The sequence below is a fragment of the Rhododendron vialii genome, chromosome 12a, assembly GCF_030253575.1.
Source record: "Rhododendron vialii isolate Sample 1 chromosome 12a, ASM3025357v1".
Classification (NCBI taxonomy): domain Eukaryota; kingdom Viridiplantae; phylum Streptophyta; class Magnoliopsida; order Ericales; family Ericaceae; genus Rhododendron; species Rhododendron vialii.
Genome location: NC_080568.1, coordinates 250,616 through 390,086, shown reverse-complemented (window position 1 = coordinate 390,086; position 139,471 = coordinate 250,616). Strand labels below are relative to the sequence as shown.

Here is a 139,471-nt window from a genome sequence, read left to right as displayed (position 1 = left end):
ATACATCAAAGGGAGGAGCAAGGGCTTACTTCTAATCCAGCATAAACAGCTATAAATAAAGCATATCCAGCTGGTCCATAACCTGATCATTAGAAGGAGTGTGATTATATATCCACATAAATCTATTAAGTAGGTGAGTGCGTGTGTGTATAAAAATTAAATCTAATTGAGAAACAAAACTTGAACCATATTGTAGCAACTAAAGATTCTACTTTAATATGCCGATTCCTACTCGAAGCCTATGAACTTATACAAAAGAAGTGAAAAGAATTTCAAAGAACAGTAATTCAGACAAGGACTATTGCTCTCTGCAAAGGGAGAATATAAGAGCATCTCCAGCCTTGACCCATTTATTTACCCAAACCTGGAAAGAAATTTGACAAAACCCCATTTGGGTATGCCTTCTCCAATGCTAAACCCTTATTTTTATCCAAATTTATTGTTGTTTATGTTATCCCTGCATCATTTCTGCTTTATTTTACCAAAGACATGGCACATTTGTAAGGGTAGGCAAAAGAATATGCAATTGGAGATGGATTCTTAGTGTTTTTACTCAAATTTGAGTTTGGGCAGAAAAAAGGGTAACGATTGGAGATGTTCTAAGTCTTTCTAGAGGCGTCCAATATGAGTAATTATAAACTAGAAGCTAAATTTGGACCGAAAAAAGCTTTTCCCTTGGAGCTCCTCCATATGCTTAGAGAGGAATGGTTCTTTGTTAAAGTCGGACATGAACTTCTTCTTCAAATAGAGTGCTGTTCTTTTTATGCACATCAGCATGTAAAAGTATTCCGTGCATCGTTTTTTCCTTCTAAAGACTACTATCATACATGAGTATGACTAGATAACTGCTTCCCACACCAAAGCTCCCATGTCATACTTCTAAGATTATGAATCAATCCACTTTGTTGGGCGCTCAGCTAAACTGTTAGGCTCCATTTGGAAAGCAATGCATTTCGAATAAGGGATTCGATGTTCAACCTTAACAAAAAAGTAAGAGCTGAAGTTATAAGTGGCTTTTGAAAATGAATTGAAAGATGTAACAGAGGTAGAAAACACTCAATTTATTCGGATCATTCATCACTGCAATATTTGGAATGGAGTATTTCAAACAACTCCTATTACATACATATATCAAATTGATCACAACAGGGCTCTCACGCTTTAATTAGAAATCCCTAATTGAGTTGCTCTTATTGAATAGTAATGCCAGTTCCCTTGTGTTGAAATCCAGAACTATCCAAACGGATCCTCATTGCCCATCCGTCAAACCCCTGACTTTACCATACCCTACTGGCCTTTATCCGAAGCATTCGGACCCAAAAAAAGGTACTCTGATTTAAACTATTTCAAAAGATAAGAAACCTAGATTCTTTCTAAAAATGAAATTTCTTTATCCATTTCGTCAATTGTAACAAATAATCTACTGAATTGTCTGTCCCACTTTTAACTGAAACTAATCCTAATTTTCTTGAGATGCCCATGAGTTATCAAAAAATTGCAGATTTCCAGAACCCATGAACAAATTTACACCAATTTCTCGTACAAAATCGAGTAATCCATATCAACCCAAATTCCACTAACATTACCAAACGCCCCCCAAAAAACAATAATTCGGAGGATTAGTCAAATGGGTAACCAGGTCTTGGGAAATTACCTTCAATGAAGCCTGAAAACTGCGTCAAGAAGGCATTGATCTGGTCCTTGTAAAAGTATCCAACACCTCCAAACCCACCAATAACACCCACGAGCAATAGACCAGCCAAGATTGTACCTTTAACAGCACTCTCACCTCCCAAACCACCTCCCTCATCACCACCACTTTCATCATCATCATCACCTTTTGGGTTCAGATTTAGAAGCCTTGTGAGGCTCTTTGGGGCCTTGTTGTTGGGAGCATTTTGGAGGGTTTTTTGCTTCTTTGTTTCTTTAAGGGAAGAGCATGGCTTTAGGAAGTGGAGGCGCCCGGGTCTGAGACTGAAGAGAAATGAACAACAAGAAGAGTAAGAAGTGGAAGTGGGAGAAGTAGAGAATTGGGAGTTTGGCCAGGGAGATTGGAGAGGAAGGCATGGTGGCCGCCTCAGAGGGGTGCGCATTTTAGGCGGCGAAGTTCGGGTGTAGGATAAGAGCTGCGTTTATACACTGAGATTTTTTTTGGATATGGTGTGTGTGGACTGTGGAGGACACCTACTTGGCAACAATTGAGCAAAATTGAGGGACCCGGGGAGCCTGTGGTGAGGGAGCTCACCACAGGGTTGCAGCTATGCCAAACGGCACCGTTTGGCACACCCATCACTCTAAGTTCCAACAGATGCAAGGGGCCCCAGATGCAATACTCTGCAATGCCAAAATATGCCGTTTTCATTTAATTAGTATTTAAGATTTGTATATAAAAATATATGATTAAAAAATTAAATGCTCTAATTTTCAACTCATTTGAATCAGTGCAAAGATATTATTTTTTTAATTATTTTATCTTAAATGGTCATAATTAATTTGTGTCTTTAAGGCACACATAATTAACTATCTGCTCTTTATTTAGGATCTTATAGAGCAGAAACTTGGTTATGAGATTTTTTTAATCATATTATTTGGGTGGGAAAAAAATAGAGAAGAAATAACAATTTTAAGTTTTGAGAATAATAAATTTTTTCTCTCATTTTATTTTATTTTTCATTCTTTTTTTTTCTTTTCTTTTCTTTTCCACATGTTACAAACTGACCCTCAATTTTGGATCTCGAGGAGCCTGTGGTGAGGGTGCTCACCACAGGTTGCAGGCTTGCAGCTATGCAAAACGGCACCGTTTGGCACACCCATCACTGTAAAGCTCCAACAGATGCAAGGGTCCCCAGATGCAATGCTCTGCAATGCCAAAATGATGGGTTGTGTGAGTATTATTTTTTATATATTGTTGAGTGCTTTTTCGTTTATTTCTAAATCAAAGCTTCAAACACAAGCTAATAGATGTAAAACTTTCCTTCCTAATATGCAAATGTGTCAACAAAAACGAGTTTTCAAATTAAATGATAAGAGAATGCAATAAATATTGGGCGATGCTATTCGTAACTCTTTATTTTCTTCCATAGCCCACTATATTTCGGTAAATAGTTTTTGAAAATCATAAATAACATTTCGGTAAATTGCTGTTGAAAACAAGATTATATTTCGGTAACTATATGTCGAAAATATGTTCAACTTTCAGTAAACAACTGCCGAACATGCATTTTCGGTAAATAGCTGTTGAAAAAAATATTATATTTCGGTAATTGGATGCTGAAAATATATCTCAATTTCGGTAACTAACTGTCGAGTATAATTGAAAAATTTTTAACGGGCTATGGGAGAAAATAGAGAGCTGCGAATAGCGGCGCTAAATATTTAACTTCTTTGACTTCCTCTCATATTTATGGCAATAACAAATACCACCCTTCAAGGTTTAGAATTGACACTGACGTTCCTTTTAAACGTCAGTCAATTTCACATTCTCTCATCCATTACAAGCTTGCTCTGTAGGGAAAATATACAAGCCAAAAGAGTCGAACAATGATTTTTCAAACGTGATATGAAAACTTAGCTAGCTTCAAATGTATTTTTGAGTCGAGTTCGTCTATAACATGAGTCAATCTTAAAACAGCTTTAGCAAAACACGAGTCAATATTGAGAATTTAAAATTTTTTAAGGTATTATCAAAATTGAAAGAGCCAAATATTAACTTGTCTGAGCTTAACAAACCTCACCAAAATATTGAAAGAGCTTTTGCAAAGCCTACACAAGCTCAAACTCAAGTATCTTAGCTCATTTCTTAGCCCTATTATTAAGCAGACATGGTAGACAGCGAGATTGGCCTCCCGGAAAATAGCCGACGCAAGCTTAAAACTCTAATTTTCAACAACCTCAGGTAGGTCAATGTAATTTACGTTACAACTTATGTTTCCTACCCCACCATCCCAGTTGAGTTGGGCTGTTACATTTATGTGGAACCTGTAATTGCGGTTTACCCATTGAAACGTCCCCTCTCTCCCTCCCACTAATTTCTCTCTCTCTCTCTCTCCACCTTTGGGTTTCTTGTGTATTCTTTCTTTGTGTAAACATCTACGCCTCCTCCTCATCAGATTCTATTCCCCTTCTCTTCCACTTCCAAGGGACAGGGTTTCAACAATTCAATCAAGATGGAAGGCGACGCCGGCGGTGAATTCCAGGACTGGGAGGTGCTACATAGCACCAACTCCTCCTCTGACGAGGCCAACTCAATTACCTCTTCCGACTCAGTCGAAATTACCATGACTAGGGTTTTGGAGGAGGGTCTCGATGTTGATGTTGATGGTGGGTCCCAAGGTATGATTCAACCCGATTACTTCTCTCTCGATAGCGGTACCAAGTATGCAAGTAAGGAGGAGGGCTCTGTTGAGTCTGATACTCCGAGTTGGATCGATCCCGAGTCGGAGACTCCGGGTTTAGCGAAGGAATCGGGCGAGTTTTGGCCCGATTCTGGCAGCGACAGGTCGGAGGATCATAAGTTTGGCGAATTCGATGGTAAACAGGAATTCGGTTTTGTTGGAAATGCGGGAAAACAAGTGGGTTTTGAAGGGATTGGAGAAATTGGAACTGGTGGTGAGGATTTGGGGAGGTTCTGGTCTGATTCTGGTGGGATTGTGCGGAATTCGATGGAATTTGGCAGTTTGGAACAGAATATTGATGTGGGGATTGGCGGTAAAGCGAATTCCGGTGAAGAGTCGGAGATTTTGGCGGAAGAGAGTAGGGGAGATGGTGGAGATGTGAATTCTGGTGATAAAGAAAGTGTTGTCATAGGAGCAGTGAATAAGAGTGGTGAGGGAGAGAAGAGGAGTGTTGTGTGGTGGAAGGTTCCATTTGAGTTTTTGAAATTCTGTGCTTTCAGGGTTAGTAGCCCTGTGTGGACTTTGTCGGTGGCTGCGGCGGTCATGGGGTTTGTTATGTTGGGCCGCCGGTTGTATAAGATGAAGAGGAAGAGCCAGAGCTTGCAGCTCAAGGTTACCATGGATGATAAGGTCAGCTGTTCTGTAGTATTCGATATTGTCATGTTATTATTAGTTTTTAATAACCGGAAGAGAACACAAGTACCAGAGGGGGCATACCTACTATATCTACAAACAGGAGGTGATAACAAAAGGCCATCGAGGCTCAAAAATACAATGAGGATTGATCCAGTGTTTTAACAATGACAATTTCAGGATAGAGGTTCTAACAGTTCTAAACTGATAGCTGCAACTCTAAATGTCAAAAACCGGAGTATAATTTTTTGTGGTACATTTTGGTTGAATTGGAGATTGAACTGCTACTTTGATATCATCGTGTTATAGTAAGATAAAATAAAATGTTTAGCGGTGTCAATGTCGCTCTATTTTGTTTATTATTTTCACCTTGAATGCTATCTTTGGTTGTTTATAAAGCAAACTCGTTATACTTCCAATTTGCAATTTGTTGTCGTTTCGTAGGTAATTGACTAAACGAGTTTTATATGGATTTTGACCCTGGTCAATCTTCTGTTAGATCTTAGATTCATCACATTTCTATTTTTATCTTGGTTTCTAGTTTGTTATGGGTTCTCAGTCATCAATATGATGGTTGACAAGTTTGCTAGTATTATAAATTTATAGTTACTGTTCACTGGCAAGGTTCAAACTTCACCCTCTAGAGTTTCTGTTTGACGATCTCCAAAAGTTCTTTTTAATCTGATGATTAGAGCTGTTATGTATTGGCTTTGTAATTTACAATATTTGTTTTTGAACTACATGAATGCAGTTTTATTCAGTCGAATCAATGTGCTTGATTTTGATCTGGTATAGAGATGCTGAATTGATTCGTTCCCTTAGATTCAATGTCTTTCAGATACTCATACAATGGTCCATTTTGTGTGTACAATGTAAATGATTTTAGAACTAATAGATTTATCTATGCCTTTTACCATTTTGGCCTGGGTCGATAGGTTATACAATTGTTTTGTGAGTAATTGCATTTGAAGTGACTTTTGAGATTTTTGAATGCAACTGGCATCCTCATCCTGTAGTATACACAATTTATAAAACATCTTCAGCAGTTCTCCCCGGATCTACTCCTCTATCTCTTCCTAAAACAGTTTTAAGTAATCCTCAACGAAAGGGAGTATTGTTCCATTACAAGACCTGATATATGATATGTGCCTAACTATCAGTTTAATTGTCTGCAGAAGGTATCTCAGTTCATGACCCGCGCTGCACGGCTGAATGAAGCTTTCTCGGTGGTGAAACGGGTCCCAGTCAGACGACCGGCTCTGCCTGCAGCTGGGGTGACTCCATGGCCTGTGATGAGTTTGAAATGAGATTAAGCTTCTGGAAAATGGGGAGAACAAGGGAGTTTGTTCGTCAGGTAAGTCTTAAGACGATATGGTTCTTGTATGTTATTGCTTGTATAATCAGTGTGTTGGCTTCCGTATATGTATGCAACTTGAAGTTGTTAAGATACTTTCGTACTATCATTCTATAGCTCGTGTATAAACTTGAAACTAGTTTCCCTTGAGTATTTCTCATACAGTATCTCAGTGTTGCTTGTGTAAATTTAACTGTGCCTGGTATCCTTTTCTGGATTGCTGTTGCTGATTTCCAACCGTGGTTCTAAACAAGTGGTTTATTTAAACTTTTCTTGAAAGGTATACCTATTTTTTTAACATATTTGGTGATAGTATCAGCTGAAAGCGATTGGATAAATGTCTTATGTAGTGCTCAAAATTGCTGTTTTGGGTCATTTTTGCTTTCTGTTTTCCGTCAACTCATTGAACGAAACAGAAATCTTGTTTGGTGAACTATTTCTTTTTATTCTTTTGATGTTTTCCCAATGCACTTCACTTTTCAGGAATCAAGAAATAAATGTTTTTGAAATTTCTGAAACTGCTTTTGCACTATTTAAAACTACATTAAAGCTACCAGCGTTCTCGATTTTCTCAAGTTTTTGTTTCCTAAAAAACAAAAAAAAATGAAACTATGCCAAACAGATTTTTACCAAGAGCAACGACTCTGATGAAAAAGAATATGGATGTAGCTGGCTATGATCGCATGGGCTCTCTGGCTTCCTATGAATGCACTGGGCATCATTACATTTTGTGTCGGCTCCCTCTCCAGTCCAGTTTGAACGGGAATGAGATTTGCGTCTTGTTTCTTTGGAGCAAGATGACGACTTGACTTGGCTTTTTAGTAATTGGCTCTTCGGGTTTAAGCAATGTACTTGTTGAGAGCGAGAAGGATAGCGAGTTTGTTTGGTTTGAGCAAGATGAGATTAGCTTGTTAATGAGTCATGGTATACCAAGAGTATGATCAGTAGCTGGTCTGGTCCGACAGGATGATCATTAGACGGCTTTTTGGAGGTGATTTTTACACTGTCTAGTCTAGAGTATGTGTTCGCTGAATCTGATAGAAAGTTTCAGTTCAAAAGGGAAAATAGGATATGACAAAAGAAAAACAAGAAAGCTGGCAAGATTTTACAGGCCTCACGTTTGTTTTGCCAGTTGGTGAGAAAATAACTCATGAAGGCGATGATCAGTAGCTTATTCAACAAGATGATCCACTCATTTTACCATTTTATCAATTTTTAGGGAAATGATACAAAAAAGTTGTCATTGTCCATGAGATAAATTCTGCTCGGGTAAATTGGGTTTATGACAACACAGAAATGAAACAATGAAAACACATCGGTTCCCATTTTTGAGAGTAACTTTCAACTCTCGGCACAATTTTCAATAAATTTTTCTCTTTATTTCTCTCTACTCAGTACCACTCAACTCTCAAAAATAACTTTCTAAAAGCTCAACCAAACAAAGTGGTTCGGTAAGCCGTAGTCAAAACATGATCCTATGATCCTCCTCCTCCTCCTCTTTTTTTTTTTTTTTTGAGAACCGCCTTATGATCCTTGTTACTAACTTACTGCCTCCCAACTCCCCCCATACCCCCCCCCCCCCCCCCCCCCCGGTTTGTTTTTTTAATCTTATGTTATTGACCTATTTCTTTCGGGTTGCATGTTTTTCACCAAATCTCCATTCGACCTATGGGTTGCACTCTTTCCTTGGTAAATCGAAGTCTAGAGGGAATAACACAAGTTTATGAGATTTTGAGTTTCTGAAGGTTAGAAATTCACATCTGACCTTGAAAAATTCAGGTATTGGCATCTGTAAATAGTGTTGGGGTAATTGAGGAACAAAAAAACACCCAACAACCAAAGCCATGGTGCATTGATTTATCTCTCCCACCAAAATCAAATAGCACGGCAATTACGTCCACACATGAAATGGTGTAGTAAAAAGAAATTTTTTTTTTTTTGAGATTCCGTGCATTGACTTTGGACGGTCCGAATTTTAATGAAACTTAAACTCTTTTTCGAATTTTTTTTATTAAAATCCGGACGGTCTAATACACTTTGGACGTCTGCGATAGTGCTCTGCAACACCCTTTTCACGGACACACCCGTAGAAAAGATTTCCTTTTTTTTTTTTTTTAAACCAGTGGAAGGAACCAGGTCCCATGCAATCTACATCCTTACCAAAACGGGATATGGGAAGACTTGACTTGCTATTAGCTGGCTGGGCATCAGAGAGATAGAGAGAGGCCTCGAGATGCCAACGCACTGGGCAGTGTTGTGGGGTTGGTTGGGTTAAATAGGGAGCACATCATCATTATAAATTGTTCATTTCGTAATCGTAAAATTCGCCGAGCACATCACATTTGTGGAAGAAAAAAATTATTGGACGTTGTTAATACCTTCTCGATATGCATTTATCATTGTTCATTTCGTAAAATCCGCTGAGCACATCATATTTGTAGTTATCGAACATCATTAATACCTTCTCGGTATGCATTTATCTCATAGTTTATGGTATGAATTATCCTGACCATTCATCTTTACATTATCAAACTACGTGGCTCGCCTCATAGTTGATTGTCTTAGTCATTTTGACCATTCATTTTCTTCTTATCCAACTAGAGTCGGTTGTGGTCCACACTTTTTTTTTTGGCATGTAAAATGCATCCCTCTTCTAACCCATTGGATGTAATTATCCAATCTCAATGCTTAAATATTTAGCATATTAAAATATGCTACCTGACCGGCCGATCGTTTCGTGACTATTGGATTTTCTATTTTGATTTGCTACGAATGACCTTGTGTTTTTTTTTTTTTTAATCCTGGTCGCAAACTATGTTACTATTTAGGAAGGTGGGGATCGTAGAAAACTCAGGTCAAACCCAAAAACTAAAATGAAGAACAAAATGCAATTAGTGGAATGACTTTAATCCGATAAATGAATTTACTTTGTGAAAGAAAAAGGAAAAAATAGCCGATTAACGTATGAACTTCATGTAAATACTCCCTCAGTTCCTAATTCCTTTATGAATATGCTCCAACTTATGAATAGTTGTGATCAAATAAGGTGATGCGCTGAATTAAATGACTGATTCTTCATGTCACATTTCTCCGATGTGGAGCGATTTGAACTCACTCTTTTATTGGGGGCATAAGGCATCTGTACGTTTTTAGTAGGTGTGTACTGAAGCATTTTTCAATTCCCCATCCAACCACGTGGAAACAACCAAAATGCTGCTGGTACAGCAGCTTTCTGTACAGATAGCGCGTACAGAGCCCATTTGGGCTCGTCTCGGGTCCAACAAAGATAATCGGAGCCGCTCATTTTGTTCAATATATTCTTCTTAAGGTCCCTGCAAAAAATCAGCTCCATCCAACATCGTTAAGAGCGTTTGCGAAGCATTCAAAATTGCTTTAGAAATTTTTTTATGCAATTTTGGACGCTTCGCAAACGCTCTTATCGATGTCGGATGGAACTGATTTTTTGCAGGAACCTTAAGCAAAATATATTGAACAAAATGAGCGGCTCCGATTATCTTTATTGGACCCGAGACGGGCCCAAACGAGCGCTGTACGCGCTGTCTGTGCAGAAAGCTCTGTACCTGTAGCAGCATTCTGGAAACAAATGTCTATGGATCATGATGATGTGTTCTCTATTTCATCGCGCAAGCCATAATGCACTGCGACAACCCCAGATCCCTCACTATTTCTCTCTGATATAATGTTCAGAAAGAAATTGAAACAAAAAAATGTCCTCACTTCTTCAATCAACACATGGGGCTGCTTTGGAGTAGGTTCACAAATGCCTCAAGTAGCAGAGCTTCAAACATGAAACCAAGATTGATATAAAATGGTTTTTCACAAAGCTACCAAAGACATCAATCAATGCCTTCCGAAAACACGAAGCCAGACTACAAAATCACGGTAAATGTAAATGCCTTGTATCTACGTAGATTGCAAAAAGACCCTCCATCAAAAGCTGGCCTCAAAGGAATATAATTATACACTCAAAAGCCTTTAATTAAGGGGGGGGAGGGGGGGGGGGGGGGGGGGGGGGGGGGTGTGTGGTTATTTTACTTTGTAAGCATTCCTCGAATACAAGGTTCCTAAGTGTCTGCATAAACAAACATTCAGCCGCCACTGATCGGGGGTATAATGGCCAATTCATCCCTATCCTTGACAATTGCGGACTCGGGTGTGTATTCCTCATTCAGAGCGAGGACCATGCATGCACGGATATCTTCCAGGCCTGGAAACTTAGCAATAAGCTTATTCAAGCAATCACGGGCAGTACTACCTGATGAAACCTCCAGTGGTAATTCCGTCAAGCCAGTTAGATCTCTGGCCCGAGCAAAGAACAAAACCTTTATCTCAACTGATGTACTCTCATTTCCTTTCAGGCCCGTATTTCCAGTCTCCTTTTCTCTATCCATGGCATCTACAGCAGAATATCCTGCCCACCAGCTTTGATGGAAATGATGAACATGTTAAAATAGAACAACAATTTCATTTAATTTAGTCTGTACATGAGCTAAAGAGAGTGAATTCTTGGAAGTAAAATGTGTGTACTAAATAAACCATGCAATTGAAGATACTTTTTCCAATTTTTAGTTCATCCATACGACCAACTGCATGAACGACTTCACCGCAGACAATGTCTGGGAAGGAATACTTATCAGGCTTCCAGGTACCAACAAACTGTTGGTCAGAAACCCACACAACGATTACAGTAATGTCATTGTGAAGAGTGAACATACAAGTGAAACTTTCCCTTAGGAAAAGACACAATGAACATATGCAATCAGATATCTAGCCCAGCATTTGAGAGAAAACCCCTATACCGTTTGAGGCGATGATCACTGATTGATGCTGAAAATCTCTCCCAGGTTGACACGCCATAACGAGAGTAAATCCATGATGCGGTTAAAATAGAACCTGCTTAGAGGGCTACCTCCCACACCATTTCAATGGTACGCCAGTTCTTGTGAGCGAACGCCCTGACGAGAGATGGATGGATTCCCAGGTCTTTTTGAATCTCACTCTTGGAAGATTCTTGAAGACGATTGTGAATCCACCACGCGCGGGTTCAATCCCCGTTGTTCGCCCATCAATAAATGGACCATTTGTTACGGAGACACAAGACAAAGCTAGAAAACATTTTTTCTGCAAGCCATCTTGAAAACCCCTGTACCGTTTGCTTAGAACTCGTCAGTATCAACATAGCAACTGCCAGCATTCTATGTCATTTGTACTTTTCAACATCATTTCCAATTTTGTACTGAATTGTTAATTTTTCCATTAAACATTCTGTTCGTCACTTCATTTTCTAAAAGTAAGCTACTAAGCTCCGTAAAAATGAGGGCATTTTTGTAACCTGCCCTTCTCCAGAAAAGGCCAGCTAAACAAATTACTTGCCTTAAGAGCCTAGACCTAACAATCCAGCTTTTGTTTAGGGGGCTTAAAATCCAAAAAGCTAATAAGTCAAGGATCCCAAACAAGCCATTGGCCCTCGAGGTGATATTTATATCCCTAAGAAACCGACCAATGCATGCAATATTGTCTAATGACCTAGTTCAGTCCATTAATGAGCTAAGAGACCTGGAAGTTTTGCTTGTATCTGTTCTTTGCATGAAAAATCATGGGCTCCAACAAATCAAAGCCCAGACTATGAGAAGCTATGAGAATACAAAATCAAGTTATTAAAAGTGTCAGCTTCAAAAGACCTATATGCACTTATGTATTACTTTCCTACATACAGATGTCTCAAATGAAGGGAGACTTGGGAATGTATTTTGTTGTGCCTCGTGCCCTTAAGATGGAATGAGATGGAAAACAGATGAACCTACCCGCGCCCGAAACCCATCTGGGTGTCCATGTGACATAACTGGCAATCTAACATGGTATCAAGGCTTCCATTTCTGTGAGGTCTTTCGTTCATGTTTGTGTCTACTTTGATACCCATCTTCTTTATGCTTCACTTATTCTTGGTTGACATTACTCCTCTTTTCTATGTATGAATTTCTGCATTACCATGAACAAATCAGGGTTGTCAGTTAGGGAGGATATTGGCTAGCTGGATATATGTTGCTAGGCCTATTTCCAAACAACTTGAGCTTTTGGAACAGTTGGTCGTCCGACTATAGCAACCAAACGGTGTTATTTCTCAAATTCGAGAAGATTGAATTCTTTGGTTAGTGATCAACAACCTGTTTTGTACGCTAGCCTGACCGGATAAAAGGAGGCAATCATACTAGGGACTAGGGAGCAAGTTGAGATAAAAGGTAACAACAAAAACAATTGAATACCCTTTAGAATTTTTCTCATAAAGAGGGAAAATGAACCACAAGAATTGACACTACAAACCCAAAACAAAAACTAAAACAGAAGGAACAGAAAAGAAAAACACAAAAGCACAAGAAAGTATTCACTTCAAACAATCTAGCACAACAATGCATGAGGCGATGTTATTGTGAACATAAAAAATGAAAACTTTCCCTCTGCAAAGAACACAACAAAGTAAAGCAATCAGATGTCTAAAAGCAAGTCTGCCCGTTTGTGACAAAATGACATTGCCAAAGTCATTTTTGGCTTTCTATAGTGTCAAAAAGCCAAAAAGAAAATAACAACGGCTTTGCACCAGTTTGATGTCAACTTAGCACAATCTCAAGTCCACACCATTGAACCAGACCCATCTCATTTGGCGATGCAAATTAAAGGGCTTGGATGATGTGGCACGAGGGAGGACTTGCTCTAACTCCGCATTCTAACCAAAATCGTAGACTATTTGGCTATAACGTACTGGTATAATCCGTGAATTGTTGCCCAGAGTGACGAGAATTGTTTGTCTCGAGTACAGCAGAGCTGACTAAAACTAAAGAACCCGCATTCCAGTATCATTTTATCTCGTTCAATAAAAGGGGAGCCAATAAGACTAAAAGCTCCAGTTAAAGCCACATTTTTTAAAAAGTCTGAAGACCTCAAGCTTGCATACAGATCACTAGGTCAGGGACGGCCCTGAAAAGAAGCTTAGAAAGCGACTGCTTCAGGACCCAAATACTAAATTCATTGAAAGGATGGCTCGCGGATGTTTAATTCTTTCATTTAATGGAACCCAAAAATGGTACCCATGAAAAACAACAAACAGGAAGGGAGATATGGAGAGACGGCGATCAGAGAGAGAGAGAGAGAGTACCTGTTCTTATTGTTCGATACAGAGGAATTTTGGGGTGGGTGGGATTCCGATGGTCAGCAGGATATACATTCTTAGATTTACGAATTTCAACCTATGGTTTCTATGTACTTTGTTTTTACCCCCAAAATAACATCTATCTCTATGGTCGATCACAGAATTGGATGTTTTTTAGTTTCATTCCAATTTTATCGGATGTCCCCAAAGGACGAATTGGATGTCTATCTTTTGGGTCTTTATCTAGAAAACTATAGCAACTTGTGTGTAGTCTGAATTTAGACTACGAGAAAACGTCACATTTCAATTGTTCATCTAAATAATCAATGGTTTAAGTATGTGAGAAATTCTTATCGGTAGGATATATATTTTTACTGGTAAAATTTGTCATCAAATTCGAACAGTTAAAAATCAATTTGAACGGTTTCAATTGCACGAAGTATGCTTCGTAGTCAAAAACACAAATTGCAGAGAAACCTTATTCTAAAATGAAATGGAAAAATCTCATGAAAATGTCCTATAAATATGTTACTAAAATACAAGAAATTTTGAGTGGGTAAATGTTAGCATCTCCTACCAAAAGATGTTAGAGAAAAATTAGCATGTAAAGCAATTCCAACCAAAGTATCAAACGCTTAAGTGGCATTTGGCATCTCCTCTCTCCGAGTTTTCCTCTCTCCTGCAAAACTCGGCATAAATTGTCAAATACTTATTTTGTTATTACTTAATTGAGTCAAACCCTCAATCTTGCGCCTTGGCCAAAACTTGCTAAATAGATACTTGTTTTCTCAATTCAAATTCCTCTATATGTATATAGAGGAATTTTCAAGTGAGGGATCCCTCATTTTAACAATTCATTTCCCGATCAAATTTTGAAAATCCGAACCGTTCAATATGTGCAGAACGTAATTTTAAGGGTCCCCGCGAGAAATCAGCAAAAAAAATGACCGGGAAGGGCGTCATCCGAGCAGTTTTTTTTGAACCGTTCAATGAAAACTGTTCAGATGAAGCCCTTCCCGGTCATTTTTTTTGCTGATTTCTCACGGGGACCCTTAAAATCACGTTCTGATCACTTTGAGCGGCTCGAATCATCGAAATTCAATCAGGAAGGGGAGTCCCGCATTTTAATAAAATGAGAGATCCCTCACCGGAACCTAACTCATATATATATATATATATATATATATATATATATATACACACACACACACACACACACAATCCGGATCCCTCCAGAAATTGGTTTGGTGCGGGATGTGATTGTCAGCCTTCAGGAAAAGAGAAGGCATTAAACTCGTGAGTAATTACACTTTCCCCCCTCAACACTCACACTTGCCCCCTTCGTTTCATTCCATTTCCACGGCTTCGCAGTTCACGTGAGAGAGAGAAGGAGAAAGACGAAGAACGCGAACTAGAGAACGAAGAGAAGAACGCGAACCAGAAATCTTGCGCGATTCTGTGTCCACCAAAGTATCTCTCGGAAAAAAAAATCTGGTTAGGGCTTTTTTTGCCCATTCGAAATCGGCAAAAATTAGGGCTTTTTTTTGGGATTCGAACCTAGCTCTCTTTCTCTCTCGAGATCGATCTCTGCATTTTCTGCAAAAACCAGTACTTGCTTTGTGTTGTATCAGGTCTTTCATTTAGTTGATGGTTTAAACGATTGAGAGCAGTTCAAAAAAATACTACTCCGTACTAAACGATTAGGGGATTTGTTTTCTTTTCCTTATTTGGTTGTGGGGTTCCAGGGAGGGGCCTGCCTCTGGGTTTCCCACTTTTCCCTACTCCTTTTTTTGATCATTTTTTCCCCTTCAAATATTGGGTTGTTTGTTCAAACATGAACGTTGTTAGCCAAATTGTACGGTGGAAAAGGACTTGTTTGTTGGGCTAATATCTACCACCTAGTGCCACTATCAATTTTGTTTTGAGCTTGGAAATAGCTGAGACATCACACATGGTTTTCTTGTTGGATCCTTCTTGTGTTTTTATTTTTTTCCCCTTTTGATCGGATTCTTGTGTTGTTTACTTAGATGTTGATGTTAGCAATTAGCTGTTTTAAAAGCTTAAGCAGAAAGAGATGGTGTAACTAAAGAATATATGCCATCGACATCAATGACCTGGTCTCTATTAGTTCATTGCAAAGGTACATGGGATTCACTGAGTTTCAGCAATGCCTTGCTGTAAAGGCTGAAGTGAAAATGAAAACTTGTGTTTGCTTGAATTCTTGAGCTCCATTGGCGTCCCTACTTGGATGTACTTAATAAAAGAAAAATGGAAACATTTGGCACTATTACTTTTGGCTTAGGTGGAGAGTCTGGTGGAGACAGAAAAATGGATGACTTGAAGCACCTTTTTGCAGCATATGTTACTGATGCATTATCAAATGGTTCCATGGATGAAAAAAAGGTGCATAAGCTTCTGTTTCCATTGTACCGGAGTCGAAGACAATAACATATGTCTGATACTTTTCTTATGATAGTTTAATTTTGCTAGTTTGCATACTTGATTCTACAGTACTTAATCATTGCCAGAGATGTTCGAGTTACTTCTGAAGAAATTTAGATAGCATTGACCCGTAAGAAATTCAAATGGCCCTAAAACCAGCAAAATAAGCTGGGTGATGAGACACCAAATTTTGAGGGTAACTTTTCATAGGACGATGTTGTTTACTTAAATTCATGGTCAACCTAAAAGATTTTTGTCTTGTTGACTGGGGCTTCATTGGTGAACCACATGAGAAGAAGGTCAAGAAGCAAGCTTAAAGAGCAGTCAATTTCCTAGCAATAAACCAGAATTTCTGAACCAGAGAGAGAGACCCAATGTCACAAACCCAAACCCTAATTTCTGAACCAAACCAAAGATTACAAAATAAACACAAATTCGAAGATGGAAAGGGGTTTCTCAAATCAGTCAAACGACCGAGAGAGAGAGAGAGAGAGAGAGAGAGATACCTTATTTGGTTCAATCACTTTCTCCAGTCGATCTTCTTCTTCTTCTTCTTCTTAGTCGAAATCGAAACCGAAACCCTAACAAAAAAAAAATCTAATTTCTTAGATAGAGAACGATCCAGAGAGAGAGAGAGAGAGAGAGATTAGAGAATCAAAACCCTAACAAAAAAAATCTGTAGTTTCTCCAATTTTTTGAGAGAAATGAAACCCTAAATCGAATGGGAACAAATCGAGAGAGAGAGAGACACAGAGAGAGATACAGAGATACCTTGGTGGATGCAGAAGATTTCTGGTTCGCGTTCTTCGCGTTTGTTATCTGGTTCGCGTTCTTCGTTTTCCCTTCTCTGGTTCGCCCCCCTCTCTCTCTCTCTCTCTCTCTCTCTCTGGTCTGTCCGAACTGTGAAGCCGTGAAATGAAACCAAGGGGGAAGTGTGAATGTGAGGGGGAAAAATGTAATTTCCTGCGAGTTTTTTGCTTTCTCTTTGGCCGTTGGATCCAACGGCTCTCAGCACAGTCCTGCACCAAACCAATTTCCGGGATCCCTCAAGGGATCCAGGTATATATATGTGAATAAATAAAAACCCACCAGATCATAGATGGTACTCCTAGATAATTCTCTCTTTTTTCTAATTTCTCACGGAACTATAGGCAGATATATCCGATAAAAATGTAAAATTTAAAGCATTAGTTGAGCTTTGGTTTGTAAAACTTTGACAAAAACAATCTCACAGATTATGTCACTTTTGGTGAATGGGAATTCTTTCTTGCTGGTGTAAGTAATTTAAAAGGATAAAAAGGTAATTGCCATATCATTTAAATCAGTTTGGATAACTACTGCACGAAAATCCAACTCACCCAATTCCATATAAATCTTCTACCTAATAAAATATAAGGGTGTGGGCCTCCACATAAGACAAGTTGATCCAAAGGTTGAGATTGATTTGATCCAAGAGCTGATGTGTGCTTTCCAATTCTCTTAAGAAAACACAAACACTCTTACAAATATATTAAAATGCCATCAAAGAGTGGGTAGTGCCGTAGGCACGGACAAACACTAGTCTAAATAATAAAACACAAGGGTATGGGTCCCATACAAATACAAGTTGTTAGAAGGGTTGAGATTCATTTGATCCAATGGTTGATATGTGCTCTCCAACTCTCTTAAGAAAGCACCCACACTCTTACAAATATATTACAAAAGCGCTATCAATTTGAGCCACTATTAAGATTCAAAGGGTAATTCTAATTTTAATCGGAGTGGGTAGTGTCATAGACACGGGTAAACACTAATATATATATATATATATATATATATATATATATATATATATATATATATATATGGTACGATTTCAAAGTTAACCAATTCCAAACTGTAAATTGCAAGTGAAAAATTAAAATACTACTAGTATTATTGTTATGATCATTTGAACTGTTATTATTATTTGGTAAATAAGAATTGCCACGCATTGCATAGTTGCCGATCCAATCTCGTAGCTTTTATTTAGGAATAGTAAGGAGATCTTATTTAGTGTTACTTGTTTTGCATGTTTCTAAATTAGTTTCGGATGAGACATTTATATTTCCTTTTCTTATAGTATATAGTCTTGGTTTCCATATATTACTTTACTTGGTCTTCACTCTCCATGTAATTACCTTATTATCGTTGGCACTCCTACTTATATAAATAGGGGCGTAATCCTAAGGGCAGAAACATCTTTCATTGGATAAAATTCTAAAGATTTTCTCTCTTTTCCTTGTGCCACAAAAGAAAATTCATTGCTTTATTCCCTAGAATATATATATATATAAAACTACTATAACTAGCTACTTGAAGACTTCCAGAGAGGTAAGTCATGTTAATGTTTTTCTCAAAATCATCGATCGGGTGCTTGATAGTACAAAAATAAGTTTGATACTTTGATAGTATGTTATTTTGTTAATTAATTAGCGCGCAGAATGACAAATTTCTCCCATGCAGGAACCAGTGCATGCATGTGCATAAGAATGGGTGTTCGATCAATGTCGCCTCAGGGGGTGAAGCTGCAGATTCAAGATCGCCATGTAAATAACTTTGCTTTGAAATATTTTGTTAACTGTTCTGAAACATAGTACTGTGTTGTTCTGATGCTTAATTAACACCTAACTTAATTCATTTTAGTTTCAAAGGCTTCTATCTAGAATTAGTAAGCATATACTCGTCATATTAATGATATATATAAAAGTCATAAACTTTTTCCACCATCTGCTTAATTCAGGTGGTGATCGATAACGGCATCCTTCAAGTTACCCTATCAAATCCCGAGGGTATCGTCACTGGGATCAGTTACAACGGCATCAATAATTTGCTCGCAGATGAAAGCAGTAGAAGCAAGGACAAACAGAAGGGAGGGTGAGTCTGGGCGACCGTACGTCCTACCTGCGCACATTTCTAGTTCTGCTAAAATTATAGTAGGTTTTTATGCCAAAACGTTAAAATCATATATCTTTCCGTGCCCAAAAAACACTTTGAACAACTAAACACCCCCCAACCAATAGTTTTGAGAAAGATAATGTTCTTTTTAACATTGCTTTGATTGATTATATATGTAATTAATAATGGTTTTGGTAGTATCGCCACAACTTATATTGACAAAATTTATATATTGCCTTTTATGTGTTGTAAATTTTTTTAGAGTTCGTTGGAGTTCGCCTACCCAATTTTTAAATTCTGCATACTAAAGTAGAGGGTAAACAAGAGCTTTCTAATATTATTATTTCTCTTAGTGGAACGTGCCCTAAGTTGTTAAAAAAAAATCTGAACTCCTGATTGGTATTACTTTAATGATTAATCTGGCACATTAGTTTTTAATGACCACAGGCCCACTACTAGGAAAAATATTGCAGACCAAGTAAAATTCGCTGACTTTTATTACGCACAGTAATTTAAAGAACTAGTTTTCCATTTAGCTTCACCCAAATATTCGCTAATTCTTCATATTGACCCTGTAGTTACTGGGATGTTAATTGGGATTCAGTTGATGGAAGCAAAAAAGGAGGTTTGGAAGTGTATGCTCTCTCTCTCTCTCTCTCTCTGAGTATGAGCAGTGAACAATAACAGCAAGGGAAGTATTTAACAACCAACTGATCATTGTGCAGGATTAGTGGAACAAAGTTTGAAGTAATAATGAAAACAGAGGAACAAGTAGAGGTGTCATTCTCAAGACCATGGGAACCCTCCCTTCCGGGCGATATTTTTGTCCCCCTAAATATAGACAAAAGGTTCTTTCTTCCTATTGTAATGCTATTTGGATCATGAAAGTGGTTGTTACTATTATCCTCACTACAATGATTTTTCCAGGTTTATAGTGCTTCGCGGTTCCTCGGGCTTCTACTCTTACGCCATTTATGAACATTTAGGTTCGCCAGAATGGCCAGCTTTCAGCCTTAGTCAGACCAGGATTGCATTCAAGCTCAGAGAAGAAAAGTACATGCGAATCTTTGTTGTATCAGTATATAGCACAAAATAACCCGCGTTTTCTTTTTGAAAATCAAGAGATGGCAGAAAAGTAATGTTCTTTTGAACTATCTAGGTTTCACTACATGGCTGTGGCAGATAATAGGCGAAGATTTATGCCGCTGCCAGAAGACAGGGATGCCAAAAATTGCCAACGCCTGGCATATGATGAAGCAGTCCTCCTTGTAAATCCTATAGAGCCTGAGTTTAAAGGAGAGGTAACACTTCCCTCATTCCTCATTCAGTTGATTTGCTAAATACGAACCAATGCTTATTTTTGGAGCCCATTCTGATTTCAACTGAAGTATTTATGGAATAAACTTCTGAGCAGTGCCTAATTCTCTGAGATGGAATGGTAATTATCGTGGAATACCATACCCATTCCCAACTGGTTCGCTATAAAACAACAAAAATGTATGCTAAAACTGACGATGAATGCTATTTTCAAGGGAGACCTGGTTCCATTCTTTCCTAAGATCATTCCATACATAATTTTGCGGAAGTGTAGCACAAACTATCTCATTCTAACACATGAATGCATTGAAGTAGTTTTTGCTACAGTGGTTTGATGATCGTGTGGAGTAGTATTTTTTGTTCTTTTGTGGACGAATGTTAGCAAATTTTACTGATACTGTATGCTCACAGGTGGATGACAAGTACCAGTACTCCTGCGAGAACAAAGATCTCCGTGTCCATGGTTGGATATCTACGGAATCTCCTCTCGTGGGCTTCTGGCAAATTACGCCCAGCGATGAGTTCCGGTCGGGTGGGCCCCTCAAACAAAACCTTTCCTCCCATGTTGGTCCTACTTGTCTTGCTGTAAGTAACTTTTACCTTCCAAAGCTGATTATGGAGAACCTTTGTTTTGCTTTAGCAGTGAAGAAACATATCTTCAATTTGGTTACCTGCACTATTAGGACTAATAGGTATCTAAAATTATTGGAAGAGCAATAAACCAAACCAAATCAAATCGAGCCTTATGTCCCAATCAATTGGGGTCAGCTAGATGAATCAATGTGGACCTCTAACTTGAAAACAAAAACAGTAAGGACAAGTTAGTTTTCAAAAGTGCCATTGTCACAATATTCTAGAGGTGTTCTGTGGATGAATTTTGCCTTTTAGATGACCTGACTATACCAAAGTTGATGCTATTAACAGATGTTTACCAGTCTTCATTATGCTGGGTATGATCTCGGGCCGAAAATTGGACAGGGCGAGGCATGGAAGAAAGTTTTCGGTCCCGTTTTCATATATCTAAACTCTGTGGTGGGTGGAGAATCAAGAGATGATACCCTTACGCTCTGGGAGGATGCCAAAAGACAGGTTTGACTTAGCAAGTTATAAATACATGGATAATAAAAGACGGATTATACAACAGATTTTGATAGACATTGATTTTCAGATGATGGCCGAAGTCCAAAGCTGGCCCTATTCTTTTCCAGCATCCAAGGATTTTCCATCATCGGATCAACGTGGAAATGTTAATGGTAGATTACTCGTACGAGACAGGTACGTACAGGCTTATTTTGAAACTATTTTTGCCTTGGTCTTGATTTTATCTAGGAATTTCAGACTACATTTCTATTTTAAATTTGTCGATACTAAACCTGTTCAGATTCATAAGCAAGGATTATATATCAGCAAAGGGTGCCTATGTGGGGTTGGCCCCTCCTGGGGATGTTGGATCATGGCAGAGAGAATCCAAGGTGATGACTTGTGATGCTTAAAACAGTTCGGCATGTTTTAAGCTATATTACTGAGGAATATAAGAACTACCCTCATCCGAAATCGCATCCAAAGGCATGATAACATTTTATTTGGATCAGGGCTACCAATTCTGGACGAGAGCAGATGAGAATGGCAATTTTTCCATCAACCATGTATGTACCGGTGACTACAATCTTTACGCATGGGTTCCTGGATTTATCGGAGATTATCGAAATGATGTTCCTGTTACCATAACACCAGGTCTATTTCTTCCTCTTTGTTTGTCATAATAGATAGAAATAAACTACCACAATTTACATTACTGCATTTTGATGTCCATTGGAAAGCAGGTTGTTACATCCACTTGGGTCATCTTGTATATGAGCCTCCTAGAGATGGACCCACGTTGTGGGAAATTGGCATTCCCGATCGCTCTGCTGCAGAATTTTACATACCCGATCCAGATCCAAAGTATATTAACAGGATTCCTGACAGGTACTTCTTAGGAATCAAATATCAAAGGATTTCTATAGCACAACTATGAAAAAAATCGCCCTTAAATGAACTCTTATCTATGTTTTGATCCTTGAATCGAAAGTAAAACATTTGACCTGAAATATTCAGCTTCCTCTTTGGTTTTTTTTGCAGGTTTAGGCAGTATGGATTGTGGGAGAGATATGCGGAGCTATACCCTAAAGAGGATTTGGTCTACACTGTCGGTGTTAGTGATTATACAAAACACTGGTTCTTTGCTCAGGTCACTAGGTGTGGTTCAAGGCCTTTGGACATTGCAATTTCCATCAATTTTTTTGTTACTTTCCAATTAAAAATTCTCCGAAAATTTTCAAGCATTAGTCCATGTACTCCCATGATTTCTTTTACGTAGTCCAAAAAAGACTTGGTAGAGATTTTAAAGTAGTGAAATAAGCGGGTGAACATGTAAAAATAGTCTCGAACTATCATCAAACTAGGCACAATTTGTCCTTAATTTCTTTTAGCTCGTAAAAGTTCCAAGTTCCAATGATTAACAAACATGGCACAATTTGAAGTTAACTACAGGAATCTAGGCACAATTTGAAGTTAACTACAGGAATCTAGGCACAATTTGAAGTTAACTACAGGAATCTAGGCACAATTTGTTCTCGGTTTTAACTGATAGAATTTTCAAGTATCGACAAACTAGGTTCAATTTTCATGTTCTCCACTTATCGCCAAAGGAGGCTAATTTCAGTTAGTCACACCATTTGTTCTTGCTTTGAACTGATGGAAGTTCCGACATTAACAAACTCGGAGCAATCTCAGTTATTCTTATTTACTTCTAAGTTTTGGTATTTGCATTTGCAGGAGGAAAAATGACAACACGCTTCAAGGAACCACATGGCAGATCAGGTTCAAACTCGACAGGGTGGATGAAACCGGAACCTACAAATTAAAAGTGGCACTAGCATCTGCAAATCAAGGCGAATTGCAGGTACAAAACATCAACTTAAAACCACTACTGAATATGTTTCTTTCTTCATGTAACATTAACCCTTTACTAAATAAAATAACGCTTCTAGGTTCGTGTTAACGATCCAAACACAAAGCGACCTCTGTTTTCAAGCGGACTAATTGGGAGGGACAACGCAGTGTTTAGACACGGCATCCACGGACTATATTGGCTGTTTAATGTGGAGATTCCAAATGCTGTATTGGCGAAGGGGGAGAATACGATTTATTTGACACAGGCAAGGGGACAATCACCTTGGCGGTATCTCATGTACGACTACATTCACTTGGAAGGTCCCCTGACCATGGTTCATAAGGCCACAATATGAGTTACCTTTCGACATAATATAGCTGTTTCACGTTGTTTTCGGTTTTGCTTTAATGCTTTATACAGACATACAGTAATATAGTTGTTCCAAAACAGTGTTATTACCAGTTTTAGTATTGAAATTACACGTCTATATATGTTCTCTCGGTGTTTTTTGTTCAGGGGGCCATAGGAAGGGTTAGTGTTTGTTTGGTTTTTCTTTTGAAAAGCACGTTAGAGGTTAGTTAGTTAGATTACAAGCTACAAAAGATCAACCGCTGCTCCATCAACTCAAACTTACGACTTGACCCAAAGGGTTGGTCTAGTGGATCGACCTTGTTCTTTGGGTTTATGACTTAAAAGCTTTTATAGCAAGACCAAGGGTTGGTCTAGTGGCTCGCTTTTACCTGATCATATTATGTGATGTCTGAGACACGATCCTTAGAAAACTCTACGAATTGTACAATTTTTCATTCGTGCTGATTGTATACTATTTTGTGTGTGTGTATTTTTTTGGCATTTGATATCTTAAGTTGAACAAGTCAACAAACAAACGGTTGGTTGATCGATACCTTCCCAGAATCCCAAGTAAAAAGCGTCATAGTTCACAACATGAGTAAAGTATGAAAACTTAGATTAAAATAGTTCACAACATTAATTAAAGGAAGAGAGATAGATGACCAGAGAGAACCGAACAGAGAGAGAGAGAGAGAGAGAGAGAGAGAGAGAGAGAGAGAGAGAGAGAGAGAGAGAGATGGGTACCTGTTCTTAATTCTTATTGTTGCCGGAGATGCTGAGGTTGGTTTGATACAGATTCAGATTATGGGGTGGTTACATTCTGATGGTTACCAGGATATACATTCTTACATTTACGAATTTCAGCCTACACTTTTTTAAATATTTCGTATTTACCCCCAAATAACTTATATTTGTATTGTTGATCGATCGCAGTGTCCCAAAATGTCTTAGTGGTATACGTACTTCAAAGTTAAGAGAAATGCTACGTGCAAAGAAAATAGGCAAAGAATTGATCCTTAAAGTGTACATGAACGGTTCAGATGCACTGCACAGTGAATCTAAGCCGTTCATGTACACTTTAAGGGTCAATTCTTTGTCTATTTTCTTTGTCCCTAGCACTCTTCTAAAGTTAATTATGAGTGAGTGAAGTTATCCCCTAACCCATACACCACTAGAGGGAAACAAGAGCTATCTCACTTAAATAATGGGCAAAGATATAACAACATGAGCTAACTTAATACTGACATACAGCGCGCTACTGTGCCCGAATTCTGGACCCACTTCGGTCTCGCTCCGATGATCGGAAGCGTTCACTTCGTAGAGCTCGTCGAGTAGAAGAACTATACCAAAAATCAGCTTAATTGGATATCATTAAGTGCTTGATTGGAACCTTTTTATCTTGAAAAGAATGGATCCGAAACACTGGATCAAATCTACTATAACCCATGGACCGAGAGTTATATGGGTTCCGATCAGGCACTTAATGATATCCAATTAAGCTGATTTTTTGCATAGTTGTTCTACTCGACAAGCTCTACGAAGTAAATGCTTCCGATCATCGAAGCGAGACTGAAGTGGGCCCAGAATTCGGGCACAGCACCCCCCCCCCCCTCCATAATTGGAGTGAACGACAACAGCACAGGTTTGTAAGTGCCAAGATTAAGAGCAGAACCAAAGGTCTTACTGAAGTACTATGTGACTAGGAATATGACTATTAAAAATGTAACTCTTTTTTGAAAGAAGACAAAGCACAAAATCTTATGTTCTTATTCACCAAATTGTCTTCATTATCCTCCAAATTTTTAAGTCAAGTGTTTGTTGGAAATGGAATTGTTATTTAATGAAAGTCTATAAACAAAATTATTCATCAATTTAGAGAAATAAGTTCAACAAGAAAAATAGGTGAGTGATCAAATGCCCATTCTAGAATCAATAAACAAAGCAAACACTGCCGTGCACAATTTGTTGTTCATCAATGTAGATGAATGGTCATTCTTAGTGATAATTTAGAACATTTGGACAAATTTACGAACACCTTGATCACACTGTTTGCTAGGTGAAAAATTATTACTTGAAAAATCGTCACGCGGTACTTCATGACCTTCTCCACCAAACATCCCACAAAATTTTGGTGGAGAATGACAATGTGCCGCTGCTCTAAGAGAACTGAATAATCACTGCTGCTCTAAGAGAACTGAATAATCACTCCTAGTAATAAGGCCCAAGTAAAGCTCCGTATGAAATGAATGGATCATTCTACTAGGAATTTTAGGAAATCACCATTTTATTTCTAATATGGTCATTACAACAAAGCCAACACTGCCTTAGTAAAGTTGCTCTACACTTTGCAGGGTTGCAACGGAGGACCACATAGACAATCATTCCCAACAAATGCACTCGCCGGAAACTTCGTCGCCGGGATCTTTCCACACAAATGGTTATGACTGACATTCATCTTCTCAAGCCCAGAAATGGCCACTGGCAATTTCCCAAAGACCAAATTCCTCGACAAATCCAAGTACTTCAATGTCTTGGGAAATTTCAAGCTCTCCATATTGAACCGTACCCGATTACCTTCAACCCAAAAACCCACCAAGTAATTGGTTCGGTTCAGTAGCCCAACTGGGCTGCCCGATACTTCATTCTCTGAAAGATCAATGTAGTCGTAGAAATAAGTCTCCACTGGCTTCCAATTGTCTAAATTGGTCTTGATCCCACATTTTGCTAGCTTGAGAGAATATATTATAGTCGAAGAAGTAACCCATTTGGGAATTTCCCCCAAGTGAAATCCATTGTATGATAAATCCAGTGATTCAATGCCTTTCACATTCATTTCAGGAAATGGGTCGACAAGAATATTGTGAGATAGATCAAGATTGAAGATTTTGGTGAGGTTCCCGAAGCTTTTTGGCACGGTTCCAGATAATCTGTTCCAAGAGAGATCCAAGGTGTCAAGTCCGTGGAATTTGCCAAGAAAATTTGGGATTTGTCCAGTTAGAGCATTGTGGCCTAGCTCTAGGTAAATAAGATTAGATGAAAGTAATGAAATTGAAGGCGGAATTGTCCCTGACAATTTGTTGTGAGAAAGTCTAAGAATTCTGAGTTCAGTTAAGGATGAGAAAAAATCGGGTATGGTTCCGGTGAGTCGGTTCGGGCCCAAATCAAGAAAGGTCAGGTTTTTAAGCTGCTGAATTCCGATGGGTATGGTGCCAGTGAGAAGATTTCCACCGAATTTGAGCTGAATCAGTTGAGTCAACTTGGAGACTGAACTCGGTATCGGACCTGAAAAACTATTTCCGGCTACACTAAACGCAACAAGTCCGGTTAAGTCACCTATGTTTCCGGGTATTCGACCCGATAACTTGTTGTTTTCAATGTAAACGTATTGGAGATTTTGTAGCGTCAAAAGTGAAGAAGGGAAAGTACCCGAAAGGGTACCGGTGTCTTGGAGGTAAATACCGTTTAAGGAGTGGAGTTTAGAGAGAGAGGGTGAGATGGTACCCGATAAAAAAGTGGTGGAGTTGTCGGGTTGGCCGTTAAAGGTTATAGTTGTGACCCGGTTATTATCACCACATGTTATGCCGTACCACTTGCAGCAATCGGTACCGGGGCTCCATGAGTTGAGCTTTCCGGATGGGTCTGATGTTATACCCGATTTGAAGGCAAGCAGGCCTGACTCATCGTCGACGTGGCATGTTGCTGCGGTGACTGTGAGGCACGAGAGGGTAGAGAAGAGGAAGAGGGAAAGAATGAAGAAGTGAGGGGAGGGAAGATGGGAGAGAGACTGCATATTGTCGATTTTTTAGAGTGAAGGAAGATGGGAATTCTTACGAGGGACTCCGAGTCTTGGGCTACTATTTATAGGATGCACTACAAGCAGGGCCGGCCCAATGGGGAGGTCCAACAGGCCGCCGTCTTAGGCCTCTATATTTTTGGCAAAAAAAATGACATTTCTTCTTAAATAAGTATATATATTTTATGTATACAACTATAATAGAAACTCTTTTGAAGTAAAGTGTTTGCTCTTTTACATAAGATGCTTGAGTTCAAATTCTGATAGGGTATTTTTTTAAAGTATCTTTTTGCAAAAAAAAATTTCTTTTATCACACAAATTAAGACTGTTGTGATTCAAACCTGAGTCCACTGAATATTATTGCAACTGCACAAGCCATTAAGGTCGAAAATATTTACCATGTTGAATAGTATGAATAAAAATTATATATAAATAAGATATTTCTGTTTATTATTTTTAAATTAGAAAATTTATATAGGGTATTATTCCATCACTTGGCCTAGGGCATTCAAATATCTTGAACCGATCCTGACTACAGGTTGGTCTTTAGTAACATAAAGCTTCCTATCTCTCTATAAAAAATGTTAAAAAAAAAAAAATACATAAAGCTTGTGTATGAGCGCTAGCGATAATGGAGCCCGGCTCCTCTCCAATCATTGGAGAGAACACTCTTTCCAATCTTGGCTTATAAAAATTTCTTACGATCTAGCTTGTAAAAATTTCTTACGATCTCACATCAATGATTGAAATAGTTCATTTTGTTTTGCTCGTTGAGAACATGAAATATGTCAAAAATCAAGTTTATTGGACATCATTAGATATGATTTTAAAACACATTTGGAACACATTATCTTGCAAAATATAATATTGCAACAGTAGAACAAAACCTCTTTCTGAATTTTTTTCAATATAAATTTGTTTCAAAATCATATCAAACGATAATTGATGAAAATAATTGTTGGCATGCTTGATGCTCTCGGGGAATTAAAAATTATGAACGATTTCGATCATTGAAGTGTTATTTAAAAAGTTGTGTTCTCTCCAATCCATTTAACAGCATCTGCATCTCTCTCGGTACTTCCTCCATCACACTATAATAAAGAGCAAAACCCCCCAAGACTCTCTTGCATCAGGCTCACTACTTCCCTCTCCACTTTGCAATTGGTGTAGCTTTGCTATAGTACCTCATTTCCTTTATTTTATTAATTACATACTCGGAGCAGGCTGCTCCCATGGCCACTCGTGCTCGAAGGCTTGCTTTGTCGCAGATCCACTACCTCCTGGCGCTCGATCAACCCAGCCGCCGTTGCCAGCGGTTAGGGTTTGTTGGGGGTGGGTTCTTCTGCGTCTTTGTGCTCTGGATCGGCCATTTGAAGGGTGGGAGGAAGTAGAGAGAGAGAGAGAGAGTGAGAGGTGTGGCTGTTGTGGTGGCGATGGCATCAAGGTGGTTTGTAGTATGGGGTTTGGTAGGATTGGTGCGGGAGTAAAGAGGCTGGTGTGGTGAGAGTTTAAGAATGCACTGACTACAATAAAAAAAAAGTGCACATTTCTCGTTAATTTATCCCAGAAAATAAAGAGTTTGGTGTGGATGCTCTAAAAGGATTGGAGAGGAGCTGGACTCGCGATAATAAGACTGCGATCATGGTATTGTTTTTCAAAAACATATTAAACTACGAAAATGAGTGAGAACAAAAATTGAGAGTAAGAACCTTTACGACGAGGATCGAAGGGCGAGAGTAAAAAATTTCATGTCGGTCCCAGACTATTGTATACCAGATAAAATATTAATGAGCCTGTGATTTGTATTGAAAAGGATATTCTTTTTCTAGGGAACGCAAGCGACCAAGCGTGTATGAGCAGGACCACGATCGAATCGAACTTCCCAAATGGTATTTGAACGGGGAAGGCAAAACCGGCATATGCAAGAGAGATTCATCAAAGAATTAAGCCGAGAGATTTGACCGACTTTTGTCCCACTCTGGATTTAAAAAGATCAGATCAGTAGTGGGTGTGGGACTAATAATTAATGGGACCATGGAACTAATAGATAAGATAGATAGACGCCTAGTATTGACTCAGAGAGTGGCAATATGATGCTCCCAAGTGGTATGGGAGCATCATACTCCCAATGAATTACAAACACTTACCATTCACTAAGGCAACACTTACCATTCACTAAGGCAGAACTTACCACACTTGTGTGGTAAGTTCTGCCTTAGTGAATGGTAAGTGTTGCCTTAGTGAATGGTAAGTGTTGTCTGTTCTGTGGTAAGTAATCCTCCGTTTTTTAGATCAAAACCACCTCATTTTTAACAAAACCACCCCATTTTTAGTTTTTGGTTTTGATCTAAAGGCTGTGATTTATCTATTTTCAATCCAAGGGCTGTAATTCATTGGGAGTATGATGCTCCCATACCACTTGGGAGCATCACAGAAGTTTTGCAGAGAGTGGGTTTGAAGAACAGAGCGAGTACTGCTAGCAATACCGACGAGTTGTGCAGGAAAACGTATCGATCGGCCGTGCTGGACCGTCTCCGGTCACCAAATGGCCGATCCAAGCTGTTCAAAAATTTTAAAAAAAAAATTGAGGGGGCCTATGCAAGAAATAACAGCATCCGATATGTGTAAGGTGCTTGATCTAAACATTCTATTTTCGTGTATATATGTATATACATATATACATATATACACGAAAATAGGGTGTTTAGATCAAGTACCCTACACACATTGGATGTCATTAATTCTCACGCGAGTCCCCTGAATTTTTTTTTTATAGATTTTTTGGACGATTCGGATCGGTCGTCCGGTGGCCAAAGACGGCCCGGAGCGGCCGATCAGTACGTTTTCCCTGCACACTCGTTGGTACTGCTATCATTTTCGTCTTGATTAGTAGTAATAATAAGACTACGCCCACCGACTCCCACGTCGGTGAACTCTCACAGAAACGCGCTGTACGACGGCGTTTTGGGTTATTTTTGGTGTTAAAACATTTAATTTTATGGTTCTTTTAGAGCTTTCCAATGAGAGTCATAAAGCTAAAAATTAATTACGACTCTATAGAATAAAATGATTAGAAAAATAAAATTTTTGTAGCGGTTCAAACGGATTGAAAATTGGAACATTTCCTTGTTCTCTTTGCTATTTGAAAAGAATTTTTCAAAAAATTCCTCCTAGATTCCCCTTAGATTCCTCCTACTTCCAACATTTCTCTCTCTATCTCTCTCTACTTATTACCCCTATTATTTTTCAAAAAACTTTTCAAAACACAAACCAAACACAGCTAGTTTTTTCATTTTGTTTATGGTTCTGTTAGGGCTCTTCAACGAGAGTCCTAAAGCTAAAAAATAATTATGACCCTTTAAAATAAAAATATCAAAAAAATAAAATTTCGGTGAATCCAAACCGAAAACGCCGTCGCACGGCATTTCGGTGAAAGTTTACCGACTCTCAAGTCGATGGACGTAGCGTTATTGATTAATCTACTATTTGTCAATTTGTGTTCAATTCCAAGTGCTACTCGGTCAAACTAGTCAGGCCCGATGGCTCTGTTTTTTTTTACATCAACAATCAAGCAACGTAAATGATTTCATCACAACGTACATGAATTAACCAAACTACCAAATCGGAGGCACGAGTTATTGCGAAAAAACACACCAGGCTGATAGACTCAAGACACCCTGCAGAAACAAATCAATACTAGGTATCGATAAGAGAATCGTGTCTGCGACAAGATAGAGAGGATCTAAATAGAACCCCAGCTCAAATCATTGACCGAAAGCACGGATGAAATCTTCAACCGGAAGCAAAAACCCAAACTTGCACACCTGCAGATCTTGAAAGGAAAACAACGCCAACGAAACACCGGCCCGAGGGCTCCTTCAGCCGCCAAGTTGTCGTGGCTTTAGAGCAATTCTATGAACACATTTTAAAACAAAATTTTGGACAAAGCACATATATCTAATGGTTTTAGACGCAACTATGTTTGGAGTAATGTTTTAAAGGTATGTTCCTAGACTTTTTGGTGGCTTTATTAGTTGTAGTTTATCCTTTTCATTTTGATAATTCAGGTGTCCGATCAGTTTACCCTTACCTCGACTTATCCCGGAGACCAATTTCATAGTTCCCTAGCGATGGCCTAATTAAAACCGGAGCATCTGATGCCAATCCGATATTGGGCCTTAATTCATATATTGCTCAACTATGAAGTGAGAGTGAGTATTGATGTTTTCTTACAACAAAATCGATGCCCTTTTGAGTTTTTAGTTTAGTTTTGACGAATTGATTGGATTTATTTATTTTTTTCCGAGTGAAAAGATAATCTGATTTTCTATGAACAACGACCAGTTGAAGTTTGCTTTTCAATTGAAGTTTTCTGAAGTAAGCTGCCCATGCTAGCTAGTTTTTTTAAGGCCTATATTACATTTTGATATATACTTCCCGAATTGAAGGAAATGGGTTGAAGGCCTTATGGACACTTGTTGTAGGTGGTCTTACCAAAACATAAATACTGAACCAAGAAATCAAAACCACAAGAACACATTGAGATTTTATATATGTTGTTAGAACAAATTTGGTTTTCAGCCAAATGTACCTACTCCACGTATGCCAGCCTCATCCATCATCTGTTATCGTTTATAAATTTTAATGATTACACACATCCACTTGCATCAAGTAAATTTCTGAAATGCGTGGTAAGACTAATTTGTTTGAGTTCAATTTCGATAACTCTTTGATTTTTTATGTGGTTTTCAGCCAAATGTAACTCTTTGATTTAATGGGTGTGTGTGTGTTTAAAACGCAGCAGGCCTTTGGGAGCGGGCCACAAGACATGGAAGATGAATTGGGCCTCGACGTGCGAGTCCATTTTGCTTGAAGCCTAATCCAACAGATATGTGAGTATCGACGGGGAAGATATGGAGGTTGGCCTCTGAAGCGGCGCTATGCCTTCGTGAGAAGCAGATATGTGAAACTGTGAAAGCCCTAGGATTTTCGGACTATCTCTCCATATATGATATATGTAATGTAATATACAATAGATATTGGATATTATATATATTTAAGAGTTCGGTTCGGATAACAGTTAAACCATAACCGAACCGATACCCGTTCGGTTATCCAAGCCTCAACCATACCCATACCCACGGGAAAATTTTCGGTTATGGTTCGGGAGAAAAATTCGGTTACGGTTCGGATACTCATCGGTTCGGTTCAAATTGCCATTCCTTAATTACATCATGTTTAAATGATTAATCGTCTTCACATCACAATAAAATTAGGTGCAAAAATTATTTTCATTTCAATCCGGTTTTATCTGCAGTCCATTTGTAGAGAAGCCTATGGACTCGGGTCTCAACCTTTCATCTTTGCAATTAATGATCTAGATTTTAAAAAGACTATTTCCGAAAAGAGTACGTAATTTCTTCCTGAGAATATACTTTCAGCAAAATCTAATCACTAAATTAAAGCCACTTTTGGATGAATGAGATTACATAGAATGCTCTAAGTCTGTAGAGGAGTAGTATTTTATTTGGAAAATGAAAGCTACTTTTGGTGACACAACATCGTAAATTTGTTCAAACCAAGATTTTTTTTTCCTATTAGAAAAGATAGAATAGATAATACAGTTGACAAGAAATGATACAAATTAAGCTAGTTAGTTTCTTGTTTTCTTTTTTTGCTTAAATTATTAGTTTCAAGTTTTTCTTCTTGAAATACTGTTTTATTTTGGTCAGTCAATAAGATGTGAGTAGTGCTATTGGTACCGACGGTACCATAGGGAAAATGTACCGACGGCCACCGGACGGCCGTCTCCGGCCACCGGACGGCCGATCCGAGCCGTCCAAAAATTTTAAAAAATAAAACCGAGTGGGCCTACGCGGGAATCAATGGCATCCGAGGTGTGTAGAGTACTTGATCCGAGCACCCCTTTTTCGTGTATATACACGTATATACAAATATACACGAAAAATGGGTGCTCGGATCAAGTACCCTACACACCTCGGATGCCATTGATTCTCGCGTAGGCCCACTCGATTTTATTTTTTAAAATTTTTGGACGGCTCGGATCGGCCGTCCGGTGGCCGGAGACGGCCGTCCGGCGGCCGTCGGTACATTTTCCCTATGGTACCCGTCGGTACCAATAGGATTTCTGATAAGATGTTAGTATGTTAGTATTTATTAAATCACTGGAGAATATGTTAACATCATGTCATATAAGTCGAACCCTAAATCTCACGCTCCAAATGAATGCTACACAACCATTGTGTCAAACGCCAAGATCGGTTCCTCTTGAAATTCATAGGGGAAAGGGAAGGAGATATAAGATAAGGTCATCCACAGTGGTATAATCAAATGCCAATTGTTTTTAAAGTTAACAATGTTGGTGCAAAAGATTACTCACAATGGTATAATCAAACTTAGCAACATCCTTATAAATAATCAAATTTTGGGTTTTGGATAACCAAAACTAACAATCTTTTTCAATAATCAAAATTTGTGGATCCTACACCACATAAGTTAACTAGTTCCAAAATTTGTATACACATGTGTTTCAACTAGTATTTTCTTCTTCCATTCTTCGCCCACTCTTTTTTTTTTTTTGGTTAAAAAAATAAAATTGAAGAATAAAAATTTTATATAGCCAAGCTTTTTCGCTACTCTATATCTTTTTCACTTCGCAACAAACTATTTCTCTTTCTTTTCTTCCAAAAGTGAAACTCATATCTCTCGATCATCTACAATTCAATTCATCGTCGCTGGATTAAGGTATTTCACTCTTCTTTCCTGTTTCTACTACCCACCCCCGGAAAAAAAAAAAAGAGAAAAAAATCATAATAGCAGGTAAAGAAGTCACCGATTTTTTTTTCAAAATTAAGAGAGGGAATCGATATATTTTAACTCATAAAAAATGTAAATGGAGGGAAGTGAATGACGGAAAACAGGGGGGAGAGAGAATGAAATTGTAGTTGACCCCATATTTTGATTATGGACTAGAAGTGATTATAGTGAAGCTTAACATTGTTAAGCTTAGCAATCTCTTAAGTGAATAATCAAAAGCTGATGTGTCAATTTTTGGTTATCCTTTTTTGATTATACCACTGTGGATGGCCTAAGAACGTACTCCTAAGAAAATTTAGAAAGGTCAGAACAGGGATTTAAGACAATAATACAAGGCTATAATAGTAAGAAGAAACAAAGTCAAAATGTTAGTCATAAAGCATGGGAAGAAAGTAGGAGTATGAAGGATCCCAAGAACAAGAGATTAAACCAAAGTAACCAACTCGGACATAGAGCTAGAGTAAAGAAAGCAATCACAATCATCTTCTTAAATCTGACCCCACATTTCTCTACTTTCCACATCAAAATCAAACCCATCAAATGATGATTAATTAGCCATGCATGGCGCCGATTAATTCTTAGCGGGTCCCCCCCGCCATTTGCGCCGATTTCCTTTTGGCCGTTATTGTTGCGTTAATTCCGTTAATCTCTTCTTCCTGATCATCTCGCTCCCACCCCCGATAGCGGGTCGTTGTTTTTCTCTCAAGAGCTGGCTGGCTGGCGTGCTAGTTTGGGTTTATCTTATCGATTGATGATTTAATCCGTGCTATCCGTCCACGGTTTGAGCTGAAATTCCCTTAGAATCCTCTCTGCTTAGTCGTAGACGGGACTCTTATGCCAACACCTAGTGTCGGTTTGCTTTGGCAGTGCGTTATTGAGCTTGTTAGCCAGATGCGCTTTTCACAGTAGCTCGTATCTTAGATTTGGTAGTTTTAATTCATTCCTTTTTTATTATTGTGATGAAATCTTTTACTTTGGGTGTTTGTAATGAACTAAATTGCCTGTTTGTTGACAATAAAAAATACAGTAAAAAAAATCTCGCTCCCACTCCCAACTTATCTATCTTTTTCCATGTATTGCGCAGTGGTCGGACATGATGGCACCAACACACGAGGAAACAGTTTTTGTAATGGGAACCGCTTTTTATGGCGGATGTTTGTCACCTTTAGTTAAGTTAGTTGGATACTTTTACATTCTCTACTAAGATGTCAATTTAGTAAGGAAATTGAATTCTACACCCCCTTTTTTGACATCTACACTCTTTTTTTTGAATTTTAGTGTTCAAAGTGTCTGTAATTTTTGTCCTAGGAGACAAAAAAAGGAGTGTAGATGTCAAAAAAGGAAGTGTAGAATTCAATTTCCTTTAGTAATTGTGCACTTCACAAATCAATTTAACAATTTTATCGTATTCTATAACCGTTTGACGTATCAACCAATCAATATCGTATGGAAATGTGATGAAGTCTCACAAGCCTCTAAGTCCTTATTCTTAATTTTCTAGATTTTTTTTCTTTTATTTATTTTTTAATTTGGAAAGAGTTGAGAGAGAGAGAGAGAGAGAGAGAGAGAGAGAGAGAGAGAGAGAGAGAGAGAGAGAGAGAGAGAGAGAGAGAGAGAGAGAGAGATAGAGTTTAGGGAAATTGAGGAAAAATTATCCAATGTCCCAGTAACATTTTCATGTGGTGGTTCAACTCATCTCTCCACCACACATTTGTATGGTTCCTACTCCAAAGTGTCGAACCTGCATAAATTGTCTTTTAATCCCATGCATCGAACGGATATTCTATGCAAATGTAGTAGGAGTTCTCCAACCTTTTAAATCTCAAATCCTAAATTTTCAGAATATAGGATTTTTAAAACCTAAATAATACTACTTGGCAGTTACATGTTTTAATGGGGAGAGGGATGTACGTGGGGTGGGACGTGGAGTAAATGGAAATCATATTCTTTTACTGTTTTTTTTATTATTTTGTTTATGTTTTATACATGACTTTTTCTTCATATTTTCTTCTTTAATTGGTCATGATAGTAATTATTTATGCTTGGATATGTACAATAATTATATTACTAACAATTAGCGTTGTGTCCCGTTCGATACACAAAATAATGTATAAATTTTAACACAAATCCATTTATTATCTTTGGCTCATTGAGTATTTAAACACTTGCAAAAAATCATGCTAATTAATCGAATACTAGTAACAACATGAACAAAACATGTTTTTACTCTCCATCGAAATAAATTCAATATCAACATGTTTCGTACAAGTAAGTATGTGATTTTTTGCAGCTAGGTCATGCCAATCCGGCGAGCCAAACAAAACGAACGAATTGGATTTAATTCCATTATTAGGCCCAATAACACATTTTTGGCAAAAATAAATGGGAAAGGGGGATGCAATGCAATTTCCCCAACCTTGACTACAATTAGCTCGTGCTAATGACCCTTCAAAGATGCTGTTGTCCCCATCCGTTTTAGTTTAATAAGATAAGATAAGAGAGTCGAGAACAGAAGCGTTCTTTTTGTTGGGAGAGATTTGGGAATAAATGTTACTACTAGTAAACAGTACACGTACTCCTACTAGGCTACTAAATTAGAAGGCTAAACACTGCATTTAGGGTCATATTTTATGCGTTCTTTTTCCTTTTGTGTATGATAAAAAATGCTCTAGGTATACAGACAAATCTACGCATATCTTTCGGAAAACTGTTTGGGGTATGTGAGACACTTGTCATTTTGTTTTATGTGAATCGGACGATTCCAATATATCACATTAGTGTATGTACGAAACTCGATCTATAAATTGGCAACCGTGAAAAATGAAAAATACTTACCATTGTAACTCTCCACGGTTTGGCACATTCATACAGTATTTTATGTTTCCGTAATTAACTGATTGACACTGCAAGCTCCTATGGAAATGTATCTCGTAAGAACTGATTTTGTTTTCTCTAACAATATTCTACAAACTAATCGCACAACATTCAAACAGACCCTAAAATTGTAAGAAAAATATTTGATTGCAGTCTTAAGGAGGAATGTATCTTTGTGAGATTCAGACTGCCTATATCGGGTAGTATCTGTTCACTTGGCATGCTTTTCCAAAAAAATTAGGCAATGTCGGAATTCCTTAAACTTTTGATTTTGCAGATAGGATTTTCCCTTTCTGAAAATCTTGGGTGTGGTCAAGGTAAATCACAAAGCGCACAAATTCACCTTTCATATCCGTACACACGTAGTAAGATAAGAGATTGCCAAGGGGTGTCAAACACAAGCCACATAGGGCTGTCCAAGAAAAACCGAGAACCGTGAAACCGGTCCGGATCGAACCGATCCATGCATTTTGACTTTTGTCCGTGGACTAATGGTCCGGACACGGATTCAAAAATTAAAAAAAACGTGAGATACGGGTTATGATTGGATTTTCATTTCAAAACCGTGGATTAATCGAACCGGACCGCGAGATATTTTAAAAAATAAAATTGAAAAATATACATGTGTATGTGTAATATTTATAAATAATTATAATTTTACTAAATTGTTATAATTTTTTTTAACAATTTTACATTAATGTGATGATATACAAAACTTAAGGGATAATAAGTGTAATATTATGGAATGTCATAATTAATAAGTGTTGGCACTTTGCATTTTTAGTTGGCAGTAGTGTCATTTTATTTTTATGGAAGAAAATATGTGGATAAAACCGGAACCGAACCGTGACTCGTGGTTTGGATTGGAACTGAACCGTGAGACTTTTGGATTAGGATTGGATTGTAATTTCTAAAAACTGTGAGATATGGATTAAGATTGGATTCAATGGAATCCAATCCAATCTGGACCGTGGATAGCCCTAAAGCCACAAGCCCGACAAACTTCACCGATTTTTTAGTCATCTTTTCTACAAAATATCAAAGTTTTTGTTTTTTTGGCAATATTCTTGTAAGATTTGGTTGCTGTTTTTTTGGTTCAATGTCTAAATCAAGCCGAAACGAAATTTAAAAACATTCCAAAAGATATTAGGGTAACTACGAACAAAACAAACCCTAAAAAGGGAAAAGCATGTCCAAACATAGCTAGATTAAACCGTCAATTTAATACGAACAGCTAGGATTATGGTCAATAATCACCAACAGGAATCTTGAGGGAGGGAAAAAGCCTAATTTTGCGTTGGTGGCGGTTGGGTTTCCCTCCTATATAAGGGGCTCAATATTCTTGAAGAATTAAACCTCATTATTATTGTTCAGAGTTAAAAAAAAAAATGGCATTGACAAGGGGATTAGCTTCTTCCCTCTGCCTCTCTGTTTTCTTGTTCTCTTTCACATTCTTGTTTTGGGGCACTAGTGTTCAAGGGAATCCTAATTACAGAGATGCCCTGGCCAAATCCATTCTGTTCTTCCAAGGACAGAGATCAGGGAGGCTCCCCGGAGGCCAAGAAATGTCTTGGAGGTTTAGTTCTGGCCTCTCCGATGGTTCATTCGCCAATGTACGTATGTTCACCTTTACGTTTAACTATATGTTTAATTAACAACCATTTTTGGCACTTTTGAACCCAAAAACACGCATGATGCCTCATCCTCGTCCCCCTCTCCATCTCCTCCTCTTTTGCATATAACTCTCTCTTGCCATCCTTCACGAAAATATTTGAGAGAGGTAGTAAATGGGCTGTTTGTAAGTTACATGTTTAGGGTTTATTTAGAACTTATGGAAAAAAAGAACAGAGAAAATTTAAAAATTCATCTTCCACTGTTTGGTTTGGAAAGAAAGATGGGACAAATAGCAAAAATTCAAGTAATTTTTCCTTAAGATTATGGGAATAAAAGAAACACCATATATACATTTTCCTCCCATTTTCGTCCTTAAATCTTTTTTTTTTCTCACTTTCCCCTAGGCTTTTTTTTTATCGGCAACTTTCCCCTAGTTCCAAACACAGTTGTATAAAAATTAGGGATTGGGACATTTAATTAAGATGGCAAGGACCTCCAATTATGGGCCAATACTAAGGTCCCGTTCCGCTAAGGTCCTTATTTTTTTTTAGTACTTATTTATGCTTACGAGACAGGTTATTCCCTCATAATATATCACATTTAATTTAAGAAATTATTCTAGTTAGTTGAAAGGGGCCTAAAATAAATATGATTGAATGTTTGTTAATGTTGAGTAACAGGAAGTGGCAGGGCTACTCTCAATTGTGGCTGTAGCTCAAAACTATAATGGTTGCTTTGGCCCTCCCTAAAGCTCTGCCCCTCCCTTCTATGTATTCTTTCCTTCTCGTTTGTTATTTTGTGTACTCAAAGACAATAGCTTTAGCTGCCCCAAATTACGTCTATAGGGAATTTTTAGGTTAATGAAGAAGAGCCAAATTGTGCCCTACCCTACCCTACCCTAGCTTTGGCTTTATTTCCTGGCCAATGTCCTTGTAATTTGTATTTTATTCTCTTCAATCAAACATTGTTCATTTTGAACTCATTTGTCATCCTCTGGAGCTGATTAGACTCAATAATTTATCTTTTTTGACTTCTGTTGGATTGAAATCCACCTTAGACCTTGATTTTATTATTGTATTTCACTAGTCCAATTAGGCGCCTTCGTTTGCAAAGAAGCTTTTGGTCCAATTGGATCAGGAGTGCACTTAGGTGTTAGGAGAAAAGAGGTCAGGAATTATGTGTTAATCTAAATCTAACTATTTTAACGATACTAATTTTCGACGATCAAGAATAAAATAAAATGAGGTGCCATTGTTACCATGTTTTTCTCAGTTCACTACTACCAATTAATTCCACAACCCTAATGTATTAGCAAAGTAGTGTATAAAATAATTAATAACATAAACTTTAATTAGCTCCCTTTAAAATGTGATTTCCAGGTGGATTTGAGTGGGGGCTACTATGATGCTGGAGACAATGTGAAGTTCAATTTTCCAATGGCCTTCACCACCACCATGTTATCATGGGCCACACTAGAGTACGGGAGGAAGATGGGCCCAGAGGTAGGAAACGCAAGAGCCGCGATCCGGTGGGCCACCGACTACCTCTTAAAGTGTGCCACTGCCACACCCGGTAGGCTCTACGTGGGCGTGGGCGACCCTAATACGGATCACAAGTGTTGGGAGCGGCCCGAGGACATGGACACGGCTCGGTCTGTCTACTGGGTCTCGTCAAGCAGTCCCGGCTCGGATGTGGCCGGGGAGATGGCCGCTGCACTGGCAGCCGCCTCCATGGTTTTCCGGAAGGCCGATCCAAAATATGCAAGGTTGCTTTTGAGAACAGCAAAGAATGTGATGCAGTTTGCTATGCAGTATAGAGGTGCCTACAGTGACTCTCTTGGATCTGCTGTTTGCCCATTTTATTGCTCATACTCTGGGTATAAGGTAAGCCAAAAGTACAATACATATCATTTGCTTATTAATCTTTTTTTTTTGGGCTTGGACTACATGCTTCTTTCATTGGGCCAGAAGATTCTATTATCTTATGGGCCTGCGGTTGATTCTTCCCCTGATTTCTGATTTCTTTTGTTTTTTGAATCCAAGGATGAGTTGCTGTGGGGAGCTACATGGCTACTAAGAGCAACACACGATGTTTCTTATTTCAATTTCATACAATCTTTGGGAGCAAATGATGCAACAGACCTTTTTAGTTGGGATAACAAATATGCGGGTGCTCGCGTGCTCCTCTCAAGGGTAAATTGTCGAAAAGAAACCTCTTGATTTAGCTCAAGCACACATGTGGATTGGGGTTGAAAATATGAATTATTCCGGTCTTGTTTATTTCATCCGTTAGACATCATTAATCCGGTCTGTGTTTTTTTTTTTTGCAGAATGCCTTGGTGGAAAATGACAAGGCTTTTGAGCGGTTTAGACAACAAGCTGAAGATTTCATTTGCCATATTTTACCCAACTCTCCTTCTTCAAGCACACAATATACGCAAGGTAATAGCATTGCCCACTCTAAAATTTCATTGCTGGACAGTGCCACAGCATTAGTTTTAATCTTCATATCAAGTAGTATTTCAACCTATGGGCCTCTTTCTGAGTTGTCTCAACCATTAAGCTTCTCACCTAAGGTCCAGATCTCGAGAATTTACTTTTATCAAAATCCCAAGCTATGAAACCATCCAATGAAAGTCCAATTGCAAAATTCGGCCTGAGGCTTTGAGTTGTTAATGTGTGATGCTGCTTGAATCTATATAGATTATAAATGTTTGAATACACCCCTTTTTGTTTTCAATGTACGGGATGATATAGTCGTGATCTTAAATTTGAATGCAGGAGGGCTGATGTACAAGCTAGGTGAAAGTAATCTCCAATATGTGACATCCATAACCTTCTTGCTTACAACCTATGGCAAGTACATGTCCGCCTCAAGGCACACCTTCAACTGTGAGAGTCTATATGTGACTGCAAATACCCTAAAAGCCCTAGCAAAGAAACAGGCAAGTCGCTCTCTAGTATTCAAATTTGCCAATTTTCTTGTGTTCATTTCCTATATTTGTACATCTACTTTATCGAGGAAGAATTTACAAATTGACAATAACCTTTTGGAGCTTTGAATAACATATTATTACTATGATGATTGAAAAATTGGAGAAGGTACTTATAGGAACATACTGTATTAAAAAACATTTAACTCGAGATTCCTCACTCTATGTCAAAGTGCCGGATTCCAATATTGTTTGAATAATTTTTGTGAACTCTGTCGCGTCAGTTATTTATACAAATATCATTCATTCTTATCATTAAACCTTGGACATTTCAGGTGGACTTTTATCCTAAAAACCAGTGGAGGTAACAAAAATGCCACATAAGAATCCAAATGCGGCTCCTTTTGACGATTCAGAAGAACAAGAAAAAGAAATCGACTTCGAAGAAGAAGAAATCGACTTCGAAGAAGAAGAAATCGACTTCGAAGAAGAAGAAATCGACTTCATTTTTTTATAAACTACTTAACACAATACTTAATTCTGTTATGGGATCCGGACTCTTTTGGGGAATTCTAATGAAATCCTGGATTAATAGAATACTCAATTTCGTTATCTACATTTTGGGGGAGAACCCTTTGAAAATGTCTTACATGGTAGGATATGGACCATATTATCCAAAGAGAATTCACCATAGAGGATCCTCAATACCCTCTGTATCAACACACCCACAATCCTTTGGTTGCGATGGCGGTTTCCAACCATTCTTCTACACCGCCAACCCTAATCCCAATGTCTTAACCGGAGCCATTGTTGGAGGTCCAAATCAAAATGATGGTTACCCTGATGATCGGACAGACTACAGTCATTCGGAGCCTGCAACATACATCAATGCTGCCATAGTTGGACCTCTGGCATACTTCGCAGGGAGCCACACCAATTGATCTCGGGATGCAATGCAAGCTCAGATTTAGCTTTTAGCAATTAAGTTGTGTATATTTCTCGATATTAATCACCTAAAACGGGTGTAAGGCTACCATAAAGTTGGTGGGCTAATTAGCTTGAGTTTTATTTACCTAGTTTGATTGCTTGGATGTCCAGATGATCCTCTTAGTCATAGTTGTTCCTCTCTAAAGGAAAGGAGCCTTTTTAAAGGGTTTTACGATCATACAAACGAACAATTGCTCAATCTGTTCAACGCCTAGGAAAATTAGCTATGCCGAAAATGTTAAATTGTTATGGGATCATAGAGGCAGTAAAATTGAAATCCTTTTAAGTAAAAAAGTCCAATTCTAAAGGAGAAATTAGAGATATATCACACCCCTTGCTTATCTAAAACGAAGTCAAACAACTCTCATCTTAGGATATGAAAAATGTAGAAAACTACATTTAGAACCGGTTTTATTTTTTCAGGGAAAGGATTCATTACTAGTAGCATTGACGAAGTCATAATGCAAGTATGCAACGACAAAATTAAAGTGAAAAGATCATTGAACAACCAAAACGATAGCCAAATTTCTGTTTGGATTGGCTTGGAGCAGAGTTGAATAGGCTTGGTAGTCATAAGGCATGTATGTGTAAGGTCTTTTTTTTTTTTTTTTTGATCCGCTTGTATGTGTAAGGTCGACTATCGATAAAGTCCCAGTATTATTTCCATGCGCCATCATCAAATAAAACAACCATATTTATTGAACAAAGAGAGTATTGGATCATGTGTTAACCGACTCATCTAGAAGCAATTGTTGTTAGGGAAAGGGACAACTTAATCTTTAAAGGGCAGCGCAAAGCCATGCGCTAACCGACAGGCGAACATGAAGTCGCTTCGCAATGTTGCCCATACAACACCGACAAGTGGAGGCCTAGGCGATAGGTCCTCCCTTTGCTTGCCTCGCGTCAGCAGGGGGCGTCTCAAGTATAAGTAATAGGGTTGATGATGGCCCCCATAAAGCCAACAATCTCTCCTAGGTCTTAGGAGTTGAACCCATAACCTCGCTCTGACACCGATTGTTGGTCCAAATAACAATCCAAGAGGGGATGAATTGTGTATCTCAAATACAATGCATAATTTAAAATTTATTAGTGAGAATAGCATAAAGATACAATAATCGGAACAGATTGAGCAAAGCTCCAAACAAATCAACACAACAGATTGAGCAAGCTCCAATAGAAACAAAGATTAAATGCAGAGAACTAATATGCAGATTTCTAGAGTTACATATATGAATCTAATTGACGGGGAAGTCTTCAATACACACCCTTTTAAGGTGTGTACCATATGCACCTATTGTATGGTTCATATTGTGCCACCTCATAAAAAAATTACTTGTAGGACCGATCATTCATAACATTTTATTTCGTATCGTAACTTTTATACTAAAAATTCGTAACTTTTCATCATATGATTCGTAACTTTTGAGTAATATATTCATAACATTTTGGGAATCATAACATTTTAGTGTGTTTCAATGAAGGTGCATATGATACACACTCAAATAAGGGGTGTGTATTGTAGCACTTCCCCTAATTGACTGATTATTCAAGATGTTCTACCACAACTCATTATTCAAGGATAGATCAATTTTCTCATGCAATATAGATACGCAAAACAGAAAATAAATAGAGTAGGGAAGAGAGAAATTAAATGCAAGGATTTATAGTGGTTCGGTCCGCAACTTCACGGCTTAGTCCACTCTCCAAATGTCCAACTCAGGATTTGCTGCACTAATAACTCCAATAGTCGTACAATCATCTAGGTTCGCAGGTGTTAGACAACCTTTACACCGAGTAATCTATCCCCAATCGTTTTGATTAATTTTGACTCCGGTGCTAGTCACACCTAACCCAACTAGTGGACAATGTTTGAAATTTTGTATGTGTCATTTGTTCGAAGCTGTCTTGCGACAATAGAACTGCCGTCCGACATTGGCATATTGGTGCAAGATTGTAGAATTCTTAGAGACTCATTTATGGTTTTGTGTATTTAAGTTTGTCAAACGTGATTGTAATCAAGCCACACATAATTGTGCTAAGAAGGCTCTTTCTAGTGATTCAACCTCTTTACTTCCATTGGGTTCCTCACTTTCTGATATTTAGGCTTTTTGCCTTCAGATGATGTAAAAAAAAATTAGAATTTCTAGCTCTGCTATTGCTTTCTTTTCGCCCCTCTGACTGACTTTGGGAGTCAAATGAAGAGTACATAAAAGTTTGGGAGTCGCATTGAAATATAAAGAAAAATTAGAGGACTAAACTATCACGTCGGTTAGTTTTATTCCGTCTCTCTCAGCTAGGGTTCTTCCACTACCAATACAGCCTAGAAGCTTTCGCATCCTCTAGGGTTTTTTCTGAGCGTCTGGGTAGATAGATATACACTCCAAGAGCGAGAGAAGATTACTTTGGCTATACTTTAGGACAAATACAGACCTGAATTTGTTGTGAAAATGAGGCCGATACTGATGAAAGGCCACGAGAGGCCACTGACGTTCCTCAAGTACAACAGGGACGGCGATCTTCTTTTCTCTTGCGCTAAAGATCTTAGTCCCACAGTATGGTTCGCTGACAACGGAGAGCGCCTAGGCACGTACCGCGGCCATAACGGCGCCGTATGGTGCTGCGATGTCTCGAGTAAGTCCCACCATTTTTCATCTATATATCTCTTCATATATATATATATATGTATATATCTATATATGCAGATATTTGATTGTGTATTAAATATGTATTGTGTTGGAGCCTTGTTTGATGCGTTTGTTTGTATTTCCGGAAGTATTGTGGTTTTTTTTAATAACAGATTTGGTTTATTATGGGAAATGCGATGTGTATATATTTGGTGTTTGTCAAGCTTTGAGATTGGTAAAAGATGATTCTTTGAAGCATAATTAAAAAGCATTGAAATTGTAGCTTCTCAGAATCAGCTGTTAATAAGCCTTCTAAGTTTTTGGTATGCTATGTGGTAGTTATAGTCTATGGAATATTTTCGTTACAGCCCCTTTAGATTGAGGGATTTCATAAGAAACAAAAATAAAGGATTAGAGGATCTTGCCGAATCGCTCATTTGGATTGAGTATGTTGGTGAGAAATGGAGAGAAAGATACAAAAATGATATTTTTTCTTGGCTCCTTTCCCGTTCTCATCAAATAATGGCGTGATTTGGGGAGAAAGATCTCCCCTTTATTATCACACCCTTAATCACAATCCAAAGGCGCTGTAAGATTGGTGAAAGATGATTCTTTAAGTTGTTTCTGACTTTAAATAGCAGCTTCTCAGACACATCCGGGATTCTATTCTTTGTGGTAGTTATGTATGTTGTAGTCTTTTGGATGTTTTTGTTAATATCTGAGATACATCTGTTAGTTATTTGTTGTGAAGTCTGAAAGGAACATGGTTTTTTTTCATGACTTTGGTGTATCAGGGGATTCCATGCTGCTCATTACTGGGAGTGCCGATCAGACTGCAAAGCTGTGGAATGTTCAAACTGGAGCACAGCTTTTCACTTTCAATTTTGATTCTCCAACCAGAGCAGTAGATTTTGGTGTTGGTGATAAGCTTGCAGTCATCACCACGGACCCCTTTATGGAATTGCCTTCTGCTATTCACATTAAGCGCATTTCCAGGGATCCTAGCGAACGTAATTTCTTATTACCCTCTTTTTCCTGTTGCTGTTTTAGTTACCTGGTTGATGTGATTTAACAGATGGGATTCTATTTTGTCTGGTTCGAGCTTAGGAATGCTGAAAGCCCTTTCAATCTTGATTTACATGTGATGTCATTATTAAGATTTAAGCATTAGAAAGGTCTTTGCAAAAAGATTTTTCCATGTTTTACTCCTTAACCCTAAGAAATAAAAGTAAGGGGTCACTCAAGGAAAAGAAATCTTGGGACATTATGAATCTCTGAAATAGGGAAACAACTACATCAAATTGTATAGATGGACCTATTATCTATTCTTTCCTCTCTCTCTTTTTTTTTTGTTTTTGCCTTTCTTGTAATGTATTGTGCACATGACTTATTTACTGTTTTCGGAGAGGAAGAGTTTCGACAAAGGGGAAAGAGGTTCTCAATGAGTTTAAAGAAATCTTAAGATATTTTCTGGATGATTTTGAATGATTCTATGATGTCTTGACTTCTTTCTCCTCACGTTTCTCTCTTTTCCTCTCTATTCCTTTCTCTCTGTGCCCTCTTCTCACATTGCTCTCCTTTCGTCCATCCCTTTTTTCTGTGCCCGCTTCTCACGTTGCTCTCTTTTCCTCTATCCCTTTGTCTGCAGCTTGTTTCGTTCTCTTCTCTGCATCTCTACTTCCTGCTGCTGCTACACCTCTGCATCTGAACATGTCTAGAGTTGCAGCTTTAGATTCTTCTTTTCCTCCTTCAGATTCTTCTCTCTTCCTCCCCTTGCAACTTCTTCTTTAGTCTGATTTCTTCTGCTTCCATCATAGTTTCTTCCAGAGCCAACCCTGAGGTTTTGTAGTCCAAAGCAAACGCGTAAGATGGGCTGTTTATGCATTTTCTTACATACCAAATGGGGAGACAAAATGAACTTCAGAATATAAGGTGAAAATTACTGAAGGAAATCAGGAAACTGCAGCTGACATGGTCCCGCGTGTAGCATATAATCATGGGTGTAAGCCTTTTTGGGTAGTCAATGGGGGAGTAAGGAATGGATTATTTCAACCTTTTGTACACACCTTGAATTTTAATTGGCAAGTCTATACTTGTTTTATGATTCATGTTGTTAGGACAAAATCAAGTAAATGATTACCTGTTTTTTTATGATAAATGACGGTACAAGTGATAATGATAAATGTCCAGAAGAGGCTTACTGACCTGTTTTTTTTTGTATTCTTTTCTGATTGAGTCACTGATTCTTATTACTCATCAACTTACTGTCTGTTGGTATCTATTTGGTCTTCCGGTGCTTCTTATGCTTAAATGCCTATTTGATTCCTTTGGTCCAACTAGATTGTTATGTGATTTGTAGAGACTGGGGATTCTGTGCTTACACTCAAGGGCCCCCAGGGAAGAATAAATAGAGCTGTTTGGGGACCTTTGAACAAAACTATTGTAAGCGCCGGTGAAGATGCTGTAATTCGTATATGGGATTCTGAGGTCAGTGACTGCGTTTTATATATTTATCAAGAAGGACTGCATCTTGCATGTAGGTTGTTCAGTTGTGTATCAACGACATATAAATTTCTGATGGTTAAACCTTGCTGCTTTGCAAGTCTGTTGTTCTGTTGTGTATCAACGACATATAAATTTCTGATGGTTAAACCTTTGCTGCTTTGCAGTTATTTCTACCTTCTTATTTCGAAGCAGTACTATGCATTTTGTTTGACTCTTGACATTTATTTGTTAATGTTCCTGAAGTTGAGGTTTTTTATTGTTTCTTACGAACTGACAGACAGGAAAATTGCTTAAAGAGTCTGACAAGGAAATTGGTCACAAGAAAACAATTACCTCTCTCTCAAAGTCTGCAGATGGCTCACATTTCCTCACCGGTTCCCTAGATAAGTCTGCTAAGGTATACTGCTAACTAGTGCTAACCTTTTTGACACTTCTTAACACCTATCTTCAATTGTTATCTCTTTTTATACTGGTTTTTCTCTTCAACTTGTTAGCTTTGGGACACCAGATCATTATCACTTATCAAGACCTATGTGACGGAACGACCAGTCAATGCAGTTGCCATGTCTCCACTTCTGGATCATGTACGTACCATCTTATTTTAAGCATGACAATTACGCTCTTATAGGTGCTATGATTTCCCGTGTCGTAGTATGCTTGCAAACTGATGCATGTTCTCCAAAGTTTCGTTGTTATCTTTTGTTTTTCCTTTTCTGTCAAGCACTGTTTGTTTTCGAAAGGAAAATATTAGTTTACTCCCAACTTTGTATTTGGAGGATGAAGTGTTCATTAGGCATCCACCATTCTGAAGTTGCTGTGCTAATCTTACAAATTTTCAGAAATTCTATAGGCTAAATGATCTTCTGCAATCCTCTCAATGTTTGAGTAAATGCTCAGCACTGCCTTCCTCTCAAAAGTGGAGTCCATGCTCGAGGTTTTGAGCTATTCTAAAGAGCCATTGAAATTATGATTAGACTCCCACTTAAATTGTGCTTGTGCATTTGTAAAGTTGAAATACTGCATGGAAGGAACTAAAGTTCAATACCAGTACATAATCTGGTAAAACCATTTTATATCCTCACCATCCTCGTTGTCATTCGTTCATTTCTTTTGTCTATGGCACTGAAATGCCTTAGCTACCAAGCTGGATATTGCACTTTCTTATGCCTTGTTCTCTTTGTTTTTCAAAAAACATTTTTCAAAAAATACCCCCTAGATCTCCTAAATTCTTCATACTTCCAACATTTCTCTCTTTCTCTCTCTCTACTTATTACCCCTACTATTTTTCAAAAAAAATTTCAAATCCAAATCCAAACACAGCATTAGTTTTGCATCCGCTACGCTATGCGTTAGCATGTTGTGACCATAGCTTACTATGTTGGATGTGCTAAGTAGAATTGGTCTCTCATGGGTTTATTTTCCATTTACCTTGTATTCTTTTGTTTTACTAATTAAGGTCTTGTACATATGATGCTTCCAGGTGGTCCTTGGAGGTGGTCAGGATGCTTCAGCTGTCACAACAACTGACCACCGTGCAGGGAAGTTTGAAGCCAAATTCTACGATAAGGTAAACTTGTATTTCTAAGGATTCGGTTTTTTATTTTTTATTTTTTTTTCCGGATAGATGATAATTTATTTAAATTTATTTAAAAGGCATCAATGGGATGCTACTCATGTACAAAAGAAAGCAAAGAACAGAAAGCCAATCAGCCGACAGTACCAAAAGAGACCAATCAAGAGCTTATACACCGCCCTAATTGCCAAAAATATCACCGCCCTAATAGCCAAAAATATCTGACATCTCAAAAAATTGATCAATGACTTGGTTTGCAAGCGAATAGGAGCTCAAAAAATTTGTTACCTTTCTAATTGGCATATATGCCCATTGTTTTTATCCAGGTTCTTCAAGAGGAAATAGGTGGCGTGAAAGGTCACTTCGGACCAATAAATGCTTTGGCATTCAACCCAGATGGTAAAAGGTATTGTTTCTTTGAGTTCTGGTGCTTCTTATTTTCAAGATTATTTTTTAAACTCGTGAAAGATGAATTTTAATGTCTATTGTCTAGTGCTCCTATAATTTTTGTCTAGTGAGTGACAGTTTATTTTGTTTACATGTTGATGCATTCTGTCCACTGTCACTCAAACTTTCTTTGTGTTTGTTGTTCTAATGTGAACGTTCCAAGTTGTAAGCTATGTAGCGCTCGCTCTCTCTCTCTCTCTCTCTCTCTCTCTCTCACACACACACATTTTTTCCCTACCTCTCATAGTTTCTGTCTGATGATGTAGTCATCTGAAGGCAGTCAACTATTATGCATTTTTCTGTGTCATTGTGCCCATCTTGTTGGAACTTTTTCTATTGGAAGGGTTTCCTTCTATAGCATTTACAGCTCTCTTTTAAGGATTTGGAAGTTTATGACTTGTAGTAGCTTGTTAAGATGGCCTTACCAAAGCTGGAGTAATTTTGGTTCCCGGTTTGTTTTGAAAACTGTGGATATGGTTTTTTTGTGGGTGCATAGCTGGACATATTTTGTTTTCTCAAAAATGGTGCACGCCTACACGTTTTGTTGGGAGACAAAAGTAGGGATTCCGACAAGTAGTTTGGGGAAATAAAATGCGGCCTTGACGCATGTTTAGCTAAGTTAACAAGATAGAACATAACTGGACAAAATTAGTTGTAGAGTAATCATTATTGACTGTTGACCTTTAAACACCGGGCTTAAAACATTCATAGCTCAATCCATCCCGTGCTGGTAGTTGCTATTGTAGCTCGACTGATGAGTTGCTGACCTATTGCGCAATGACTTGCTAAATTATTAGCAGGTAATGCATCACCGTCAAGATTCGAAACTCTTAGGCCTTAGCTATGGTAGTGCTTCACGGCGTTGCTGCAGCAACTTGCCGGCTGTTTGCAGTCGAAGTTCGAGGCATACAGATCTTAGGAGTAGAAGTCCTCCACAATTCCCTTTGAAGCATAAAGATTGGGTGTGTTGTATAGTGACATATACTGGTGTAGCTAGTGTAGTTTTTCTCATTAGATAACGTATTTCTAGTACATTCTTGTCTCTATTTGTGTTTTTTACTATATTGGTTTGAGACTTTAGGCATATAACTGAAGGCATGAAGGGGTACATATCTGTTGACCTCTTGTGGCTTGTGACTTGACTTAAATACCAACAGCAAATGGTGACCTAAAAATTTCATAAATCTAACTTTTTCCTTTGTGTATTTGTTCTACAGTTTTTCAAGTGGCGGTGAAGATGGCTATGTCAGGTTGCATCATTTCGACCAAGACTACTTCAATATCAGGATTTAACTCCACAGTTGCAATGGAGGTGTAGGCGGGGAGGACTTTCTTTTACCAAGTTACTTTATGATGTACTGGCATTGCAATCGACCTTCATGGCTTATTTTTTGTAGGGAGAAAGGCTAGAAGTTTTTCGAGTGTGAAATGTCAACACTATTTTATACCAGCGTTTGCCATCATGGAATGACTTGCATGGCCCTTTGTTTTCATGCATCTACTTGTGTTTCAACAGTGATTCGTTACAAAAAAAATTATGGGTGGTTCATCTAAAAACGGTCATCTATTATTGAGTCTGTATCCACTTTCACTGTAATTTCCTTCTCAATCTAATTTTCGCAACAGAATTATGGTGATTATTGAACTAAGGGAGGGGCCATGATCGCCTGTAGGTGACCTTTTGGGTCTGTTGCTGACAGACTTGCTGGACAGCTCAACCTGTAACATGATCCCCTTTAAATATTCTTCGTCTATGTATCTTTTCCTTCACTTTAGTGTCTGATGGTAAAGCGTTTCCCGGGCAAGAAGAATTCATGTATTTCAAGCCTTTGGATTCAAGAAAATGTTGTTGAGAACTTTTTTCGAGAACCTCGAAACAAATTGTAGAAGAAAATCTGGAGACTTGCTAGTTTGAAGAATATCAACTCTCCCTTCTCGAAATCAGTCAAGGACAAATTCAAATGCTTCAACTAAAAATCTCTTAATGAGCCTAAAACTCGAGCACTATGTTGCAATTAAGTGCGTAAACAAGCTGAACTAAGCTTTGTAGTGTTTGAGCTTAGCTCCTTTAGCACATGAGCCTAAAACTCAAGCTCGACTTATCTACAGACGAGATGAACCCTTAACGAGCCGAGCCCAGTTCATTCACTAAACAAGTCTGTGAATGAGTCTGGCCTATAAAAACCTTGAGCTTTTATGAATTGAGTTGAAAACATAGCGTTTGAGCTCGGCTTGTTAACTACATGAGCCTAGAAATTGAGTTCAAATTCCCCTTGATGAGCCGAGCCTCGAGCGAGCAGCTCGATTGGTTTGCAACCCTAACAACCCCTTTGGATGGAGGGGTTTTCATGAGAAAAGAAAAGGTTATGGTTTCTTGTGAAATCCCTCATTTGAATTGAACATTTTGATAAGAAATGGAGAGAAAAGTACAAAAAAGAAATATTTTGATTAACCATTCTACTTTCTCGTCCAATCTCACCAAAAATGGTGGAATTTGGCGAGAAAGTACTCTCTTTTCTTATATATATTCCTTTCTCACCATCTAAACGAGTTGTAATTGCGCTGCAGGAGCTCCAGTAGCAATGAACAATCACATCTTTTCATAACCTCACAAGCCCACACAAGAAATATACATGGTATCGGAAGAGGAAGACTTCACATACTACAGTTACAAAGAGTATTTGAGTGCAACATCAAAGAATATGCGCCGACTCTGCAGGCACGATGATATAAACCACCAAAGCTAAGTTGCAGTTCTAAGCAATGTACAAGTTATACACATAACATATTGTAACGACCCGCACTAGTTTACCTGTTTAATCCTTTGCTACTTAATAGGTGTTCTTTGTATTCTTTTGTTAATGACTAGTGTGTCGAGGGCAAAACAATTTCCCTTGAGTGAATGTAGTTTCCATGTGTTCTTATCTGGAATTATATACATTTCCTTAAGAGAATGGCTTATTTTGGAGTAAAGAACACATCTTATTTGTTAAGGAGTCTACATGCCAAGTGCAATGCACGTGCTTAGCACCAGTGGTGTTAAAAGACTCAGCCATCCTAACTGCGAGGCAACATCCGCGATGTAATAAATCGCAGCAAAAAGGTTTGAACTTACCCCTATTTCTTTTGTGTACGACTTAAAAAAAAGTTCTTGGAGTTTGTCTGCCCCGTCCCTGAAATAGGGAGAATATGTGCTGTGAATGACAAATTTCACGTTAGTTGATGACACATTGACAGAATATGTGACTGCCATCTCAGAGATCCCACCTCTGGCGGATTTTGCAAGGACACACAACAATGTAACAGTGCCAATCAAATAAGATCGAAAAGATTCGGCGACACTATAAGAATGATATCCAAAATTTCTTCTTGATCAGTGAGAGCCTACAATAGTTATGAACCAAAACAGATGAAGAATTGAAGTATCAAATGAAGAATCAAAGTATAGGATATTCAGTGAGTATCAAATAAACCTCTCTCGATCATCGATTTTGTTTCTTGTCTCGGTCTCTTTCAGTATAATTGTAATTGTTCAGCACATTCCTTAGAAATTTCATGAACTAGGATTCATGAATATAAAAGTAATTGCCACAATCGTCATAGCCCTTCAAACAGCTTTCCAATTACCTCCTCAATCAATGCCTTGAACAATATTAAATGGTTTGGCTTTTGATTTGAACGTGAAGTAACCACAAAAATCGGCACACCACAGTCGATCAAATGAAGAATCAAAGTATAGGGTATTTAGTGAGTATCAAATAAACCTCTCTCGGCCATCAATTTAGTTTCTTGGATCCGTCTCTTTTAATATCATTGTAATGCATCAGCACATTCCTTAGAAACTTCATGAACTGGGATCCATGAATATAAAATTAATTGCCACAGTAGTCGTAGCCCTTCAAATGGCTTTCCAATTACCTCCTCAATCAACGCCTTGAACAATATTAAATGATTTGGCTTTTGATTTGTGCGTGACGTAATCAAAAAATCGGCACACCATCGTCGATCAATGGCTAACCAGGAATATGCATCAATAGGGGCACTATAAAGAAAAAATTTCCGGTGATAGCAGTGATGGACATATAAGTATCCATATTTTGTATTAATAATGAGATCGCTTATCAACTTTCGTATGTTTTCGAAAATTCGAAGTAAGTGCAAATTCTCCCAATTAATATTAGGTGGGCGAATACTTCTACAATAGTTTGTACAGATGCACACTCACAAATGCACATACTTTCTCTTTATAGACATCCACCTTCTCATGAACAACTAGGATTATTTTAATCTAACAACCCACATTCTCCTTTTAGAATTCTCCTAAAAAAATATATATTTCATTTTCACATATTTAGAATATTTCAAAATTCTCCACACAAGTCTAATATATAATAGAGATTTTTACAATCTACATTCCAAAAGAAAAATATATAATAGTCCATTCTCATTTTCTATAAGTAATTTTATCAAATAACATGGTCTTGAAAAAGTTAGATAGTATGATTAAGCACTTAGGAATGTCTAATTGAGGTAATATATTTTTAATAAACGATTAATTGTTAAAAAATGATTTTGAGACCTAGTATGGATTCTAAATAAAATAGATAATGTTCACCCTATTTTCAGTCATTGACAAAATTCTTTGATACACACATAATTGTGTTAGCTAATTGGCCCAATTGTATAAAAGCAATATTCTTTGATTAAAGAAAAACTTAAACTATCAATTAAAAAAAACTAAAATTGAAAAAAAACGAAATGCAATCCAAGTCCTTTTCGCCAGCTATATGGGAGGATTCATCATCGTTTGTGTCATTTTTCTTGCTAAAAAATGATTATTCCTTAAAATACTTGGGTAAAAGTAAAAAGAAAATTTACTTATCCGATTCCTCTCATTGAAACAAATCAATTACCCACAAAAGTTTGACGCAAAACTAACAAAAGTGAAAAAAATTTAGATAAAAACAAAACTCTCAAGTTTAAGTTAAGTTCAAGATAACAAGACCTAAATTCTTGCAATAACTCATCCCCTTAAACATGAACATGTTTATATTCCAAGAAACTTTCTAACTATACATACTCCTAACTTTTTTCTTTGTTGGATTTATAATTTTTTATATTTACAATTTTTGTTTTGTATTTTGATTGCCCCATGCTGGGAGTTTGCCCAAGCCCGTCGGCTTGCGGGACTTACCCTTCGGCCGGGCTGGTGGTGGTTAACTAACTTGGAATTGAGGGCAAGTTGATCATCAGTTTAGGGTTTCCGAGTTTTTGACTTGAGGACACTGTAACTCTTTTCGGGTCTTGGACAAGCGACTATCTATGGACCTGAGAGGTGGTTGGCCTGTCGCCATTGGAGATCGATGAAGTTGGAGAATAGAGGAGAGAGAGAGAGAGTAAAGAAAACAAGTACTACGGAGTTAAACATTAAGGGCGTGTTTGATAGGAGGTTTGGAGGGGAGGGGAGGATTGGATTAATAATCCCATGGGGTTGTTAATACCTTGTTTGGTTAGGTTTTTGTAGGGGGGATTAGTTATCCCATGAGATTGTTAATCCCCTAAAATGGGGGTATTAGCAATACCATGGGGGGGGTTACTAATAATCCCATCCCCATGGGATTGAGCAATACATGCTTAAAAACCCACTTCAATTCCAATTCCAATCTTAATCCTAGCCAAAACAAACATGTTATTTACAATCCCTTCCCATTCTCAATCGAATCCCAATCCTAATCCCGTGCAAAACAAACATGAATAAATAATTCATCTCCTCATTAATAATCTCACCTCATTCTCAATCCCAATCCTAATCCCATATCATTACGAATCCCCTCAAAACGAAATCTGCAATCAAACACGCCCTAATACCGAAGCACAGAAGAGGTCGTCGGGCAAAAGCATTAACTGCTTAGTAATCAGAAACATCTCACCGTTTATGCATTTGGCACATCTACCAAAATGCGGCAATACATCTTAGCGGCGTATTTGGTGAGTTCAAGGATTTTGCAAAAGATTTCGGCTCTTGCATTTATAATTATGAAGGAGAAGTGGATTTTATTATGGCGTGGGGGCCGTTTCACTTTTCCAAAAAGAAGGTTTTTGGAAAAAAAAGATAATTTCAAGATCAAAAATCATATATTTTCACAAATAATTTTTCTGTCAATATGGATCTTGTTTGATAGATTTTATTGAAAATTTTTAAACGGTACAAAAAAAATTGAAAATTTATTTTTTATTTTCATTATATTTGAATTTGAAATTATCTTCTTTTTAAAAAAGAAGATTTTGAGAGAAAGCGAAACGGGGCCTGAGATATTAGACAAGTACAATCTCCACGATAATGATTGATTGAAAAGAATGCATGGTATCAAGGAGAAATGGGCTATAGGCATCAAATTTTTTGTGCGGACATGACCACCGCTCAACGGAGTGAGAGCATGAATTCTGTTTTGAAGAAATATGTCAAGAAATATGTCAGCTACAAGCATGATTTGTTGCTCTTTTTTGAACATTTTCAAAGGCTAATTGACGATAGGCGTTATGAAGAGTTGAAAGCTGATTTTAGGGCAAGTCAAAGTATCCCACGTTTATCTTTTCCGGTGGAAATATTGAAACATGCAGCAAGTATATATACCACGGACGTGTTTGAGTTATTCCAAGGTTCGTTGTGCAAAGCTCGTGATTCTACACGAGCCTAGAAATTGAGTTCAAATTCACCTTGATGAGGCGAGCCAAGCCTCGAGCGAGCAGCTCGATTTATTTGCAACATAAGAAATGGAGAGAAGAGTAAAAAAACAAAAAAAGTTCGCTCGATTTTTTTGCAACATAAGAAATGGAGAGAAGAGTAAAAAATGATAGAATTTGGCAAGAAAAGACTCTCATTTCTTATAGGGGCCGACTATTCGCAGCTCCGTATTTTCTCTCTTAGTTCGTTAAAAATTTTCAATGATACTCAACAGTTAGTTACCGAAATTGAGACACATTTTCAACATACAATTACCGAAATATAATATTTTTTTCAATAGCTATTTACCGAAAATATATGTTCGGTAGTTGTTTACCGAAGATTGAACATATTTTCGACATGTAGTTACCGAAATATAATCTTGTTTTCAACAGCTATTTACCGAAATGTTATGTATAATTTTCAACAACTATTTACCAAAATGTAATGAGTTAAGGAAAAAAATATGGGGCTGCGAATAGTCGACCCCTTCTCGTATCTTTCTTTCTCACCATCCAATGAGTTGTTCGGGAGGCGCTCCAATAGCAATGCACAATCACTTCTTTTCAAGGGTTGGGATAGCGAACAGTGGTTAAGATGAATTCCATTCCATCCAACGGTCTATAATTCACCATTTCTATCCTTATCCTCCTCTCTTCTCATTTTCCCTCTGCGCTCCGAGTTTTCACTCCTCAGTCCTCACCATCGTTCATTTCCATTGAAAAGCCAAACCTCTCTCTCTCTCTCTCTCTCTCCACCATCCACACCGTCGTCTATCAACTTATCAGTGGTGTTCCGAACCTGTCAATGGAGAGGGCAGAGAAAAATCCACGTCTTCGTCGATTTTCAACTGTCTAGGAATTCGGCATAGTTGCGCGAGTGGAATCCCTCAACTTACGTTTCTCTATCTGGTAATTTCCTTATCATATTCGAACCCTAAATTCAGAGGAAATGAAGGGGAACAGCAATGGGGTTCTCTTTCTATATTCTTTGGTTACTGATTTCATGCAGCATTTGGTTTGTGATTTTGGACTTTTTAGTATCTGCGATCATCTTTCGTTTGAATTTGGGACGGAGGGGAGTTAAGCAGTGGCGGATACAGGATTTGTATTGAGTAGAGCCCAAAACCACTTGCGTTTCTACGTTGATAACTAGTATTTCATAAGTGTATACAGTTACTGGTTAGGTTTGAGATAAAGATGGGATTGTGTGTGTGTAGCCACCATTTAATTTTATACATTTCACCAAAAAGTGGTTCATTACTTGAGATTTTAGTGGATTTTGACCCACATATATTTAATTTTAAGAATTTATCTACAGGGGCCAATTCGAACTTTTTCAAACTCACCTGAAAAATTATTATGATTAGTGATGATATTTGGAGATGTGCACTCAGTACCGGGGCCAGGCATCTGCTGGCACCCCCTTGTGTTTGCCTCTGGAGTTATGCAATACCAGTTCATACGTGAAGGGGTCCCCTTGATCTGTTTTTTAGATTAGGGGCCTCACTTTTTTGAAATAATGTGGATATTTATGTATTTGTGAATTGTGATGATTCTCGGTATTTGTAGTACTTTGTGTCCATGGGCATTGATGGCTGGCGGCCATGGGAGGAGTTATGTTAGGTGTTGTGGTGGCAGACAATAGAGGTAGTTGGTGTGTTTTTTCGACTAAGGTTTTGTATTTGGAAATTAGTTTGTCACCTTTGGCATGGGTAAGTTGTTAAACTGGTAAAAATTGGCTCTTCTACATCTGTGAAACTTATTTTAGGAGTCCCGAGTCTGGTTGGGTTAGTCAACAGTGGTCAATAGACTCAATACTCAATTGCTGGGAGGTAGTTGGTGTATTCTGCGATCACATTTCGTTGTGATGGCCCGGACAATGGTCTGGTGTTTTTTAAAACACATACTGCTTAGAAGTATCAAGGTCTGATCTCTAGCTCTCGTGTTCTTGTTTCCTTTCTATGTTATAAGAAACTAACAGTGCTATGTTTAAAGTACTATGCCAGTGGATTATTATTGAATAACACGATCTTTGGAGTTTGTTGTATGAGATGGAAGTTAATTACAGGCTATAGCCTTGATGATAATGTGGTATCGTACTGTCGTAGCTGATCATTGTTTTGTCCTCACTAGCACTTAATCGCATTGGAACAAATAGCAATCTTTCGGAGCTATGAAGGATTAAAGACTGACATGTCTGGAGAAATCCTATCCTAGAGAGAGGTTAGAATCATATTACACCATGCTTACTTTTGTTGGTGAGACTCACCAGGAAGCTGTTCTAGCCAATAGTTTTCTCCCGATAAAAAATGGGTAAGGTTGCCAAAAAAGAATAGTAACAAAAACAGGCCTTTTTTCCCCTTAGTTTGCTGCATGCTTCCGGTCAGCTCTTGGTTGGCTTTCAGTTTCAGCTAAATCTCGTGGAAAGAATGCTACATTAGATGAGTTTATGACTAGAGTTTGATGGTCAGCTACTTATAAACTTTAACAGTGTACTTAAGGCTGGTGCTCTTTGTGGTTGTGCACTCATATGCTGTTAGACAATGATTTCTCTTGGTTTGATTATATAAGCTTGTTTTCTTTTTCTTTTTTGGGTTTCAGATGATGGGTATCCTTCTTCGCGTTCCAAAAATTATTAGTTTTGATTTTAATATTTGGATAAATTCAACCAATATCTTACAGGAAGCATGGAAATCAACAACAGCCGCAATAGTAGCAGCATTATGTGGTTTTTCAAGGACAAAGGCTTCGATGATAAAAGTATTAATGTAATGTTCAAAAAGTGCAAGCGACTTGAGGGTGCACAAAGGCAGAGGGCCCTTGAAAATTGGGATTACTTGAGAAATATCGGCATCCAAGAAAGAAAGCTTCCTTCTGTTGTATCAAAGTGCCCCAAAATACTTACTATTCATTTGGACGAGAAGCTTATCCCCATGGTTCAGTGCCTTGCAACATTGGGAACAAAACCCAGGGAGGTTGCTTCTGCTATTACCAAATTTCCTAACATACTTTCCCACAGTGTCGAAGAGAAGCTTTGTCCGCTCCTAGCTTTCTTTCAAGCTCTTGGGGTGCCTGAAAAGCAAGTTGGTAAAATGATACTGCTCAATCCTAGAATTATTAGCTACAGCATTGAATCAAAGCTTTCGCAGATTGTGGATTTTCTAGCCAGTCTTGGCCTCAGCGAAGAAGGGATGATCGGTAAAGTTTTGATGAGAAATCCATATATGGTGGGTTATAGTGTTGACAAAAGGCTACAGCCCACTTTGGAATTTCTGAAGTCAATAGGACTGACAGAACTGAATCTTCAAAAAGTTGCAGTTAATTTTCCTGAAGTTTTGTGTAGAGATGTCGACAAGATCCTGAGACCTAATTTTACGTACCTAAGGGGATGTGGGTTTGAAGGTGGACAGATAGTGGCTATGGTGACTGCTTATCCCCTAATTTTGATCAAAAGCATTAATAACTCCTTAGAACCACGCATAAGGTTCTTGGTAGAGGTAATGGGGAGACGAATTGAAGAAGCTGCTGATTATCCTGACTTTTTCCGGCATGGTTTCAAAAAAAGATTGGAGTTAAGGCAAAAGCTTTTGAAACGGAAGAACATACATTGTAGCCTGAGTGAAATGCTAGACTGTAATCAGAAAAAGTTCCTAATGAAGTTTTCATTATAGCGAGCAATTTCCGTAAGGTAATATATGCACACCCTCTGGCCCTTCCTTTTTCCTTCATTTCTCTTTGGGGTGATTTGTTTACTTTAATCTTGCAGTGAGCGTCTCTCTTTTGAGTTTAAGTTGTATTCAACTCCGGATAGATCATTGTGGATAAACGTTTGTATTGCATGGCCGTCTGAACTTGTGGGCTAATTACTGTAGGAGCTTACTTTTAGTATCAATGAAACACAACTTGGTTGCCCTCATCCATTTTTTGGTGATGTGTTTCCGTCTATGAGTAGGTCCCAGAGTTGTCTTTAATGTTTGCATCTCTTTCATGAGAAAGCGGCAATTTTAGGTACAACATCATCCATGAGGTTTGCGTGCAGCTGTTGGAATGTCAATCATTATATGCGATTTTATGCCTGAAAACCATAATTTGATACATAGGAGTTTAATGTGTATCCTCGAGCACGACATGGGGTGCAACCTTTGTAGAAGAAAGGAAGTACATTTGGTTCGTATTATGTTTGATTAGCCAAGCCAAATCCGTAAAATTGTTTGAGTCAACGGTGATAGAGCTCGAGTAGGCTATGCCTGGCGTCAGCTAATGTTCACTCAACTGAATAATCTGATGACCAAAAACATGAAACTATTGTGTAGCTTTTAGCTGATTTGAGTAGACAGTGATCAAGGTGAACCCGGAATTTGACTTATTCTGTTTCCTGTACGTTTCTCCAAGAGAACCTTTCCTGAAAAGTTAAGTCTGGTTGAATTGGATGAAGGTATAAAATACTTGCTTTTGGCATATTGCTTACATGACTCATGGTGGGTTTTCCCTAAAAAGTTTGCCTATAGCTTACTTTAGACAAATTATTTCCATTAAATGGACTTTTAGCTGTTATATGTGAGAAGAATAACTTGTTTTAGAATCCGTGTGGGTTCTACAAGGTTGGAGCATTGGAAGATTCCACAGAAAACTTCGATAAGCCTTGTACATATGGAGTGTATCAAGTTCCATCTCAAAGTATAGAGAGAGAGAGAGAGAGTATAAGTTTGAACCTATGGTTAGACCGTAAATAAAGAATTAAACGAATACACAGCTGAAAGTGAGAAGGTTCTGCCAGTGTTACTATCAGAACATGGGCAATAAAAAATTTGCGAAACAAAGTGAATCAATTAATAAAACAAAGGGCAATCTCCCAAGTCCCAACTGATGGACAATTGAACTTGCAGACAGGTACCGTCACATAAGACCGCTCGGCACCCAAAGATTTCTCCAACTGATGGCTTCATTCTACATAAACTAAAAGCCATAGATCTTATCATTCCACATAAGTTGCCACATGGCCTTTTCCCTAGTACATCCTCAACATTAGTTTCTTTCATTTTGAATCAATTTTGTCCAAATGCCAGATGTTCCCAAGGTGCCAACGCCCTTGGTCATGCACAAAGCTTTTTTTTTTTTATAACATAGTCCTAGGTGATTGGATTAACTTACGTGCACCTCGACTTATCTTGAGGATTTAATCTCATCACATACTTGTGGGGAGCCCTATTAAAGGCGGAGCCAATGCTCCGTATGAATTGATCTCAAAAGAGTTGATAGCATTTTAAAAGTTTCAAACCTGAAGTCTTAAGAGGAAGCAAACCTCTAAGTCTCAGACTTTGATCACCCTGCCAACTCTTGGGTTCATGCACAAAGCTTTCCTGCAATTATAATACTCCAGCTTATATGATTATTATTCTACCTGGTTTACCTTAAATTTTTAAGTTGAAACAAAGAGAGACTTCAGCTAAATGCAACATTCATGCTCACTTGCGCAGTGCATGATAGAGATTCCGTATGACTTTGACCAGGTAATGAAATGCATTTTCCCCAAAACATTTCTACTTATATTAGTAGTATATTCCTAGTTTTAATAGTATTTTTTTGAAACAAATTAAAAGAGAATAATTTTTTGACCATAATGAAGCAATTCTTAACGTCTATCTCAGTTTTGCTACTGTTGGCCAGCTCATCCATCAACAATACACGAATTCCATAGTTTTTTAACTTATGATGAAAACGCTACTACTCCTACTTGTATTTGTCATTGATTTTCTTACCGTATATTATTAATGTGGATATGATTATACGTGTTTGTGAGTGATTTTATTTTATTCTAAAGAATACACGCAACCAAAAGCAGACGATACATTTCTTGCTACGTGTGATAAGATGGTGAAATGATAAGAAAATAGGGACATTATGTACCTACTACCAAGCTCTTTTCGGAATCAAATTAGCAATAAATTATTTCTTTATTTTGTTTAGTCTCTTGAGTTAGTCATTTAACAAAAGATACATTAACAAAATATTTTTAGTCGTACAGTTAATGGACATGTATCTCATAACACATCCATGCATATATTACTAATCCAATTATTATAGTAATGGGTGTTTCAGATGAACAGTAAAAGGAACTTTAAGAAAAAGAAGATTTTTCAAGCTAAAAAATCATATGTTTGCTCAAATAATTTTTCTACCAATATGAATCTTGTTTGATAAATCTTTTAAATAATGCAAAAAAATTCAAAAAATTATTTTTTATTTTCACAATCTGTGAGTTCGAAAAGCCTTCCTTTTCCTAAAGTTCTTTTTACTGTGCATTTAAAACGGCACCTATGAATTCATTACAGTACTCTTACAGATGTTACATTAATTTTTTTTGAACGACCAATGAATTAACAAATTGAGAAAAACAAACGCCTCAAGGCCCATTTGGCCTCACACATAGCACAGTACGCCTGCCTGCCTGCCTGCCTCCGGTAATTTGCACACACGAGTCGACGTACCCCTCAAGTCCTCACTATTTAAATTCTTATAAATGCTTTTGGCTTGGATGATTTTTTTGGGACGGACTTTCGGGCTCTCCAACAGCAACTTCGATTGCAACAGAACCGGACTACAGCTCGATGTAGATCAGGATTTTTCAACCCCATGAGACGGGCAAATTTGTGGGTTCTCTTCTTTTTTATTGGTTCTCTCGTTTTTTCCTTTCGTACTTTGCTTTGTTTTCTTGTATTTTGTGGACCTTTGTGCCGTTTGTATTTTGTTTCCATACCAGCTCATGATACCACGTGGCCCATTCTGAATGGCCCGTATTAGCCACTAACACGTCATTCTTCCGTCGATCATAGGGTGCCGTCGCTTTCTTTTACCTTGCCCGCCCGCGGGTTCACTACGCTTTCCCCTCTACGTTTTGTTGTTTTCTCCAATTCATCTCCACGTAACACTAGTATTTCTGTATTTGTCCACAACTACTAGTACGAGTACATCTCTCTCTCTCTCTCTCTCTCTCTCTCTCTCTCTACAAGTATGTACATAGTATTTTGATTTTGATTACATCCAGAAATTTTGCTGATGAGTGAAAACCCTAGAAAGTTGCTGTTGCAGTGAATACACAGAAAATCAACTTCTGGTTCTTGATTTTCACTCTCCGTTTTTACCGCTCTCTCTCTAGATTTCAAATCCAAGACAGATAAGACTTGATATGAAACGGAGTTAAAAAGTACCGTAAAAACTTCCGTTTATTTATTAAATATAAAAATCTAGAGAGAGAGATCAGAGAGTCGGCGAAGCCAGCCAGCCAGCCAGCAAAGAGACCGTTACTATTAAAGAAACTGCCAGGGTGTACAAATAATACACACAAATACATATTCATCAATTCTATAGTGATATACACACTTATAAAAGGTGGGAAGTTTCGATGCCAATTTTAAACGATTGCGATTTGCTTTCTGCTCCATTTTTTATCTCGAGAGAGAGAGAATTACAACAGCTCTTGAGGATCGCAACAAAGACTGAATACATGTTCATACACAGACACAACTTCAGGTGAGAGAGAAGATTTCAAGATCGTGGTGCCCGTGTGCTATGTTAATTCACTTTCTAATTCATTTGATCGCTCATACCCATGTCTTAATTTGTGTGTTGATGTAGATCCCTGTATTTTTTTTGTTTGATTGCTGATTTCTTGAAAGGATGAATTAAGATCTCTTTTCTCGCTTTGCTTAATGAAATTTTTCTTTGATATGATAATTCAGTTGAGGAAGTTGTTCTTGTAAAAGAGAGTTGGTAATTCGGGATTTTATTTTGTCTTGGCCTGTTGTAATCTTTTGTTGGAGAACTTGCTTGTTGTGAGAGGGGCAATTCGACATCAGCTTTGGTGTAATAGTACTTCTTGTGTACAAAGGGTGGTTATACTTGGCTTTAGTTCTAAGTTTATGCTGTTTTTTTCCTTGTTTTGAATAATAACAATTCCATTTTATTGAGTTTTATTTGTTGGTTGGAGCTTCATTGTCGAGTAAAATTTCATTATCATCAGAAGAGGTTTATGTATGTGGTCATTCAGTCTGTTTTGGTTGTGCAATAAATAATTTTCTTCCTGTTGCAGGGTATTCTGCTTTTTATCTCTTGCTTGATTCCTTATACGGTGATCATAAGCAGATTGGATTGATGTGCAATGCAGAGATCACGTAAAGCTCTTCTGCATAGAAGAGCTTTGAATGAGATCCTTGGAAGGAATCACTTGTTTACAGTTTCTTTATCGCTTCTTCTTTTTATGTGGGGGCTTGTCTTCCTCTTGAATATATGGATCAGTCGCAGTGATGGTTATGATGGTCAGTCTCTCTCAACTGAAATTCTCGTGTAACAATCGTATCTTTGCAGATTTGGTTTCCAATAAAACATGGATGTAACAGTAATAGAGCTATATTACACATTATACCTCATGTTCTAGGTTGTTTATAAGTCATTTCTTTTGTTTGTGTTATGGCCTGCTGCTTTCCTGTAGTGACAGGGTGTAGATATCCAGTGTTCAACTGATATTCATATATCATATCAAAAGACACTGTAACGTGTCTCTTGCTTAATTTTTATAGCCCATCATGTATGTCCCCCTGTGAATGACCAGCCCATAATCTTGGTGATTTTTTGCTTGGCTCATTGATTCTAGGGGTACTGTAATGGTCTTGTGTTTTGTACCTCACCATCTCAGTCTTTGTGGTAAATCAGTGCTATGGTCAATAGCTAGGATGGATAGATAGATGGGTTAGCATCTTTTCCTGTTTTCCCTTATCCAATTGTCCCTTTTTGTTGACCAAAATGAGGCTGATGGAGGCAAGCATGGTGGAAGGGGGAGCTGGCAGTTTTCTATAGGGAAGGGTGTGCATACACGCATGTCATCCCAGCTTCCTTTATGAATTCTCTGGAAGCATGGTTTACCAGACTATATTCGTTGTTAGATATTCTATTTCTTTGACATGATCGCCGTGATAATTGATGGAATCTACTCTACTCACTGTACACAGCTTATTTTGTCTTTTTGTTTGTTGGATTTAGATGGATCTGGAGAATTTCCTGGTCGTGTAAGCAATTGGGATGAAGATGAGCTGGGACTTGATAAGGGCTCTTGTTCTGTTGGTGAAAGTCCTTTTGAAGTGCTTCATTCTGAGGAGGCTTGTAAGAATTTTTTCACGAATGAGGATGAAACCAAGAGTGCAGGTGGTCAATCAGAAGTTAGTGAAGGGAGGAGTACAACTAATTTTGTCACTGTTGAAGAGCAAGGTGAGGTGGAGAGAACGAATGGGGGAACAAAATCTGTAGGGGATGCTATAAAAGCTGACAGGATCGCTCGTCCTGTGCTTTTGGATCTTGATGAATTTAAGAGTAAAGCTTTTAATTCCAAAAGTAGAACTGTAACTGGTCAGACTGGAGGCATAATACACAGAGTGGAGCCTGGTGGCAGAGAGTATAATTATGCTTCCTCTTCAAAGGGAGCGAAAGTCTTGGGTTTTAATAAGGAAGCCAAGGGTGCCTCAAATATCTTGTGCAAAGACAAGGACAAGTATCTTCGGAGTCCATGTTCTGCTGAAGAGAAATTTGTTATCATTGAACTGTCGGAAGAAACTTTGGTTGACACAATCGAAATAGCAAATTTTGAGCATTACTCATCTAATTTGAAGGATTTTGAGCTGCGTGGGAGTTTGGTTTATCCCACTGACACATGGTTTGAACTTGGTAATTTCACTGCGGGTAATGTGAAGCATGCTCAAAGGTTTGTTCTCATGGAGCCAAAATGGGTGAGGTATCTGAAATTAAATCTTTTGACACATTATGGTTCAGAGTTCTACTGCACGCTGAGTGTCGTGGAAGTTTATGGAGTTGATGCTGTTGAGAGGATGCTTGAGGATCTGATTTCTGTCCAGGATAATGAGTTCCTATCCGAAGAGCGAAGTGGGGATCAGAAACCAATTTCCTCCCATCCAGTCTCCAGTGGGGGTGGTTTGAATTCGGATTTTGATGTCGAAGTGGAGCCTGATCCTGATCTTGACACCTCTGATGTGAAACGTGGGGTTTCTGCTATTGATGTGCCTGATCCAGTTGAGGAAAGACGTCTTCAGCAGAACGGCAGGATGCCTGGTGACACAGTTTTGAAGATTCTAATGCAGAAAGTTCGAACGTTGGATTTGAGTTTGTCAGTTTTGGAGCGATACCTGGAGAAACTAAATTCCAGATATAGCAGCATTTTCAAAGAATTAGACAAAGAAATAGAAGAGAAAGATGTCCTGTTGGAGAAGATAAGATTGGACATGAGGAGTCTTTTTGACAGCAAGGAGGTCATGGTAGGTGAATTCTATGCCTTCTTGCATTAAGATTTTATTGTGTTGTTTAATCATAGGTTGGCAGTTGTCTATGTGTTCCGTTACTTTGGTAACATGTTTATACTCTTACAGGGTAAAGAAGTTGGTGATCTTCTTTCTTGGAAATCCCTCGTTTCCAGTCAGCTGGATATTATACTCAGGGACAATACCGTTCTCAGGTTGGTTTCTGTACTTCCAGTTGTGTTGACAATTTTTTCATGCAGTCGTAGTGTATTCACAAGTCAAACTGCTGAAGATTTAAAGTTTGGCTACCAAGGACATGCTATGCACCTAGTTTGCAGCCTTTCTTATTCAGTCGTAGACCAATGTTGACTTGAAAGGTGATGTTCGTACTGGCCAACTATTGATGTATACGCCTTACGTGAGCACATGATGTTAGGTAGTCAAAAAACTTATCTGCGCAAGACCCTTGTGAATTTAGTCAAAAAACTTGGACCAACAAGAAAGGCAGATCCGCAATGCTGTTGAATTTGGATTCTCTTAGGCCAGAGCGAGAAAGCTGGAAGTAAAGGTGTTTTTACCATGTGACTCTACCAGTTATGACTGCAAACATGGTTCAGTTAGAGGAACCAAGTATGGAAGAACCCTTTGTAGATATATTGAAGGATGAAAGCAATGGTACAATGTGGTGCAGAATGTATAATACAATTTCCTAGGTCTTTAGGTTAGGCTGTGGCAATTCATATTTCTTTTGATTGAGCGTAGAGCTAACAGAAGACCCTGCCTTTGAAAATAGTAAAATCTAGAATTATTAGGGATTTGGGAGAGGGGAAAGAGTATCAAAGAGTAGAAATGTGGGTTGATTTACCATCGAATTGGTGACAATGACCCTAAACTTTTGTGATCTCCCAATAATTGGAGATATCTATGAAGAATTTCCGAGCATAATGTGTAAAATGCATGGTAAGTTCTACAAACATTGAGCAATTTGGGTTGATTTTATCAATTGGTATGGTAGTCATTCCTCACTTGGTTGCCCTTGGGTTTATCCAATTCCTGCTGCTGTAGGCTCATCGCTTTTTTCCTTATTTTGATGCAGGTCGGAGGTTGAAAAGGTTCGAGCAAATCAAATACATATGGAGAATAAGGGAATAGTTATATTTCTTGTATGTTTATTTTTCGGTTTGTTAGCCCTTGTTAAGGTATTCACAGGCATAGTGTTGAGTATTTATTATAGATCAGGGAATCCCGGGAATTTTTGTACAATAAGTTCTTCCTGGTTTTGTCTATTGTTGAGCTGTAGCATTGTTACTATCATCCTGTCTATATAATTATGTGAATGCCCATTTCAAGCTAGTTGCTTGGATCTTTTGTGGCCATTGTTGTTTTGGATTTAATACTTCTCAAGTGCAGTCTGCATAGAGGCTCTCAGTTGATCCACATTGCAACCGAAAGAAATTTTCATGTTTTGAAGTTTTGATGAATATATTTTCATAGCATACTATTTCAGCACAAATGATGGTCGTTGCCATGAAAAAACTCGTTACTAGAATTTCTTTCATCTAATATTATAGGCTTACTAGATTGTATCCGAAGATTCCAATCAAATATTTGTCGACAAACAAAGTTCATATGCTTCTGGATCAAAAGCCCTCGAAAAGTTAGAGATGATCCAAATGTGAAAGTGAGTTCACTGAAAGCAAGAAATTATCTGACGCTAAAAAGGAATTCTGTTGAAAATGGGATGAAATCGAGTTGGAGGGTTAATGACAATATCGTTGAGTTGGAGGGTTAAAGACAATATCGGAAGTTTTGGAGCATGTGCACTAGGGTCGGTAATTACTTGGTTTTAGGTAAAATAGAGAACAAAAGTGAAAAAATGCAACACCACAAGAATAAGTAAACCGGTAGCAAACGAATTTTGCTACAATGATTCGGTATTTCAAGCTAAGAACTATAACATAGGCATAGATCAACCAATTGTGACTATTTCTTGTCTCTCCTCTCTCTCTCTTATGCCTTCTCCCTCTTCTCTCTCTCTCTCTCTCTCTCTCTCTCTCTCTCTCTCTCTCTCTCTCTCTCCTCTTCCTCTAAGATTGGGTAAGGTATGAAAAAATAAAAAGAAAAAAGATTTTAATAAATTATTGGTAGAATAGAGAGCATGGAGTGTTTTGAAAAGAAAATATCCAAGCTAAATTACAAAAGATCGAGATCCACTGTTCATGATTTTAGTTTACCTATTTATTGGTGTACATGCTTTTAATTTAAATCTATCTCAAGACTAAAAGCATGATAAATTGCATTTACATTTCCTTGAGATTATTAAACCCCCATGAAATTGATATCGACACTTTTATACTAACTCAATGAAAAGAAAATTGTGTTATGAAGAGAAGGTTAGTGGAGCATCACCAGTCTAATGTCTAAAAGCTTCAAATGTCCAACACTTGAGTACCCTTCTAAGCATGTTCGCTCGCCCACTTAGCAGCATCTCTCAATCCATAATTTTGTGCCTCAAAAAGCTAAAAATCATATACACAAAATTGTAGGTGTATTGTTAATTATTGGTGAAAAGCATGATTTTAAATTGCCGATTGCTTTAGGCCTTCAATTGCTTTAAGCCGGTCTTATGATCTTCGGTAGTGTTCCGGTTTACCTCCTTCAAAAAAAGTACTTATTTCAATTTTCAAACTTAAAAATAATAGGTATATTGAAATAAAAAAATACTCACTCCGTCCCTTTTTAAGTGTCCTGCTTCGTAACTCCAACTTATTAAAAAGACATCATCATTACACCTTTCACATCAATTTTTTCCTCCACTTTTCCTACTTACCCATCATCATTACACTTTTACTCACTAACTTTTCAAAATAAAATCTACTTTTAGGGACAAAATAGACAATACACCAACTTTTATCCCCCTAACTTTACAAAATGGACACTTATTAAGGGACAACTCAAAATGGAATACTGGACACAAAAAAAGGGACGAAGTGAGTATGCAATATGGATCTTGTTTGAGATCTATCAAACCCTACAAAAAAAAAATTGAAAAATTATTTTCATGAACTTATTATTTTTAAGCTTGAAAATAGATCCTTATTTTTTAAGTACTTATTTTAGATTTTTTTTTTTTGAAAAGCAAAGAAAGTAATATTTTATTGATATAACAAAATATTACAAGAAGAAGGAAATAGATGAGACAACCCTAAGAAATCCCAAACTGTAGTTGGCAAGATACCAAGCTACCAAAATTTCTCCCACAATATTTCCCATATGAATCTACCATTACTTATTTTAGAATGTGGAATGAGGCCCTCGTGTTCATGCTGTGAGGATGAGGACGGCGACGAATTGCCTACTCTTTTATCATCTCATCTTCATTTTCTGGTTCAACGATATTAATAGCCTTCAATTGCTTTAAGCTGGTCTTATGATCTTCGTGTTCATGCTATGAGGATGAGGACAGCGACGAATTGCCTACTTTTTTATCATCATCTTCATCTTCTGGTTCAACGATATTGATGGCCTTCAATTGCTTTAAGCCAGTCTTATGATCTTCATGTTCATGCGGTGAGGATGAGGACGGCGACGAATTGCCTATTTTTTTATCATCATCTTCATCTTCTGGTTCAACGATATTAATGGCCTTGATCAAGAATTCCGTTTTTGTTTTCTTCCGTAATTGCTTGATAAGTACTTGTTCTTCTTCAAACTTGCCGATAACAGTAAACTCTTTCTTAACCTCGTTTAATGCCACGGAAACAACTCCTATATAACATGCACACAAAGCAAAGCATATAAGAAAGAAAAATAATGCTAAAGACATAGCCAGTGGCCGAGTCAGAAATTAAGTGTAGAGGGGGCATTTTTTTTAATCATAATCTTCAAAATATTTACCCAATTTAAGCATATATGATATTAGTTTCTTAAATTATAGAGATGTGTTCCATACTTTCAACACAATCACCATTAATTGAAGAAATCAAAAGCGTAATGAAAAGTCCTAACAATTATATTATAAATCAAAGTCCCAAGCATCTAAGAACACAACTTAATTAATAGAGATCAGGTACAAAAACTAAATAATCAAAGGCCTAATCTTATTTTAGTCGTGTGACAAATAACTACAATTAAAAGAGAGGAGGTTGTAAAATACATTAATTAACGGGTTGCTTTCATTTTTTGTAAACATATGAGTGATTTGTTCGGTAATTTTTATACATAAAGAGGAACTAGTGTAATTTTTTAAAAAATAAAATGAAAGAAAATATCATCTAAAGGGGTAATAGTGACATGATCCAAAAATTCAGGGAGGACACGTGACCCCTGGTCCTATGCTCCCTCTTCCTCTGGACATAGCTAGATTCAACCACAAACCCTCTTTGCTTTCGTGTAAACACATGGGATGGGAGGAATGCTATTGGACCAGTGTGATTAGCAACAGTGAGCGCGAATTCAAAGTGTCTTTTGAAAACATCTCAAACTACTAAAATTCATGGGAGCGATATATGATTGATAGCATGAGTGTAGAGCAATAATTTATAGCAGGTGGTCTTCCTAAGGATTTTGTGACCTAGTTGTATATTGTATTATTGTTGCTGTACAAGAAATATAGTACCTCACAAGTAAAAAAAAAAATTGGAAAAAAAAGAAGAACATCTCGGGACGCCCATTTGATACTATATGCCAACTACTCGTTTGGGGATGGAAAGTGGCGTGAAAGAGATATAGGAGAAGAAAAGAACAAGAAATTATTTTCTTGCTTGGCTTGATCAGTAGGACGAAACATTTGCAAATACATTTTGAAATATTCATTTTTCTGAAGATTTATGAAATTATCATTTTATGAAGATGGTTCAACAAATTCACAAGAAAATGTGCATTTGTCTAAGTTTTAAAGTTATACAATATAGTGAAAGATTTCTGAGGAAAAAATGAAACACATGCAAACTTATTAAGTATTGATGTTTTTCTTTTTCCGTCACTTTCTAACATTTCGGTTGTTTAATTGAATAGAGCTTGACTTGTGCACATGATATATGCCGGCGAGACATATACTAAAAGCTAGTATACATTAATGAAAGAAAAAGAAAAAGAAAGAAAGAGTCATTTGTCTTACATACCTCGACAATCTTCAATAGTTTTTTTAAGTTTTTGTAGTTTTCGAATGCATCCTAGACATGTACAAGGGTTTGCTGCTTTCAGTAATATTACTTGCTTTCCTTTTTCCATTTCCATTCTTCCATCGGTTTTCGTTCATCTGGGAATTCCAAGTCTTGTGTTATTCCTAGACAAAAGGCCTAAACATGCACCCCTAAATTTATAGAAATTTCTTGCATTAATTGGAGATTGTCGTCGTTAATTAAAACGTATTTATTCTTATTTTTGCTAAAATATCTATTGACGTGCTTATCAATCATTACTCGATCAATGCATAATAACAGTAATCTTTTTCATTATATCTCTCTCCCTTAAAAACATCGTACTTACTTAAGACATTATCCAAGAAGTACACAAGTTGGCGTGATATCAAGTGATACCGTGGCTTGAATTATACTCCCTCCGTTCCAAAATGATTGTCCGGCCGCAAAACGGAGTGATAAAAATAATGCAAATTTTTCAAGAAAAAATTCAAACTTTTTTCACAAATTAAAAATACTCATTGATATCTAGTAAGTTGTTAAAAAACTTTTGATTTTTTTTTGCAAAAATTGTATTATTTTTAACACCCCGTTTTGCGGACCGGACAAACACTTTGGGACGGAGGGAGTACTAAAAGGTAATTTACCGGTTTTATGAAAGAAAATCCCTACAGTACGGTAGTGGGCCAGTAACCTTTGCCATAATAATAAGCTGCTAAGCCTTGGCCAATTTACGGGCCAGGCCATAAACTTTATTGGGCCAGGCCAGACTACCATAACCGAATGGACCCACGAGCCTATTTACCAATCGGGCTGGGCTGGATACATTACTACGACGTGTATCTCAACTCAACGTGGGATCCTGATTCGATTCCACCGGCCTTCCTTATTCGGTACCAGAACATTCCCTCACTTCGATTCACCATTTCTGTAACAACACTCGTCATTCTCAGTTATTCGATTTTAGAGAGAGAGAGAGACGAGAAGGAAAGATGTTCAAGAAGGCGGTGGAGGCAAAGACACAGCAAAGACTGTCGGGCGCAGACCGTAAGAAGTTGAAGAGAACTATCAAAGAACGATTTCCCAATGCATCCGATGCCTATATTGACGCCTTACTCCCTCCTAAGGTAATTAATTCACCTTCCACATAAATAATCCCATTCCTACCTACCTTTTCACATTGATACCTATGTTGTGTTTCTCCCCCCCCCCCCCCCCGTTTTGTATTCTTTTCCATCAGTCGTAGGAAACAAAACGGGTCATAATTTCTGCTCCATTTGTATTGAGTGAGACTTTCGTTTGTCAATCAACATTTATAGTGCTACCTCCGTCCCAAATTCAGTGTTTGGTCCGCAAATGACAACTTAAAAATTAATGTAGTGTTTTTTTTTTTCAAAAAAGAATTCGAACTTTTTGCCTCTACAATTAGTTCTTGTAATCTATCAAAAGAGTTTGGGTTTTTTTAGTTTTTGTTGACCGGACAGTCTTTTTGGGACAGAGGGAGTAGTATGTTAAAGCAAAAAAGAAACAGATAGACATTTGTGTAGTATGTAGTCCACTGTGCATAGACATATCTGTGCGCGCATGTTATGCTTGCTCGTGTATGTGTTTGGAAAAAAATGCATAAGCCGAAGAAACGCATAAATTAGTTCCCTTGTTTTTTCTTTTTGCTGTAAACACTAGTTCTTGTGTTTGGCTTGTTACGTTGAATTGGTTCCTTTGGTTTGTACGTAGTAAACCCATGCCGGAACTAGGCCCAGATTCCAGTTCTTGAGTATTTAGTAGTTGTTTTCTATAGTATCCCAATGAGCAAATGACTAAGGGATCAAATTCGCGGCGTAGAGAAGGGTAGTAGAACTAATTGGCGTTATATCGGAAAAGAATTTATTTAAGTTTCTCACTTGGGATTTCAGATTCACGGACTTAGTTGTTTAGTGCCTTTTGGGTATGGTTTTGTGCTGGTATATTATAAACCTTTGTTATGCGAGTGAGAGTTTTGGTTCATAGTTATTTTGGCAAAAGATTAAATGCAGTTAGGCTGGGAGTTGGAACATTGTCAAGGAAGAATATCCTTTGGATAATGTCCATGTTTATGTTTCGCATTAGTGTTTGGCTGATAAAATATTTGTGGCCTTGAATACGTGTTTGTTTTGTGCTAATATCTTGCTTATGACAATGACATTCAGGTAGAGATAACAGTTTCAAAGTTCCCAAATCGAGTCCATGTTTATAGTTTGGAGGCTGGCTTCCCAATGTTTTTTGATGTTGATGGTCGAGGCACTGAAGTATTTCCCACAGGTACTTGAGATCTAAATATGCAATGCGTCTTTTGTTGTTCGTGTTGACATCTTTGGTCTTTTAGGTCACTAGAATCTACATAGAGCTGGGCAATTTGTTGTGCAAACTTTATTTTCACACAAGGCGCTATGTGAAAGACACTTAATCATCTGCAAATAAATGAAAAATACCTTATCTGGTTGTGGAAGTAGATTACAAGTTGGGAGTTTTGAACTTATCAAAAAACAAGTTGGGAGTTTCGAGACCATTACTCATAATCTCTCTCTCTCTCTCTCTCTCTCTCTCTCTCTCTCTCTCTCTCATGCAACCAGGCTCTAAAATTAATGTTGGGCAACCATACACAAAAATAAACTGTTCACAAAGATCTTTCATGAGTCATGAGTACCATACAAGAGATGCTCTAAAGAAAGGCGAGGCTGATGAGCTTATCTCATTATAGCAGTTGGTTTATCTTCTGTCTATATGCTTGACTGTGATGCTCGTTTCAAGTTCCTCTATGCAATAGCTTTTAACTTTGATGCTCTTTTTTGGGCCATCAAATCACCATGATAAAGGCTGTATATGTCATGCTTAACTCTATGTACCAATTCATACATGAAAGTTATGTGCTTCTCCCAGATGGAAAAAAGAAAGGGAGGTAGTTTAATGATGAAAGTTACTTGTTTTCCTATTTTGTCTGACAGTTTATGCTCTCTGGATGGTCCCTGAACTCTTGCCTGCATTTATGCTGAAAGGGGGTGAGGTTTCTCGTTTTATCATTGGAGGAGCAGATGTAATGTTCCCTGGCATTTATGTACCCGCAGACGGTCTACCATCATTTGCAGTCGGGGAACCATGGGCAGTGAAAGTGCCTGGCAATCCGGCTCCAATTGCAGTAAGCCCCTTTTTTTTTTGAACTGGCCTCCTATTGCAGTAAGCCTGTGAAGTATTTCTCTTTGAACAGTTGTCACTGGCCAAATTTTACAAGTCAGTCTGTAGGTTTTCTTCTTTTGATCCTTCTGTAGATTATTTGATGGATAGTAGTGATTTACCTTTGTTCAGGTTGGGACTACCACCATGAGTAGTACGGAGGCTTTGAAAGCTGGTTTGCGTGGCAAGGCATTGCGAATAACTCATTCCTACCGAGATACACTTTGGTAAATATAGGACCACGTTTGACACATCTTCAGATGTCAGTTGGAGTTAAAATATAACTGACACTGCAATTATCTGGAATTCCTTTTCCCAGGGCATCAGTTGAAGGTTATTGTGTTCCTAATGCTGGTTTTCTAGAAGATGTTGTGATTGAGGATCCTTCTTTATCATCTGCTTCTCAGACTTTTGATTCATGCGAAGTTGATGCTTCAATTGATCAACAGAATGACCTCAACAGTGAAGTAGGGGAGGGTAGCAGTGTTACAAATGCTCACTCTGACCTCGATCTTTCTTCAACCACGCACAGTGATTCGAAAAATGATATCTCCGATCAATTCGTTGCGGACGTGGCTGTTTTAAAAGTAACAGAAAATGTTTCAACTGATGAAAAAAATGTTGAGGACCAGCATACTCTGTCTACTGAGGATGTCGATGAAATTTTGGACAAATGCCTTCTACAAGCGTTGCACACGACTGTTAATGATAAAGACCTTCCCATTCCTGGAAGTACATTATGGTATGATCAATGATCGATATTTTGACTGTCTTTATAGTGATTAATAGTTATCACTTGGAATTGAGTTCCTCATATTTGTCTTCATCTTATGTCGAGATATCCATTGTGTTGCACATATTTGATTTATTTATATTCTTGTATTGGTCTTTGATGAGACGTTTTCCAAATGAAAAGCACTTTCCAAATGATGTCTGAAATTCCTAACTCCCTGAAGCTATTAACTAAAACAGGTATTGATTTCCTTGAAGTTTGTGAACGATAGAACTTGTATTGGTGGAGGTGCCATAAATCAATAAGGTGGGTCTTTGCTAGGTGGATCAACTTAGATGCTACATGTTTTGGATAGTTGCTAAATAAGCTGGTCAAGTTGTTGAAGCCATTATGATCGTTGATTCTCTGTGACTTGGCTTCTTACAGTATTGGACATGTTAACGAACTTTCTCCTGGCCATTAGGATGGTCAGGAATGTAGACAAAATTGTCCAACAGCTGCAATTGCCCAGTGGCAACTTGTTGGCACCAAAGTGACTGCTTGATGTAAGTTTTGGATCAGCAAAAGGCCACACACTACAATTGCAGTGGGGATGGAGATATTGTTATTTTAACATTTGATTGAAGCAATTTATTCATTAGCTTTGAAACGTGACTCGTTTGTATGAAGTTACTGCTGAAGTGTAAACTATTAGGGTTGCATTTTGTCCTCAAGGTATTTTTTAGTCTAAAGTTAGAAAATGTTGGCTACGGTTCACATTTGACAGTTTTACTTGTCTGCATCCACAATCACTTAATCTTGCAAAGAACCATGTTTCCTTTTGATTTTCTATGTTCTTCTTGTTCTCAATTTTCTGAGAAGTACCATTGGATTTTTGTTTCCTTCCCTGGTGTAGGTCGAGTCATGTCCTACCCTGTAGGCCTTCAGGTATCACCCTTGATATCAAGAAGTCGTCATACAAGAAATTGTCGAAGTGGTTACAGTCTAAATCATCTGCAGGACTGGTGCGTTTCCTACTTCTTTAATACATTTTTCTTGCTTAGATCGTGCTATACCTAGGTACTTGTAAAAGAAATTGGAACTAACATGTGGTGTTCTAACTTTGATCATGCGAGATTGTTTAAGATCAGCTGTAAACTGATTTATGCAAATTCTCAGGGCAGACTTTTGGCTTTCTGATAAGAAATAGTTGCTTTATCGGTTTTAATCTTAAGGTGGCAGCTAGCTTTATCATTACTGATGCCTACCAAATTTGGCTTCTAATCTTGGTAGTGGAGTTGCTATTTTTTACTGATGGTTCTGAATGCTGTTGTAATTAGTCAAAAAAGCTGTTTTTCCATCAGCTTAATTTCTTGTGATGAAGGATTAGGCTCTTTGGGAAAGTGAAAGTCTACTGAAGTTGTGTGGAGGAAATATGGTAAACCAAGTACAATTCCGTTGACCCTGGTGTGATTCCGGTGATTTTGGGAAACAAGGTGGGTAGAGAGAGGTTGACATGGAGACAAAGGAAGGTTCTGGTGGTGATGAACAAGAGCCTCTAGCCTAGGGGAAGGAGGAGTTCGGTACCTTGGAGGAAACAGAGGTAGGACAGGATGTCAACTCATGAATGCTTTTTGTTGGCATGTGCTTGGGTTGTTATAGAGGACAACTTGCAGCTTCTGCCAGGACTGACCTTTGTTTCCAGAAAATGGTAATATAATAGTGAACTACATTTTGGAATGCACGGTCGTGAAAATGGTACATCTACATTCAGAAATCGGTAAATTTGGCAAGAAGTTGGCATACTTTCTTGCTTCTTGTCCGTGGCATAGGCATACCTTCGTGGTGGCAGAATGTTGGGATGATGGGATTGTTGCATAGATAATGTGGTGGATGTTTCCAAAGATGTCAATTGTTGTCTTCCATTTTTCAACATTGAAATACTTTATAAAGTTTAGTTTAAGGCTAAAATGGTGTATCTCAGTCCTTAATCAGAGCTGTTCAATAGTTTTGGCTTATTATGAGTGCTAACTGCTGGGATTGATACTTTAACTTATCTTGTCAAGTTTCTGTGTGGAATTCTCTCTTCATTGAGAAGAGAAATATCCATCTTTCGAAGGAATAAAAAGGGTAAAAGGAACCAATGATTTTGTCTGCAAATTTAATTTTTACCTGGAAATACGTTTCTTCCTGCATTGCTGTGGAGTTTTATTGAGCGACCATATTACTTTCTCTCAGTTTATATGAGGTTGCTTATTTCTGATTGTTTTTCCTTTTCCTGTTTATTTGATGCTGTTTACAGATATCGGTAAAGGAAGATAAACATAAGAAAGAGGTTACACTAGTTTCTATCAACCGTAGCCATCCGGACTATTCAACCTTCAAGCCTGAGAAACGGAAAGTTGAGAAAAATGAGCAAACCATGGATTCCAGTCCAAATGAAGGGCACTTCCACAAAGTAGTGGAAGTGATAGAGATCTATAAACCAAGTGTGCATGTGAATCCCATTTTTGCTTCTGTAGGAGTTGATATGGGGCAACTTTATATTGCCTCAGAAGCCACTGATGTTGTATTTAGGTATATTGAGCAAGAAAACCTAGTTAAACCAACAAACAAGTCCATTGTGGTTTTGGATGCTACACTTTGTGATGGTTTGTACAAGGGAACCATCAAGAAAGGTTCAACTTACCCAACTGAAATTCATAAGAAGGATTTAGGGCCTACGTTTATTAGCCGAATGCAAGCACATCACAGAGTTACTAGAGGAAAGGAGTCAGTTGTCCGCAAAGGTGCTCTGAAGACCATCCAATTAATGACAGAGCGGAGGCAAGGTAACAAGAAAGTGACAAAACTCTCAGGGTTGGAGTCATTTTTGCTGGATCCTGAAGCATTGGCATCAGAGCTGCAGAAGAAATTTGCTTGTAGTACATCAGTGGCAGAATTACCAGGTTTGGTGTCTTATTATCTTCACTTTCATTTTGAAATGTCCTTTTTTCTGGTTGTTATAGAACAATGGGCATAAGTTCAGTTTCTCCATTGAAGTGTTAGAGATGTTCACTAGTTGGTCTTCATCCTGGCTGTTCATAAATATGGAGTAAGTCTTTTTAAGACCTGGAATGCATCTTGACCTTTTCCTAAGAGTTATATGGATGTGGAAATTTATTAAGCATGCATGTTTTATTTTCATAATGTCTATGATGGAGGGTGCTTTACGATTGCTTACTTTGGATGCTGCAAAACTTGATATTACCTGCATCTTATTGGTGGGGTCGGAGGTCCTTCTAAATTCTTGGTTCTCATTTCACTTTATTTGTAACTTTATTTTTCTTGTGTGTTCAGGTAAGAAGGGGCATGAAGTTCTTATTCAAGGGGGTGTGATTGATGATCTTGGAAGACATCTGGTTGAGCAATATGGAATCCCGAAGAGATATATCGAAGTTCTTGATAAAACCAAGAAATGAGAATTGAGGTCAGTTTCGGCAGTGGTCCTTCCATTTTCTGGTAGAACTTGGAGTTTTGTTGTGATTTGGCTTCCTTTGTTGATTATAGAATTGCCGCCTTTAGCAATCTACGATCCTAACGTAAGGTTTCCTCTCTCCATGACCATACATTACCATTTCTTCTTTTGATAGAGAAACTCTCAAAAGAAATCTGGTCCAAGGCATAGCCTCATACGTAAGATAAACGGGCTAGTCGTTAAGTTGTATTTTTGGTATGTGATTACGAAGATATGGTTTGTTGGAAATCTGAACAGCCAGGGAAAAGTGAAAGAGCAGGCAATCCTAAACCTCAATGATGCCTTCTGAGAGTCTCTTACCGGGAACCATTAGAGTTTCAAATTTCATATAGTGTGTACCGTTGTGGGTTCTATCCCTACACCCACCAAGTCGAGAGAGTATTTAGTTTTGTTACTCTCAACCTCTCATACTTGAATAACGAATAAGAGTATTTTCTTACTGACACCTCCGTGGTCGCAAGATTGCACCTTGATTTCCCTTGCCTGGGGCTTGAACCCAGGAAACGCCGCCGCCAGCCACCCAAGCACACTGCTACGTGTACAATGGAGTGGCTCTTTTTTGAAAGGTTAGAGGACCATTCAAGTTCTGGTAAAAGGATTCTCAACTCCGAGAGCAATACAGGGCTCTTCAAATGAATTTCCCATCGATTCTCAGTCACACGACTTCCAGGATGCTAAATTATGTATGCATAGCATCTTCATGGCATGAGCTGCAAACTAAATCGTGGGACAGTACAAGACTAGTTTCCGGAGTTGAGCTTGAACCTGAAGTAGGATTAGGCAGTCCAGTAAGAGCTAGAGGTATTGTCGGTGGACGAAAGAATGCTGGGAAAGGAGAGAAAATTTGCCTGGATTTTGTCAAGGGTTGGGATTTCGCAAGTGACACTGGCAATATTTGAGCACCGGGACAGGAGATGGGGACGGGATATAGGCACAGATAACCCCAAGCCCCAACCCAATGTGATTGGTTCTTTTGTGGTTTGAGCCCAACCTAAAGCGGGTTCACCTCCTCTCTATACTCAATTTTGTTCATACCCGTTCAAATTATTGCTATGTGGGCACACCAAGAGTCCACGACTATGATCCAAATTGTTCATTTCATCAAAATTCGTAGAGAGTATGCGGACAAGTTATATTTTGGGCGCTGCTATTCGCAACCCTTTATTTTCTCCCATAACCCACTACATTTCGGTAAATAGTTGTTGAAAATCATAAATAACATTTCGGTAAATTGCTGTTGAAAACAAGATTATATTTCGGTAACTATATGTCGAAAATATGTTCAACTTTCGGTAAACAACTGCCAAACATGCATTTTCGGTAAATAGTTGTTGAAAAAAATATTATATTTCGGTAATTGGATGCTGAAAATATATCTCAATTTCGGTAACTAACTGTCGAGTATAATTGAAAATTTTTAACGGACTATGGGAGAAAATAGAGGGCTGTGAATAGCGGCGCCCTATATTTTGTCTACAAAATGGATGGAAAAAGTGTTTTAGACTTAAATCGTCCATTTACCGGGACATAATATAACTTATTCATGCGTCTACTGATATGTGCTTAAATTGATTTTTGGTGAAAGTATATAAACACCCCCTCAACTATCACTTTTTCTCGTAAACACCTCCTCAGATTTAAAAGCACTCATGGAGACCTCCTCAACTACTGAAAACAAAAAAAAATGCTAACTCCGTTAACGGAATGGAGTAAATGACCAAGATACCCATTTCTATTATGCCCTTCAAGGAAAATTTTAAAAAAAAATTCTGAAATTATTTACCCAACCTCTTAGAGAGAGAGAGAGAGAGGAGGAGGAGGTGGGGTGATCGGGGGGAGAACAGGACATGCTATCCACTGAGATAGTAAACAAGGGAGTCATCGAGTTCTCAGGCCCGAACGCAGGCTCCTTCACCTTCTCCATCCGCGTCTGGAGACGCCAGCCGGACTTTGTCCAGCGATGAACCTCAAGTACGTCAAGTTGGGCTACCATTACCTCATCAACCATGGCATCTACAATTCTACATAGCCACGGTGCGGGTGCTGCTGGTGTTGGTTTTCGGGGCGGAGGTGGAGAGCTTGAGCAGTAGCCAGGAGGAGATCTGGAGCAAGTTTTGGAACAGCACCAGCGCCGCCCATGCCCGCTACAAGGGGGTCTATTGCTTGATAGATCAATGGCTGCGAAAATCGTAAGGATTTTGTTCTATTTCCCTGGTCGATCCTTTGATTACTATACTCAATGAATCATAATAAACGGTGAATAATTATATAATCTCTATGCAAGAGAGAGAGATAAAGAGAAAGCCATTGCTCCTCATTCGACAATTGCCGACGTCGCCGATAGCCACACAAAATCGAGTCAATTGAACGACATTCCTCGTCGGGAGTTTTCTTGTTCGACGGCACTAGTTTGATGGTTTTACAAATCTGAGTCAATTCGGTTGAATGAGAGGGGCTGCTGTGCAAGGGAAATTTTTGAAATGATAACTTGTACGTTAATTCAAAGTGATTTCAGAGATTTCTGAAATTGGGGTTAGGGTTTGATTTTGGAGTTTTTTGAAATTGGTAATTTGTGGTTTGTGATAGTTGTGACTGTTGGAGACCGAGTGTGTGAGGGGGGTTTGGTGGTGGTGATTGGTGCTTGGCGGTGGTTTGGAATTGTGGCGGAGACAATGGTGGAGGTGGTGAAGTACTGAAGTCAGTGGTGGCGAATTGTAGATTGTGGTGGCGACAATGGTGGATTGTGAATTGTCAAAGGGCATTTTTGTCCAAAAAATGCCTAATTTGCTGACATGTGACCTCCCAGCAAACAGTTCTGAGACGGAAAGGTGTTACTTGGGTAACAGGAATAGGTGAGGGGGTATCCATGGACGCTTTTAAATGTAACAGAGGGTTTACGAGAAAAAGTGATAGTTGAAAAGGTGTTTATGTACTTTCACCTTGATTTTTTATAGATGTATTCTTTTATGTGAGTTCTACGAGATGAATGGTTTGAATCATGATTACATGCCTGTAACGGGTCTGCAAAATATGAGTTTAGCGAGGTGTGATCATGTATGGATGGGAGCTGAAGCCACTTGAAGCAATCGAATCAAGTACAAAAACCGATTACAAGCGTGTAGGATATGAAATGAAACTAACTTAAAAGGTGACCGAAGGAGTGGAATTGTTTTTCATGTGATTATCAATTATGTCTTTTCCATTTCTTCAATAAACCCAAGAAAAAAAGACAAAAGAAGCTACAACAGGAGAGGGTTGCCGAACAACAGGACTGTGTGCTTTAAATGCATGATACACGTATTAGATTGAACCAATCTACTGCCTTTACGATAACCTAACTTTGTTAGACTTTAGAGGGATAGTTTTTGGCGCAAAACAGAACCTACATACGGAATATGTGCATAGGACAGTGAGTAGAAACAAGAAGGGAAGTGATTTTCGCACTTCCCAAATTGTTAACGAAAACGTTAATAATTTTGGAATTGTAAACGTTAACAATTTGGGAAGTGCAGAAATCACTCCCCAATTTTGGAATTGTGAACGTTAACATTTTGGGAAGTGCAGAAATCACTCCCCAACGAGAATTTGATAATTAGTAACTTTTCTTTCTTGTTTCTCGATACGGTTAACAATAGTAACAAATAGGAGTATATGTTATCTAAGCAAAACACAAAGTTGGGTTAAGTCTTCCAATATTTCCTTTTTGCAGTTCTTCCTAGGCGTAACATCAGAGCGAACTTAATGGCTCACATCACGCTCGAGCAGGCTACTGCCTACTTTCTCAAATCACTCCGTGGACCTCTCTCCATGGAGGCTCCTAGATCGTGTATCTACTACCTACTTTCTCAAATGACTACACACTTAAAATGGTCGTACCATATAATACAATACAATCACGGCGGGTATTAAATTCTACAAGACAGCCATGTGAATTCCCTGTCTTTGTAACGACATCCAATGGGATAATCAAACGCAGATTGAATTAGTATATACTAATCCACAAAGTTAGAGATCAAGCTTTTTTCCATCATCTGGTACGATCAATTCTAGATGGAGGTCCAGCTTGGAGAAGATAGATATTCAGTGCTTGCCTCAGTACAACTAGGGGGGTTGTACACGTAAAAGTCCTAGTTTACATGCAGGGGCGGAGCGAGGATTTTCAGATTGTAAGGTCAAGAATCTACATCATTGACAATGGAGCAAAGAGATCAGTATGGATATGCTTCTTAACAGACTCAAGGTTAAACTAGTTCAAACCATGAAATACACATTATCACCCCCAACCAATTATTATGAAATTTGTCAAAAAAACAACGCTACGAGATAACCAATTCTGAATTGTGAAAGAAAATCCGACAAGGTTTTCCTAAGTTACAAAATCTAAATAAAAAAAAGAAAAAGAAAAAGGGGGTGAATTTAAGAAATCAACCAATTCTGCCCCAAATTGATTTAGGTTTAGGGTTTTTAATTTCAAAGTGGAGCCCAAGTGTTCATTATCTCACCTGATATGGTTTTTTTTTTTTTGAAATCACACCTGATATGGTTAAAGAAAGCTAATTGAAGGCCCTTTAACTGTTGTGTGGTGTTCAAAAAACAAAGGGAAAATGACGGCTCAGTACGTGTTTTGATAATTAATAACCGCTAAGAACAAGTTAAGAACATTTATTAATGCTGAAAATGTCATTGACCGGTATTAATCATCAAAACACATTATTGTCCGTCATTTTCCAAAAACAAACCCAAGCTTTTGCTTGCCATGGTTGTTTGAAAATCAGACCGAGAGAGGGAGAGGGTAAAGAGAGAGGGGGCCCGGGGGAGGATCAGGAGGGGCTATACCGGGCGTCCATTTCGGTATAGATGGTTCAGATTTAATCAGAACTCCTACAAATTCAAGTCATCTATTGTTTAGATTAAAATTCGAGCTATCCATTGCCGAGATGGACAGTCGGATCAATCACATTACACATGTAGTGTACAGGTGCACTACAACACCCCGGGTTCGGATGAGGAAGAAGAGAAGGGGCTCATACCTCCATAGAATCCTCCATGCCGATTGAAAAATTATTTCTGATGAAACAAAACGTCAGAAGATTTTTGCAGGAAACAGATAAAGGAGATTCTATTTTGCCCCCGTTTTGTATTTAGTATCAAATCTTTGAATGAACTGAGGCAAATTAGTATTTCAAAGTGAGGTCAATTAAGTAAAAATTGGGTGAAAAGTATACTCATCTCTATCAAAATTTGGAAGTCAGCTGACCCCACTTGTATATCTTTCCCTCCGCCCTTGTTTACATGGAAAAAAATTTCGGTGCTGAGTATATCGCACGTGATATCCACTCAGTTATTCGGGCTGTTGAATACACTTTTGGATACTTCGGATTGAAATTCTCTCTTTCCTCCCACCTCAGCACTTTCTTTTTCCTTTTTTTTCTTTCCAAATCTGAGTCATCCAAAAATAAAATAGACAACTCGAATGCGCCTAGCGATCACCGACCAGAACTGAAAACCCACCCGGAACGGAAAATTTCACGAGCCTACGGTTTTCAATTTTTCATACCACTATTTAAACGAACGCAAATAGGCTACTGGCCTTCACAACATCGATCAGTGATGACCACCGGTTTTGGCGCCAACCCCAGTCCATGGCGGGACCAAATTCCCTGGTACACCCGCCTACTCCTCGCCGTGTTATCTTTCGCATTCGACGCCGGTTGTCGCTTCGACCTCATACGCCGCCTCCTCCTCCTCCTCGACCTCAAATCTCCACCCTCCTCCGCCAAAGGCGTCACCTCCTTCGACGTCACAGTCGACCCCTCCCGCAACCTCTGGTTCCGCCTCTACGTCCCCTCTCCCTCCTCCTCCCCCGCCTCCACCCTCCCTCTCCTATTCTACTTCCACGGCGGCGGGTTCGTAGCATTTGCGCCAAACTCCATTACCTATGACAATTTATGCCGTAGACTCGCTCGCAATCTCCAAGCTGTCGTCATTTCAGTCAACTACCGCCTCGCGCCTGACCACCGCTACCCTTGCCAGTACGACGACGGCCTTGACGTACTAAAATTCATCGACGCACGAAACTACGCCGTTTTACCCTCGTCTACTGATCTCAACCGGTGTTTTATCGTCGGCGACAGCGCAGGCGGTAACATAGCCCATCACGTGACGCTCAGAGCCTGCGATCACGTTTTTGAGAAGGTGAAAATTATTGGACTGGTGGCGATACAGCCGTTTTTCGGTGGAGAAGAGCGCACAGAATCGGAACTCTGCCTCGCCAGAGCGCCAATTCTTAACACGAGACGTACAGACTGGATGTGGAGGTCGTTTCTGCCGAAAGGATCGGGTAGGGACCACGAGGCGGCGCATGTGTCTGGTGCTATAAGGGCGGTTAAGTTCCCGGCGACGGTTGTGTTTGTTGGTGGTTTTGATCCGTTACAGGATAGGCAGAGGAGCTATTTTGAGGGGCTAAGGAAGTCTGGTAAGGAAGTGGAGTTGGTTGAGTATCCAGACGCCATCCACAGCTTTTGCTTCTTTCCGGAATTTCCCCATTTTGGGAACGCAATTGCCAAGTTGAAGGAGTTTATTCAAAAGCAATCAGCAGCCACCAAATAGACAATGCGTATAAGGTGTTTGTTGAAATTACTATACCCAAGGCAAAGGATGTTCCAATGGAAGTTCTCTACTGATATCTATTGCCGGTCACTTTGCTTCCTAGAATTTGTACTAAAATTTTCACCATGCACCTCATGATAATAAGTTCATACAAGTTGCACTTTACCCAGCTTTGTGAATAAATGAAGGTTGCATTTTTATATTTGCGTTGATGTTCGAGTTCGTTGGTGCAAGTTTAAAAACTATTGCAGATTATGGTTCTATCATGTTTTGTATAGGAGGTACTTCTCTCAGATTTTGTTTCGATTTATAGGCAAAATATTGAATAATTTGTACCCCCAAAAAAATCTGTATGGGCGCTGTTAGCTTCTTAAAGTTCTTGCACAGTTAGAAAAGAAATAATAGGACTCAATGATTCCTGTAGTTGACCCCTGTAACAGTGTATTTCCCACCATTTTATTGGAAGCATCTTAAATTCTGCGAATTTCAAAATATATCGGCACCATTTTGTTATTAAAAAAAAAAAACTAAGAAAAATAGTACGGCACGCATGTACAAATACTTTCCGGAGTATGGCCAAATTCTTAAAGCAACTCTAATGGTAAGTCATTTCTGAAGCCGAAGTCATTATTTGACAGGAGGTCTCAAAAAATGAGCTCTAATACTGGTCATTTCCCAAGCCAAAAAAATGGCTATGCTGATATGATTTGATCTATGTGGTTTTGATCCACTCTCCTCAACAGTGCGTGATGGTTTCTGCTGATACAAGGAAGGGCACCTTTTATCTCTTATCATCGCCTGATACTAGGATGGGCTATAAGAGATGTTGCTGATTTTTTCTCCATCAGTTGATTTGGATACTGAGGTTATTAATGCTGCTGGTTTGTTCATATATGATGTCGGTGGATGCTGATCGATATGATTTGATCTATCTTGATGGTTGCTTGCTGAAAAATGGTTAGGCTGGTTTTGGAATCATAAATATGCTCCAATTAATCCCCTGCTTACCTTAGTTGCTGCTCTTTAAAATGGAAGGATGGGCGAAGATGCAAATACACGGAAGGAATGCTGAGTTCAATATTACTGACTGGAAGATTCTGCTGTTTTTGAAGGAAATAACAATTGTCACCTTTTTTTAAACTGACATATATTCCCGATTCTACTTTCTCAAATAAGTACTTAAAATATAAAAATTTATTTTCAAGCATAAAAATAATAGATTTTAAAAAATAATTTTTTAATTTTTTTGCAGGGTTTGATAGATTTTATTGAGATCTATCAAACAAGATTCATATTGCATTTTTTTATTTATTTTAGTAAGCTTACTATTTTAAGCTTGAAAATTACAAGTAAGTATTTGTTTTTTAAGGAGCAAAAGCGGAACGAAGGTAATTTCCATGTCAATTTGTTAAATAAACTAACATTAAAATAAAATTTAATCTTTTTTGTAATGACATTTTAACAAAAATTGACATGTTTTGAGATTTTAAAGTGTCATCTTTAACCACCCAATCACACATACATTTTGGTTCGAATTTGACCTAGCAAAGCATATATTCTAGACGATTTCTTTCCTTGCAGCTTCGAACTTCTAACCACTTCTAAGATCTTAGAGCATCCACAATAGAATGATTAAAAGTTATCACATTATCTTTTGGTTATCCATTTAAGAGGTTGCAAAAGTTAGCAACGTAAATGTCCATAATGGCATAATCAAAATTAAATAATCAAAACTTGCTACATCACATTTTCAACCTATAAAAATCTAAAACTTGTTACCATATAAAATAATTTTTTTTAAAATAGTTTTCAAACTAATAAAAATAGGTTATTAAAAATAGAAAATAATTTTTTCAAAAAACACTTTTTGAAAAAAGTTTTAAAAAAATAGTTTTTGAAACAAATAAAAAAAAACTTCTTTTAAAAAAATGAGAGAGAGAGATAGAGAGAGAGAGAGAGAGAGAGGGTTTTCATGTAATGATGAGTGTACTTGATTGAAAAATATGAGACAACTAAATTTGATTATTAGCAAAAGGTTGCTAGTTTTGATTATCCAAAGGCCAAAATTTTATGAGTTGTTTACCGGTTGTTAAGTTTGATTATACTATTGTAAACACTTATTGCTAACTTTAGCAACCTTAGAGCATCAGCAATGGAATAAACAAATATGAATAATCAAAACATGCCACATCAGATTTTGACTATCCATTTAGAAGTTGCTAAAGTTAACAATGTCAAATCCCACATTGGTTATTTTGTGCCCATAATCAAAACCAATGGGCCTTCCAAACTTTTTTTCTTCATTTCATGCATATTTTTTGAAAAAACGATTTTTGAAGGAAAAAAAAACTGTTTATGTTATAAACAGTTCAAAAAAAAAAAGTTTTTCGAAACAAAACTTTGACAAATTATAAAATTATAAATACAATTTTGAGAAATTTTGAAAGAATTGTATTTACACAAATAATTTTGAAATTTTAAAAACTATAAATGCAGTTTTTTAAAAATAGATTTTGTGTAAAAAACAATTTTCTATAAAAGAGTTTTGAAATTTCAAAAACAGTTTTTTGAAAAACACACTTTATTTACTTACAGTTTTTAAAATTTTTGAAAAAAAATTGTTTTTTGTAAAAAAAAAAGTTTCTGAAAAAAAATCTGAAAGTTACAGTTTTTTAAAATTATTTTTTGAAAACATTGTTGAGAGAGAGAGAGAGAGAGAGAGAGAGAGAGAGAGAGGATGTTTTTGTATAATGTTGGTGTACTTGATTGAGAGATAAAATTTGGTTATTGACAAAATATTGCTAGTTTTGATTATTAAAGAGCCAAAATTTGATGAGTTGTTAAGAGGTTGCTAGGTTTGATTATTCCAATGTGAGCACTTTTTTGATCCAATGTTGTTAACTTTAACAATTTTTTGTTTTGCTTATTTCACTGTGAATGCTCTTATAGTTTTGGTTATTTCACTGTGGATGCTCGTACAGGCTTAATGTTGGAGACTCTGGTTGTGTTCCAGTGACTAAAGAATGAATTACTGAAAGTTTTAAAGTTGAATTAATTGGTTACTTTATCTATCAAGTCCGTAAGTTAAAAAATCTATCACCGAAAGAAAGAAAAGAAAAAGAAACCTTACTTTAGAGGTCACCAAATCTTTACCATTGATTCATGAACAGGTTCTATAAAAGAGGCATGATTCCCGGCTGCTGCAGCGGCCATCTCAGGCGTGGTAAAATAATTTGAAGCCTTAATCTTGTCAACCTTTGCTTTTTACCCAAAATCTACAAAACATCAATCATAGTCACTGTAGTGTATATATTGGAGTAAAAAATATAGTAAGTAAAACCCCTTAAAATACTCTCCTACCGAAAGAAAACAAAGAACGATTATGAAAACATAACAATGCTCCCTAGCATTTAACAACAAGATAACTCCATGACCGTCTCCCTAAAATTTGAGTACCAACACCACCCATTCCTTCATTCAAATTTATATCAAAGTTTACTCAAATTTTTTCCATCACATATTCATTTAAAAACCTTGAAGTTTTATTTAGTGCTCTATAAGCCTTTTTCCATCACATATTCATTTAAATGATCGAATATCCAGGCCAGCTTATCGTACTTCAATTAATTCAAAAACCTTGAAGTTTTAACGATCGACTAAATCCTTCAATCACCCCAAGATTGTTCGACTTGGCCTTATGCGTTTAGGGGTCTCAAAACTCCTAGACATAGTTTTCAATAAATTTTCTCTATCTATCTCTCTTTACTCTAAAAAAATCTTCCTCAAAACCCCAAACAGATATGGCAAATCACAATTGGTAAGGGAAGTAATTTTGTCACTCCTCTTTTTGTTGATGTTACTCTTTTTATGTCTTATTAGATGATTTGTTTTGTGAGAGAAAGAGAGTATCTTTTTTTTTTGTTAATGTCACTCCCCTTTATGTCTTATTAAATGATTTATTTTATGAGAGAAATGGTGTGACATTAACAAAAGAAGGGAGTGGAAAAATCAATTCCCGTTTTTCCCCAAAGTATTTAGGTTTGTTGGGTCCAATCCAAATTACTACCGTACTTCTTTCTTGAACGGTTTGATGAAACGTTCCGATCCAAAGAGATGGTCAAAGTAAAACCAGTAATAGCAATGGATCCAACGATAGTGGAGTAAAACCGTTCGGACCAGGACTCGAGCAGCAACTATAGAGATACAGCAGGGTAAAAAGTTTGGTGTCCAAAGTTAGGCTGGTTTGGAAATGGCGATCTCATCAAGACTGGGAAGGAAACAACAGAGACATGTGGTTGGGTTTTGGCGGAGACAAAATCTGAGAGGTTTCACTTCCCGTAAAGCGTTTCGTTTGCTCTTGATAAGCCTCGCCCTCATTGCTATCGTCCCTCCCATTTTCTTCCACTTCAAACTCAGGCGCTTCCATCAGGTTTCCTCTCCCTCTCCTCCCTCTTTGATTCCATCTTCGAAATTAGTTGTGGGTATTTTTTGTGTTCATGAAATGTATTCCCATAATCATATCTGTATCTTACTTATTTTTCAATTAGAAAGGTTTTCTTTTTTGTTGTTTTATTCTTCAGTTTATTTGGTCTTTTAGTTTTACGTGCTGGGGATCCCCTAGGTGGCACTGTTATGCGTTATGATAGATTTTGAATCAATTTTAGGTCTTCTTGAGGTCCTATGAGTTTATGAATTGTACGTTTAGAATGGCTACTTTTCTTTGCTAAGTACTCCTTCGTCTAACATTAGTCTTTTTCTTGTTTTCGTTGGATTTTTCTTCTTCTTGTTTTCTTGTTTTTTAGTAAATTTATTGCCAAATATTTTTGTGAGAGCCAATTTTGGTTCATGATGGCGTGGAAATGCTATATTAGGCCGAGGTACAGTTTCCTTTTATCCTTGTCATATCATATCTTGATGCATAGTGGATGAAAGATGCTTATCATGAATGCTATGAGATTTGAAATTGTTTGATTGATAGTTTTTGGAATAGTTTCATGAACCCTTTCTGGGAACTTGTTTCAGAAATCCTCTTTGTGTTATCCAGTTGGTTATTAATTTTTGTCCGCTTGTACTAGTGTGTGAAAAAGTTTCGGCATAAGGTTGTGACAATACAGCCTAGAGATGAAATGAAAATTTGAAGTTATAGTTGTGCAGTCACCTTACTTGAAGTTTTCCATTATCCATTGACAATGAAGCTTTTCTCATTTGTTCACCAAGCTGTAAGTTTTTGCAGATGCAATTAAGAAAATGCGGTTGGCTGAATAGTCCTCCTCTACTATGTGCTCATGGTGGCGACTCTAGCAAGGCCTTTCCAAACACAGTATGCTTCCTTGCTCTTTTGATTCCTAGCTTAGCAGTTACCTTATTACATTGGTTTAGATTAGTTTAGTTAGCAAGCTTGAATGACAAATTATGTCAAACTATTACAGCCCCTTTGGATAGAGGGGTTTCATGATAGAGGGGTTTCATGAGAAAAGAAAAGGAAAGGGTTATGGTTTCTTGTGAAATTGATTGGCCCTTCCCTTTTCTCACCCAATCTCACCAAAAATGGTGAGATTTGATGAGAAAGGGTTCCCCTTTCTTATCTCTCCCTTTCTCACCATCCAAAGGGGCTGTTACTTTTTCTTTGCAAATTTGAGTTCAATTGCTCAAGATGGTAAAAGCCTTTCCAACTTGTCTTGTGTTTGTAAACAACCACGTGTCTTGGTATTAAGTATCCGTATTTGATATTTTTGCTTTCCGTTTTGCTTGGGAATATGTTAAACGCTAGAGGAACTACATCACTTGTTTCAAGTTAAGTAGTTTGTATTCCGAAATATGAACATTCTTTGATCAGTGAAGACTTCGTCCTAATACGTATTCAACTGCTCCATTTCAGTTGATCAGAAACTGCTCATTATGATTTATGCAGTTAAACTAATGTACCTAAGGACACTAACAAGTTTAGAGTGCTGAGTTTAATGCTTCAATTTTTTTGATAGATGACTGCATACCGCGCTGCTCTCCATTCTCAAGTGGACTGCATTGAGATTGATGTTTCTCGTTCTTCGGATGGAGTTTTGTTCGCGCTTCATGACAGGTAGATTTAACCTCTCATCTCTCTGCCGGAGAATTTACCATTGTCTTTAGCCAATTATTGATTCACATCATGAGCGACCTTTTTTTTATCAATTCAAAGTGTAGCTGAGCCCTTCAGAATTATACCTCACAATCGTAATAAATATGAAATACTCTGTATATCTTGTCCTAAAACAATGAAAGAGATCTCCAATTCACTTAACCTAATTGCTGTCATACCTAATGCACTGAAGAGGAACGTGACCCAACACAACCTTTGTCAAAAGATTATAGCTCCTGCCAATCATAGGATAGGAAGTTGCGAGGATAGTGGAAACGGATGGCAAGTCCATTAAGGAATGCTACACAACTTGTATACCACATTACTCTAGATGTGCGAGCCTTAAGAATAGTAGCTAAGCAATGCAATAGTGACACCTAGAGGCCTTACATCCTTCCCCCGCATAAAAAGTTTGGTCCTTTAGAGTTTGCATATCCAGATTCCCAGAGAACTTTTACTTGAAGGCTAAAGCTAACGGAAGCCCAGTGGGTGCACGTTTGTGTGAGCCACGCGCACACTTTTAAATCTTACGCGCTCCTTTTGACTGCACTGTCAGAGTTTGTACTGCAATTGTTTAACATATGGAGCCAAATTACAAAATGATCCTTGTTTCCTCTATCCTCACTTCTTCTCAACCAGTTTCATTGTCTCTCTCCTTTGACAAATGTGCACCCGTATCTAAATTGGGGTTTTTCCTTACTGATTACAGTGGAGATTTGGGTTTATTCAAACCACTAATCCACCAAACCGAAAACCTAAAAAGAATATGTATTTATTTGAACAAATTCAAATTATTCTCAAAAATTAAAAGAACTCGGGGCTGTTTTGACAAAAAAATTGTCTTTATTAAAAAAAAAACCGCTCTTTGGAGACTTGATTATCCTATGACACAGGCAGGGATTTGCAGCGGATATCTGGGAACAGTACTACCAAGGTTGGGTACTGGAGCGTGAAACAGGTGAAAATTTCTGGCTTACCCTTATATATCTTGTATAATAATTTAAATTGTCTTCTCCTATCATTAGACATATCTTCTGCTTCAGTGCAATGCTCCATTTAGTTGTTTGTCAACCCAGTCTATTTTTTCTTTTGAAAATCAACCCAGTCTATTTTTTCTTTTGAAAATCAACCTAGTCTATTTTTTCTTTTGAAAATCAACCTAGTCTATTTACTCCTTAGTTGCAGGATCCTACTCTGGGGTTTTCGTTTAGAGAAGTAATATCAGAATGTGGGCTTCAGCTATTGTATTTGTTGCTTTCAGATATTAATGGAAGGGATAGAGAGAGACAATTGCACTAGAGGGAGGACGCGGATGTATGATCAATTTATCATGTACATATAAGAGAGAAGAATAAGAAGAAAGCAGAGAAATATTAAGTTACCCATGTACAGACTCATATACTATTTTTGGAGAGCAAAGCTCTTCTAAGTATCACAACTTTATATTCAACTTTTGCAACCTTATTTTGTTTCAGACCATTTGGCCTATCTATAGATTTCATATAACCTTGAAGTTAAAGACTTCAACACAACCAATTCAACGAGGGGAGAGTGCGTCCAGACTCAAACTAGTTTTGGAGGAATTATTTAACCAATGTGTGACGAGCTCGTAACACTCTTAACTGTCTTAGCACACATGGGTGATGGGACCCCATTTTTGCATGTGGAGAGATAACCAACAGATCCATACCATAAATATCACAATTCATTGGTGCATTTTTTGGCACAAACAAATTGGAATCAATCCCTAAAGATTAGTCTTGTCTGAAACCTTACAAGGAGTAGCTTTTATATCATGTTAAAAGTGTCAAACTCAAAATCAATTGTAGACGAGTGTAAATTGCATAAATGGTCTTCCAAAATGAATCCTGTTAGCCGAATAGCTTTAAATTCAATCACTTGAGCCTCTTAAAGTCCTCATGAGATGACAAGTGCAGCAATATCAGCTGAAAGATTCCCAACATGATTAGTAACTTGATATTTATCATCTTCTCATGAGTTCCATACCAGAAACTATACAGAGGAAAGAAGTACAGTTATTATTGTCTTTCCTTTCTCTTTGTTTCCTTGAGCTCCAAATACACCTGTTATGATATCAGCTTCCCTTGAATGCTAGTTTACCGAGGTGGTATTGAATTTTTAAACGCTTGAACAATTGTTACCGTGTCTTTTTGCCATAGAAGGGAAATAATTCTGGTTATAGCTGTTCAGAAAAATCCATAAGGCGTTCTTCCTACCCTACAGTATTGAGTTACTTGGATGATAAATGTGAGAAATGTTGAGCGAGATTATATTCTAGTTTGTGGCTGCAGATTAAAGAATTGGATGCCATTAATCAGTTCCCATTGGAGTTTAATGGTCATATCATTCTGACTGTTGAAGATGCATTGAAGGTATGCTCAAGATCCAATTATTTTCATTCACTTGAATCCAATGTCATGGTAGCACAAGGGTTGGTTCAAATGGCGCGGTAACAATCTCTCTATCAGCATTGTGTTGTGCTTACTTATTTCTCTCAAGCATAGTTGTTAACCTACGATGATATGTATCCTACGATTTGTATCGTCTAATTCGGAGAATGATACGTATCCCACCCTGTATCCTTTTTGTATAAAAATCCTACAATACGACCGCGTATTCTACGATTTATACGCGTATCCTAATTCGGTACGTATCCTACGATTATTTATAGGGAAAAAGTAGGACCTTATTTCAAGAAGTGGAACCCCAAGGGCGTGTTTGATTGCAGATTTCGTTTTGAGGGGATTCGTAATGACGTGGGATTAGGATTGGGATTGAGAATGAGGTGGGATTATTAATGAGAAGATGAATTATTTATTCATGTTTGTTTTGCACGGGATTAGGATTGGGATTCGGATTGAGAATGGGAAGGGATTGTAAATAACATGTTTGTTTTGATTAGGATTAGGATTGGGATTGGGATTGAAGTGTGTTTTTAAACATGTATTGCTCAATCCCATGGGGATGGGATTACTAGTAACACCTCCCCCATGGTATTGCTAATACCCCCATTTTGGGGGATTAACAATCCCATGGGACAACTAGTCCCCCCTCCAAAAACCTAACCAAACAAGGAATTAATAGCCCCATGGGATTATTAATCCAATCCTCCCCTCCCAAACCTCCTATCAAACACGCCCTAAATGCATTAATCTAAGCCGTTTGATTCAATTATGGCATCTTTCAAACCATTTGATAGAAATTCAACCTCAATGTGAGGTTTGTATGGAAGAAAGAACCATACTTCGATTGTGTTTTGCTTGACTTTTCTTTCCCTAACAAAAGGAACAGAAAGCCTTAATGTAATAGGCCTTAGTTGAGAGACTTAAAATTTTGCAACGTAAAATTATTATTTTTTAAATGTAAGCATAATATGTTGGTGTTATTAGGTGTATCTACTTTTTAATTGTATATAAACTATGATTAACGTTGTTGAAGCATAAAATAAATTTAGTATTTTGGCACAAAAAAGTTAAGTCCAAACAAGTCCAATTGACAAAGCTCTAATTGACAAAACCCAAAGATGGAAGATATTATTGAAAACACTGCTCTCAAGGCTTTTTGACAAATTGTTTTCTAATTGGCTTCACTGGATGTGCTTCAGTTTGTATCAAGTTCCGTGAAACAGCTGATTCTGGATGCTAAAGTTGGGCCACCATCATATGAGAAAGGTCTTGCCAAGGATATTCTTTCTGTTGTAAGTTCTTTTTCTTGCTCATGTATGGATATATTGCCATCACCTAGTGCTCCAAGAAATTTAGCCTTTGGCATTATGCGCCCAAAGTGTCTGCCCCTTGGACTTTAAGCCATGTTCTCAAACTTTATCCTAGGTTTATCTCATTGCACTGACAATGGGGATTCTTTTCCATTCAGGTAGCTTCACATGTACACTTTATCAAAAATGATGTAGTTTTTCTTTATCAGCAATTAATGTGGGACTATGCACTTCCAAATCATATAACACCACAAGTTTGACTCCTACGATATGCTAGCTGAACTGTTTATTGTATCTTGAGTTGACCCTACTTCTAAGTTGGTATATACTTGGCTTTATGTTGAATATTCAGGTTGAGAGAACAAAATGTAAAAATTGTCTTGTTTGGGCTAAAAGTGATAATTTAGCGCGGGACGTTATAAAGCTGTCACCAGACATGACGGTGAGAACTAGATCATTGTTTCTTCTGTGTGTGTACTTTTCTTGTACATCGGATTTTTAGTTTGAGTTCAATATGCGATTGCGTAGTGTTGATCGCTTAGTGTGTGTGTGTTTTTTTTTTTGTGTATGTGTGGTAGAAATGAATTTTGTACACCAGACATGATGGCTCCATTCTTTCAAACTTTTTTGTCTAATATTTTTCTCGGTAGTTTATACTTTTCATAATTTTTTGTTTAGCTTTTTGTTGTAATTTTTAGGATTGATCATTTGTCTCGAAGAGAGGAATAAGGGAAGTATAAAAACATGGACCAATGTTGGAAAAAGTTCATATGAGGCGACACTTTAGATGAAAAGGATGGTTGTTTCGTATTTTTTGGTCTTTATTAAAGGTATTTTTGACTTTTGGTAATAATTTTTTACTTTTTAGACTTCTCTTGTCGAGACGAATGAGTAATCCAAAAGATGATGCAAATCTAACAAAAAATCAGGAAAGATGAGCAAAAATACCAAAAGATGAAAGACAAAAAAGTTAGGGAGAATGGGTTAAGAGCTGATATGGACATGTCTCAAGTGAGGGTTAAGCCTCATTATTACCATTATCTGTTTGCTTGATGGTCTTGGATCCATCCTATTGGTTTATAGACGTTCTTTACTGCTGTGATGAATCAGGGTAGATATTGCTTACTTCTATCGGTTCATATTACTTGCTGGAATAATTGATTTTACTTGGTTGAAAATCATTGCATCAAAATCGGTGACTTTGGCATACAAGTTGTTGACATTGAAGTTTTGAATCAAATACCCTTGTATTTCACCGGAGTATGGTGCCTTTGCAGGTGGGCTACATTGTCATGAAAGACCCTTCTACTGGTGCTAGAAATAATTTATTGAGGATGAGAGGTGCTGGTGTTGTTGGTGTCTACCATCCTTTAATTGATGATAAGCTTATGACAATACTTCACGGGTATGAATCTTACAGGTCTTACTCTTATTATGTGTCTCACTTGCCAGAAGCCAGAATCTTGTTTCTACAAGTCGTCGTAGTTCTTATCAAGTTTGGCTATAAATTTGTATTTGACATGAAAAGTTAATGTCTGCTTGAGGTCGTGTTTGTGCTTGATAATTCTGAATTGAATGTTTCTGGTTCACTCCTTTCTTGAATGACATTTTCATTTTGGACATACCATGGATAGAAGACATCAGATAGAAAACCATTTCCTAAGGTTCATAGAAATTCTACTTGCAGCATTTATTGCGTAGTGATATATGAGGCATGTGTGACACTCCCCTAGGGGAAGCAGAAGAACTTTGTGTCGACTTTTCAAGATTTTGTTATGATTATCGAGTTCGTGCATTTCTGCATACTTCCGTGTTTGTCTCCCTACATGATAATCCTTGCCTGACCATAACAGGAGAAATAAGAAGGTGTATGCCTGGACAGTGGATGAGGTAGTATCTATGAAGAAAATGCTGTATGAGCATGTGGATGCTGTTGTTACTAGCAACCCCACTTTGCTTCAACAAATTATGCAGGACATGGAAACTCAATGCTTTGAGGAAGGCTTCTCTTTGTCACGATGAGACTCGGACAGTTTAAACCACAAGCATATAAAAGATGAAAATCTCTTAATTCACTTATTTGCAGGAATCGTACGAAATATAGATGCATGGGTGTTGAATGAATCTCAATACGGGAGTAACTGGCAAATTGCCTCAAGCAGGGTTGCACAAAGAGAGCTTGGAGCCAAACTGTTTGGGGAGTTATTGCTTTGATTTAAGTTGGTTAACACTGGCTTGTACTTGGAATTAAAGCTCCAAAGCATTGTGATGTCCAAAAACCAATCAGAATTTTTTAAGAGCATACCACCTACATATGGAATCCCAAAATCATTTTGGAGTAGTTGAAACGGTGAACAATTGAAAGAAGCAGCAAAATCTGAGCTTTTCCACATACCAAGTTTTAGCCCGTTTTCAATGATAACCCTTTATTGTTTAATCCACGAAGTTGTATGTGAACGCAAACTAGGATAAGACACAAAGAATCAGAGATTGATAAACAGACTGCGCTTGACTTTCTCAGTCTTGATGTAACCTATAAAATCCGTACTATTATATGAGAAATTTTTATGTATAACGGGGATACTAACCCCCTTGATATCCCCTCCTGTCTATTTCGCATTTTTCGGCCATTTTTTGATCATATGTGGATGATCGGCTCCGTTTATTTTGTAGAGTTCGGCGAGAACTTTAATCATACCAAAAATTGTGTTCATTGAACTTTAATAGGTACATGATCGGCACACGTGAAAATTGAAAAAACCAAAACTATGTGAAAAACACAATGAATCGGTACCCAATTTTGATATATATTTTTTATTTTCACGTGTGCTGATCATGTATTAAATAAAGTCCGATGAACAGGATTTTTGATATGATTAAGGTTTTTGTCGAACTCGACAAAATGAATGGAGCCGATCATAAAAATGTGATCGGAAAATGGCCAAAAAATGCGAAACAGACCGGAAGGGGATACCCTTGGGATATATAAAAGTTTCTCCTGTTACATACTGCCTAGGTTTTGGAAAAAAACAACAATCTGAGCAATCCTCAGGGAGTGGTTTGAATTAACTAGAACAACAGGGGTGTTACTGCATTAGATACATTTGTACAGATGCGTTATACATGTCATTTTAAATGTTAATCAAATCTCCACCCAACCCTATACTACACTACTACAGGCGGACCACTTTTTTTGGGTTTTACGTTGGAGTGTTCGGATCAGTTTACGCGGCCTTCGTCTAGTTGCTGAAGGTGGCGGCGGCTTGAGTAGTTGGACAAATATGTCCTTGATTTTAGTGCAATTTGTCAAGATTTAATCAGTGAGACCAAATTAGAAATGTAACAAAAATTCGGAGCCAAAATAGATGCAGCTGGAAGTACATGGACCAAATTGATAGACATCAACTCCATTGTCTTTCATGCATCTGGTTAAGGTAATGTAAAAGCAATCTGCTTCTGCGTCGGTAGGGGATAAACAACAGCAAAAGCAAAGCAATCAACAGAGAAGTAATCAGCAATTCAGCGAAGATAAAAGAATCCGATAAGCTTTCAATTGTTTTTCCACAGCAGAGAAGCAATTACTCCACTGGATTTTTCAAAATTCGATTGCAGCAGCCAGCATTTCCGTTGATCCACCAAAAATTCAACCTTGGGCGATGAACAACAGCATTTCCGTTTATCCCGTAATAAATTCTTAACTTTGAGCCGAAACGAACAAAAATACACACTTTTATGCCGATTTACCGATTCAAGATATAGAAATTCCTCAACTAACTACTAATATTGTATCTGAATCGACACCGTCAACAAGAATAATGCCGAATGTGTTGACGAGAATTGGAGTTGCAATGGGTCCTTGGTTTCACAGAAAGATTGTTGATCCCCTTCTTCAAATCCTCCGCAGGTACTCTTCTTACTCCTTCTCTCTGCAAATTACTACATTTCTTTAGTCGTTGAATCGTATAATTGCTTACTAAATAACTGAAATGCCTGCTTAGCTTCTTGTAAAAGTGAAATTACCCTTCTTTTTAGTCGTTGAATGGTATAATTCCTTATTAAAAATAACTGAAATGCTGCTTAGCTTCTTGTAAAGTGTAATTACCCTTCTTTTTAGTTGGCTTTGAGCGTATTTGGTTATACCCCTTTGACTTTCCTTATAGATTAGTTCATAAATTTCAAGATCCCATAGTGCTATGTCATTTTAGTGTCTCCAAAATGACGTCTTACAAAGTTTGATCCCGGTGTTCTGTTTCTTTTTTTCCTTTTTTTGCTGTGATGAATTATTATATCTTTGGTAATCACTTTGATGATTATTGAAAGGGTGGTAACAATTTTCTTCTTGGCTTTTGTATTAGGGGTGCAGAGCCGAAGCAATTGTCCTTTTCTGCTGCTCTTGGCATCAGCTTAGGAGTATTTCCTATATGTGGTATGTTGCAATTTCAGCATTTTGGTGTTCTCTTTCTTTTTTTCTATGTCAAGTGACATGCGGTAGGTTATTACAATCAAAGAGTTACTGTTATGGACACTACATCAATCATGCGAGGTCCGCCACAAACGAGAACAAGTACTAATGGAAGGGTCCTATACAAAAGATCTAATATTCTTCCTTTTTAATTGTAAGTTCTGTGGGCAGCACTTGGAAAACTAAATCATATATCAAAAGAACAGGGAAAAAAGAAAAGGAGTTAGAAAGTGTATTATTCTTCAATTAAAGTTTTGAAATTAACGAAACAAAGGGTTTGTTTTGCTTGTACAAGAATCTGTATAGTTCTCAAGTGAATTGGGAAATAAGACAAGCATTCGTGTAACTAAACTTGTGTACATGCAAGAAAGAAGAGGGAAGTGTTATCTCTTACATTTTTGATATTGAGGAAATTCACCCGGATCCATTGAAAGAGGATTTATCTGCGACAAAACAGATGAACAGGAATGGACTAGTTGAAGAAAGAGGTACTACACTAGGTGTTTTTTCCCCAAAAAGTGGAGTAGCAAGTTGTGATTTGATCGGTTACAGTATGCCTATGAATCAATGGCGGCAGCAGCTAAAAGTATGTGATCATGCATGCCTCGTTAGCTGTTTTGCCCTTTTGCAATCTTCTTATCTAGAAGTATGTAAACATGTGGGCTTTATTATCTGTTTTGCAAATCAGATTCATTTAATCATAGTTTCCTAGGGAGGTACTTTCTCAAGGACCTATAAGAGAAATAACTATTTCACGAGGAGCTACAAGGAAAAAGAAATTTTATAACTTCAATAGGGTTAAGAAATTGGACATTTTGGATGTGTCCTTTCTTGATTTTGAAATATTGGTAATAAATGACACGTTGTTATAGGTGGGTAGTATGGTGAACAATATAAAAGCGCTACATTAAACTTGAGGAGTATTTTAGTGCTAGGCTAGCGTAGGTTGGTAATTCTATGGATTGTAATTGCAACATTAGGTAGCCAAAGCCTCTATTATGAGGAGAGCTTGTTTTACCATTGGAGAGTTGATGACCTCAAATGATAGGAGTTCCCCAGGGCACGGAGAATGGTTGGGAGAAGCTTCATTGGCATAGGGAAAGTCTAAAAGACAAAGGGAGGACCTAGAGATGAAGAGGACCCAAAAGGTTCAAGTTGTTCCCCTTTCGGAATAAGGCAAAGCATTGGCCTAGTGGATCCTTCCAAAAGTCTGGAGTGCTGCGAAATGTTCTCATACTCCTCGACCAGCCTTGAGCTGCTGTAGAGACAAGTTTTGAATGACGAATCTTCACCTATGGTTATCCAACGCGAAATCTAGTCAATTCTGTAAAAGACCAACTCCCAAGCTTGGTCGCCCAACTTAAACTGGGGGCGCCATTCAACATCGTGGTTGATCATGCTAAATTTTTTGAAAACGTAGCAGTTACCCAAGTCATTGGAGGCCTATTAGATATGCCCCAGCACTCCATCTGGAGTTGGTGATGACAAATAAGTTAGCTTTGTGAACATTCACATACATGTTACAACACTCCCTAATCACCTTCTCAAGAGGTCATCTAATCTTGAATGAGTGAGAATGAGCTTGAGATACCTTTGATGCTCCTTGAAACAAACTTTACTCTTTGAAGTCTTCTAGTTGTTGGCTAAGTGTAAGGTATGTTTTCTCATATGTGTCTAGTTTATATATAGATTTTGGCCTTCTCTCAGCCACACTTTGGTCTCTTTTGAGACCTAATATATTCTAGTGACCGAGTTTATTCAAGGTTTACGTGTTAGCTGGTGATTGGCGGTTCTTGGTCTTGGGTTGAGCGAAGATAACACTAATTACTTGTCATTCATGGCTTAATTTGTGGGATAAGTCGAAACCCCTTTGTGGATGTTTAAGGTTTTTGGGTGAACCTAGTGAAATCCATTTTTGTTGATTGGGGGAGAATTCCATCAGCATGTATTGGAAGTGGATGTAGGCAGTGTGGCATTGCTGAACCAGTATAATTGTCATATTCGTTATGCCTTCATAGTTGAGCTTCTCTTTTTTTATTTAAATTGAATGAATTGAGTTTCTTGTTATTTAACACTTGTGAATCGAGCTTCAAGGTCATATATGCTTTTGTGAGTTTGCCTGGACACTGCTCCTTGAGATGTGTAGACTAATGATGTGAGTGTCCGCAAGACAATACAAGACACTTCGATATATTTCGTTGCATGCCAGTGTAATGAATTAATAAACATAACTATAATTCCCTTTCGATGACCACCTTCATATTGATGTACTTTTATCTTTAACAGGGGTCACTGTCTTTCTATGTGCGATGGCTATTGCAGTGCTTGGATCTCGTTGTCATGCTCCAACTGTGATGCTTGCCAACTTTATTGCTACTCCTATAGAATTAAGGTAAAATCTGTTTTAGCGTATTAGAACTTTTAAGTCACTATTCCGTAGGGACCTGCAAATCGCTAAAGATGGTTTTTATCTCCCTCTATTCTGTAAAGTGAGGTGGCACTAGTTTCTCTCTCGTATCAGCTTCTTCCAAACTTCCACATGCTGTTTTTTTCCTATTCGTACCGATATATATATATATATATATATATATATATATATATATATATATATATATATATATGAAGAGGAATGTGAGCTATCACAACAGAGTGAAGAAGACACGTATCAAATAAGGAGCTTGTCCAATGTGCTTGCTTACTGTAGATAATAGTTCTGGCTACAATATATGAACTACTTTATTGTCATATCTTCTTATAGACATTTAGTTTAGCAACTTGTGATCTTTGTATGATACTCTTTTGTCGAGCTGATTGTTACAGGCATGCTCTGCTAGCTGCATGCATACGTATCAGCATAATCATTACCTTGGTTTGTATGGCTTTGTAGTCTGGTGGTCCCCTTCTTACGTCTTGGTGAAGTTATTTCTGGTGGACCTCATTTTCCATTGACTTCTGATGCTTTAAAGAAGGTGTTGACGGGTCAAGCTTCACGGGAAATCCTATATAGCATTTTGAATGCGGTATGCTCTCGGAATAACTTTTTAAGCATAAGTCTGTGTGTGTGTGTGTGTGTGTGTGTGTGTGTGGGGGGGGGGGGGGGGGGGGGGGGGGGGGGGGGTGCGGGGAGACTACTTGCATACAAATAGGTGGACTGAGCACTAACCATTTGTTGGAAGTTACTTTGATAGTTCATTCAATCAAAACTGGTAGAATCAGCATCTATTAAAACCATATGATTGGAGTTTAGTAATTTTAGGAGCAATTTAAGAAGATTATAATCAATTGAAGTTTGAACCATGGCTAGTTCCAGGGCTCAACATAATCCTTTTGAAGCAGATGCCAAATTCTAGGGAGGCAATTTCTTGGAGAGATTGGGTCCTGGTATGCAGTAGGAACCATGGTAAGCTTCAGTTGTGGACAGTAAAGCTATCTTCAGCTCTTCTAGGCTACCCTTCCCTTTTTGATGAGGACCATTTCCCTACGTAGGACAAGAGGCTCCTACCTGTTGTTTCGATACCTAGTAGAAAACAGTTTATTATTAGCAGGACTACTTGATTACATGAATTCTCTTGGCTTTTGATTTTTTTTCCAAGCAATTTATCGAAGCATTTACAACAAAAAACGTGGGTACATGGGTATGTGTCTGTTAGTTTGGAAGGACTGAGGGATAGTCTTTTGCAGACCTGAACACACTATTCCCCAAATACCTGGAAGTTTTTCTTTTGCTTGCTTTCTGCTTGATTTTCTCATGCTTGATTCTTAACAAAAATCTCTCTTGAAATTTTTTGCAGTTGTTGGGTTGGCTTGTTGCAGCACCGTTTATCTTGGGTGTGCTGCATCTATTGTTATTGCCGTGCTGTAAGATCCTTGTTTGCAAGTTCAGCACCGCTCCATCCAGTCCCAAAAAGCCACTTAGTGCCCAAATTGTTCGCAAGTTGAGCAGTGCTCCGTCAAGCCCAAACAAGGCACTTAGTTCCCACACGGAAGTGAGGCTTAAGGTAAGGGACGTTTGATCAACTTGTAATAACCTGTTGTACAATTGTTTGGTATCTCATCTGATTTGCTCCTACCACAAGGCTGCTTGTGTATATGGAACTTGAATTGTTAGATTCTGTGTGTATATGCATTGAGCTTCAAGCCAGGAGATTGATTTTTTCCTCGGATGATGCATGATTTTTGTTGCCAAAGCTGTTCTATAGATTAGTGTTCGATGATCATGCAAAGATTTTCTGTACTAACCATACACACATGTTCCGGGGCATACTGGCTTCCAACTTTGTGACGGAGACTTGGGCATTTCCTTGAAATATTTTTCTCCCTCATGTGATCTTTTCATGTCATGCTCAGGCAAGGAGATATAAAGTCATCACGGTCCCATTTTGATGATCATAACCGCTTATTTTATAGGTCTCACCCAAAAAGTTAGATTCTCAATGACATTTCAAGATTCTCTAAGGATTTCCTTCGTTTGCTTTTTGGGGGTCTCAATGTTTGCTAATTCTGACACAGTTTGGACACATTATAGTATGTCAAAATAAATCAAGTTTGTAATATTTTGGAGAGAAATAGTTTGCCAAGCTAGCTTTGCATACCAATGAGATTGGGAGTGACTAGCCAGCGTCTTCATTGAAGGGGGCACCACCAACCAATGATGTACTAGAACATGCAAAATGGATTTTCATAACTATTCTATGATCTAGGACCTCTTTCTAGGTTTGTTTATCTTTTTTACTTGAGAGTTCTTCCCCGAATGTCAAGCCGTAGTCCTTGTCCCTGGGAGAAGTGGAAGGAGTTAGGAGGGAACGCCCTTTCCCCTCAGAAATTTTTAAAGGTTGTCGTCGAATATATTTAACGAGTCTGTGCTGAGATGTTAGCTAGGCTAGGTTTGAACTCCTGTGATAAAGGCTATCAAAGGAAGGAAGACCAATCTTAGAACCAGCATTGGTTCCACGTATACCATTATTTCGAGTTGCTTGCTTGAATCATGAACTTGTTTTGTTGTTGTAGAAGTAGGGGATGTCAAGAGGCAAACCATAATAAGTACAGGGAATAGAGGGAAAGAAAGTATGATTTGTTGTGGTAGTTTAGCCCATGTAGTTTTGATTGGTGAAATGTGATAAGGGGATTCCTTGAGGTATATCGAAAGCTAAAACCTCTCAAGTCTTGGATAAAAAGAGGATTGACACGTACTGGAGTGTGCTCTAAAAACTGTCGAAAACCGAATCTTAATTGGTGACACGGAAAATTCACAAGGCTAATAAGATGAAGGGAGGGAAAGAACAAAAGCAGGTAAATCAGACATGGAGCCATATAAATCTCAACCAGTGTAACATAGCTTAAAAATGCGGGCACATCCAAAGATCTATTTATCACTTTCATATGCGTATACTTGTATTGTGAATTTGACTTATTTCAAAATTTCCGGATGAATCATTTGTAATGTGTAAGGGTGAAAACAGAGCATCGTCAGGATACGAAGGACAATCGTTTTGACTCTTGATGAACCAATTCAGTCTCAGCAAATATAAGCAAATCAGTAGTATCTAAGTTATTCTGGCATAATAATAACATAACAGCAGCCGATCCAAAAATAAAAAATAGTAATATAACAGCAGTAGATTTCCATTCTCAATCCACATGGATATTGGAGAATGAGTCTTCTTCTAAGTAGAGCATCGATCCTTAGTTACAATCCAAAGTTCAAACCATAGGTAGACCTTATACATATAGAGATTATGAAGTTCCATCTCATAGTAAAAGAGTTTGAGAGAGAGAGAGAGAGAGAGAGAGAGAGAGAGAGAGAGAGAGAGAGAGAGAGAGAGAGAGAGAGATGAGGATCACCTGAGTCCTAACCATGGTTGATGTGGGGTTAGAGGAGATGAAGCCAAGAGTCCCAAAATAATCTCCCTTGGGTTACCTCCTTATGCAATGGAGCTCCATAGCCATTAATGGAGCTCTTAAAAAAAATATGGTAAAAGCTAAATGCAAGAAAGCTAACACTACCCATCCTATAATCCTACTTCAATTGGGGCTAAAACTCCCAAAGTTTGGCCCACAATGAATTTACAAAAGACAATACAACTAGCTAATTGCTTCCCCTACCCTGGGGGAAGATGCGTTAATTAGTAGGTTAGACACAGATTATGTGAGATTTAAAAAGTGGAATTGGTAAAGCTTTTTAATAGACATTACCAGTCACAGTTCAAAAATCCTAAGACTAGGGTTAATGCCGAAAGAACCGAAAAAAGGAAGAAAGAAAAAGGAAAAGATTGGGCATTTCCCATGCCCTCTCCATGATATATATACTAAAAGTGCCTCTGCATCAAGAGGAGGTTACCTAAAGTTGGAGGGAAGGACAAGGCATTTCAAAATCAACATTTGTGAAGCTGAGAAGGACTTGTCTCTCATTTCTTGTTGAATTTACATTATTGATCAGTGAGCCTTTTCCAGGGGCTAACTTTTTTGAAATTGTGTGCTTTGATTTGATTAGCCTTTCCAGAGGCCAAAGTTAGAGAGGTATTATGTGAGACCAACTAAGCTTTGCTTTGGCAGAGCTTGAAATTGGTAACAACATGATGCCTATGCACATGCTTTTGGGGTCTCTTGTAGGAAGCCTTTTCCTTTGCAAGAGAAGCAGTGTGGAAAGAGATGAAAACTTTTCCAAACATTTTTGCCCCTATGAGGAGCTTCCATGTGTGGGAATGCACAAATGTGGACCACCATGAGAGGGAGGGAGGGAGGGAGGGAGGGAGAGAGAGAGAACCATGGTTAGGCCAAAGGTATTTGAGATCCTTTGTGAAGGAGAGCTATATCATAGATATATAGCTTTGAGAGATGAAGTAGCTGTAGGCTGCAGGGGGCTCAACTGAGTGAATCTCTTAATTAACGATGAGGGATTGGTGGTGCGCGGAGAGCCATGGTCACGCCTGTGGCACAGCAAAACAAACTGTCAAAGATGTTAGTTACTTCATTAGTTCAAAATAATACCATACCACTAGTATACTAATTAATGTACTTAATTATAAAATGTACTGTACTACCATAAACTAATTAAAAGCAAGCAAGGTGTTTAATTACCTGATTGCAAAGGAGGAGTGGATGCAAGAGAGATAGGAGCAGCAGCAGCATAGTGATGTGGGTATCCCCCAGTGGAGTTGATGGCAGAATACTGGAAGAGGTGGTGGTGGCCGTGATGGTGCTGCTGTGGGTACTGCATACCGGTGTACCCCTGCCCAGCGGCGGTACTCCCAGCTTCTCCAAAGTAATTCAGATACGGGTAGAAGGCGGCAGCGGCCGCAGCTGCTGCTGCTGTGCTTGTCATCATCCCACCAGCCCCACCTCCGTAAACCGGATATTGTGAAGCAGCTCCTCCATACACGCTATAGTAACTCTGTACCAAAGTAAAGAACAATAATCTATCATAGTCCAAAAATTAAAAATTTGTTTGAAATATGCCATGAGGGTCGTGTTAAATTGCATTCAATTGATTGTTTTTCTTGGGCATGCACTATTTCCCAAGTATTGTCAAGGGATTGTTTTGGAATTCCAAGAAGTTGTTCCAGTAAGGTAACCTTCTAGCTACTAGTTCAATAGAGTAGTATAACTGAAGATAGGATTTGTTTCTCACTTCGTTTCATCAATAATTTGAATCAGATTAATTAATGTGAGAAAAAGTAATTTCTCCAAATAGTTAAAACAAACATCAAACCGACTCCTGATGTTTGAGAATTTTCAGTGATATATATGTAATCAGATTTCACCCTTAATAACCAAGAGGTACCGTATGATCACTAGGCTGAGCCCAGGTTCAGTAGGGGTACTGCTCTATCTTTATAACCTTGTCCAAAACATATTTGGGTTTTTTTTCCTAGAAAAGCAAACAAAGAATATTACTAGTACGTATTAATTTCACTATTTATTCGATCCCAGATCGATCTACGAATTGTACTGATCTATGAGACAACGAGTTTGAGTGGTGGATAAGGGACCATAAGCTGCACATAGAATGAAAAATCGTACGTACAACTAACACAATAGGATAAAGAGAAAGCAAAGACGATTTTATATATGTTGTTTTAATTAGGACCAAAGACAACTGTAATTTCGGCACATTTTGTCACCTGAGGCTGAACTTATTATATCTGTGGAATATTCTATATGGATGGTTCTGAAAAGAAAAGAAAAGAAAAGAAAAGAAAAAAAAGAAAGAAAGGGTAACCGTTGGAAGGAATATTATATATATGAGAATAAATTCTTTACACTGTCGGTGTAAACATTTGTTTCTTACAAATCTATTGTATTATGACACGTGTTAAAACAGTGGTCCCAATTAATAAAATATGACGACGTGACGCAATACAATTGATTTGAAGGAAATAAATATTTACACCGACAATGTAAAGAATTTATTCTATATATATATATATATATATATATATATATATATATATGGGCTATTCGAGAATCGTGAAGTACTAGATTATTCGAGAGTAAAAGACGTGAGTTACGTCCAAAATTACTTGTAAGTGGGAAATTGCTGTTTCCCATGCGCGCAGTTGTGCTTTGACTGAATCCGGCTTTAGTAACACCTTTGTAGCAATTGAAATAAAAAAAGGGCATGAGCCTACTATTTTTATCCAACTTTGTTTTTTAATGCCCCGTTTCGTTAAGATTTTTTATTTTTTAACTACTTATTTTTTATTTTATGAAACAGATTATTCTCTCGTAATACATCATCTTTAATTTAAAAAAAATAAGTACTTATTTTCTTTAGCAAAATGAGGCCTAATTAATTTCCACCAATTATTTTGTAATGATTTGTTGAAAATTTATACATCTCATTTCATTCAAAAAGAGAAAGTCCCCATTTGCTAGCACTTATAATTTTGCTTATTTACTCTTTTTTTTTTTTTTTTTGCTAAGAAAAAATTAATGGCTAGTGTTTGGTATCAATTATGAGTAATCACTTATTTAGCTTTTCTAGCTTATTTCATTGAAATAAGTGTGATTATTTTAAGCTTCGGTTTGTAAATATTTTTCCTCACTTGAAGTTGTAGAAATCTATTTTATAAAAAAGCACTTAATTTCAAGTGTTTTTATAGAATAATTAAGGTTAATCTCGACATTTACTTGATAATTAATAAGGTTATTCTACAATTTATTTAACAAAAAGAACTTTTGTTTCAGCTCATAAAAAGTTGCACCAAACAGTTCTCCAACTTCTTTTAAGTTTTTTCTTCAAATAATCAGAATGATCGTAATCTAATAATTTAACTTACAAGTGATAACAAACGGGACCATGATTTCGTAGTGGTTATAAAAGCTCTATTTCAGCAAAAACAAACACAACAGAGAAACTTTTAGATATACCGGGGATACCAAGCCCCATGGTATCCGGTTCGTTTCTCATTTTTCGGCCATTTTTCGATCCCGTTTGAATAATCGATTTTGTAGAGTTCGGTGAGAACTTTAATCATGCCAAAAATTGTGTTCATTAGACTTTATTTGATACATGATCGGCATACATGAAAATTGCAAAAAAACCAAAACTGGGTTTTGATTCAGTGTGTTTTTGGACTCAGTTTGGGTTTTCTTCAATTTTCACGTGTGTCGATCATGTATCAAATAAAGTCCGATGAACACAATTTCTGACATAATTATGGTTCTTGCCGAACTCTACAAAATAAACGAAATCGATTATCCAAACGCGATCGGAAAATAGCCGAAAAATAAGAAATAGACCGGAGGGGATACCATGGGGCTTGGTATTCCCGGTATACCTAAAAGTTTCTCAACACAACAAATGGGGCACCTAATTAAGTACATTTTTAGACTCATACAACAGAATATTTTCGGAAGGATATTTTTCATTTGTTTCGCACGGCATCACTCAACAAATTTCTGGACAAAAATAATCCGTCAATTTTGTGAGGTTTTAAAGAAAATGTACCAACAAAGAAGAATAGTTTTTTCTTTATAACTCAAATGTCCGATCTAATTTACGCACACAAAACTAATTTTGGAGGACCAATGATCCACCGAACAAATAGCCTAATTAACATTCAACTTTATTATGTGGTACTGAAAAGTAACCGTAAATGGAAAGGGAAAGCAAGAGTTTTGTGTACCAACCGTGGGATAGGTGTAGTCTGGTGAGTACGGAGAGTACCTGAACATAGGGTTCAAAAAAATAAGAGGGACAAGAATATTAATGTTAGCTGGAGTACAACTCAAAAAGCTCTTGGTGTAAATATAAGTAACTACTACTAATTAACATAAATGTTATTGGATTCATAGTCATACTTATACGCCCATGAATTAAGCATGCAACTGATCATTATGGGAACCCAAATCGTTAGTACCGAAATCCTTTGTGCCTTTGTTTTCGTGCATTTTTTTGTGCTATTCATTCTGGGACTGAAAATACAAAAAAAACAAAGGTACGCAGGACTTTTCGGTACAGGAGATTCTGGGTTTGGCGACGAGTACTGTTGTTGGTCGACTTGTACATGCATAATGGTGCAAAGAATTCACAGCTTGCATGAGTGTGTGCATGTACCGACGAATACTATTAGCCCCACAAGCATTAAATGCTAGGAGAAGTACTGGAAGCATGCACGTAGAAAGTGATCATCATTCGTGTTCCTGAAATTGTAAATTGGTTGTCATCGAAATGTCCATCAGTTATTATGAGAGAGAGAGAGAGAGAGAGAGAGAGAGAGAGAGAGAGAGACAGAGAGAGAGGGTGATGATGGTGATCAATGATGAGGAAGAAGTGTGGTGGATGAGCAAGCGTGAATGAGCTGCATGCTGGGCGCTGCGCATGATGAGTTGGCAATGCGCGCACATGGAGCTAAGCTACTTCTCCGTATATAGAGACACAACAACAAACAAACACACTACTAAAATAATAATAGTACTCCAGTAATTAATTAATTAAACAAATTAATAAAAGCTGGTAAAATTAGTTAGTTAATTACCCGTAGACATTACTATAAGGTATGCCTTGCTGGATGGCATAATGAGGGAAATTTGTTGCTGCTGCTGCTGAAGCAAAAGCTGTTCCCCCAATTACTCCACCACCACTACCTCCAAATCCTCCTCCTCCTCCAGCCTGATATCCACCGGTCATCACCCTAATATTCCTCCCTCCTCCTCCTCCTCCTCCTCCTCCGCCTGTTCATCCAATTTTCCCATTTCATATAATTAGTTAACCTAGTGTATATAATATTTCCTAGGTATGTATATATGTCCGAAACACTGAATGAATTAATAATAGTATATTCTAAGAACAGAAAATGAAATAGCTAGTATAGTACTGAAGAACATCAACAATGCCTTTTTCATTAGATTAAGAAGACACCAAGACGGACAAATGGAGTAGAAACCAAGCTTTAATGTGAAGTAGTACTACTGTACGTACGTTTAACTAATTAACTACAGAAAAGAAAAGATTAATATGCTTAATATATCATGTCAAAATGTTAATTACTACGTACTGTTATCACAATTAAAAGAAAGCAATAAAGAAATTTGTTCGATCTAGAGTGGAATATTGAGCTGTCATGCTTTTGGAAAACAGCAGCTTCTAATTGTATGTATCCAGCCATTCTTCGTGGATGTTAAAACCAATACTACTACTACTACTACTATTTCTTGAGTGGGCTCACAACACATGCACCATTCGATGAGACCAAAGGAAGAGCTAGGAAGAAAAGAATACAACCAACTTTTCCTACGTATATACTAATTGATTTTAGCGCGCATGATGATCAGATCAGAATGTATTGTATTTTTTTTGCTCAAAATGGATATCGTCAGATCAGAGAGGAGCATTGCATATGGGGGTTTAAGCATTCAACTACGTATGTCCACAGGCAAAAACAAAAAAAAAAGAAAAAGGAAAAAGCAAATCTCTGCAAAGATTCATATCATATGTAACTTTTTCCAGATCTCAAAGCACGCTGTTCTTGGGTGAGGCCGGCCTTAAACAAATTAAACAACATAATTAAACTCTGCATAATAACATAGAAAAGAATAACAAGACATAAAGGTAAAGAAAACAAATACTAGCTGGAAGTAATAATTACTACTGTTGTAGTACTTAATTAACAAAATTAACAAAGAAGAAGAATCATTAATTAATGCATCTATCTGTAAATTACTAACATATATATATATATATATATATATATATATATATATATATATATACCATGTTTAGGGGTAGAAGGCTTAGATCTTTGAACACCCAAGGAAGCAAGATTGCAATTGGCCCTCCTCCCATCAATTACTGGAGCTGCATCCACGCAAGCTTTCGTCGCCGCTTCTGCTTCACGAAATGTCACCTAATTTCCGGCACACACAAACAAAAGAAAAGAAAAGAAAAGAAAACTGATAAATTAAAAGAAACTTAATTATCCATATATGCATGAACTAATTATGTTTCATTTTCTTCAAGATCTAGTGCGGAAAGTTCATGATGTAAATTTTCACGGAATGATATATAGAATCCACGGCAATATGTTTTTTTCCTTAAAAAAGAAAGAAAGGAAAGCAAAGTTGGAGAAAAACAAAAAGAGAAAAAAGGAATTGAGGAAATAAAAAAGCATACAAATCCATAGCCTTTGGATCTTCCAGTGGATTTATCAGTGATGACAACAGCCTCCAAGATGTCACCAAACTGTTCAAAGTATTTCTTCATAGTCTCCTTGTGTGTCTCCCATGCCAATCCCCCTACAAACACTTTTGTGTATGTTGTGTCTCCAAACTGCCCTCCTCCTCCTCCTCCTGACACCGTCATGTTGTTGTTGTTGTTAGCTCCTGCTGCTGCACCACCACCACTATTCATCTTCTCTCTCAGTCCGATCTATAACACCAGCTTAGCTACAAATGGTAACCTAGTAGTTGATGGTGACCACTAACTAGCTAGCTAGATCTGTATGTGTATGGAAATACTGAGAAAAGAAATGAAGGCCAACTAGCTAGCTAGGGATCAGGAGGAGTTGAATTATGTTAAGTGGGAGGCAGAGGGGAGAAGGTGGTGGTGGTGGTGGTGGTGATTGGTAATCAGACGATTAGGTCAGAGATCCAGCGAGGGAAAACAAAAAAGAAAACAAAGAGAGAGAGAGAGAGAGAGAGAGAGAGAGAGAGAGAGAGAAATGGGAGGGAAGAGAAAGCAAAAGTTGTAGAAAAAAAGAGGGAACACCATCTAATAATACGGACGCATGAATTATGTACACAACGGGACCCCACCCAACCTCCACTTTACAACACACTCGCAATCACACTTTCACGTTCTTCTTTAGCGCGTGTCAATTACACCAATACTTTCCCAGCAAGGCATGCAAACCCGCCGAGCTGAGTTTTGTTCTCTTCAAGCTCGGCTCGTTTACTAAATAAACAAAAAATTTAAGCTCTACTTGGTTAAAAACAAGCTATGTCTGTTTGATTTATTAAACAAAGTGAATTTATAGAAACAAGAGGAGTTTTTCGAACCGAGCTAAGATGATTTTTGGACTGTTAAGCTCGGTTCATTTGCTAAAAGTTAAGGAAATATAATCCCACAATATTGAAAGTAGAATAAGTGTTTACTTAATAATATGAGAGACATCTCAACTTATTGTCAATTTATTTTGAGTTGGATATAAAGTTTCTACATGATATCAGAGCAGGGTCCATTCTACCCATATTTTAAAAATTTACAATCCACATCTCACGATGGCAGACCAGCAAAAAAGCTACCCAAAAAAGAGGATATACCTGACAGATCTCAAATGCGACTGCACGTGAGAGCGAATATTAAAAAAATATAATCTCACATTACTTGAGAGTGAAATAAGTGATCACTTAATAATATGAAGATCTCTCCACTCATTGTCAATTAATTTGAAATAAACATAAAATTTTCACACTAAATTAGCCCGAAACTCAAACTCATGCTCAAGTTGAACCTTGAGCTCTCATAGGCAGCTCGGTTCGTTTGAACAATAAAAATACCGCAATAATTAACCAATGCAACTTCTCAGTTACGCGGGGTTTAGTGAGAGTGGGGTTTTAGTCATTGAAATGTCGTAGTATTATTATGTCGGCTACTGGCCTACTGCAGTTGCTTTCTTTATCGTTCTAATAAAAGAGTAGAAGGGAGGTTCCTTGTTAATTAGGCAGAGTTTTTGGTGATATTTACGTCACTTACCATATGAAACCATGCCTTACAGCGTGCCAAGCCATAGTGGGCAGAAACGGAACGCAGAAACGGAGGAAAGTCAGCAGTCAACCTTCAAATGCTTCCGTTTTGATTTTCTCAACTTTCGCAAGTTGTTTTTAATAGTAACCCATGTATCCTGGATCATTTTACGCACATTTTAATTAATTATTAACAATTAATTTTGTCATTTACTTGCGGAGGTTTCAATTAAAACCACGACACATGCAAGAACTGACCTCAAAGGCGTTAATAGCACATGAGAAATTTTAAATTTTAAATTTTAAATCTTTAAGATGGAGCAAACCTCTAAATTATTCGTTAACCACTGCACCAAACCCCTCGTTTTTAGCAAGTTGTTAGGTATATTTTACGTCTGGGTTAGCTGTTGTAGGAACATGACGAGGCAAAATATTTTCCCATCCAGCCCAAATTCAAGCAACTCTTATTTCCCATTAAATTCTTTTCAAAGGCGGTAAAAATAATAGGGTTTGCATCACCACCGTTGTGTGCATCACTTTGCATTTTTTTGGTACACAAATGAAAGTGCAGGTATGATATTCAGTCTCCTCCGTCAGAGAATATTGCCCCTTCATATCATACCACTATCTCTAAGGAGTCCCATGCCACTGTACTTAAATGGGGGACCAAAGCTAAAGTTTCATCACGTCTGGGTGGTGTTATTTAGGAATTTGTTTAGCCCCAATTAATGAGAGGTTATAGAGATTTGAACCTGGGCCTTGTCCAACCAAGTTCAAGTTCCAAACCATTGAATCAACCCCTATTTGGTGCCCCACTTTCGTTTATTGTTATAGTCCAAGTTCCTATTAATACATCAGAAATGCTAGGGACAAAGAAAATTTACCCCGAAAGTATCCCGAAAAGATCAACTAGTGGTTGAGATTTACTTTGATGTGTGTGACATAATCATCAAAGTGATTCTCAACCATTGATTGCTGTTTTCGGGGTACTTTCGGGGTAAGTTTTCTTTGTACCTAGCATTCCCTTTCATACATACTCATTCTGTCCCGATTTGTTTGTCCAATCTCGATTTTTAACTTATTAAGGAAACCAATTCTGATCCATTGATTTGGAAATTTACATATTCTGATCCATCGATTTTGAAATTGGACAGTCAATTTAGGACATATACGTATAAGTCAAAATGGGACAAACAAATCGACACGGAAAGAGTATAATACACTAATATTATTCCAACGAGTGCTCATCTCCTGAGTACTCTCTGATCTTTTGCTATATATCCTTCCGTTTTTTCAGTTTCTATATTCTACTGTTAATTTGCCCTCAAGTATGTCATCTTATGCTTTATGCAACAGATAGGTAACTTTTCTTTTTGGTAAATTAACCACTTTATAGAGCAAACAAATAGAAAATACAGAGTTTGTCAATACAAACTCTAAAATGGCTACCAATAAAATGCCTTAACAGGAAAATCAATAAAAAAACAAAGCCTAAACACTTGCTAACAAAAAATAATGAAGCTAGACAATACAGCCGACTAGCTAGGTATTGAAAATCCTAGAGCTTAAGCCCCAAACATCAGTCAGCAAAAACAGATTGGTAACTTTGTTTTTGTACAAAGTAAAATATAATTAGTTAATGTTCATATGACAATGGAACTAAGGTGATATATATTTTTTAATAATCAGCGATTGGTCAGGTTACCTCAATTACTAAGTTGATATTTTCAATATGGATATTCTTCTCTATGGAGCCTTCGTGATGAAAGAATGGGAAGAAAAGAAGTTGAGGTTTGGAATGGTATATATTTAACTATTAATTAAACATTCGGATCGTGCACGTTAATATATGTGATTTGGGTGCGACTCTTTTCGATCGGGAGTTTTTAGATGTGTAACTTTTTTAGAAAACACTTAACCACACATAATATTATACACGTACTTACACATACACTCATAAAGTGTAAGAATTCCAAGCCCACATACACATGCACTTTAAGTTTACGACTTCTCTTTGATTGTTACTTCCCGCTTGCCGTACCATATATATTGCTCAGGAAAACAATGACGATGACCTAAACTTGAGTTGACGTCCCACTTTTCCATGGGAGAGAGGCGTCTCCCTAAATCTTTTATATCAAACTATGTTTTTCATGTTCTCGTAATTAAGTTCATTTATCGAAGTTAGATCATTAATTATCAAAGAGGATTAATTGTTAGACTTTGTGAGTGTAGTGCACTACTGTGTGTGAGACCCTCGCACTTTTGAGAGTGTGTATATGTAAGTATGTGTGTGATAGTGTATGGGTTGTAGATTGATTTTGGTTTGAAAGAATTAAATTACTCATGCTCCGTAGCTTACTAGTATGTTCCAATGGCATTGACAAGTCAAGAAATAGAAGTGATAGGGCTGTCATTTGCATAGGATGATTGATACTCTACAAGAAATATTTTGTTAATTTCTCCTTGCACTACCTAATATTCTCTCTTCTATTTTTTTTTTTTTTTTTTTGTGCTTTCTCCTCCCACTATGGTTTTTATCAATATAAGCTGCATTTGTTCATTCCTAAAAGAATTCTCATAGAATACAGATTTTCTTTAAATGTTGTTATTTATGTTGTAACTGATATGAAAACAAATAAAGTAGCAATATTTCATTGCGTCGGACACGTGATTTCACTATTATATGTATTATTTTAAGGAATAAATGATGAGAAAATAAGTATATAAAGAAGCTGTATGTCATTACGTACACGTGAATATATATATATATATATATATATATATATATATATATATATATATATATATATATATATATAAGGAATTGAATATAACGTAGGGAGGTGGTAGGTTTAATTAACAATCAATAATCTTACCAATATTATTGAATTCACCTTACTGCTCTATAGTTGATTTTATTGTGTTTAATATGGTAGTTACATTACATGTTAATATATAGAGTGATATATAGCTAGTAAGTAGTAGTATTTATTATCATGTCTAGTAGGAGTAATTTACATTAGCTATATAGCTAGCTAGATGGTGATTCCCAAGTTTGTGTGTCAATTTTTAGGCAATGAAAGAGACAGTTGAGCAACTATTCTTTCTTTCTTTGCCCTCAAACAAGTGAACTAATTAATCTCATAACAACAACAACAACAACCATGATTAATATTCATGACACATATATATATATATATATATATGCCAGATTGATGGTGTGGCATTGCATTTAGAATTAAGTTAATTATCTCATCATCTCATCTGAATGTGCATTCACAACGAACTACTAATATTAAATCAAACAATTGCACTACTACGTTTCTTATCTTCTCTTAATTCTGACTGGACAGCCAGCCGTTGGGCCACAGCTAGTGTGGTTAATTAAGATAACAATTTTGCCGGAAATCAGGTTAATTAATCGCATTGTTAAAGGACCCTCTTCTCTCTCTCTCTCTCTCTCTCTCTCTCTCTCTCTCTCTCATCTCCCGGCTTACGCCACACATTCTTTGAACATTGAAATTTCTCCATCATGGATCGATCTAGACTAGTGCATATATGTTATCTGGGATGTGACACACACATATACATTACGTGCATGGTTTGTTAACTAAGAATATCAAAGGGGATGGGTCCAATTAATTAATGTGATTGGGAGATTACGATTAAAGGAAAATTGTACTACTAGTACTAAACTCTTGGAACTTAACAACTACTACCTCCGTCCCAATTTACTTGTCATTTTTTTTGAGTTCGTGCCACTTTTCAATTAATCATATCTTGTAATTTATATTATTTTAGGTGATTTCGAAAATATTAAATTATAGAACAAATCGAGATCTATCAAATAAGATTCATATTGGATATAAAATTCATTACGACTTTAAAAATATAGTTAGTTTTTTAATCCAATTAAAATAAAATTGAGACAAATAAATTGAGACGAATGGAGTACTTGTTTAACTCTAGTTAGTTCTAGTAGTTGTGAGGGAGGGAGGGAGGGGCAGCTGTTCTCCAACTTCTTCTTTGACCAGAAAAGAAAAGCTGACTTATATCATAGTATACCCTCTCTGAATCGTGCAGACTTATACACGTGCCTGCCTCAAAGCTTTATCATCACCAGACCTCCCTCCCATTCCCATCCCAATTGGGGTCCAATGCCATCTCACTTTCTCTCTCTCTCTCTCTCTCTCTGTTTCCTTTTTCTTCCAGCTAGTCGTACTTGCGGCGTGCCCACAATCCAGGATTCCACATGCTCCGCCCTTTTCCCCCCCTATTCTCCCCATTTTGTCATAGCCTTTAATTCGATTGTTAATCCATAAATTAGTATATTAATCTTTCCATCTGGGAGCAGCACCATGTCCATGTGGCACTACTTTGCATGTATTGAGATTTGTTAAAATTGCGTACTCATTACTTGTTAAGAAAAATAGAGTTTCACATTATTTGAGAGTGGAATGAATGATCACTTAATAACATTTGAGACCTCTTCACTCATTGTCAATTGATTTTGAGATGGATATAATTTTTTTTTTATGGTATCAAAGCCAGATTAAAATATAAAAAGGACATGTAATGTATTGTGATTGGCGTACGTGAAGTATTATTCCAAGAAGATTACTAAATAACCTCTCTCGTTAAACTTCTTGTTATCGTTGCATTTTGATTTTCGACAAGAAAAATACTAAAATGGTGGTTTGTAAATTACGCAACAATCCCATTAAATTTAAAGACTTTTTTTTTTTGGGAGTCAAATTTGAACTTCTTTTTATTTAGGTGTCAATCAATGTTTAGAAATTCCATGCTTTTGGTCATACGGTAATAATTGTAATCGAAATTGCATTGGACGTAAAGACCAACAAAAGTAACAATTAGTCATATTTAGAATTAATGATGATGATGATATATATTACTGTAACAGATCAAGATGGTTTCACAAGCTCCGCTAGCTTCTTGCATGTTCTCTAGCTTCAATCCGGCCATTTTTATTGATAGTGTGTGAATACCTTAATTTGCTTGCGTTTTGGAGTAATGAGTTTAGAAAAAAATTTCCCCTGTTACAGCATTTAGGTAAGAATTACTGTAAAAGACAATATTTCGTGTTATATATGGAACCAAGCATATACTCTTTAAAGCTCTCTTTGATAATTAGGAAAACTGCAAAACAAGGGAGCAAAATAAAAAGACCGTCGAACCGATTTCTCTGTTTTTGATAAGCGCACCAAAAAATATTTGTGAGACTCAAAAAATTTAAAGTTTGATCCACTAGAACCTAGCCTCCCAAATAAAACACTATCTGAGATAATTTAATTAGGATTTATTTAATACTTAGAATTAGAAATTATGTTGGATACACTGTTCATGAAGTAGCTAGGGTTGTGAAGAGTCACTCTTGTATATATGTTCATGATACATTTCGGTGTGTGTGGGGGAAGATACATGTATCTAGTGGGGGAAGATACCTGTATCCAATGACGGAGCCAGGATTTGGCCTGAGGGAGGGTCGACGTAGTAATAAACATGTTTTATTTACGCTTAAACTTATTAGTATATCATAGAGTTTTTTTTTTTAATTTTCAATATAATATTGCTTTTGTACATTAAATTAAAATTATTCTAGCTTAAAACAGTTAAAGTATATGAATCATTTTGTTCCCTTTATTTAGGTTACGATATGACAATACTCACATGCCTGGTTGTGTGTTTATGAAAGAAATTAAGGAATGATGATGTAAAATAATGTATTTTTTTTACTAAATCAAACTAAAATTATTAAGATTATGGGAAGCTATTACAATAATATTCACAATAGTCTAAAATGAGATCTAATTTTCAAGACTATTTTAAAATCACAAAGGGCCGGGGCCAGGACCTTGCCTGGCCCCAAGATAGCTCCGCCCTTGCCTATATCTGGGAATAATGTTGAAAGATACACGTATGTATGGGTTCTTGATGCTAGACCACTATATAAAGATCATTGGTCAATTGTATGTGATAACCAGAAAAATCAAAGTGTATAGAAATAAAGATCATTTTGTTAAGTATTTAACGCACTTGTACTCTTTGGGAGCTTTGTAGATCATCTTGTTAAGTATTTAACGCACTTGTACTCCTTGGGAGCTCAGTAAAACCTTGGAGTTTTACATCTCCATAATGTTTCTTGTTATTTTCTACACACACATAATATATTTGAGTTCTAGTCTAGTCATTGAGTTCAGTCTTAGTCATAATTTGTATTTTCTTCTGAACCAATCGTTGGGCCACAACATGTTTAAGATAAAACTCTGGGCCGAAAGCAGTCATTGGGCCACACTTGTTTAAGATAAGGCTCTGGGCCGAAACCAGTCGTTGGGCCACAACTTGTTTAAGATACTGGGCCGAAATCAGGTTGTACTAGTAAGGGGCCCTTTCTCATTTTGAATGACATGTTTGCCCTCTTCCTGGCTTCAGTTGCCAAGCCAAGTCCCCCTCTCCTCAATTTCAGAAAGGGGAGGTACACTTCTATGGCGGAAGCCTCCTGCTGTTTTCAAGACAAAACCCTAGACAAACAAAATCCCTCTTACAATCCGATCAATAAAACCTTCCACATCGATTCTCGTTCCGGTAAAACCCCTAACCCTAACTCTAATGCAACTCCTCGACTGTTTACTTATCTCCTCCATACCAACGAGCAGTGATTGGAGATAATGCAACTCTGCATCTCGAATCACTCCAGAAGTAACTTTTACCGATTTCTCAATCCCATTTCGCACATAGTAGACAAGGAGCCAAAGACTGTGGCTGGTATTGGTATTGCATGTTTATACAATCACGCTCCTCATTCAAATCACTCTGATGTTTGGTTTGTCAAAGTTGTTTCTACTCTTTGTAGTCAATCCTCGACGACTTCTCTAAGTGGGTTTCATTCCGATTATCTCCGTAATCATCTTAGCCCTTCTATAGCATTCGAAGTTATAAGACGCCTAAATGGTTACCACTGTAATGGGAAGCTAGCATTCGACTTCTTTCAGTTCACTAGGCTCAATTTGAATGTAACTCATTCGATTGCGACTTACAATGTGCTTCTAAGGTCTCTTTGTCAAATGGGTTTTCATGATTTAGCTAAATTGGTGTATGAATACATGAGGGTTGATGGGCACTGGCCTGACAGTTCAGTGTTAGGGCTATTGGTTTCGTCGTTTGCACATGCGGGTAACTTTGATTTTGCAAAACAGTTACTTTCTCATGCTCAATCGGATAATGTCGAGATTCGTTCTTTTGTGTATAATAATTTTTTGACTCTATTGGTGAGGCGAAATCGGGTACAAGAGGCTGTTAGCTTCTTCAGTGGGCATATTTCAAAATCGCAGTGCTACTGTCCTGATACTTGCACATTCAATATTGTTATTCGAGGTCTGTGCAGAGTAGGAGGGGTTGAGAAGGCTTTTGAGCTCTTCAATGATATGGGGAGTTTCGGTTGTTCGCCTGATGTTGTAACGTACAATGCACTTATAAATGGGTTATCTAGGGTCGGTGAGGCAGATAGAGGTCTTGAGTTATTGAGAGAAGTTCAGTCGGGGAATGTGTTTTCGCCGGACGTTGTAACTTATACGTCAGTGATATCAGGATATTGCAAGTTGGGTAACATGGAGATGGCTTCAAGTATTTACGATGAGATGATTAGTTCTGGGGTTAAACCGAGTTTGATTACTTTTAATGTCCTCATTGATGGTTTTGGCAAGAGTGGGGACATGTCATCAGCACATAGTACTTATGAGAAGATGCTTTGTTGTGGTTGTCTTCCTGATGTTGTTACCTTCACATCTCTAATAGATGGTTATTGTCGGAGTGGGAAGGTGGACCAGGGATTGAGGCTTTGGGATGAAATGAATGAGAGAAACTTGGCTCCCAATGTATATACTTTTGCGATTCTTATCAATTCTTTGTGCAAGGAGAATAGAATAAATGAGGCTCGCGATCTATTGAGACAACTGAGACGGAGGGAAGATATTGTTCCTAAACCCTTTATCTACAACCCTGTAATTGATGGACTTTGTAAGGCTGGTAATGTGGTTGAGGCAAATGTAGTTGTTGCAGAGATGGAGGCAAAGAAATGCAATCCTGATAAACTCACATACACCATTCTTATTATTGGGCACTGTATGAAAGGAAAAATGTCGGAAGCAATGACCATTTTTACCAAGATGTTGGAAGTTGGGTGTGCCCCAGATAGAATCACAGTAAATTCTTTTATATCTTGCCTTTTGAAGGCAGGGATGCCTAAAGAAGCCTATAGGATAAAGCAAGCTGCATGGGAGGGCTTGAACTTGGAGATGTCATCTTTGCGGATAAGTAATCCAATTAGGACAAACATGGACATTCCAGTGGCTGCTTAACTGAAATGGTTGATTTTCTGATGCATCTGGTCTTGTGGATCCGGCGATTGCTAGAGGTCCTTCCACTGCTATGCTTCAAATAAGAACTATACCTCCAATGCCTGGCGTCAAAGAGTTAGCAAGCGGTAAGTGTCTGGTTATTGTCTGTTTGTTGATATCATATAGATTATCTTATGAAATTCTCATTGTTGTGTTTTAGTTGCAAATATGCACGTGTTTTTTTTGTTGATGTTGTGATTATGTGAGGCAAGGTAGTTCAACAGTCTCAAGTTTGAATAGGAAAGAATTAAGTCCTATTTAAGTAACCAATTGTTTAGGAATAGGAGAAGGATGTCAATGGAAAACAAATATAGGCAAGAGGAAGAAATGGACGAAGGTACATATGGTGTCGAAAATGGTTTGGCTTACTCCTCCCAGGATAACCACAAGAAATAATTCTTGTTGAAGCAACAATCCTTGCACTTAAAAAAAAATCTGGAGAAATCAACTAAACGTGTCTTATCTCACAATGTTGATGCAAAGAGATCCACAACCCACCCTATGAAGAGTTGTTAACAAGCCCTAAACTTACACATAATCACTAAATGACTTTCATAGAATCATAGCATGTGCTAATTTTTTCACTCATGGGGGGAAAAAAAACATTTGGATAAGGTGAAACCTTGAAACGGATCCAACATAGATTGTTAGTACAATAAGTTACACTCATTTCACTGAAATCAAGAGACAGTAATCTTTTTCCACGTATGGAATAGGTTTTCCAATCTGATTGGAAAAATCAAAGACGCTGTCTATATATTGGAAATTATAATTGGATCTTTGTTAGATATATAGAAATCACCCCCACTGTTCAAGCTATGCTGGACAAAACTTACCAGAAGGCGAAGATAATTTGCTTTATTCTCTTGCTTGAATAAGTCAAGTTTTTTAGTAGTGAGGTACTGTATCCTTTGATCCCACACATTACATGCTTAAACTATGTTATTGCCTGTTGTAATTGATTATTTAAGCACGGCTGTCTTTTATTATCATGGTTTAAGTTTCGCAAGAGCACCAATTATTCAATGAAGAGTAACATGACAATTTTTAATTTGGCTCTAAATGTATGGCTTTATGTAACCATTTGGACCTTTGTGTTATCTTTTGAAGCTTCACATCACAAGCCTAGTCCACTGATGTAAATCTTGGAGTGGAAGTGCTGATCTCTTCCAGATTGGTTTGTTGTTGTTCATCATCGTACTTGTTGCATTGGACTATGTAGGAGTGGAATTTATGCTGCAGAAATGACTGGAGGGATTGAAACGAGAACATTAATTTTACTTGAATTGGTAACTAAAGTACCCATCAAAAGAAGTAATTTTTGATACGTAACATGGGATATGTATTGAAAAGGAAAAGCACTAAGGGGTGCTGCCCATATACTGACTTGACCAGATATACAAATAACCTGAAAAATCAATAAGTTTTATAGAGAATACCGAAATTCTTCCTCGAGGCAAGAATATAAGAGAGTTGGCATCATTCCTATTTAAGAACAATTTAATGATTTTATTTTTAAGTTGATTGACGTGAAATGATGGTGTCAATATCTCCTGCTTTCTAGGTACATGATGAATGAATGCGGTTTCTTAATTCTTTGAGAAGAGCATTAAGGCTGTTGATATATCTAATGCAACTCGTGATGGGATTGAGAAAATACGACTATGGCAGAAGCACTTGGAAATTGTTCTTTGTGCCTTGAATTCTCGTCAGAGGACTATTGGCGAAGGTCAGTCTTGTCGAGCAAGAAAAGCTTTAACAGATTTGGCACTTTTAATGTTAGATGAGAAGGAAACAGGTTTCCTTTGACTGAGGAACAGAGGGAAGAAGTGGAAAAGGCTGTGAAGGAACTAGGAATGGTTTTCGATGCTTGTAAGAATGGACTGGATCCGTTGGAGCGGGAAGTGAGGGAAGTGTTTTGGAAGATCATGAGTTGCCGAACTGAGGGCCATGAGTTATTGAACAAGCGGAACACTTCTGGGTAAATTTCATATCAGGAAACAGCTGCAAAGGATCAAATGTAAAGAATTCACAGGGGTGGTGTTATTTCAGCTTTCTGCATACCTATTCTATGTAAGGACGGACTCAATGTTTAGCAAGAATAAACAATTTGCCAGGTAAACACCTTGTTGGAAGACCACATTTAGAGAACACTAGTGTTTGTTGTATTTTCCTATTTTATGATGCTGACAGACTTGCTTTGGGGTTGTATACATTTTTTTTCCTTTCTCTTTTCTTGGTATATTTCTGAAATTTAGTTTCTTGTCTGGGTCACGTATATATTTCTCCTCATTCTTTGTTGTAATGCACATATATTCTTTTATTGTTTGAATCCATATATTTCCTCTGATCATTGGAGATCTGATTTGACGTGCATTGCAGTTGAAGAACATGCCAATGAACTTTAGGTAGATCTTAGCTAACAATGCACATGTATTCTTTTATTGTTTGAATCCATATATTTCCTCTGATCATTGGAGATCTGATTTGACGTGCATTGCAGTTGAAGAACGTGCCAATGAACTTTAGGTAGATCTTAGCTAACAATGGCTAAATGGATGAACGGATTTTCAGAATAGTCATAGACCGGACTTTCCACAGTTCACATCTGGGGAGTGGAAATCTATGCACTGGTTCTGGGATTGTTACTACATGCACTTAGAGATGATGTCCTTGTAATTTAGCTGTAAGAAACTTTTAACTGATCCCATCAGAACCATTTTCTCATTTATAGAAGGGTAATGGGATTGAATTAGGTGTTTGGGCTCCCTTGTTAGGGCATGATATGTGAGTTCAATAAAAAAAAATCCTTTTCTACCAATTAATAAATTATTCCAAACTCGAAATACTTTTGCGTTAGGCCCCCTCTTTGTTACTAACTTCCTGCATCTGCCACGGGTCATTACAGTCTTGTCAGTGGGTGTGGCTCATTTAGGAGATGGGATCGGGAATGCATTTAGAAAATCCTGAAGGCCGTGAGTTTATTGTGTGTTATTTGATTTGATATCATTTCCAACACATGAGTTTGGCATGGTTTTGCAATGCCAGGGTGTCTATCTGTACTTGTAGAGGGGGAAGATGTTCATCTACAGTTTTATTCCTATAATACCCTTCCTATTTTCTCCCCCGGAATAGATGCAGCCCCCTTCCTAATGAAAAATTATTCTGCTCCCTCCAAACACGTATCCTTCCTAATTAAACAAACAAACAGCTCCCTCCTAAAACCCCAAACTACGTATCCTTCCTAATTGAACAAACAAAAAACTCCCTCCATCCCTCAAGCGCTTCAATGGTCTTCAAATAAAACCCCCCCCCCCCCCCCCCCCTCGCTCTGTCACTCTCCCTCCATCTTCTTCCCTGACCCTCAGACCCTGTCCTGGTGACATTCTTCAAATGCGAGCCCGATATCTGTATTCAGCCATCCTCATGACGCAATCCCCTCGCCGTTGTGGCCTCCCACCATTTGGATTTATGAAAATACAACCGTCGTCCCTAACAGCCTACAAACTGACAACCAAAAAAATTATTTGGACTTCAAAAACATGTCTCATTGTCTCAATTTATATTGGTAAAAGATTACCAATTAAGAGTATGGAGCCACTAACATATATTTTTATAACAAAGGAATAAATATGGACCATGTAGAGAGGGGTTTATACAGAAGTTAGGAGCCACGGCACCCTCTATTCCCAACGGGCTGACACAGTTCTGCATTTAGCCCATTGCAGTTCGATCACATATCCAATAAAAAAAATTGGGCACACTAAGCATCCTCGCTCCCCGAGTCTCTGTCGTACAATTTTCAAAGATGACATTGTATTCTGATGTGCCAAATGGGGACTCCTTGAGATTTTTGTGATGATTTTATCGTACTTGAGTATATGAGTTGATTTTGAAGGGGGATGGATTCTTTGTTGAAATGTTGTTATATCAAGGTGATATCACACATGAATGGGATTTTACTTGAGCCATGCAATACAAAATTCCTAAGACATTTGATTTTACGGAGACTTGAAAAAGAGGTGACTTTGTTTGAGCAAGTTTACATAGCCTTTCAAGAGGATGTCATGTTGTCATGTTTTCTTGGTATTCTACTATTCTTGTTGAAGTCATTGTTTAGATCTTATTAAAAGAGGAGATAGGTACTGATTTATGATCAAGGGATTGGAGCATCGATGACCCCTAAAGGTTGCACTTTCGGGGTAACGTGTCCATGTATTCATGGATTAATGGTTGACTGGATTCATGGTAATAGCCTAATAGTTTATTGCTGTAGAGTTTTATGTAATCGAGTGCAGATACTGTAGACCAAGTTCCAAATTGCTCTTGCAGTGCAGATTTAACTAACTGCTTTTCTTTGACAGGCATTGCATTATAAGTTTGGTGCTTCAGTATTATTTCTACATTTTCTGTTGCGTATGGGCAAAGTTGAAGAGTCTTTTGCTAGATCCTCTGCCACCCCTTGGCATTACCAGGAATAAAACTGTAACAAGAACTAACAAGAGAGGTCCTACTTTTAGGTCCAGTTCACCTGAATCTTGAGACTTCCTAGCATCTTTTATTGTCTTACTATTTTGCAGTTGTTATGACTAAAACTAAAAGGGAAAAGCAGGGTTAGAAACAGATAACTTGAATATTTTCCATCTCCATAATTTTGTTGATTAGGAACGAAAGGTTCAATCTTTACTTTTATTGCAGTCTCTTTTGGATAAAGTAATTGATAGTTTCAGGATAGGTTGTCACACGCCTTGCAATGTTTCACACTCTCTTTCCAATGTTTCGCGCTCTCTTTCTTTTCTTTAACATCTATGTGAGTGTGAGAGGCTTATAGTAGAGTTTGTTTTTTGTTTTTTTTGGATCGGCGGCTAATAGTAGAGTTTGATTAAGGTTTCCTGAAGTCTTTGTTTGTACATTATCCTCATTGTCATGTTGCAGAGTCAGGACCCTCTAATGACTGGATAAATTGTTAACTACGATATGGGTTGCTTTAAAAAATGCGAATACTTTCTTTTCTTTTTCCTGCTTCTGAAAGGTTTGACTGTGAGATTGGGGATCTAACTGACGACCTCCACATGAAGAGATTGCGGCAATTTCCCTTCAGCTGCAAAGGCCTTGGCTATGTGATATTCGTCTCAATATATTACTTTAGACATGTAATCTATTTTCTCTTCTTCTTTGTTTGTTTTTAAGTTCGGCTTTAATTTATTCATGCAGGTGGATGGCATAGGTGAATTGATGCCAAATGACCTTCGTACATGTTCTTGAAAGAGTGTGCCACCGGTCTTCATTTCTCTTAGTCAAGTCACCTTTCAATATTACACTGAATGTGGTGTCATATGATCGTGGATATGCTTAGTGACTGAGGGAGGAGAAGAACAAATGACAGGAGCACCCCAAAAAGTAAATTTAGCTTGTTCACTGCATTATATTCTTGTTCTTTCATTATCCTTTCTCCTTTCCTCTATAAAAATCCCTTTCCAAACCCTGCACAACTTGCATGTAAGTCTGGTGACATTGTTCAGCCATGTCATTGAGAATGACACGTCTTTAGATTTTGAGAATAGCGTAGGATTACGTGATAGGATGTTAGGTTAGATAGGCTTCTAATTTTCCTTAAAGGTATTTTCTATTTTGTTCGAGTTTTTCCTCAATTCCATGTGAAATGACCATATTACCTATACCTTTTTGGCATTGCATTTGCTAGATATGCTGATATTTTGGTCTGGAATTCACTTCATTGCATGCCCTCTGGATGCCCCTTTTATTTTTATTTTTATACATGATAGGATATTAGGTTAGATAGGCTTTTAATTTTTCATCCTCGAAGGATATCTTCTATTTTGGTCGAGTTTTTCCTCAACTCCATGTGAAATGGGCAAAATACCTATACCTTTTTTGGCGTTTTCATTTGCTAGATGTGCTGATAGTTTGGTCTCGAAGTCACTTCATGGCATGCCCTCAGGATGCATTTTTCCTTTGTTTATCTTCTTATGTGTATGTCCAGTGTTCTACTTTAGCCCATTGTTACACACTGGTATCTCTTACTCATGCTTTACTTCGCAAGAAATTGAAAACCTATAGTACGCTCATGAGAACAAAGTGAAAGCATAAATTAAGTGGAACAAAAATGTTCCAACTCATAAGGGGCTGAAAGGTGGCAAGGGGAGAGATTGTTAAGGGAAACAATATGCACAAGTTCACTACTGTAACTCAACGACAGATTCAGTATTTGCCAAGGAGATTCGAATTTTCTGGGGAGTTTTTGTGAATTGCGATGTTGTCATGCATGAGTTGTCAAATGAGTTCAATAAGCTATCTAAAAACGTAGTGATGAGATGTCATTGTTTTATTGACATGCAAATTATGTTTATTAACAAAAAGTTTCACCAGAGCTTGTGTATTTTATGTCTAGCGTAAGGGGTTAAAATGCAGAGGAAGTCTCAGAAGCAAACACGATGCTGACATTAGTTGCCTTCTAGATGTGGTATATTGTTCTTACGCTTGGAGCAATAGATCATTAAATTAGTTCGGGGGCTATGATCATGCCTTTAAGAAAGAAGAGAATACCGGGGACTTTTGACGTCATTCTGATACTAACTGGCTGTATAAACTTTGTAGGCTACATGGTGTCCATTGATGGGTGCCACAACTTATACAATCACACAATTGATAAGGCATTATCTTAATCTTCTTTTTAAAGTTAGAATCTTTGTAGTTGGAACCGGAAGAACTTCACATGCAAAGCTTGTGCACTTTTACTAGTCTATTCAAAAATTGTGAATCGCTTTTATTAGTTGGAATTTCATGTCGTTCAACGGACAGAAAAGGGTGGTTCCACTTTTGCTTTCATCATATTGCTGTCCCAAAGAGCTTTAATCTTATACTGGCCGAATGCTACCGCTGAGACTATAGTTTTGAGCAGTGTGATTGTTGTTCGTAAAAAGTGATTCATGAATGTCTTGGATTTTGGACAATTGGTGGTGTTATTAGTCAGCCCCAATTGATGGAGACGTAAGGCATTTTGTGTTTATTGGTAGACTCTCAAATGTTTTGCTAGTTGAGTCCGGACTTCAGAAGCTGGAGCTGTGGACAGGTCCACCAACAAGATTTCACCTTAATTACTTATGTTGCGTTTGAAACTTTGAATCATATTATTTGGATGCACGGAGTTGTATTCATGTTCCTGTGGAATGATCAGGAATCTGTTATCTTGTAAAACCCGTCGAGGGTTTGTTCTTATGCTTTCCCTTGGATCGATGATGTCTTGAAACCTTGGTCACAGGATTCATCCCTACACCTTCCGCAATCTAATTTGCAGACTTACAAACTTTAACATAAGCGCTCATTAATTCACAAAATTAAGCACCTTCCGCAATCTAATTTGCAGACTTACAAACTTTAACATAAGCGCTTATTAATTCACAAAATTAAGGACCCGTAAGCAGTACCATTGGAATTTGGAAAGAATCAGAACAAGTAGATGGTCTTACCATAGTTCATTTTCAAGCAAAGTAACCGAATAAACATAGGGTCGGTTCGCAATACCAAAAGAAAAAATATCAGAAAACAAATTCGATTAGAAGTCAATCAAATAAGTTTCTTAGTATATCGGAAAATAAACTCAAAGAACAGATTGTCCAAACTCCAAACAGCCAGAGGTAGTCTCCTGAAGAAGAACACAGTCTAAACAAATGCAGAAGTTCGATGTGGACATGACTTCTGCTGCTGAGTTCATTTGCAAATTCACCATAAACCAATTAACCAATTAGATTCACATAAGAGGCACATTCCCCCCCACCCCCGCGGCATAAGAGGCACAGATTACATCAACATTTTTTACAAGAATGTTGCTAAATATTGCTAACTTCATAATCTTAAACACAAAACTGCTAACATCTTCTCTCTTTTAGGGGAAAGTAAAGAAAAGTAAATAGATTCAACAAACCACGATCTTCACTTCCAGGTTGTTATCTCTTATCCCCTTGCGTTCACAAAAAGAATTGGGGCAAAAGTTGAGGTAGAAGCAGGTGCTCATAATTATACAGCGAAGAAAATGAAACAACCATCAGTAAAGATCATGTACCCCATCAATTCAAATCCCATCATAACTGAACAGGGAAGGTGATCCAACAAAATTATCATATTCGGCATTCCTAAAATCAGATAAGTGCTCAAAATGGAACACGTATTCCGTGAGGTGCCGCAATTTGTTTGGCTACAGCATATCCTCATGATAAAGATGAAGTCCCAGACCCAAACGTGCACAAGCTCGACGAAATGCCATTGCTTCTGCCTTCTGTACTGGATCTCCATACCCTGTTCCCTCGTTTACAGAAGCAGTACCTGTCGACTCCCTATATATCTTCTCAAAACATTAAAAAAAGAAGAAGTCATGAGCAACAGGATCAGTTCCACTGATTTTTTTCCCACTCAGGTATATTCTCTAAATCTCTTGTCATATTTAAAACAAAGAAAAATTATTAAAGCGAGCAAAAGAGAGACTCAAAATCACACAACACGAAATGACAGAAAATGAGCCGTGATATGGAATTGCCTAAAACGTCGTGATTAACCTATCTAAATGAGAAGTGTGGGAAGCAAATCAGAGAACTACACTATTTCACCATAAAAAATTCGCATTCCTAATGGCATGCACCAAGAATCGAGAAACCTAGCAAAAATCCATACTAACTGAAAAAGAAATTCAACCATGAAATTGCTTCTCAAAAGATAACCCCTAAGAGGATACACAACCACCCCAGTAACCCTGAGAGTGAACACCTGAATGATGTAGACAAGTTCAAGTACTAAGCAAGAAAGAACCTAAATACACTAAAAGACAGAAGCAGTTAGCAAACCTCATGCATTTCGATTGTGCCATATATGGCATGATTATTTTGTGTCTGGGGAAGAGGAGAGTGGGAAAGAGCTCCAGATGCATTGATGCGTCACTTGGAGTTCTAAAACCCCACCTTATTTCCCTTGTTCAATGGGCATTGGTCATCTTTCGCACCAACAAAGAGAATTTCAAAAAATATGCAGCAAAAATCAAACAAGTCAACTAGACATTCCCCTTAACAGAATTCCCATCAGCAAATTGACCAGACTTATAGCCTAGATGGCCAAGCCAACCACTGAAATAGGTTGTACCCTATACAAACCAAAATTCTGGGAAGGGCCTAAAGAAGGCCAAATAAGTTCTGATGCTACAACGGTACTACAGAAATTCCACATGAGGTTCGTTATCAGCTATTCAATATTGCGAAACAATGACAAATTATAGCCATAAATCGATATTAGCGAGAAACTTCAAATTAGGCAACAAAAGCAATTTGAGAACATAATTTCTGCGATAATACTTTGGTGACCACATTTGGGTTCCACATATTGGGTGTCATTTGATGTGTCACAAGTGCGTTGGTAAAATATGCCTCATATGTAATGTAGTGGAGCACATTCTACCAATGAAATGGTACCACATCTCATGGTACCCAAAATATGGTCACCATAGCATTGCTCTAATTTCTGTCACTGAAACAACGCCAGACAATGTCCAGAAACCAACTAAGTACGAGTACCATGTGACTACTCGTCTATGATGCACGCATATAGCCTTACGGATGATTAAATAATGGAGCATAAATGGGAAGGATACCTCGGCATCAGTCCCATAGAGAGTTACGCGGTAAACAACAGACACAGACTTGCCATCGGCTGAATAGGTGATGCTTCGAACCTCACCAGACCATTCTACAAGAGATACACAATGTAAAACAACTTAAATTTAGAGCACTCAAAGGTTTCAATGCCCATTGCAATCGTATCGCAGATGACTTTGTGAAAGAAAAATAGTGAAGTTACCTGGAGCATGCAAGTTCAGAATACGATTCACAAGATGCCTGGCAAAAATTGAAGTAGCAGTAAATCTCAAAGTACCTTGCGGCTATCATATGGAGTTGAAAATGAAGAAAAGGTAAAATAAACGTGATAATTGAAGATTGTTTACGGCCTTTTAAGTTTGACTGGAATACACAAATTCTCTGCCAACAACCACAGTCTCTGTGTTCAACTGACAAGCGATAAAGCAAGAATTGGGCCTGGGTTGGAAGTTAGATTTTTCTGATTTCAAACTTTTCAGTTCTGCTTAAATTGAAATACCAAAGCTTTACCTATAGTTTTAATATTCTCTTTTCTATTACCCTTCGTCCCACTGCATTCCCAACCTACCAAAAGAAAGTATTTGGCTATTTGGCTTGCAAAAATTTCTACTCTCCCTTCACCCTTGCTAGTAGTTGTTAGCATAAGATCCCCCTGAGTTTGTCTTTGCATCTCTCTCTGAGTTTCTCCCAATTTCACCAATTCTTTCTTTTTCTATCACCCTTCAACTCTTCTCTCCCTCTCTTTTTGCTCTAAATTTCTACTCATCCTTGTCATTTCAATTTTATGTCCCCCATTTTGACCACAGAGGCCAAAAGCTAGCACATTCATTCTCACAATACAAGCTTTACAACCCAGACAACGAAATCCGCAAAAACACTAGCAAAGACCTATGGAATTTCTAGTAAATCAAAACTTGTTTTTGAATTGGCTATACTTTATTCCAGATTAGTTGACATCTTCCACAGTTAAAAAATAAAACGAAAAAGAAAAAGAGAGGAAACCCAAAGTTGCACAACATAGTTTTGAAGTCACATTGTGATGTTTTAAAAAGTGCACCCAATCAAGATGTCAAATCGTTAATAAATAATAAAAATAGAAATATTGAATGGCGAAGAAAAACATTTCTTTGCACAATATTTCACAAAAAGACAATTCATGCGCATAGAGAAAATCAAACAAGTAATCTGATTTCAGGTCAACTCCCATCTAAATTCTCCCGCAATTTACCAAAAACTGAGCCAAATGAACGTAGAAAGGAATTAAAAAGAAAAAAGAAAAAGAAAAAGAAAAAGAAAAAAGAGGAGTGAGTGACCAGGGGATGTATTTGACGGTGAAGCCGTCAGCTTCGGTGCGAACCCTAATAAGGGAGTCAGGCACTTTCTTGTTGAGTTGTTTGAGGATTTCGGAGAGAGGGCGGCTGATTCCCGATGTGGGAACGACGTCTTCGTCTTCTGCTGGGACTACTGCTTCAACTTCATTAGCCACTGCTCTTCCTTGTTTCGAAGAGGCGGCCTTGGCAGCGTATGAGCGGGAAGAAGAAGAAGAAGTTGGCAAAAGAAACAAAGCTCTGAAAGCCGCCGAATCCGATGATGATCCACTGCCACCGAGTGTTTTTGATACACATCTCACTTTCCTCAAAAACGACGCCATGTTTGGCCGCTCTCCTCTCTCTCTCTCTCTCTCTCTCTCTCTCTCTGTCTCTGTTTCCCTCCACTCCACTCCGGCACACCAAGCTCCAAAAGAAAAGAAAGCTCGGGTTTATGGAGTAGTAGTACAACTCCACGCCCACCGATGGAATCAAGGGTTTTATTAAGACAATTCTTTTAATTAGGGCTGTACAAAAAATTCGGTCAACCGTAAAATCGGTCCGGATCAAATCGATTCATACTTTTTAGATTTTGTTAATGGATTAATGGTCTGGACACAAATTCGAAAATTAAAAAACCATGAAATATGAATTATGATATAATTTTCATTTAAAAACCATAAATTATTCGAACCAAATCGTAAGATATTTATAAAAAAAATATAATAATAATAATATATGTAACATATAGTGAATAATTATAATTTTACACTTATTGTAGATTTAGAAAAGGTTTCTCTTAATCCAATTCAAGAATGAGTTTCATATCTTGCCCGTTGCCACACTCTAGAGAAGAGAGGATCTACGTTACTATATATATATTTTTTTATTGAAGTATTTTGCTGGAACTGTTTTTTTTATTTTTATTGAAGGACTTTGCTGTGTGTTTTTTTTTTAATGGGACTGGAAGTGGACTGGGAACTACTGTATGGAATATGTATTGAAGTGCTAGAACTATTTTTTCATTGAGGTACTTTTACTTTTACATGGAAGATGACAGAGAATATGAAATGTTTGGTTGTTAGTTGATGCAATCCGTGGATACAATCGGGATCAAACTGTGACTCACGGTTCGAATTGGAACCGAATCGTGAGACTTTTGGTCCGGACATGAATTTTATTTTACAAAAATCGTGACTCGCAGATTATGATTGAATTCAGAGGAATCCAATTCGATTCGAACAGTATGCAACCCTACTTTTAATCACCCCTTGCTAGGCAGCCTCCGTCACACAAGTGATTAACTTATGCAACACAATTTTTTGATTTTGTCCTTATTCAAATTTTTTCTGACGTATTTTGAAAAATATTCAAGAAAAAGTCTAAAAACTGATTTTTTGAGCTTTTCTTTAGATATTTTTCAAAATACTTTTGTAAAAGTCATAACATATTACTTTTTCGATTTCTCTCATCCTTACTCACCCATATCACATAAAAGTTTAGCATAAACTAACGAATGCCAAAAAAAATTGAAGAAGTTTGAACCAAAATATTATTCTGCATAAGTTAATCACTAGCGTAAACATCACTCACACAACAATCTAAACACAACACTAAACACAATCTCTCACATACATGTGGGATGTATGTGAGAGGTTGTGTTTGGATTATTATGTGTGTAACATTCTTGTGCTTTTTACTCCTATTTACCAAAATGTCAAAAAGAAATAATTTTTGAACTTCACTTTTTTTAGGACAATTCTAATGCTTGTGTTACTCATAATTTTAAGCACGTACAAATTTTGAAATGCATTATAATGAAATGGAGTGTAAAAATAATTACCAAATGCAAAACTCTATTATACCTAACCACAAAATAGATGCAAAATTCTATTATACCTAACCACAAAATAGATCTAGGAGCATCCCAGCAACCTCGTCCCTTTGGAGATTTTGCCGATCCAAATATTTATACAATAGTATTATTTATTATATGAACATTCTATTCTATTAATTTTGTCTTAATTCTATACTCTTAAATCCCTCAAAACCAATAACCAACAATCTCGCCTCTTCCTCCTTTGCTACAGTGACTCGTTACACCCAGCGAGTCATTATAGCCTAATCAAAATGCAGAAATCCAATGTGTACCGACCAAAAGTGTAGGGAAACCGTACCGACCGCCGCGCACGGCCGTCGCCGGCCACCGGACGGCCGATCCGAGCCGTATATACATATATACACGAAAAATAGGGTGTCTAGATCAAGCACCCTACACACATTGGATGCCGTTTATTCCCGCGTCGGGCCCCTCGGTTTTTTTTTTTAAATTTTTGGACGGCTCGGATCGGCCGTCCGGTGGCCGGCCACTACAAGAAAAAGTATGTTTAGTGACGAAAAAGTGGCGACAAAATTTAATTTCGTCGCTAAATGAGTATATTTGGTGACCAAAAAATAAATTCGTCACTGTTTTGATAACTTCCTTGACGAAATTATTTTGTCACCAATTATAACATATTTAGCGACGAAAAATATATTTTTGTCACCAACGGCTCCTATTTGGCGACGAAATAAAATTTTCGTCGCCAAAAGAGTAAAAAAGGAGACGAAATTATTTTTTGTCGCCAAAGATAACTATTTGGTGACGGAAAAAATATTTTGTCGCCAAATGAACCAATTTGGCGACGAAAAATATTTTCGTCTTCTTTTTACGTTTTCAGTGACGAAAAATTTATCATTTGGTGACGAAATTTATGAATTACGCTTTGTCACCAAATATATTTCGGGCATAACTCTTTGCTCAGAACTCCGATTGAGATAATTTAAATTGGGTTTGAACAATAACATAAAGAGCTACGACTTTCATGTTTATTAAAATTGCTAATTTTAATGTTTAATAGTTCAAAATGCCATTCAAAATATAAATGTTCAATGTATGTGTTATATATTAGATATTTCAAACATATGCTGAAAAGTTTGTGTGGTGTAGTTGGTTAAAGCTTGCGTGCAAAACTTAGGAGACTCGGGTTTGAAACCCCGCAGGAGCAAGAAAGTGAGATTTTTTTCACATATAAAAATGTCTTTCGCGACGAAAAATTTCGTCACCGATGGGTCACCTTTGACGAGCCAAAGGGAATAATTTGTGATGAAATTTTTTGTCATAAAAAAAGCATAATAGGTGACGAAGAAAATTTCGTCACCAAGTCATTTTTCCATGACGAAATTTTTCGTCACCAAAAGGCACTATAGGTGACGAAAAATATATTTCGTCACCAGGTAGGAATCCTCGACAACCTTTAGTCGACAAATTTTTTTTCGTCACCTATATTATTTGTGACGAAAAACATACAATTTGCGACGATTTTCATTTGTCACCCAATGCAATTTTTCTTGTAGTGGGCGACCGCCGCGCACGGCTGTCGGTATATTGTCAGTTGGTTGCTGTCGGTGCAAATAGCACGACTCATCAAAATGGCTATTCAACATTCACTATCCAAGATAGCAAAAGGTTGAAATACTGTGGCAACTAGCAAGGGGGCCTAACACATGCTCTAGTAGCCTAATCAAAATGGCTATTCAACTCCCACTTCCCATTGGCAAGATTGCAAAAGGTTGAAATACTAGAGAGAGAGAGCGCGCTAAAGTGACTCGCTGGGTGTGGCGAGCCACTGTAGCAAGAGAAAACCTCCAAATGGTGGAAGCAACGAGGTTGTTGGAGATGTTCTAAGCAAGGCAAGAAAATAATTAATGCCCCCTATTTCTTCTACACGATCGGAGGAAATTTAGGTCTTCATTGTAGAAATGTCATATTTTCTTTAAATCACTTTAATAATTCATGGTGTTTGAGTTATGAATATTTTATTCACATCTCTGTTAATTTTTTCCACCTTAATTTCATTAGTAGAAATTCGATTAAAGTTGGGACAAAAATTCATTTTTGCAGTCCCCATGCACCGATAGTAATTTTATATACTCGCTAATTTGCACATCGATCCTTGCATTGGACATTAATGGTCTGTGAGCGAGAATATTTTATCATCATTCCGCTTGCCATATTCCTTGCACTTTGTTCTCGATTGAGCCAACCCACAAGTCCGAGTATCAATAATAATAGCTCCAAGTTAGAGCTTTTTCAATGGCATGCATGCATGGGTACGTATTAATTTGGATTATACTCCTACGTACTTTCTAGGAGATTTTAAAACATAGAACTCGGTTGAATGGCAAATCATGGTCTTTTATTTCGATAGTACTAGTTAATTGGAAGAAAACACAAGATACAAAAGCTTAATTATTTGTACTCAACTGATCGAGTCATGGAAGCAAATTAGGGAAAAAGAAAGAGGAAAAGAAAAGAACAAATAAAATTACAGAAAGAGAGAAAGGGAAATGGAAATACTATATGGATCTCAGGAGTTTAGGAGAGACATTTGTTGGAGATTGATAGGCCAGCAATCGTTGGGTGAGCCAGCATAGGCTCTTTGAGCGAGGATCGCATTGGCAGCATGTGTTGGATGGAATGCATCCCAAAACACGTATTGATTCCTGTTGGAGCATGGCACTGCGAACGGAAGACATGTTATCTGTCCCTGGTTCCTCCCTATTCCACAGCATCCCCTATCCACCACGTTAAACCCTGCAGTACTCCACCAAATCAGATACTCCTATATATATACTCATCAGTACTCATGGCCGGATTAATTAGATTGTAAAGATCGAGATCATCATATGCTAATTGTGTTTAAACGAATGATAGAAAAAATCTTTAAGGCGTACCATAGGCAGCTGGGTTATTGAGGATATCGCCGAAAACACCATACGTATTGCCATACACAAACATGGCACCGGGGTGAGTGCCATTGTTGAGCATAGTGACGAGTGATCTGAGTCCTTCGTTAAAGCTACCCAGCATCTGATTCACGTAGTCCACGCATCTCCCCGGTGGAGCCTGGCCAGTGGCTAACTGGTTTGGGATGCAACCAAGTGGCGGAAGTCCTGCCAGCATAAATTTCCTCAGTCCCACACTGTACAATGCCTGCAACATGACCCACAACATTGCTTAATTATCGTCACCCTTTTTTTTTCTACATGCCCCTAGTGAATCTGTTCAACAAAATTGTATGACGTAAAATGTACGTTCTATGGGTCCCAATTAATGCTGTGTATCTAGATGATACAATATTGAAAGACTAATTCAAATTGAGGAACAAATTGATAAATACGTACAACAATTTGCCTCGCGTAATGATTGAGTAGAAGGTTGGCAAAGTCAGAAGGATTGTAAGTGTAGCTGGAGGGGTACATGGAAGGCAAGAGGTAGTTGTTAATGTAGTCGTTGCTTCCAAACACAAACACGGCTAGGGATCTGGACAAGTACTGAGTCAAGGCGTCTCCGCTCATCATCGTCCTTAATTGACTCAGCGTGGTCTCGAAGTTGATCACCTGCTGGCTTAGGCTATACCGATCTCCCTGTGATGAAATTTACATTGCCATCAAAATTAATCACCTGTGAGATTGAAACTTACAATTTCACGACTGACATCTTGTTCAGCTTGACATTCGCATGCACGACTTCTAGTTTCTCTTCAAATTCACTTTTAGTCTCCAGAATTTGATTTAATAAACCAAGTTTTAAGTCACGTGATAGTCCCAAGGCCAATATTTATCAACCTTATCAATTA

At 37.6% G+C, this 139,471-nt stretch overlaps 18 protein-coding genes across 31 annotated transcripts in view; 11 read left to right on the top strand and 7 right to left on the bottom strand.

Annotated features, from left to right (window-relative positions):
• The window catches only part of LOC131311622 (uncharacterized), a 7,505-nt gene extending 5,332 nt beyond the window's left edge, over nt 1–2,173 (bottom strand). For 2 of the 3 annotated variants that reach the window (XR_009195520.1, XM_058339136.1), the window contains exons 1-2: nt 1,655–2,150; nt 30–82 (exon numbers count right to left, since the gene is read on the bottom strand). Coding sequence is in view for 2 of the 3 variants with exons in the window: in XM_058339136.1 (XP_058195119.1) it covers nt 30–82; nt 1,655–2,093 (492 nt within the window). In the remaining variant the exon portion in view is untranslated. Of the gene's footprint in view, nt 1–29; nt 83–1,654 lie in introns of all 3 variants that reach the window. The other variant, XM_058339135.1, reaches the window with a different exon arrangement.
• Nucleotides 2,174–3,955: 1,782 nt separating this feature from the next.
• Nucleotides 3,956–6,569, top strand: LOC131311624 (uncharacterized). The gene is made up of 2 exons (XM_058339137.1): nt 3,956–5,024; nt 6,203–6,569. Exons 1-2 carry the CDS (start codon nt 4,167–4,169, stop codon nt 6,332–6,334), a joined length of 990 nt encoding a protein of 329 aa, XP_058195120.1. The 5' UTR covers nt 3,956–4,166; the 3' UTR covers nt 6,335–6,569.
• Nucleotides 6,570–10,181: 3,612 nt separating this feature from the next.
• Nucleotides 10,182–13,771, bottom strand: LOC131311625 (molybdopterin synthase sulfur carrier subunit). 4 transcript variants are annotated; one of them, XM_058339139.1, is made up of 2 exons: nt 13,553–13,699; nt 10,182–10,824 (listed from the first exon to the last, which is right to left on the bottom strand). In XM_058339139.1, the coding sequence occupies exon 2, from the start codon at nt 10,791–10,793 to the stop codon at nt 10,491–10,493; it is 303 nt and encodes a 100-aa protein (XP_058195122.1). In that variant the 5' UTR covers nt 10,794–10,824; nt 13,553–13,699; the 3' UTR covers nt 10,182–10,490. The 4 variants fall into 4 exon arrangements, 3 of the variants coding, with proteins under 3 accessions (XP_058195122.1, XP_058195121.1, XP_058195126.1); XM_058339138.1 differs by lacking the exon at nt 13,553–13,699 and adding an exon at nt 13,160–13,445; XM_058339143.1 differs by lacking the exon at nt 13,553–13,699 and adding an exon at nt 11,202–12,568.
• Nucleotides 13,772–18,513: 4,742 nt separating this feature from the next.
• On the top strand, nt 18,514–23,682 carry LOC131310945 (probable rhamnogalacturonate lyase B). Of its 2 annotated transcripts, none has more exons than XM_058338222.1 (15): nt 18,514–18,555; nt 18,750–18,883; nt 19,483–19,539; nt 19,630–19,752; nt 19,832–19,957; nt 20,064–20,205; nt 20,633–20,806; nt 21,146–21,310; nt 21,390–21,496; nt 21,603–21,693; nt 21,814–21,955; nt 22,045–22,189; nt 22,343–22,459; nt 23,042–23,165; nt 23,254–23,682. In XM_058338222.1, exons 1-15 carry the CDS (start codon nt 18,514–18,516, stop codon nt 23,509–23,511), a joined length of 1,947 nt encoding a protein of 648 aa, XP_058194205.1. In that variant the 3' UTR covers nt 23,512–23,682. The 2 variants fall into 2 exon arrangements, with proteins under 2 accessions (XP_058194205.1, XP_058194204.1); XM_058338221.1 differs by having other exon boundaries at nt 23,039–23,165.
• Nucleotides 23,683–25,745: 2,063 nt separating this feature from the next.
• On the bottom strand, nt 25,746–27,354 carry LOC131311563 (DNA damage-repair/toleration protein DRT100-like). The gene has a single exon (XM_058339057.1). The coding sequence runs from the start codon at nt 27,295–27,297 to the stop codon at nt 25,846–25,848; it is 1,452 nt and encodes a 483-aa protein (XP_058195040.1). The 5' UTR covers nt 27,298–27,354; the 3' UTR covers nt 25,746–25,845.
• A 10,859-nt stretch (nt 27,355–38,213) lies between these two features.
• LOC131310881 (endoglucanase 9-like) lies at nt 38,214–42,721 on the top strand. Its single transcript, XM_058338132.1, has 6 exons — nt 38,214–38,625; nt 40,006–40,509; nt 40,669–40,818; nt 40,956–41,067; nt 41,407–41,570; nt 42,167–42,721. Exons 1-6 carry the CDS (start codon nt 38,401–38,403, stop codon nt 42,497–42,499), a joined length of 1,488 nt encoding a protein of 495 aa, XP_058194115.1. The 5' UTR covers nt 38,214–38,400; the 3' UTR covers nt 42,500–42,721.
• Nucleotides 42,722–44,832: 2,111 nt separating this feature from the next.
• Nucleotides 44,833–51,251, top strand: LOC131311027 (eukaryotic translation initiation factor 3 subunit I-like). The gene is made up of 8 exons (XM_058338340.1): nt 44,833–45,176; nt 45,964–46,179; nt 47,529–47,656; nt 47,952–48,071; nt 48,169–48,258; nt 49,155–49,241; nt 49,574–49,653; nt 50,912–51,251. The coding sequence occupies exons 1-8, from the start codon at nt 44,993–44,995 to the stop codon at nt 50,985–50,987; spliced, it is 981 nt and encodes a 326-aa protein (XP_058194323.1). The 5' UTR covers nt 44,833–44,992; the 3' UTR covers nt 50,988–51,251.
• Nucleotides 51,252–57,084: 5,833 nt separating this feature from the next.
• LOC131311468 (transcription termination factor MTERF6, chloroplastic/mitochondrial) lies at nt 57,085–60,365 on the top strand. Its single transcript, XM_058338954.1, has 2 exons — nt 57,085–57,329; nt 59,103–60,365. Exon 2 carries the CDS (start codon nt 59,108–59,110, stop codon nt 60,089–60,091), a length of 984 nt encoding a protein of 327 aa, XP_058194937.1. The 5' UTR covers nt 57,085–57,329; nt 59,103–59,107; the 3' UTR covers nt 60,092–60,365.
• Nucleotides 60,366–63,322: 2,957 nt separating this feature from the next.
• LOC131310875 (SUN domain-containing protein 4) lies at nt 63,323–68,074 on the top strand. Its single transcript, XM_058338125.1, has 5 exons — nt 63,323–63,950; nt 64,510–64,735; nt 65,457–66,739; nt 66,851–66,936; nt 67,818–68,074. Exons 2-5 carry the CDS (start codon nt 64,579–64,581, stop codon nt 68,047–68,049), a joined length of 1,758 nt encoding a protein of 585 aa, XP_058194108.1. The 5' UTR covers nt 63,323–63,950; nt 64,510–64,578; the 3' UTR covers nt 68,050–68,074.
• Nucleotides 68,075–69,841: 1,767 nt separating this feature from the next.
• On the bottom strand, nt 69,842–71,987 carry LOC131311904 (uncharacterized). The gene is made up of 2 exons (XM_058339540.1): nt 71,845–71,987; nt 69,842–70,489 (listed from the first exon to the last, which is right to left on the bottom strand). The coding sequence occupies exons 1-2, from the start codon at nt 71,957–71,959 to the stop codon at nt 70,170–70,172; spliced, it is 435 nt and encodes a 144-aa protein (XP_058195523.1). The 5' UTR covers nt 71,960–71,987; the 3' UTR covers nt 69,842–70,169.
• Nucleotides 71,988–72,703: 716 nt separating this feature from the next.
• On the top strand, nt 72,704–79,574 carry LOC131311247 (uncharacterized). Its single transcript, XM_058338609.1, has 8 exons — nt 72,704–72,989; nt 74,049–74,160; nt 74,844–75,034; nt 75,202–75,296; nt 75,389–75,811; nt 76,698–76,806; nt 78,084–78,729; nt 79,121–79,574. The coding sequence occupies exons 1-8, from the start codon at nt 72,855–72,857 to the stop codon at nt 79,240–79,242; spliced, it is 1,833 nt and encodes a 610-aa protein (XP_058194592.1). The 5' UTR covers nt 72,704–72,854; the 3' UTR covers nt 79,243–79,574.
• Nucleotides 79,575–84,852: 5,278 nt separating this feature from the next.
• Nucleotides 84,853–86,386, top strand: LOC131311686 (probable carboxylesterase 18). Its single transcript, XM_058339229.1, has 2 exons — nt 84,853–86,134; nt 86,189–86,386. The coding sequence occupies exon 1, from the start codon at nt 84,909–84,911 to the stop codon at nt 85,905–85,907; it is 999 nt and encodes a 332-aa protein (XP_058195212.1). The 5' UTR covers nt 84,853–84,908; the 3' UTR covers nt 85,908–86,134; nt 86,189–86,386.
• Nucleotides 86,387–89,993: 3,607 nt separating this feature from the next.
• On the top strand, nt 89,994–98,153 carry LOC131309740 (glycerophosphodiester phosphodiesterase GDPD4). Of its 4 annotated transcripts, none has more exons than XM_058336337.1 (9): nt 90,001–90,336; nt 91,141–91,227; nt 91,889–91,986; nt 92,923–92,983; nt 94,338–94,418; nt 95,651–95,743; nt 96,114–96,203; nt 97,039–97,181; nt 97,615–98,153. In XM_058336337.1, the coding sequence occupies exons 1-9, from the start codon at nt 90,157–90,159 to the stop codon at nt 97,781–97,783; spliced, it is 1,002 nt and encodes a 333-aa protein (XP_058192320.1). In that variant the 5' UTR covers nt 90,001–90,156; the 3' UTR covers nt 97,784–98,153. The 4 variants fall into 4 exon arrangements, with proteins under 4 accessions (XP_058192322.1, XP_058192320.1, XP_058192323.1 ...); XM_058336338.1 differs by having other exon boundaries at nt 90,007–90,336; nt 97,039–97,166; XM_058336339.1 differs by lacking the exon at nt 96,114–96,203 and having other exon boundaries at nt 89,994–90,336.
• Nucleotides 98,154–99,059: 906 nt separating this feature from the next.
• On the top strand, nt 99,060–104,410 carry LOC131309739 (uncharacterized). Its single transcript, XM_058336336.1, has 5 exons — nt 99,060–99,665; nt 100,117–100,187; nt 102,510–102,615; nt 103,111–103,243; nt 104,015–104,410. Exons 1-5 carry the CDS (start codon nt 99,577–99,579, stop codon nt 104,234–104,236), a joined length of 621 nt encoding a protein of 206 aa, XP_058192319.1. The 5' UTR covers nt 99,060–99,576; the 3' UTR covers nt 104,237–104,410.
• A 1,350-nt stretch (nt 104,411–105,760) lies between these two features.
• LOC131309738 (uncharacterized) lies at nt 105,761–113,432 on the bottom strand. 4 transcript variants are annotated; one of them, XM_058336334.1, is made up of 6 exons: nt 112,837–113,432; nt 112,438–112,570; nt 111,203–111,398; nt 110,355–110,391; nt 107,301–107,613; nt 105,761–107,169 (listed from the first exon to the last, which is right to left on the bottom strand). In XM_058336334.1, exons 1-6 carry the CDS (start codon nt 113,071–113,073, stop codon nt 107,144–107,146), a joined length of 942 nt encoding a protein of 313 aa, XP_058192317.1. In that variant the 5' UTR covers nt 113,074–113,432; the 3' UTR covers nt 105,761–107,143. The 4 variants fall into 4 exon arrangements, with proteins under 4 accessions (XP_058192317.1, XP_058192315.1, XP_058192318.1 ...); XM_058336332.1 differs by having other exon boundaries at nt 105,761–107,149; nt 112,837–113,426; XM_058336335.1 differs by having other exon boundaries at nt 111,203–111,392; nt 112,837–113,426.
• A 7,416-nt stretch (nt 113,433–120,848) lies between these two features.
• Nucleotides 120,849–129,388, top strand: LOC131311014 (pentatricopeptide repeat-containing protein At2g06000-like). 2 transcript variants are annotated; one of them, XM_058338321.1, is made up of 4 exons: nt 120,849–122,910; nt 123,935–124,113; nt 124,389–124,941; nt 128,039–129,388. In XM_058338321.1, the coding sequence occupies exon 1, from the start codon at nt 121,097–121,099 to the stop codon at nt 122,783–122,785; it is 1,689 nt and encodes a 562-aa protein (XP_058194304.1). In that variant the 5' UTR covers nt 120,849–121,096; the 3' UTR covers nt 122,786–122,910; nt 123,935–124,113; nt 124,389–124,941; nt 128,039–129,388. The 2 variants fall into 2 exon arrangements, with proteins under 2 accessions (XP_058194304.1, XP_058194302.1); XM_058338319.1 differs by lacking the exon at nt 123,935–124,113.
• Nucleotides 129,389–130,561: 1,173 nt separating this feature from the next.
• LOC131311467 (DNA repair RAD52-like protein 1, mitochondrial) lies at nt 130,562–134,265 on the bottom strand. The gene is made up of 4 exons (XM_058338953.1): nt 133,797–134,265; nt 132,686–132,723; nt 132,480–132,574; nt 130,562–131,186 (listed from the first exon to the last, which is right to left on the bottom strand). Exons 1-4 carry the CDS (start codon nt 134,132–134,134, stop codon nt 131,040–131,042), a joined length of 618 nt encoding a protein of 205 aa, XP_058194936.1. The 5' UTR covers nt 134,135–134,265; the 3' UTR covers nt 130,562–131,039.
• A 3,907-nt stretch (nt 134,266–138,172) lies between these two features.
• Nucleotides 138,173–139,471, bottom strand: part of LOC131311242 (GDSL esterase/lipase At1g71250) — a 2,673-nt gene continuing 1,374 nt past the window's right edge. The window contains exons 3-5 of the mRNA XM_058338605.1: nt 139,017–139,259; nt 138,567–138,825; nt 138,173–138,426 (exon numbers count right to left, since the gene is read on the bottom strand). Of these exons, the coding sequence (XP_058194588.1) occupies nt 138,200–138,426; nt 138,567–138,825; nt 139,017–139,259 (729 nt within the window). The 3' untranslated portion in view covers nt 138,173–138,199. The remainder of the gene's footprint in view (nt 138,427–138,566; nt 138,826–139,016; nt 139,260–139,471) is intronic.

Coding starts and splice junctions, on each gene's coding strand:
- LOC131311624 (XM_058339137.1), top strand. CDS start 4,167: ATGGAAGGCGACGCCGGCGGTGAATTCCAGGACTGGGAGGTGCTACAT. Junction 5,025..6,202: donor AGGTTACCATGGATGATAAG/GTCAGCTGTTCT, acceptor AATTGTCTGCAG/AAGGTATCTCAGTTCATGAC.
- LOC131311625 (XM_058339138.1), bottom strand. CDS start 13,257: ATGATACTGGAATGCGGGTTCTTTAGTTTTAGTCAGCTCTGCTGTACT. Junction 10,825..13,159: donor ACAATTCACGGATTATACCA/GTACGTTATAGC, acceptor TTTCCATCAAAG/CTGGTGGGCAGGATATTCTG.
- LOC131310945 (XM_058338221.1), top strand. CDS start 18,514: ATGTCGCCTCAGGGGGTGAAGCTGCAGATTCAAGATCGCCAT. Junction 19,753..19,831: donor CCCCTAAATATAGACAAAAG/GTTCTTTCTTCC, acceptor TGATTTTTCCAG/GTTTATAGTGCTTCGCGGTT. Junction 21,956..22,044: donor TCCTGTTACCATAACACCAG/GTCTATTTCTTC, acceptor ATTGGAAAGCAG/GTTGTTACATCCACTTGGGT.
- LOC131311563 (XM_058339057.1), bottom strand. CDS start 27,297: ATGCAGTCTCTCTCCCATCTTCCCTCCCCTCACTTCTTCATTCTTTCC.
- LOC131310881 (XM_058338132.1), top strand. CDS start 38,401: ATGGCATTGACAAGGGGATTAGCTTCTTCCCTCTGCCTCTCTGTTTTC. Junction 41,068..41,406: donor AAGCACACAATATACGCAAG/GTAATAGCATTG, acceptor ATTTGAATGCAG/GAGGGCTGATGTACAAGCTA. Junction 41,571..42,166: donor AAGCCCTAGCAAAGAAACAG/GCAAGTCGCTCT, acceptor ATACTCAATTTC/GTTATCTACATTTTGGGGGA.
- LOC131311027 (XM_058338340.1), top strand. CDS start 44,993: ATGAGGCCGATACTGATGAAAGGCCACGAGAGGCCACTGACGTTCCTC. Junction 48,072..48,168: donor CCCTAGATAAGTCTGCTAAG/GTATACTGCTAA, acceptor TCAACTTGTTAG/CTTTGGGACACCAGATCATT. Junction 48,259..49,154: donor TGTCTCCACTTCTGGATCAT/GTACGTACCATC, acceptor TGATGCTTCCAG/GTGGTCCTTGGAGGTGGTCA.
- LOC131311468 (XM_058338954.1), top strand. CDS start 59,108: ATGGAAATCAACAACAGCCGCAATAGTAGCAGCATTATGTGGTTTTTC.
- LOC131310875 (XM_058338125.1), top strand. CDS start 64,579: ATGCAGAGATCACGTAAAGCTCTTCTGCATAGAAGAGCTTTGAATGAG. Junction 64,736..65,456: donor TCGCAGTGATGGTTATGATG/GTCAGTCTCTCT, acceptor TGTTGGATTTAG/ATGGATCTGGAGAATTTCCT. Junction 66,740..66,850: donor TTGACAGCAAGGAGGTCATG/GTAGGTGAATTC, acceptor ATACTCTTACAG/GGTAAAGAAGTTGGTGATCT.
- LOC131311904 (XM_058339540.1), bottom strand. CDS start 71,959: ATGGAAATGGAAAAAGGAAAGCAAGTAATATTACTGAAAGCAGCAAAC. Junction 70,490..71,844: donor AACTATTGAAGATTGTCGAG/GTATGTAAGACA, acceptor CATGTTATATAG/GAGTTGTTTCCGTGGCATTA.
- LOC131311247 (XM_058338609.1), top strand. CDS start 72,855: ATGTTCAAGAAGGCGGTGGAGGCAAAGACACAGCAAAGACTGTCGGGC. Junction 75,297..75,388: donor TCCTACCGAGATACACTTTG/GTAAATATAGGA, acceptor TCCTTTTCCCAG/GGCATCAGTTGAAGGTTATT. Junction 75,812..76,697: donor ATTCCTGGAAGTACATTATG/GTATGATCAATG, acceptor TCCCTGGTGTAG/GTCGAGTCATGTCCTACCCT.
- LOC131311686 (XM_058339229.1), top strand. CDS start 84,909: ATGACCACCGGTTTTGGCGCCAACCCCAGTCCATGGCGGGACCAAATT.
- LOC131309740 (XM_058336337.1), top strand. CDS start 90,157: ATGGCGATCTCATCAAGACTGGGAAGGAAACAACAGAGACATGTGGTT. Junction 91,987..92,922: donor TTGTTCGCGCTTCATGACAG/GTAGATTTAACC, acceptor TGACACAGGCAG/GGATTTGCAGCGGATATCTG. Junction 97,182..97,614: donor CACGGGTATGAATCTTACAG/GTCTTACTCTTA, acceptor TGACCATAACAG/GAGAAATAAGAAGGTGTATG.
- LOC131309739 (XM_058336336.1), top strand. CDS start 99,577: ATGCCGAATGTGTTGACGAGAATTGGAGTTGCAATGGGTCCTTGGTTT. Junction 100,188..102,509: donor AGGAGTATTTCCTATATGTG/GTATGTTGCAAT, acceptor TATCTTTAACAG/GGGTCACTGTCTTTCTATGT. Junction 102,616..103,110: donor GCTACTCCTATAGAATTAAG/GTAAAATCTGTT, acceptor ATGGCTTTGTAG/TCTGGTGGTCCCCTTCTTAC.
- LOC131309738 (XM_058336332.1), bottom strand. CDS start 113,073: ATGAATAGTGGTGGTGGTGCAGCAGCAGGAGCTAACAACAACAACAAC. Junction 112,571..112,836: donor GATCCAAAGGCTATGGATTT/GTATGCTTTTTT, acceptor GCCGGAAATTAG/GTGACATTTCGTGAAGCAGA. Junction 107,614..110,354: donor CAGACTACACCTATCCCACG/GTTGGTACACAA, acceptor ACTTTGGTACAG/AGTTACTATAGCGTGTATGG.
- LOC131311014 (XM_058338319.1), top strand. CDS start 121,097: ATGCAACTCTGCATCTCGAATCACTCCAGAAGTAACTTTTACCGATTT.
- LOC131311467 (XM_058338953.1), bottom strand. CDS start 134,134: ATGGCGTCGTTTTTGAGGAAAGTGAGATGTGTATCAAAAACACTCGGT. Junction 132,575..132,685: donor TCTGAACTTGCATGCTCCAG/GTAACTTCACTA, acceptor TATCTCTTGTAG/AATGGTCTGGTGAGGTTCGA. Junction 131,187..132,479: donor TCTATGGGACTGATGCCGAG/GTATCCTTCCCA, acceptor TGTTTTGAGAAG/ATATATAGGGAGTCGACAGG.